The sequence below is a fragment of the Molossus molossus genome, unplaced genomic scaffold, assembly GCF_014108415.1.
Source record: "Molossus molossus isolate mMolMol1 unplaced genomic scaffold, mMolMol1.p scaffold_m16_p_16, whole genome shotgun sequence".
Classification (NCBI taxonomy): Eukaryota; Metazoa; Chordata; class Mammalia; order Chiroptera; family Molossidae; genus Molossus; species Molossus molossus.
In genome coordinates this window covers 69588065-69728650 of record NW_023425351.1, presented here as the reverse complement: position 1 = coordinate 69728650, position 140586 = coordinate 69588065, and the positions used below count along the sequence as shown (strand labels likewise).

The window sequence follows — 140586 nt, the reverse complement described above, 5'->3', positions numbered from 1 at the left end:
CCCCACAGAAATTAACATGTTGACATTTTAACTCCACTGTGACAATGTTAGGTGGTGAGACCTGTGTGAGATGATGAGGTCATGAATGGGGTTAGTACCTAAGAAAAGAGGCCTAGAGAGCTTGCCGGCCCCTTGCACCAGGCGGACACAGCAGGAGGCTGGCAGGCTGCAGCACTGAGGAGGGCCTTTCCCGGGCCCGGCCAACCACAGGGCACCTTGAGCTCGGGCTCCAGCCTCCAGACTGTGAGAAACACCTCTCTGTTGCTGATGAGCAGCCTGTGGTATTTGTCATAACAGCCTGAATGGACTGAGACATTCCCATTGCCTTGGCACATGCCTCTATTCTGGGCCTTACTCAGAGTTGCACGTTTAAAATTATAAATTTCTCACCTTGGCTGGGTAGTTCAGTTAATTAGAGCATCATCCCAATACACCAAGGCTGTGGGTTTGATCCCTGGTCAGGGAACATTACAAGAATCACCCAATGAATGCATAAATAGGTGGAACAACAAATCCATGTTTCATTTCTTTCCCTTCTCTCTCTCTAAAATCAATAAACAAAAAATTTTAAACACAGTTTCTCATGCTGGACTATTAGCTTCTGAAGGTCGGAGATGTCCCTGATTCACTTATTTCTCCTGTGTCTTGTACATACCAGGGACTTTGTTGACTAAGTGAATGACTGAATGATTGAGAAAACAGCTATTTGAAAATAAGAAGAAAATGTGGCTAAATGTTAAGTCACTCTCCAAGGGAAATTTAAATAGTACTTGGTAGACAAACACCAAGGTTAGTGGCTCAGGCAGAGACAGGGCCAAGACCTCCAGTGTGCAGGTAGCATTATTCATTAAGAGACGAGCAACTGAGCAACCGCTGGAGACCTCAGCCGCGTGTTAACGATGAGTTCACGTCGCCTCCGACGCTAACCTGAGAGTGAAGCTCATTTATTTTTTAATGCGTGCTGGAAGCGACGACCGCTGTTGAGACACAGCTCACATGTGAGCGGTTCGTGCAGCTCCGTAGGTACACGATGCTTCTAGAAACTGCTGTACCAAGGGGCTGGCAGCCAGTGGACTTCTTAGAAAAACAAAACCCGCCCTGGCCAGTTTGGCTCAGTGATTAGAGCATCAGCCTGCAGACTGAAGGGTCACAGGTTCCATTGCGGTCAAGGGCACATACCTGGGTTGCAGGTTCGGTCCCTGGCCCCCGTCAGGGACCTACCGGAGGCAACCGATTGATGTCTCTCTCTCACATCGATATCTGTCTCTCCCCCTCTCTGACTCTCTTCCCCCTCCCACCCTCCCTTCCTCGCTCTAAAAAGCAATGGAAAAATATCCTTGGATGACAATGAAAATAAAAAATTTAAAAACAAAAACCATAACTGTATTGATGGTAAAGTAAACATAATTTTATGGTCTAAATGGAATGTCTCACTTCTAATTTTCATCAAAGTACAGGTCTGAGACAGACCTGGGTCTGAATTCAACTTTTTCTACTTTAAAGTTATATGATTTGGGGCAAATTACATAACCTGAGTCTAGTAGAGTGTGGTGACTGACCTCCAGGGCCTAGAGAATAGATAGTAAAGCGCAGTGAAATAATTAGGAAGTGGTGAGTTTAGAAGTGCGTATTTTTTTTTAATGTACATACTTATACACGATATCTATGATGTACTAACATACAATTCGATTTTCAGTGATGGCTAGATGCAGAGACCAGCTCAGCAGATTCCTGGAAGGGTGCAGTCGCCCCTCCGGAGCTGTGCAGGCCAGCTTAGCACAGCTGCTCGGCCCAGCTCCTGGGTTACATGACAACACAGATGAAGACTGGCCTGTGACCGCTGTACGGCCAGATTGTTGTCCAGCATGGCCGGACCAAGCCGCCTTCCCACCAGCATGCCCGGGGGCCGCACGTCCCTCGGAAAGGGGCGTCGCCCAGGGGAGGGAAATGCGCGGACACTGCACTGCTGGGCAGGGCTCGGAGCAGTAGCCGCACCTGCCCTGAACGTGAGCTGATCTTGTGGGCACAGCACTTAGTGATTGCAAGCAGGAGCAGGTGGGGTCTGGAGCACGCTGTGCTCATTGAAATGCATACGAGACAATAGTCTTGTTTCCCCCACAAACACAAGAATCAGAAGATGCACATCAGATGTATCTGAGTGGCTGCCCACGGAGGGTAGAGGTTTGCTACGTCAGCACTGTTTACGGAGCATTCCATGGGATGGTATGTCCATAAGCCGCTAACGCCATACTGGCCACTTGGCCTTTTCCCTCGCCTGCGGCCAGCAGAAGCTACACTGACTTAATGAGCCACGTTCAAGGTTGTATTCCTACTGTCTCTCGTGAATCTGTGCGATACTGCATGTTTAAATAATTTCCAGAAAATAAAAACACCTGGGCCCTGCGTGTACTGTAGCCTGTAGTTACGCATCACCTTCCGTGCCGGAGCGACTACAGTGACCCTCAGACCGCCACGGCAGTCTGTCGGTGTTGGCCGTGCTTGCCACAGTCACGACTCCCTTACGTGTTGTCCCACTTCATCTTCACAAAGGAGATTTGAAGCTTAGAGAAGCCAAATGTTTTGCCCAAGATGAGAGAACTGGCGAGGATGAGGGCAGCAGCTGCCCGTAAATACATGAGTTCCCCGGCACTCCACCAGGGAACGGGAAGGTCCGTGCGGACTTCGAGGCCGTGAGACCAGGGCGCTGTGCGTGCACACCTCGAGGACGCTCTGGTTCTCTGTGCTGAGCCAGAGGCGAGCACCAGCGCAGGGACTAACTCCCAGGTGGGAGTTAAAGCTGGCAGGGACCTTGGAGAGGCCGGGACAGCGAGCAGCCCTTGTGTTCATGTACACGGCGAGAGGAACACGGCTCAGAAGACGCAAGTTTCCTCGTTCGCCCCAGGTCACATGGAGATTTCCACACAGCCAAAACAGGAAGCCCAGTTTCTAACCCTCAGGCCAGGAGTGGCTCATAGCATCAGGTAGATGAGAAACCCTGGAAGCCAGCAGGGCCTTTCGGTAGCTTTAAAGCTCGGGCAAGCTGCTGGACGTCCTCGGGCTGCTGTTTCCTCGGGCAGGAGGGGTATGCTTCATCGTGGCTCGTACGACCCATATGGCTGATGCAAAGATTGGTTCACGCTTTTATTCACTTATTCAATAAATGTCTCTAGAGGCAACTTCTGTATCTCAGGCACGTTGTGGGCACAGGGACGCAGTGAGCGTTCCACAACCCCCGCACTTGGGGGGCCTACATTCTAGTAGACTTCCATTCAAGTAGCTAGAAACGGGGCTTGGCAGAAGGAGGTGTGCAGCTGCAATACAGATAAATCATACAAGTGTTAATGAGTAGTAATACAAGAATGAACTGTTTCGTGTACTGTAAGCCTTTTGCCCACCCCTGCCCATATGACAATAATGTCATCAGTGAGCTCTGTAAAAATAAGGTAGAGGTAGAATATTGCGACTGATGGAAAGAATGCGTTTTCATGAGTGAGGTCAAATACAAGGTTTCAGCAGAGACCGCTCACCCTGCCCTCTCGAGCCTAGTAGCTTCCAGGGTCCTGTGGGAGCTATGGAGCTGTGGAGGCCTTCACCGTCCACTAACCTGTCCACACTAAGCGAGGAGGCCTTCACCATCCACTCACCTGTCCACTCACCTGTCCACACTAAGCGAGGAGGCCTTCACCATCCACTCACCTGTCCACACTAAGCGAGGAGGCCTTCACCATCCACTCACCTGTCCACACTAAGCGAGGAGGCCTTCACCATCCACTCACCTGTCCACACTAAGCGAGGAGGCCTTCACCATCCACTCACCTGTCCACTCACCTGTCCACACTAAGCGAGGAGGCCTTCACCTGTCCACTCACCTGTCCAAGCTAAGCGAGGAGGCCTTCACCATCCACTCACCTGTCCACACTAAGCGAGGAGGCCTTCACCATCCACTCACCTGTCCACTCACCTGTCCACACTAGGCGAGGAGGCCTTCACCATCCACTCACCTGTCCACACTAAGCGAGGAGGCCTTCACCATCCACTCACCTGTCCACACTAAGCGAGGAGGCCTTCACCATCCACTCACCTGTCCACACTAAGCGAGGAGGCCTTCACCGTCCACTCACCTGTCCACACTAAGCGAGGAGGCCTTCACCATCACTCACCTGTCCACTCACCTGTCCACACTAAGCGAGGAGGCCTTCACCTGTCCACTCACCTGTCCAAGCTAAGCGAGGAGGCCTTCACCATCCACTCACCTGTCCACACTAAGCGAGGAGGCCTTCACCATCCACTCTCCTGTCCACTCACCTGTCCACACTAGGCGAGGAGGCCTTCACCATCCACTCACCTGTCCACACTAAGCGAGGAGGCCTTCACCATCCACTCACCTGTCCACACTAAGCGAGGAGGCCTTCACCATCCACTCACCTGTCCACACTAAGCGAGGAGGCCTTCACCGTCCACTCACCTGTCCACACTAAGCGAGGAGGCCTTCACCATCACTCACCTGTCCACTCACCTGTCCACACTAAGCGAGGAGGCCTTCACCTGTCCACTCACCTGTCCACACTAAGCGAGGAGGCCTTCACCATCCACTCACCTGTCCACACTAAGCGAGGAGGCCTTCACCGTCCACTCACCTGTCCACACTAAGCGAGGAAGCCTTCACCGTCCACTCTCCTGTCCACACTAAGCGAGGAGGCCTTCACCATCCACTCACCTGTCCACACTAAGCGAGGACGCCTTCACCATCCACTCACCTGTCCACTCACCTGTCCACACTAAGCGAGGAGGCCTTCACCGTCCACTCACCTGTCCACACTAAGCGAGGAGGCCTTCACCATCCACTCTCCTGTCCACACTAAGCGAGGAGGCCTTCACCATCCACTCACCTGTCCACACTAAGCGAGGAGGCCTTCACCGTCCACTCACCTGTCCACACTAAGCGAGGAGGCCTTCACCATCCACTCACCTGTCCACACTAAGCGAGGAGGCCTTCACCATCCACTCACCTGTCCACACTAAGCGAGGAGGCCTTCAGCGTCCACTCACCTGTCCACACTAAGCGAGGAGGCCTTCACCTTCCACTCACCTGTCCACACTAAGCGAGGAGGCCTTCACCATCCACTCACCTGTCCACACTAAGCGAGGAGGCCTTCACCATCCACTCACCTGTCCACACTAAGCGAGGAGGCCTTCACCGTCCACTCACCTGTCCACACTAAGCGAGGAGGCCTTCACCTGTCCACTCACCTGTCCACACTAAGCGAGGAGGCCTTCACCGTCCACTCACCTGTCCACACTAAGCGAGGAGGCCTTCACCTGTCCACTCACCTGTCCACACTAAGCGAGGAGGCCTTCACCTGTCCACTCACCTGTCCACACTAAGCGAGGAGGCCTTCACCTGTCCACTCACCTGTCCACACTAAGCGAGGAGGCCTTCACCATCCACTCACCTGTCCACACTAAGCGAGGAGGCCTTCACCATCCACTCACCTGTCCACACTAAGCGAGGAGGCCTTCACCTTCCACTCACCTGTCCACACTAAGCGAGGAGGCCTTCACCATCCACTCACCTGTCCACACTAAGCGAGGAGGCCTTCACCATCCACTCACCTGTCCACACTAAGCGAGGAGGCCTTCACCGTCCACTCACCTGTCCACACTAAGCGAGGAGGCCTTCACCATCCACTCTCCTGTCCACTCACCTGTCCACACTAGGCGAGGAGGCCTTCACCATCCACTCACCTGTCCACACTAAGCGAGGAGGCCTTCACCATCCACTCACCTGTCCACACTAAGCGAGGAGGCCTTCACCATCCACTCACCTGTCCACACTAAGCGAGGAGGCCTTCACCGTCCACTCACCTGTCCACACTAAGCGAGGAGGCCTTCACCATCACTCACCTGTCCACTCACCTGTCCACACTAAGCGAGGAGGCCTTCACCTGTCCACTCACCTGTCCAAGCTAAGCGAGGAGGCCTTCACCATCCACTCACCTGTCCACACTAAGCGAGGAGGCCTTCACCATCCACTCTCCTGTCCACTCACCTGTCCACACTAGGCGAGGAGGCCTTCACCATCCACTCACCTGTCCACACTAAGCGAGGAGGCCTTCACCATCCACTCACCTGTCCACACTAAGCGAGGAGGCCTTCACCATCCACTCACCTGTCCACACTAAGCGAGGAGGCCTTCACCGTCCACTCACCTGTCCACACTAAGCGAGGAGGCCTTCACCCTCACTCACCTGTCCACTCACCTGTCCACACTAAGCGAGGAGGCCTTCACCTGTCCACTCACCTGTCCACACTAAGCGAGGAGGCCTTCACCATCCACTCACCTGTCCACACTAAGCGAGGAGGCCTTCACCGTCCACTCACCTGTCCACACTAAGCGAGGAAGCCTTTACCGTCCACTCTCCTGTCCACACTAAGCGAGGAGGCCTTCACCATCCACTCACCTGTCCACACTAAGCGAGGAGGCCTTCACCATCCACTCACCTGTCCACTCACCTGTCCACACTAAGCGAGGAGGCCTTCACCGTCCACTCACCTGTCCACACTAAGCGAGGAGGCCTTCACCATCCACTCTCCTGTCCACACTAAGCGAGGAGGCCTTCACCATCCACTCACCTGTCCACACTAAGCGAGGAGGCCTTCACCGTCCACTCACCTGTCCACACTAAGCGAGGAGGCCTTCACCTGTCCACTCACCTGTCCACACTAAGCGAGGAGGCCTTCACCGTCCACTCACCTGTCCACACTAAGCGAGGAGGCCTTCACCTGTCCACTCACCTGTCCACACTAAGCGAGGAGGCCTTCACCTGTCCACTCACCTGTCCACACTAAGCGAGGAGGCCTTCACCTGTCCACTCACCTGTCCACACTAAGCGAGGTGGCCTCACCTGTCCACTCACCTGTCCACACTAAGCGAGGAGGCCTTCACCGTCCACTCACCTGTCCACTCACCTGTCCACGCTAAGCGAGGAGGCCTTCACCGTCCACTCACCTGTCCACACTAAGCGAGGAAGCCTTCACCGTCCACTCTCCTGTCCACACTAAGCGAGGAGGCCTTCACCATCCACTCACCTGTCCACACTAAGCGAGGACGCCTTCACCATCCACTCACCTGTCCACTCACCTGTCCACACTAAGCGAGGAGGCCTTCACCGTCCACTCACCTGTCCACACTAAGCGAGGAGGCCTTCACCATCCACTCTCCTGTCCACACTAAGCGAGGAGGCCTTCACCATCCACTCACCTGTCCACACTAAGCGAGGAGGCCTTCACCGTCCACTCACCTGTCCACACTAAGCGAGGAGGCCTTCACCATCCACTCACCTGTCCACACTAAGCGAGGAGGCCTTCACCATCCACTCACCTGTCCACACTAAGCGAGGAGGCCTTCAGCGTCCACTCACCTGTCCACACTAAGCGAGGAGGCCTTCACCTTCCACTCACCTGTCCACACTAAGCGAGGAGGCCTTCACCATCCACTCACCTGTCCACACTAAGCGAGGAGGCCTTCACCATCCACTCACCTGTCCACACTAAGCGAGGAGGCCTTCACCGTCCACTCACCTGTCCACACTAAGCGAGGAGGCCTTCACCTGTCCACTCACCTGTCCACACTAAGCGAGGAGGCCTTCACCGTCCACTCACCTGTCCACACTAAGCGAGGAGGCCTTCACCTGTCCACTCACCTGTCCACACTAAGCGAGGAGGCCTTCACCTGTCCACTCACCTGTCCACACTAAGCGAGGAGGCCTTCACCTGTCCACTCACCTGTCCACACTAAGCGAGGTGGCCTTCACCTGTCCACTCACCTGTCCACACTAAGCGAGGAGGCCTTCACCGTCCACTCACCTGTCCACTCACCTGTCCACGCTAAGCGAGGAGGCCTTCACCGTCCACTCACCTGTCCACACTAAGCGAGGAGGCCTTCACCGTCCACTCACCTGTCCACACTAAGCGAGGAGGCCTTCACCTGTCCACTCACCTGTCCACACTAAGCGAGGAGGCCTTCACCTGTCCACTCACCTGTCCACACTAAGCGAGGAGGCCTTCACCGTCCACTCACCTGTCCACACTAAGCGAGGAGGCCTTCACCGTCCACTCACCTGTCCACACTAAGCGAGGAGGCCTTCACCTGTCCACTCACCTGTCCACACTAAGCGAGGAGGCCTTCACCGTCCACTCACCTGTCCACACTAAGCGAGGAGGCCTTCACCGTCCACTCACCTGTCCACGCTAAGCGAGGAGGCCTTCACCGTCCACTCTCCTGTCCACGCTAAGCGAGGAGGCCTTCACCGTCCACTCACCTGTCCACACTAAGCGAGGAGGCCTTCACCGTCCACTCTTCTGTCCACACTAAGCGAGGAGGCCTTCACCTGTCCACTCACCTGTCCACACTAAGCGAGGAGGCCTTCACCTGTCCACTCACCTGTCCACACTAAGCGAGGAGGCCTTCACCGTCCACTCACCTGTCCACACTAAGCGAGGAGGCCTTCACCTGTCCACTCACCTGTCCACACTAAGCGAGGAGGCCTTCACCTGTCCACTCACCTGTCCCCCATAAGCGAGGAGGCCTTCACCTGTCCACTCACCTGTCCACACTAAGCGAGGAGGCCTTCACCTGTCCACTCACCTGTGCACACTAAGCGAGGAGGCCTTCACCATCCACTCACCTGTCCACTCACCTGTCCACGCTAAGCGAGGAGGCCTTCACCGTCCACTCACCTGTCCACACTAAGCGAGGAGGCATTCACCGTCCACTCACCTGTCCACACTAAGCGAGGAGGCCTTCACCGTCCACTCACCTGTCCACGCTAAGCGAGGAGGCCTTCACCGTCCACTCACCTGTCCACGCTAAGCGAGGAGGCCTCCACCATCCACTCACCTGTCCACGCTAAGCGAGGAGGCCTTCACCGTCCACTCACCTGTCCACACTAAGCGAGGAGGCCTCCACCGTCCACTCACCTGTCCACGCTAAGCGAGGAGGCCTTCACCGTCCACTCACCTGTCCACACTAAGCGAGGAGGCCTCCACCGTCCACTCACCTGTCCACTCACCTGTCCACACTAAGCGAGGAGGCCTCCACCGTCCACTCACCTGTCCACGCTAAGCGAGGAGGCCTTCACCGTCCACTCACCTGTCCACACTAAGCGAGGAGGCCTTCACCATCCACTCACCTGTCCACACTAAGCGAGGAGGCCTTCACCATCCACTCACCTGTCCACACTAAGCGAGGAGGCCTTCACCATCCACTCACCTGTCCACACTAAGCGAGGAGGCCTTCACCATCCACTCACCTGTCCACACTAAGCGAGGAGGCCTTCACCATCCACTCTCCTGTCCACACTAAGCGAGGAGGCCTCCACCGTCCACTCACCTGTCCACACTAAGCGAGGAGGCCTTCACCGTCCACTCACCTGTCCACACTAAGCGAGGAGGCCTTCACCATCCACTCTCCTGTCCACACTAAGCGAGGAGGCCTTCACCATCCACTCACCTGTCCACTCACCTGTCCACACTAAGCGAGGAGGCCTTCACCATCCACTCTCCTGTCCACTCACCTGTCCACACTAAGCGAGGAGGCCTTCACCGTCCACTCACCTGTCCACACTAAGCGAGGAGGCCTTCACCGTCCACTCACCTGTCCACACTAAGCGAGGAGGCCTTCACCGTCCACTCACCTGTCCACACTAAGCGAGGAGGCCTTCACCGTCCACTCACCTGTCCACACTAAGCGAGGAGGCCTTCACCATCCACTCACCTGTCCACACTAAGCGAGGAGGCCTTCACCGTCCACTCACCTGTCCACACTAAGCGAGGAGGCCTTCACCATCCACTCACCTGTCCACACTAAGCGAGGAGGCCTTCACCATCCACTCTCCTGTCCACGCTAAGCGAGGAGGCCTTCACCGTCCACTCACCTGTCCACACTAAGCGAGGAGGCCTCCACCGTCCACTCACCTGTCCACGCTAAGCGAGGAGGCCTTCACCGTCCACTCACCTGTCCACACTAAGCGAGGAGGCCTCCACCGTCCACTCACCTGTCCACTCACCTGTCCACACTAAGCGAGGAGGCCTTCACCATCCACTCACCTGTCCACACTAAGCGAGGAGGCCTTCACCATCCACTCACCTGTCCACACTAAGCGAGGAGGCCTTCACCATCCACTCACCTGTCCACACTAAGCGAGGAGGCCTTCACCATCCACTCACCTGTCCACACTAAGCGAGGAGGCCTTCACCATCCACTCACCTGTCCACACTAAGCGAGGAGGCCTTCACCATCCACTCACCTGTCCACTCACCTGTCCACACTAAGCGAGGAGGCCTTCACCATCCACTCACCTGTCCACTCACCTGTCCACACTAAGCGAGGAGGCCTTCACCATCCACTCACCTGTCCACACTAAGCGAGGAGGCCTTCACCATCCACTCTCCTGTCCACACTAAGCGAGGAGGCCTTCACCATCCACTCTCCTGTCCACACTAAGCGAGGAGGCCTTCACCATCCACTCACCTGTCCACACTAAGCGAGGAGGCCTTCACCATCCACTCTCCTGTCCACTCACCTGTCCACACTAAGCGAGGAGGCCTTCACCGTCCACTCACCTGTCCACACTAAGCGAGGAGGCCTTCACCATCCACTCACCTGTCCACACTAAGCGAGGAGGCCTTCACCATCCACTCACCTGTCCACACTAAGCGAGGAGGCCTTCACCGTCCACTCACCTGTTCACACTAAGCGAGGAGGCCTTCACCATCCACTCACCTGTCCACACTAAGCGAGGAGGCCTTCACCATCCACTCTCCTGTCCACGCTAAGCGAGGAGGCCTTCACCGTCCACTCACCTGTCCACACTAAGCGAGGAGGCCTCCACCGTCCACTCACCTGTCCACGCTAAGCGAGGAGGCCTTCACCGTCCACTCACCTGTCCACACTAAGCGAGGAGGCCTCCACCGTCCACTCACCTGTCCACTCACCTGTCCACACTAAGCGAGGAGGCCTTCACCATCCACTCACCTGTCCACACTAAGCGAGGAGGCCTTCACCATCCACTCACCTGTCCACACTAAGCGAGGAGGCCTTCACCATCCACTCACCTGTCCACACTAAGCGAGGAGGCCTTCACCATCCACTCACCTGTCCACACTAAGCGAGGAGGCCTTCACCATCCACTCACCTGTCCACTCACCTGTCCACACTAAGCGAGGAGGCCTTCACCATCCACTCACCTGTCCACTCACCTGTCCACACTAAGCGAGGAGGCCTTCACCTGTCCACTCACCTGTCCACACTAAGCGAGGAGGCCTTCACCATCCACTCACCTGTCCACACTAAGCGAGGAGGCCTTCACCATCCACTCACCTGTCCACTCACCTGTCCACACTAAGCGAGGAGGCCTTCACCATCCACTCACCTGTCCACACTAAGCGAGGAGGCCTTCACCATCCACTCTCCTGTCCACACTAAGCGAGGAGGCCTTCACCATCCACTCACCTGTCCACACTAAGCGAGGAGGCCTTCACCGTCCACTCACCTGTCCACACTAAGCGAGGAGGCCTTCACCGTCCACTCACCTGTCCACACTAAGCGAGGAGGCCTTCACCCTCCACTCACCTGTCCACACTAAGCGAGGAGGCCTTCACCGTCCACTCACCTGTCCACACTAAGCGAGGATGCCTTCACCATCCACTCTCCTGTCCACACTAAGCGAGGAGGCCTTCACCGTCCACTCACCTGTCCACACTAAGCGAGGAGGCCTTCACCATCCACTCACCTGTCCACGCTAAGCGAGGAGGCCTTCATTGTCCACTCACCTGTCCACGCTAAGCGAGGAGGCCTTCACCGTCCACTCACCTGTCCACACTAAGCGAGGAGGCCTTCACCATCCACTCACCTGTCCACACTAAGCGAGGAGGCCTTCACCGTCCACTCACCTGTCCACACTAAGCGAGGAGGCCTTCACCATCCACTCACCTGTCCACGCTAAGCGAGGAGGCCTTCATTGTCCACTCACCTGTCCACGCTAAGCGAGGAGGCCTTCACCTGTCCACTCTCCTGTCCACGCTAAGCGAGGAGGCCTTCATTGTCCACTCACCTGTCCACACTAAGCGAAGAGGCCTGTCATTGGCCTGAGTGGTAGTCCCTGCTGCTGATGGCGATGTTTAGCGAGGACGCAGCTGTGCAGATCTGCAGCCAATAAGCCAGTGCCCAGAGGGCGGCGTCGGCCTGAAGGGCAGTGGGCGGAGCGCCATAGGGTCCTCACAGGAAGGGGAGACACTGTGCCAGGGGGAGGACAGAGGTCTGGCCCTGGGGTCTGCGACTGCCTGGTCCCTGTACTTCCTCACCATGGACTGTTGAGGTCATCTCCATCTGGGCTGATTCCTCACGGCAGGGAGGGGTGTGGTCAGGAGAGCCCCTGCCCAGCAGCTGCATCGGCTCATGGTGAATGGGACTCTGACCCGAGAGCCCCTGATGAAACTTGCGCACGTATGAGGGTTATTTTGAATGTGGTCTGACTTCCAAGAGGTGCACAGCGGGCCGATGAGCTCCGGGGCGGGGCTGACCGAGTCTTACAAAGATCTCAGGGACTGGGCCCAAGGAAGGAGGAAACCTGGCGAAGAAGGGCGAGGAGCAGGAGAGAGGAGTGTCAATGAAGGGAAGAGATGGCTTGGCCTTGCCGCTGTCTTCTGTCAGGTGACTGTCGGGAGACCCGGTTGCCCGGGAAAGACAATTCAAGTCCAACTCTTACATAGAACAGGACTCAGACTAGCTTAGCTAAGCAAAACAAACCCACACACAAAGAAAGTGTGGGCTTGCCAGCCTGCAGGAAGGGCCGGCTTCAGGGACAGCTTGATTCTGGACCTCCAGTGGCGTCCCAGGTTCCACCTCCCAGCTCTGCCCCTGCCCGGGCTTGGCCCTGGCTGCCTTTGTGTCCCCGCCCGGCGCCCGACCCACGGGGGAAGGGGCCCGAACTGCACCCTCAGCTCTCCCCTGGGCTCACGCGCCATCCCCCACCCAAGATAACCGCTCTTAATCTCCCCTTATAGACAAGGAGACAGAAACCCCCTGCCCATGTCCAGGAGAACATGATGGACCTGGGTCCACACAGGGCACGTGGGCCGGGTCGGGAGCAGCGGGTTCTCCAGCCGTCTTGGGGCGCAGTTCTGCGGAGTGGCGGCATGAGCAGATGCCGAGCCGCAGGAGGGGGACCACCCAGAGGCCTTCACTCATTGTGCGGGTCAGAAGCCGGGTTCCGGGATGCACACCCTCTCCAGAGTGCCTGAGGGCACACGTGACGGACACCGAGCTCCGAGCTAGTGCTTGTGGAGTTTGGCATTCGGTCTGTAGACTCTGAAGCTCGTGTTTCTATTCCAGTTCTCCAGACCCACTGTGTGACCTTGGCCGACCCACCTAATTCCTTTCACCCTTTGTGCCTCTAGCTCTGACCGTGGACAACTTTGCCCTGAGGAAACATTACAAAGCGATCGGCACGCGAGATCCGGCAGTGTCAAGTATTGCCAGCAACCTGGTCCTCTTTCTTTCCCATATTCACTCGGGTGAGGAAGGCACAGCTCTGCTCAGCCGTCGTGACAGTGTCTGGGTCCCTTCAGCTTATTCATACACGAGGGCCCATTTCTCATCCTGCTGGTGGGGGGCATCGGGCGCTCTGGCCAGAGCACGAGGCTCATCGACTAGCTGGTCCTCTTCCGCCTTAGCCCTGCTTCCCCCAGTCCCCGTCGTTCTGCGCTTCCTTCTGGGACACAACTGCTCTCCACTGGCCGACCTCAAACATTCCCGAGCTGCCGGTGTCGCTGGAAGCCAAGCGTTCCTTCCGGCTGCTGCGAGCCAGGGCGGTGCCGTGGGCTCCCCGGGCACACAGGCGGGCCGACCGTGCGCTGCCCTGGCTGGGGTCTGGTTGTTAAGTGGCAGTGTCTTTTTTGGACCTGTGGCGGTGGTGACGATGCACCACGGTGGCGAGTGGTCTGTGGTCCTCCTTCTCTGCAGCACCCCTCGCTTTGTCCACCTCTTGTCACTGTGCACTGTCCTCGTGGTCTAGCTATCGTTTTACGTTTGCGCATTTTACTTCAAAGAGTTTTCCAGCTGCTAACCTGGACTAGACTGTTTTAATTGCACTGTGTATTCAGCAGACAAACATTTGATGACTACTTACGTATTCCTCTGCGGATTTCTCCCAGTTTTCATTCTTGTAATTGGTGTAATAAATATCTTTGTGCACATACCTCTCTTGATCCTTTGGATTATTTTCTTAGGTTCAATTCCCCAAAGTGAGATCGTTAGGATGAACATTTTTATAGCTCTGAAAGCTAATAGCCAACCAACCACGTGTGACTGTATCACGGAGTCTGTTTTCTCATGATTCTGGTCCTTCAGAAGCCAGAGTGAGGTGATTTGAGGGCTAAATGTGATACACACTAAGGAGAGATGATCATTCTCTGAAGTGTGTGAGGGGTGAGGGAGAGACGGGAGGAGAACAAATGGGGGCCTGTGTTTTTTGAGGGGTGAGAACTTGGGTTTGAGATCTGAGGGGAAGGAGTCAATGTAGATGGAGAGACTCTGGATTCATACAGATCGTTATATATGTTTTACGCAGGCACATAAAACTTTCTTGGGCACCTACTATGTGCAAGGCCCCTGGCTGTGTTGGTAATTGGGAAGGGGACGGGAAGCAAGACTGCATTTCAAGTTCAATGACTTTCCAGCCTCAGAAATATATTGAAAGTTGTGCTAACAGCCCCGGCCGGTTTGGCTCAGCAGTTAGAGCGTCAGCCTGCAGTCCAGAGAGACCCGGGTTCAGTTCCCGCTAAGGGCACATACCTCGGATGCAGTTTGTCCCCGGCCCTGGTTGGGTCGTGCGGGTGGCAGCCACTTGATGTGTCCCTTTCACATCAATGTCTCTCTCTCTCTCTCTCGCTTTCCCACTCCATCTGAACAAAAAGTAGAAAAATGTCCTCAGATGAGGATAAAAAAAAGAAAATTTGTGCTACCAAGTTGGATCTGGCACAAGTTGGATCTGGTAGGCAAATACCATACCCCTTTCATCTGATGTTTTGATACTCAGTCTTCTAGACGTTGTTCTACTGATTGGCTTCCTGGGGCCTGGTTGTTAGCTGTGCCGAGGGTGACGCCCGGGCCGTGAGGCCACACGTGAGCCCCAGTCCTTGGAAAGCAGGTGTGGAGCTAACCCGAGGCCGGCCTGGATCTCCCGATTCCAGATCCCGGTTCTGTCATCTGATGACAGGTGCCTGCCATTTCCTTCCCACTCCTCACCCCATGCTGCCCTGACTCAAGAGTATGAATAAAGTGTTTGCACACACAAACACCTAGCACACCATTGACTCCCAATCTGTAGATTCTTAGTACTTTTTTTTTTTTTTTTTTTTTTTTTTTTTTATGATGGCAAGGTGAGAGTATTCCTCTAATAGAGATTTTTCAAGTTGCAGACTGGTCAGGGTCTCTGGAGTCGTCCATTCTGAGGTGGTCCAGAATGGCCCCAGGTAGACTGGCCAGTATAAACGGTGGAGAAGGAGCGCGTGTGTGTGCCCGGGGCAGGTTCCGTGGGAGGCCTTCTGAATCGAGGCTGTGCACGCTCTCCCTCCACACCGGGCTTCTGGGGACTCCTCAGCTCTGTCTTGCTCTCCTCGGCACAGGGCCTTTGCACGGGCTGTTGCAGCTGCCTGGAATGCACCCCTCCCCCAACTTCTACCTAGTTAGTCACCTCCTCCTCCTCAGGCATCAGCTCTGTCTTGAAAGCGCATGCTCCGGACTGGAGTCATTTGGTCAGGAAGCTCCAGTTATAGAATCCAAATCCCCTGAGAAGCAGCAGCGTCTGGTTTTGCTCAGCACTTCACCTCCAGCACAGTCGGTGCTCAAATGTTTGGAATGTGTGAATGAATTCATGGTCAAATCAAACGCTAATCCTCCCAAGTTCCTCCCAAGATAACCGCTGTTAATCTCCCCTTACAGATAAGGGGACAGAAACTCCCTGCCCAAGGCCAACAGCGGAGGGGAGGTGAGCACCAGCAGTCCCGTTTCCAGGGGCGTCTTCAGGGACCTTAGGAAGGAGACTGGGGGGGGAGCCGTCCATCTGAGGGCCGTTCTCTGGTGGGCGAGAGACTGGAGCCTCGAGGGCTGGAGGTAATGGCCAGAGGGTGCTGCGTGGGTGCCGAGGAAGGGAAGGAGACTGGAGCCTCGAGGGCTGGAGGTAATGGCCAGAGGGTGCTGCGTGGGTGCCGAGGAAGGGAAGGAGCTGGGCCCACGTGTTGACAGTGACCACGAAGGGACCTGAACGGGACACACACGAGCCTTGTGGCCCCAGAAGTGACCGGAACCGCCCTGGTCTTGCAGCCGGTTCCTCGGTAGGAGGTGAGAGACGGGTTCGAGGTGTGGCAGTGGCAGACCCCGCCTTATGTCCCTCACCCGTCACTCTGGGCACATCCCCTCCATCCTGGACCCAGTCGGACTTAAATGTAAGTGGATGAATCAGCCTCAGCCTCTCACTGTCCCGCTCGGGTTCCCCCGCCTCCACCCCGACCCAGCTGGGCAGTCCCAGCGCGCAGGTGTAATGGGATCGCAAAGGTGGATCCTACAGTGGAATGTTCGAAAGGGGGCTCTTCCCTAATTTGTAGACACTCTGCCCCCACACCTCCTCCCCCGCAGCATTCATATCTGTTGAGCTCTGTTTCCCTCCACAACTGAACACACAGAGCCCCGCCTTGAAGTCTGAGCGTCCCGTGGGCTGTGACGGACCTGCAGGGCTGGCTTCCAGCGCATGCCAAGCGCCCTGGCTGCTGCTGCCCCCTCGCTTTCGTAAGAAAATTATTCTGGGAAGTACAATAGAACTGTATTTTTAAATTAAAAAAAAAAGCTGTTCCAACAGCAGTACCATTTCTTCAAACGAACCCTTGCCAGAGCCTTGTCTAGAGGCCCCGAGGGCAGAACCGGTCCTGTTGGAGGATGTCCAGGGGCCTGGAACCCACCACGCTCAAAGGCCACCGATTCCACACGCAGCGCTGTGTGTGCAGCAAAGATGTCGACTCTGCTGAGACGGAGCTGTCGGATGACCGGTCACACCCTGAACTGTTACGGCCCCCCAACTTAGGACATGTGGTCGTGCCTCCACTTGCTACAGCCCCCCAACTTAGGACATGTGGTCGTGCCTCCACTTGCATGGAAAGTGATCACAGGGTCATCAAGGAAGAACCCATCAGTGGTGAAAAGAATAAACAAGCCACTGCCGCAGGTTGCTGGAGTGGGGTCGTTTTCATTTCTCCTCACCCTCCGTGCATTCTCGGCTCCCTCCCTAAGATGTTCCCCCTTTAATAACGGGTCCTTGGCCAACTCTTCACCCATCCCCCAGTTAACGGACATCCGCTCTAACGTCTGGGATCCGTGGAGCCTTGGCCCCTGCTTCTTGGATCACCTGAGTCCCGGGTTTCCTGCTAGGACAGATGGCTGGGCCCTAACCTTGCCTGCTGGCCTCCCTGGAGCCCATGTCCTGCTTCCGGAGATGGTCATCAGTGCAGCTGCAGTTGGCATTCAGTAATGTCTGGTATTTTTGTTGTTCCTATGACTTAAAAAAAAAAATCCTGACTCGTGTTTTATTTTGCATAATCTTGGACGCAGTGAAACGCATGTTTTAACTTCTTGGAATTGAGGTGTCAAGCTTTACTTTGAAGGTAAAGACTTAATAACGTCATCATGGTGGGCAAGGTCCTCGTAGGCATTTAATCTCCATCAGATCAGAGGATGAGTGAGCGATTTATTTCCGGACAAGGAAACCAACAAGAACCCTCTCCCTCAGGTGGCGAGACTTCCTCCGTATTTCATTTACAGGTTAGGGGATCGGGAAACCCACTGGTAAGTAAGCAAGCATAAAATATAAAAACACACCCAAATACTTAAGAAAAAGCCATTTAAAACTGAATATAGTAGGTAAACGAAATAGTCGGGTATCGCCAAAGATCACGTTTGTTTTATTTTGCATTGTAGTTAATAAGTTCGTGTTTTGAAGTAAATATTCATTTGCTTGGGCATAGGCTCCGCTGCCCCGCTGTCTGACTTCTGGGCTGGCCTCCGTGCTGCTCCTCAGTGAGTCTGTGCTCTTCGGATAGAGTCTGTGTCTCGTGCGGTCTGGTTTGCTGTCACGCCGACGAAAGGGCCTGAGAACCTCTAAGGCTCTGAGGAGAACGTGGGAACCTCTCCCTGGCAACACTGCTTATAATTTCAGGATGTTCATGTCTCTCCCAGGGCACTGGACCCAGATAAAAACCGTGCTTCCAGATCTCCGCAGCGCCCGCACCGGCACCGGCACCGGGCGGGTGGTGACGAAGTGGGCATGTGCAGGGGCCCAGCGTGGACCACCCACGCTAATACACCATGGGGCAGGAACGTACAGCAGACATACGTACCCACATGACCTCACTTCCGCCAGCCCACCCCAGCACGGAACACACGGAAGATGTGGTTTGCACGTCCCGGGTGGTGACCTGCCGACCAACTCGAGAAGGACAGAGCAGCCCGGAGTGAAGGCAGCACTGGGCGATGCCCAGCTGATAAGCGGATTAGGTTTCAGCTCCCCTCCCCAGCCCGAATGCCAGGACTTGGCAGCTGCGTGGGCTCGCTCCTCAGCTGGAAAACGGCGCTCTGTCTGGGCCGCGGCTGTGTGCCAGCAGCCCCGAACCCCAGCCCTTCCTGAACACACCGCGCACTTTCACACGAGCCCATGCTGTGCCCTCTGCCGGGGGTGCCCCACCTCCGGTCAGGGACCCACCTGCTCTGCAGGACTTGGCTTGGGTTTCAGCTCCTGAGCCGTTGCCCGAATTCTGGGGTGGGTCTCACAGCTCACTCCCGTGCTCCCTGGCCACACGCCCGCCCTCTCTCGATGTGCTCACCACACAGTCCTGCAGCTCTTTCTCCACCGATCATCCTCTCCCCAGAAAACCAGCTTTCTGGGGACAGAGCCCAGCTCCCTGCACAGTGTCTGCTCCTAGTGACTGCTCTGTGAATGTTTATGAGATGCTGTGGCTACTGAAAGTGACTGATGTGACATAGGACACATACCTTGTATTTTACCTCTCATCTTAAAAAAAAAGACTCCAAAACCAGCCACTGGCGCAAATGGCATTAACTTTTAAATCACAAATTCAATAAAAAGATTGTGAATTAATGTATGGTTTTCTTGAACATGTTTCAGCACAGACATTGGGATGTGCGTGTGCAGGCGGATTTCCAGAGAGTCTAAAATGTTAACACTGAAACCCTGGCGCGGGAGTGCAAACTTCCGGAGGGCTGCTGTCCGCTATGGAAACACTGAGCTTGGTCGTCAGCTCATCTTCACAGGTAGGAGGACCTTGGCTGGCACAGGCGTCTTGGGCAGGCACACCTGCCTGGCACGCTGGGGTATGGGAGCCAGTGCGCCCGGCACCCCGCCTCTGCGGAGTGCTACCCTGGACTGCAGCCCGTTCCACCCGGAGCAGGGATTTCGCTTCCAGCCCACAGAGAATGAATGCAGGTTAAACCCATTGCGTCTGCTTCTCGAGGCCCTTTCATGATTGGTCAGAGTCAGAGGGGACCCCACGGCTTTTTAGGAAGAGTCTGCGTGTCTGCTTGCTTGTACATGTCTGGCACGACTCCATCTGCGGTTTGCTTTCAGGGTACAGGTTACCTGGCAGCGACTGCCAGGGCCGCCCGACAGACTCACCTTCCTACCTCGGATCTCGGGGAGCTGCCCATATACGCCGAAGAGAGCCAGGTAAATTCCAAAAAAGCTGCTTTGGGCTTGGGAAATTTAAAAAATTACTACTAGAATCTAAAAAATCTCAAAAAATGAAATGTAATCGACTCCCACGGCCGGCGGCGTGTAGAGAGGTACAGTGGTGCCTGCCCCTGGCATTACTCATCATTGCACCTGGTAGCACATCTGCTCGGCACCAGACGGGCGCCCTGTCCGGGCGACGTCCTCACTGGGCTCCCTCCAGAGCACCAAGGCAGACGGCAGCCGGGGCCTCTGTGTGGAAACCAGCATCAGATTCTGCACTGAGCCATGCTCACCCCGCGCTGCCCCGACTCCTAAGAACGGACGTGAACTGTCAGGGTATAAGTGAACGTGTGAGTAGCCCTGTCATCCAGCCACCTGGACGGCTTGAGGCCGCGTGACGGAAAAGCAGATCCACCGCGTCTGGTTTCTGACAGACTGGTTTCTGACAGCTGGCTCGGAGTTGTAAAGGGCTTGACGTCTTCAGGAAAGGGTCAGCTGTTAGGTGAGTTGTAGCTCATCGTTTTGACACAAAGCAGTTGTGTGCACTATAAACAACGAGGGGCCCAGGACATTCATCTCCTCCACCCCGTGTTCTCTTCCACCAGCCTGGGAGCTTTCTGGTTTGGGCTGAAAAGGTCCGAATGAGAATTTTATTCAAATGGGAAGTCTCCTGCTCCCTCTCTCCAGGTCGGTGACGGAGGCGAGGCAGAAAGCAGGCCCAGCAGCTGGCCCTGAGCTTGAGTTTCCTGTTAGAACAGCAGCCGACCAGTTCCCTGGGGACCTGACGCCAGCAGCATACTCACCGGACACTGTCGGAAACCGTGGGGACACGTGGAATGCCCGGGGGTCAAACAGAGGCCGGCAGAGTGAGTGGAATGTGGCATCTCCCAGCAGAGATGTGGCCAGCAGCCCGGGGCGTACCCTTTACTGATGGGCTTTCTCGGCTACTGCTGCGCCCCGTCGCCCGCCTTTCCGCGCACCCGGGGGCCGCAGATGAAAACCGCTATCGCCGAGTCCCCCGACAGGTGCTAGAGCCTGAGTGGATGACGGAGGGTCACGCAGAAGGGCCTGGGCGTACTGTCGCTGGGCCCTGCTCCCAGTCCCCAGGAGACTGCTGCCGGTGTGATGTTGGGAAAGTCCGTTAACCGCTTCTGTCTGCTGTTCTCTTGGAATGAGGCGTCTTCCTCTCGCCCTCCCTTCCCTCCGGGGCCGGGGGAAGGCCATGTCAGAGGCTGGACAGGAAAGGGCTTGGTGACCGCGTGGAGGCCGGCCACTACGGAGGGCTTTATTGGGCTTCCTCTCCACCCCCTTTGGCAGCAGCAGGGTGACCACTTCCACAGCAGCTAATCCTGGTGATCAGACGCTCTGGCCCCGAAGGCTGAATGTGGTCTGACAGCTGCACAGAATCACTGACCTGGGGTTCTTCCGGGGGAGGCCTGCTCACTGCCCCCGGCAGCGGTTCCTGCGGGCCCGTGGGCATTCTAGAAACTGTTCCCGAACGGCCCTGCGCCCCTGCACTCTGCCTCCTCGCCCAGGGATCTCTCTCAGGGCACAGCCTTAGCCCACATTCACCCTGGCCACGGGGTATTTCCACGTCGGGATGAACCATCCACTTAACCAGCCCTCTGGCCATGCTTCTTGGAAATGGTTTTCTCTGTTCTGAATGTCTAAAACAGTGCTGTTAACACAACAGCCACAAAACAAATGTCCAGTTACACACAGTTCCTTCTCCTCACCCACGGGTTCACCACCAGTGTCCATCCCGCCCTCCATCTGCTCACCTTCTTCAACAGCTGTCCACTGGGTCCCCACAATGGGCCCGCACTCCGCTGGGCTCTGGTGGCTCTCCGGTTTTTTCGTTCTTGTTGGGATCCCCACTTTTTCCGCTCCCCAGTACTATTACTTGTAGTTGGTTTAAAGTCAATCTATTACACTTATATCCGTTAACTTTTTCTCTAAACTATTTAAACATTGACAACTGATCAAAACTTAAAACCTTACCAATAAATTGCCTCAAACCTTTACACACTTGGTCAAATTATCCTGTTTCTGTGTGAGCCTAATATCACTTCTCCTGAATGCTTCAAACACCTTAAAAACACTGTACCCACACCTAAGCCCATTTGTAAAACTCATAGCTATTGTTCTGATCAATGTTTTATCCCTGCAAAATTTTATACTTTTCCAGGATTGCAATTTCAGACCCGAAAGAGAAAGATGGTCTCCTTCCCAGGTGCACCAAAGTCACAGCCTCTGGGTCGGTGACCGGTGGATTCTTGGCTGGAACACAGAATCCTTCGAGGTGACTCAAATGGCAGTGGGCATTTTTTGCTGGTCAGGCTCCGTCTAATACCAGGTCCACCTGCTTTGTCAACAGGACTCATGAGCACATTCTTGCGATCTTTACCTATATACCTTACATCCTGGGCACGTATGTTCTGCCTCAGTTTATAATTACTTAATTATACATCTATAGCATTTTTTTTCTTTTTTCTTTTTTGTTGGATGCCTTTTATTTTTTCTTCTTGTCTGGTCCCTGTGGCTATTAGCATTTCGTTTTGATTAGCAGGGCCTATGGCAGTTTAACCCACCAGCCATTCTCCTACGATGTTTGGCTCATCCATTACCTGGATAAAGCAATGACTAAACTCTCTTTTTACCTTGTTACTTATGACATTGCTGGTCTTGAGCTGCCCTTCCTGGTTTTGGTGCAGTTCCTACTCTGGTTGGACATCTTTGACTTACTCATAGGAAGCTTATCTGCTCTCAACTTATACAGATACATCATTTCATAAATGACACACAGAGCTCCAAGTAAGAAACAGAACCCCGTCTATGCCAAACTTACCTACTTACTAAATTATCCTATTTTTACCCTCTGCATTACAACCAGTGTTATAATCCCACATGTATGAGTGTGCGGGTTGTACTTGCAGACCGACAGCTGTAGATCCAGTTATTCTCTGTGACACTGTCACAACCTGACCAGAGGGACCCCCTTTCCCTCTCAGCTGACTCCTCCGTCTCTCCAGCAACAGCCCAGTATTCCCACCCCACCCCCCGGCACCCTGGTTTTCTGGCAACAGCAACGTGTTTCAGGCCATTCCGATTTTCCCCGGCTCCCAAGCGGGGACTCGGCCTCTCGGATGGAGCCCTGGCTGCTGCTAATGAAATATGCTGCTGAGATCAATATCTGGGTGCTGAGGGAACAGTGGTCTGGCCACTGAGAGGACAGAACTAGGAAAGATGGTGCGTCCTACGGCCATAATCACGTTCGCAGTGAGGCTGCTCGGATCGCTCTCATATTACGATACTCTTCCTTTCGTACCATTTTAAATGACTCTACAACGTGCCTATTTAGATTTTTAACACTCCACTCAGACTGTGATTATCTCCAGCTCTTACGTGATCACTGCTGTGTGCCTCAGGGATCCTTATTTTGAGGTCGCCTGCACGTATTCTTTATCAAGAACGTGTCTTACAAAGATATGCATGCCTTGGCGGGGTGCCTCCGTTGGTTGGAGCATCGTCCCGTGCACCAAAAGGTTGTGGGTTCGATTTCCGTTTGGGCCACATACCTAGGTTGCAGGTTCGATGCCCAGTGGGGGCATGCATGTGAGTCAACTGATTAATGTTTCTCTCTCACATCAATGTTTTTCTCTCTCTCAGAAAAAAAAGAAGCATATAATTATTCTGTTTTCATGTAATGAAAATTATTCTGTTGTCATATAGCTGTTAGGCATAATTATAAAATTATTGACACAAATACATCCAATTATGTAAATTAATTATTGATTTGTAACTAAATGCCATTCCATGTTGACACATTTATTGACACAAGTTCATTCATGCACAGGCTGTGAGAAGCCGGCTGCCACCGGGGGGCCATCTGGGAGGCTCGTCTCTGGGGACCCTCATGGAAACAGGATGCCATTAATTATATAATTTTGAGCAATTTACATTTAATTCTGCTCATGCCTCTTCATTAACTGAAGGCATTTTGAGAATTCCTGGCAAATGAAAAGAATAAAGATGTTTGCTGATTGAAAATGTGCAAATCACCCAGCAAAGTGATGGATGAGCTAGGGGCAGACCCATCTCCCCGTTTGCAAATCTGGTCCCTTGGGAAGGGACTTAGTCATTTCTGTATGCCTGTGGCCAGGGCAGTTTTCAGTAATAACAGTGGCTCTTCTTGGGATGGAGAAGGAGGATAATGCCATGGGAACAACGGAGAAAGTCATAGCTGTCCGAATAACCAAGGCCATCACCCTGAGGAGTCCACAATTGCTTTTTTGATATATTGTAAGGTAATAGGGTTTTGAGACAAATTCTAAATAGTTTCATTTCCAAAATTCATTTTGGTTCCATCCAGGAGCAATTCACCTGCTAATCAATAAATAACATTTACATGCTATTGCAAGGAAGGCAATCAGCACAAAGCCGATACTGTTAGCAACCCAGAATACCTCCAGCTTCCTGAAAGAAATCGACTCACAGCGAAATAGCGATTATTGTAAATAATTATGGTTCTGAAAGGAGAAGCTCATCAGTGCAGCTGTCTGAGGGGCTCATTTCCAAACTAGAGGCTGTGGTAGGCTCCACCTAGCCACCTCTCTAGTGATAGGGGTGTGGTGGGGGTATCACAATAACCCTCCCATTGCCTTCGGTTTGGCACTTTGGGGGTGTGGTGGGTAATCTGGGTACATCCCCGGTGGCGATGTGGTAACGTGGTAATGTGGGAAGAACTCGGGGCATGGAGGGACCAGACCCACACCTGGGTCTTCATCGACTTGCTGTGTGAGCTCAGAAAGCACATGACCTCTCTGAACACCCCTCATCTGCAAAGAAATGACAGTCGTACCTGCCCAGTCGAACCCTCCGCCGTGAGCATGAATGCGCATATATTTAATGGGCAAACGCAGGGTCTGAGAATGACTCCTTAGATGCCAAGAACAGGATGAAGGGACAAGGCGGAAAGGCTCCTGAGAGGTCAGATGGATCCACCTGAAGGTCACCCTCCCGTGTTACCACTGGAAACAAGCGGCCGTGGGGATGAGTGCACTCACTCAGCAGTACTCCTGTGCAGTGGGCCCTGGGAAACAGGATGACAAAGACCGTGTGTCATGCTCTTCCTGTGCTCAAGAAGCTCATGGACAGGGCTGTGCAAACAGATAAGTGTGATGGGTGTGGGGAATGCAAGGCCTCTGTAAGCAGAGCTGTGGGAACACAGGCATGAGCGCCAGGGCTGTCTGCAGAGGAATGTCTTTACACTGAGCAGCGACAGAGGGGAGGTTATTCCAGGAAAAGACAGGACAGGCGAAGATTAGCACTTCAAAGGAACCAGAAAACCAAATCAGTGTTTCCCAACTTTCTCACTTGAGGTTCAGTTTTTATTTATTTCCTTTTTGCCTTGTCTCTGCATCACATGTACCAGTTTCTTTAAGTTGACTAATTTAAAAGAAATGTACATAGTTGTATTTAAAAAGAAAACCATTATTACCACCATATGTGAAAAAAACAAGCACCACTATCATTTGTGATGAACTGAAGATAGCCTTAAAGATAAAGCAACACAGCCCTGGCTGGTTTGGCTCCGCGGTTAGAGCCCGCGGACCAGGGAGTCTTGGGTTTGGTTCCCGCTAAGGGCACGTATCTCAGTTGCTGTTTGTCCTGACCCCGACCGGGGTCGTGTGGGTGGCAGCCACTCTATGTGTCTCTCTCACATGCTGTTTCTCTCTCTCCCGCTCTATCTGAAGATAAATGTCCTCAGGTAAGGATTAAAAAAAAATAATAAAGCAACACAGACTCATCAATTACTTCAATACATAGCTGTCAGGCTCAGTTCTAATTTCTGGGGCTAAGTGGTGACCAAGAAGGACAAAGGCGAGCACTGGAGAACAACGGACCCAGGAGGGTTATTTCAGAGGGGTGGTCTGGGAGGACTCCCTTGGACGCGTCATTTGAGCAGAGGTCCGAAGTGGCGGGGCTCACCACCCAGATTGGTTAGTAAAGGCCGACCTGGGAGGCCAGCTCTGCAGTCTCCTTCCACGTCCGGCCCGCACACTCCACACCAGACGGGGCCAAGCCCCCGCGGGCAGGTAGCAGAACCGGGAAGACTCCGAATCCTGCGATCCGCGCTCCAGGCCCCCCGATAGGCCCTTCCCAGGAGTGGTTCAAAACGCGGAGCGGCGGAGCCGCGGAGCGGGGTGCAGAGCGCGGCCTCCGACTGAGCGTGCGCAGTAGCCAGACAGCCTGGCCGCGCTCGGCGCTGGGGGAGGGCCCTCGAGGCTGACGTGCGCTACGCCGGCGTCAGCTCCCCGTGAAGAGGAGGGCGAAGGCTCCGTCCGCCATGTTGGGTGCCGCAGATTCGCCATAACCTCGCCGGCTCTTTCCCTAAAAAAATAAAAATAAAAACCGAAGCACCAGCGGGGCGCCCCGCCTTCTCGGTGGGCACGGGAGGGAGCCCGGAAGAGCCCGAGGCTTTTTTTTTCCTCCACGGTGGGGGCGTTGCCATGGAGACGCGGGCGGCAGGTGAGCCGGGCTGGGGGTTGGGGTGGAGAGAGGTGGGGGTGGGGCGCGGCGCGGCGCGCGAAGTCGCTCGGAACTGCGAGTCGGGGAGACGCGCGGAGGCCGCTGGGCGGCGGAGGGATCCGCGGCCCGGGGCGGAGAGCGCACGCCGCGGCGTCCTTCGACCACGCTCAGTCCCTGCAGTATCCCGCCGCCGCGGGTTTTTATCAAAAATAAATAAAAAACATCCAGGGTGCTCGCGGAAGAGGGGAAGCGGTGGGCGCGCGTGCGCGAGCCGTCTCCAGGACAACGGGCGGGGCTGGGCGCGCGCCAGCGACGGGTCGCCTGCGGCCGCCGGCGGGAGGTTCGAATCCCGGCGCTGCCAACTCTTTGGCCGGGTGGTCGTGCGTCCTTGCCTGGCCTCAGTGTCCTCCTCTGTGACATGGGTAGCTCCTTTGGACCCACGTGCTCGGCCAGGGTGCTTTGAAGGGACAGGGTGCAAGTGAACTGCTGAAAGGAAGCGTCTCTTGTGTCCCATAGAGGATGCAATAAACGCGAGGGATTAGCCTTGCAACTGGTAACCCTGTGACAAGCTGTGATACGTTGTAGTTTACCCTTCTCCTGCTGCCCAGCGCTGGGGGGGCGCCTTGTTCCCCACCCTTTAAAGTTAAGCACAAATGCCACCTCCTCCAGGCAGCCTTTTCTGGTTGCCTCCCAGATGGCTGGATTCAGTGGTGTGAAGGGCCTTTCACTTGACACCAGGTCTGAGTCCCTTAACCTTGAGCTTGGCGTCCTTCCTTAACAACAGCCTCCACACCCCGGCACGGACCTCATGGTTTGCTGCTCAGTTCTCCCAAGAACCCGAATTCTTGTGTCATTTACTGATAAGGAACAAAAGTTCAGAGGGGTCAGCTTCAGCCTGGTTTAAAATGGCACAGCCGAGGCGTTCAAAACCCACCTCCTCCAATATGGGGTGAAATCCAAACTCCTGCCCATAGCAAGTGTGTGTGTGTGTGTGTGCGTGTGTGTGTGTGTACACACATATCCGCCCAGATTCGCCAACTGATCACCTGCCCCCCCCAGTCTGGTGTTCTGGCAGACCCCAGTGCCTTTTCAGAAAGCAAACGCAGCGTCACCGTCACCGGGGCTGACCCTCCACGTCCGCCCCTCTCCAGCTGCTGCTGCTGACCTCACTGATTCACACTGAAGCAGCTATACTGAGTGTCCCCAGAAGACACCGGACCTCATGTTTGCTGGCTGTTCAGTGCCACTCCTCCAGCCCTCAGGGGCATCTTTCTTGTCCTGATGGTGCCCTGCATACCAGGCAGGGGTAAGGAGCCCTTTAAGCCGGGCAGTGCCCTCATCCTGCTGTTAATGTCTGATTCGGGCTTGTGTCGTGGAGTGACACCCCTCGCGGAGGGTGGGGAGTCTGGGCCCTGAACCAGCCCGGCATGCTTTCTTAGGTAGCATAAGGACATCTAAACCTGTAGAGAATTTTTATAATAATGTATTTGAGCCACACGGAGGATATGTCTGGAAGCCAGATCTCAACAGACTGCGAAAAGGCTTTCAAGAAGGACAGGTTTCAGCTTCTTTTATGCACTTGAAATGAAGGAGGGAATGTCAGGAAGTTACATGAAAATGGGTGGAAAAGCAAGGCTTTGCCCCGTTGGGAATTTATGATCGGATCACCTTGGGAGGTTACTTTCCCTAGCACGCCTTTCTGGTTCCCATTCACAAGGACTTCTCCTTGGTGTGGTTCCCCCTCTTCCAAGTCTCGCAGCTACTGAGTGAATTGCTCACCCCGTGGTTTCCGGAGTTGACTGCGTTTTTAAAAGCAACCTGGACACTTGGAGCGGTTTCCTTCACGTTCTGGCTATGACAAATGAGAAGAGATCATATTTTTAAATGTATTACTGTCATCCTGTGGCCAGCTGGTTTCTGAGTTTCCTGTTTTGCTTGGTTATGATTTAGGAGAGGCAGGACAGTGTGGACTCGTGTGGCCTGTGAGGCCAGCTTCCAGGCGGGAGGCTAGCTGAGAGGGTCATCCCTGGAAACTGGAGATTTTTTACTACATTGTTCCCTTCTCAGCCGGTTTCTCTTTTACCTTGTAAAATGGTTCGTTTCTTTTCTTCCCTTATTTTGTACTTCACATAACTTTTCGAAGATAGCCATCCTTAAGTAGAATTGAGTTTCCGCCTAGGGCAAGGGCAGGCAGGAATTGGATACGTTGGAAAGAGGCTCCTAAATTGCATCTCCTTTTATAAGCGAGTTCCCGTGCATGCCACCTCGGAAAACCTCCCCATCAAGATGGGCTGATTTAATTATGTGGAAGGAATTTTGCCAAGAGTTAAGTTTTCTCTTTGTTCTCAGCTGTGTGTTCTGTTAAACTTTCACTGTCTTTGAAGTTTCTCAAGGGCAAGTGTCCACTGTAAGGGCTGGAACAGTGGGGAGGGTGGAAGGAACATGTGCGCCGGGTCCAGAGATCTGCTACTCCCCAGATGCCTTACCTGGGGCAAGTCACAGAACTGTAGGAAGCCTGCCCCTCCTTCTGCAAGGGGAGGCGGAGTCCTGCCCTGCTGTAGCCTGCCTGGGACACTCATCACCCCTTCCCTCCCTGGCCCAGCCTCTCCATTGCATAGCTCACTGTGTCGTCACCCTCTCGCTTCTTGAAAACATTTGTGATTGGAAAGGGGGATAGACTTTGATTAATTTTTTTTTTAATCCTCACCCAAGGATATGTTTTTTTTTAATTTTAATTTTTATTTTTTATCCTCACCCGAGGACATTTTTTGTTCAGGTAGAGTGGGAGGGAGAGAGAGGGAGAGAGAGAGAGAGAAACATCGATGTGAAAGGGACACATCGAGTGGCTGCCACCCGCACGACCGACCAGGGCCGGGGACAAACTGCAACCAAGGTACATGCCCTTAGCGGGAACCAAACCCAGGTCTCTCGGGACCGCAGGCTGATGCTCTAACCGCTGAGCCAAACCGGCCAGGGCAAAGGATATGTTTTTATTAAATTTAGAGAGATGGTGGGCGGGGGGAGGGGGAGAGAGGGAGAGAAACATTGACCAGTTGCCTCCTATGTGTGCCCCAACCAGGGATCAAACCCACAACCTAGGTATGTGCCCTGACCAGGAATCGAACCTGCAACCCTTTGGTGCAAGGGACAATGCTCCAACCCACTGAGCAACCCAGCCAGAACTGGTTAATTTTTAAATTTTTTTGTTAAAAGTATTACAGATGTTCCCCCTTTTTCCTCCATTGACCCCCCCTCCCCCCCATTCCCAGCCTCCTCCTGCTGTCCCCAAACTATTGTCTATGTCCATTGGTTATGCATATATACATCTAAGTTCTTTGGTTTATTTCTTCCCAACCCCCCCACCCCGATTAATTTTTTTAAAAGAAAAAGTATTCTGAGAGTGAAGCAAACAGACACATTAAACATTTATTACAGGTTTGAACTTGGCTTCCTTTTTTTTCCCCCCAAGGAACATAAAATATAAGGATAATTGAATTTGCTGATAAAAAGGTTATGCTTGGCATGTTAATATAAAGCCAAGGATTGAACACTGGGTAACAGACTTTTCTTTGTTCTCTTAAATCATGTCACAAGTAGAACTGCAAACTGTTGGGCTCTGGAACCTGGTGCCTTTGTGCCCCAGACGGGGTCTGGGCCGAAGCAGGATGGGCAGAAGAAACCAAGGTCATCAGGAGGAAAAAACTGTCATTTTCCTGTTATTTTGGGTCTTCTCGATTCGAGCCTTTGTTCACTAGGGGGAGGCATGTGAGAAATGCCCGTGTGTGGGGTACGGCCAGGAGTCGAGCTCAGTGGCGGGAATTGTCCGGAAGGGATGGGAAGACACCAGGTAGGGACGCGGTTGGGATGAGGTGACTGCCTCCTGCTCGTGCCCAGCGTTGGGGTCAAAGTGTTGCCTGTGGAAATAGGGCTCTTTCGTGGAGCCGAGAGAGAAGCAACGGCCCAAGCAGGGGCGGATGAGCTGCAGCGGTAAGAGTTACTGGGGTACAAATAGAAGATGCCCCCAGGTGCCGGGAGGCTGTGTGTCGTCCACGCCAGGTGGTTTGGCTCCACCCCGTTGTGGAGGAAGGTCTAGCCTTGTCTTCAAACCCAGTGGGGCCGGGGTCCACAACTCCTGTGCCATCAGTTCCGTTCATGCCAAGGCTCAGTGTGGCTCAGCCTCTGTCCCCAGCCGGCTGGCTCAGTCTGTGTCTGGCCGCGTTCGGGCCGTGCTGTGCGGCCCAGACCCAGGCTTGTGCTTGGGCCGTCACGGCTGCCGGGTCCCCACTTGGAGCTTGGGTGTGTGTGGCTGCCAGGCCTGCGTGGGTGGCCGGTGGGGTTTGGAGAATTCTTTTCCCAGTGGCTCTTCTTGCCTGAATTGAAAGATTTCTTCTGGAATTTGAAAGGACCTTAGACATGTCCTTTCTCCTAGACTTAATCTTCAGGTTCAGAACACTTGAAAACTGAGACCAGTCTCAGCCTTTCACTACAGAGCGGACGTTTGGAGTTTGAAGATGAGTTTGCATGTCTCCGACATCTGCCTTCAGTGCCCCCCATGCTGTTATTTTATTTTACCTCCTTTGGTGATGACCTCCAGAGTCAGGACACCGCCAGCTCCCAAGCCTGCGACAGCAGTGAATGAAACGAGTCTCTGTCTGCCCTAAGAGCGTGGACAGGGGCTCTGGGTCGCAAAGTCTAAGTCTCCCAAGTCTTCACCTTCAGAAGTGAGGAGACAGATGCGTCAGCCGCACAAAGAAACCGGAACAATAGCACAGGAAAAGCGGGGCCTGGTGGCGGTGGTGGCCATGGGCCTTGCTGTTCCCCCACATCCACTGTGAAATGCAAGAGGACTCAGCATATTTGGTTTTTACAGGGACGTGATCCGAGAGACGTGGTCACTTCAGAGGCACAGGGCAGCTGTGATATCGCGGGGCTCCACGGGCGGGGGGGGGCTCCCCGCATCTCAGAGCTTCCCACACCCTTGCCTGGGTCCTCCTTAGGTAAAATGGTTTGGGGTGCTTTTCAACGGTGACAGTGATGAGTGGGACCTGCTCGTTGCCCAGGGCTCTCACTCTGAGAGCCCTTAAAAATAACTTAGAAAAGAAATCATGCCAAGTTTCAACATGGAAGAAATGTGGAGGCATAACATTAAAATGCCACTGTTGGCCCAGCCCTAATTATAGCTGATGCCCAGCATTTCTGATGTTATTTTGTTAATCCAGTTTCAGCAAAGGAACACTCCTGGGACTTCTTTCTTGCTTTTAATAAAAACGTTAGCTGTGTGAGCTATAGAAGTTGGCATGTTCATCAGCATTTTACAAGATGCATTAGGGCGAGCATTTATTGGAGTTGCCCCTCACCCTCAGGGCTGGGAGGGCACCATGGAGATTTTTTTGGGGTGGGGGAGTGGAAGGCAGCAGGGCAGGTGCATAAGGAGCTCCTCCAGGCTGTAGGTGAGACAGGTGCTGGGTGCGGCTGTCCCCACGTCCTTGTGTTGGTCCAGGTTGGTCCATCTGTCTATACATTAGCCTCCGGATGAGGCTCGAAGACTTTAAAGTATTCGAAGGCCACTTCTAATTAGGGCGTGTTATCTTTCAGAGGGGAAAACAGGCCGAAAGAGGTTCAGACTCGCACAGTATGCGCCACACTGGAGGTGGGCCAGTCTGGGGCCGAGGGACACGGGCCCTGACTCAGGTGGGTGCCCATCCTGCTGCTTCTGGGAGGGCAGTACCTTGGACGTGTGGGCCACTGAGCTGGGCACGTGGCATTCACGGTGTCCTGCAACCTCCCACGGCCCTGTGCAGACAAGGAAACGGAAACTCCCACGGCCAAGTACCTGTGCCGGGGACACACGGCTACTGGGGCCAAGGTGGGTTCATGTCTGGGCTTTGGGGCTGCCCTTCCCTCTCACCCCACTGTGTCGCTTTAATAAGAGATTCACTTGTGAATCAGAGTCTGTTCCCCAAATATCTTCTTTAAAATTGGCTGTTTAAATTTTTAAAAATTGACATATAATTTGCATGTAGCAAAGTGTGTTTGGAAGAGACAAAGCTCCATACGTCTTTGCGAACTGAATCCACCGTGTACCCAACCAGAACTCCACCGCCCCGAAGCCCCTGGCCCCGGCCCCACCCACCCAAGGGTCACCCTGTCCAGACTCAGACAGGCAGAGAACTCCTGCCTCCCTTCACTTCGTGTGAACGCAAGCATGTCCCGGCCTCTGGGTCGGCTTCTCCACTCAGCATCATTCCTGTCGCACAGACAGGTGAGGTGATGGGAACGCACCTTAAAAACCACTTGTGTGTGGCTGAGGATTGGCCGAGCAGTGTCTGACTGAGGTGAGATCAGAGCATCCATGGTTGGAGGTGGGACTGACTCACCGGCCGGCGTGGCCGTGGCTGGCTGCCGGGATGGCGTGGCCGTGGCTGGCTGCCGGGATGGCCCAGCTCAGGAAGCGGCATTTCAGATGGCGACACCTGTTTTAGGGCCAGCTCTGGGCCTGCGTTGTGCTCTTGCTGTGTGACTGCAGCCCCCTCCCTGGGCCCAGTTTACTCATCTTAATTTGGGGAGCCCCTCCCTCACTGGATTAATGTGAAGGTTAAATGGGTGGCAGCAAATTACAGCTTCTGACCAAGGGTTAGGGACCAGCGAATGTTAGCCATCCTTCCAACGGGCCCTGCTGGGTCTGGTCTTGGTAATGGCTCCTCCAGTGACTGCTCGGTGTAGTGCCCCTGTCGGCCACCAGAGGGCACTGCTAGCACGGGGATGGTGCTACTGGTGCATGAATGAAGACCCTGTGCTTTCTGTGTTGGTAACAACCAATGTCTGTTTTTGGTTTGTTTTGGTTTTGTTAACCTAAAAATGCAGGCTGCTCAGTACGTGGTGGTCCTCTGCTCCATTAAGTGTGTGGTCTGGGTGGGTTGATAGCACCCGCATCGGGCACCCTGGTTTGCCAGCTTACAGCTGCCCTGAAGTGAATTGAACTGAATCGCTGCAGTAAATTATCACAGAGAGCAAAGGTCCCCTTTTGGTGCAGCTACTCTTCTTAGTTGTAATTAATTGTTTGAAGTGTCTCTGTAACCATGACGCCAACCGTAGGCTGGGGACGAAAGCTTGCGTTCCTCATGGTGACCCCCTGTCCTGCCGCAGCACAGTATCTCTGGGCACAGCGCTGGCTGCCAGGTGGGAGGGCAGAAATGGTGGTCAACTTGGTCAAGTTTTGACTTTTTAATTTATCATGCTGGGGCTCCTTGACAACTCACTAACTTCTCTGTGCCCCGGCTTTCTGCCCATGAACCAGAGATTGTGGGGGGGGGGGATGGTGATGCACCATCATCTACCGGCTACTTCGCAGGACAGCAGGGAGGGTCCAGTGCAGTCACAGAGATGACGGTCTGGGTGGACAAAGGGCGCAATTGAATGTTATTTTGCAGCTGGGGTGGGCTGGGGAGGTTGGGGTGCGACTTTGAGCTGTGACAACTCGAAGCTTTTCCTTCCCATGGCTGATGTGTGGGAATTCTCCTAGAGCACCCCGCCCGGGAGCTCCTGGCCTTGCCTTGCCTGGCCTCCCCTCCTCCCAGGCCCTCGGGTACCTGGGCACTGTGCTCACCTGGCCCATGCGTACACATTTGGGGGTCTGGAATCCGGTCTTCCAGGCTTGACTGTCCACACCTGCCGGGTAGCTCACTGCATCGTGTCTGTTGTGTCAAGAATGCCTTTTCCCGACTGGGTCTGACTCTGTCTTGCTCCTGTTCTAACCGACTTCCTTCTGTCCTTCCTTCCTCCTCGCCTTTGCCTTTCCCTCCCTCCCTCCCTCTCCTTTCTTTCTTTTTTTCTCATCTGAATATTATGCATTTTTATTTAACAATCTAACATATCATTAGGAGAGAATGACAGGTAGAGCATGTCATAACGTCCCCACCCCACCCTCGCCCACCCAGTCAAATGTCTATTCAGCCTCAGAGAGAAATACTAAGAACTCGTCAGCTGTGAGAAAAATCTCTTTAGTTGCCGGTGTTTAAAACTCAGGAGATTCCAAATACAGAATGAGCTTCTTGGCCCCGTTGACTGGACTGGGAGGTAGCTGCCCTTCCACGTGGGGCAGGCTTTCTGGAAACCTGGCCCTGACTCTAAAGGTGGACCTCCTGCTGGGGAGGCCGGCTGCCCTTGCCATCTTGGGTTGGTTCTCCCAGCACCAGGAGCTGCTGCCTGCTCCAGAGGCGCCCTGGTTGGCCTCCCTTACCTTGAACGTGACCTCCCTGTCTTTATACGCTGAACTCTTCAAGGGCCAAGGCCCGCCTCTGTTCCCCCAGCAGGCCAGCCTGTGCCCCTGCCTGCAGGAGTTCCCTCTCCTGACTCTCCTGCCTCCCGCTGCCTTGCCTTCTCCTGGACCATTTCGATGCCCTCCCCTCGAGAAGCCTTCCCCGGTGCCTCAGCCACAGGATTTCTGCATCCTCTGTGTGTGGTTGGGACGTTCTTGTACAGGCGTGCACACCCGTGCACACCCGTGCACGCACGCACGCTCGCACAGCCTTCCTTCCTGCCTAGTGTTTAAGCTGCTTCGGAGCTGACCAAGTGGCTTTGGGAGCACACAGGCCCGAGTCTGACCCGTGGGTGAGTTACAGCTTCCCCCCTGTGACGGGGGACACCCGGCCGGCTCAGCAGGGCCTCGGGACAGCGGTGCAGATCGCCCACTCCGCGAGGGCGCCCCGCCCGGGGGCTCACTTCACTTTCAGATGCGTACGTTTACCATGGCAGCAAATGCCAGTAGTGGCTTGTCCCACAAGATCAGCATATTATGGCCGCTTTCTGACAGGGGAGCTAGTGTCTTCAGGAAGGGGTGCCTTCTCCATGTTTCTCGGCGGGGCCACTGTGAGCCCAAAAGGCTCCCTGTTAGGATTAGCGGAGAAAAGGGGTGTGAAGTCCTGGCGCTCGGAGAGTGAGTGGTAGCCTGTTCCCTGTCTGGAAGTCGGGGTGTGGAGTATTGTCGTGGTGGTAAGCCCAGAGGTGGGGCTCCCAGCCGGAGCCTCGGTGTTGAGGGGGCCGAGTGGGGACGGAGCAGGGGTTGGGAGTCCGACTTCCCCAAGTTCACCTCCACCCTCCCCAGCACTCAGACCTTGTAGCATCTTTCTTGGAATCTGGAACTGTGGCTGAATTCCATGGATCAGAGACTCCCATCTTCACACGTGTGAAACCAGGCGCGTCTTTGGAGGGTGTGATGAGAAGGCGGGGTGCGCTGCTTCATGGGGTTGGGGTGAAGATTCCGTGTGCCCGGCGTGAGCCTTGCCCGGTGAGCCAGCTCCCGAGGGGGTAGTTGATGGTAGCTGCCTTCTCGTGGGCGTCTCCCTCTTTGAAGCCCGTTATGTGGTTGCAGCAAGTTCTCAGTAAGTGTGACGATGACGCTATGGATGATGTCATGCAGGGCGTAGCCACAGCTGGTTAAAAGCCCCGTAAAATAAACTAGATGGAAGGAAACTGCTCCGCCCTAACCCAAGCCTCCCAGAAGATGCAGGGGAAACGTGTTTTGAATTGTACTAAAGCCACGCAGGGTGAGACTTCGTTCACCATGATGGGCGGACGGCGGTCTGGCTCTCTGTGGCCCACGGAGTTCCCTTCCCACTGGGAAGCTGCCGGCTCCCGTGGCTTTAATAACTTTGGGGCGAGTGGAACGCAGGAGAACAGAATCACGGCTCGGAAGGGGTCCCCCACTCCACTCCCACAGGCAGATGACGCAGCGGGATCTGCGCTCGCCCTGCAGTCAGTCCGTCCCCGTGGAAACAGAACAGAGCACGGGGTGATTTATAGTGATCGGGGGAGGGAGAGATTGAGCTTTTAAATACAGTAACTAATCATCTAGTAATGTAGCCCTTTATCTTCCCGTGGTTGTTGATAGATGTTGAGCATGGCTGTAACCTCAGTGATCTGACCCTCAATGCAGTGCCATGGGTACCGGAAGACGGGGGGCCGGGTGGGGCCCCGGCTAACGGCACCGCACATAGGTGGTGTGGGGTGCACAGCCAGTCTCTCAGGGATGGCCCCCATCGCCCCTCCATCCTGAGATTTGGGGTGGGACCTGTCAGGGCCCAGGGGCCCAGCCAGCCTCCTGGGACCTCTGCGCCCATTCCAGTTCCTGATCTTCTCCAGGACGAGAGAGGTCATCTGTGCTTGGGTCTCCAGGCAGGGTGATGTCAGAGGTCACAGACTGAACCTGGCTGATTGAGGACGTTGTTTCAAGATTTTCCTTTTTTTTTTAAATCCTCACCTGAGGATATTTTTCCATTTATCTTCGGTTAGAGTGGGGGGGGAGGGGAGAGAGACATCAGTGTGAGGGAGGCATATCGATTGGACCAGGGCCAGCAACCAAGCCACAACTAAGGTATGTGACCTTGACCCGTATCGAACCCGAGACTCTCTGGTCCTCCGGCCGACACTCTAACTGCTGAGCCAAGCTGGCCAGGGCAAGATTTTCCTAATAGCACAGAGTAGCTGATTAAAAACTGGCAGATAATCCACAGAGTTTGAGTACTCAAACCCCGCACTCCTGTGATTTTCCCTGTGCTGAACATGTCCATTTTCCTTTTAATTCTTTTGTGAAGGATGAAGGCGTAGTCACTGGGCCTAAAACTGCATCCAAATTATAGCATCTTCCTCACGATCAGCTGACAACGTAATTGCGATGTTTCGGGGAAGGAAATATGCTTTTTCATATTAGTCTGCTCTAATGATGGAAGCAGCTCCTTTGTGGGTATTTTGGCGGACTCGCACTCCGTGGTACCTGGGGAATGCAGCGTGACCCGCCCTGTCCTCGGGGGCTGGCACCCTGTCTGACGCTGCCCCGCCAACGTCTCTGGGCGGCTCCTTCCTCATCCCGGGCGTAGTCCCAGGCTGTGTGCCCTCTGCCCAGGCTCCCGAACAGGCTGCTCTTGCATCAGGACCGCATCCTCGGGAGCATGGCAGAGCCCGTGCCTCCCGGTGCCGGCCCCGGGAGGGCCCCGTGCACCGTGGAGACCCTGGGCTGGTCAGGTAAAGCGGGGCCCCCCTTCACCCAGCCCTTGGCTGCTGTGTGGCTGAGGGGAAGGCAGCCCCTCTGAAGGTCAGCCCTGCCCCTGTGGGGTGGGGACAGCAAGCCCGGCTGGCCAGGAGGCGGGGGACTGCACGAGCTGATGCGTGGCGGGTGGCCTTGAGCCCATGTCTGGTGCCCAGTGGAGTGCGAGTGTCCTTCCTGGGGCCGCGTGTCCAGCTCCTGGCCGCCTTTCTCCTGAATGGTCAAGCGCCTCCTCCTGGAAGCCCTCCAAGCGTGTCAGCCAAGGATGTCTGCCGTCCGTCACTCACACTGTTTGTGATTTGCAGTGTGCCTTTTGGCCCACCCAGTTGTTGAAGTCATGTGCCAGCCTGGGGATGTGGCCTGGACACGATGCCGCCCTTGCCCGTCTCTCAGAACTGCGTCCTGACTGCTGCAGTTCTGCCGCCTTGCTTTTCAGAGGGCCTCGCCGTCTTTCCTGTCCCTGGTACGACTCACAGAGGCTCATTGTAGAAAATACGTACGTGATAAAAAGAAAGTTTAACAGTCAGGATTTGGGTGTATTTCCCTTCAGCCGGCGGGCCGTCCTCCCACCCATCCGTCCATTAGTAACAAAGTTATGTTCGTTCAGCAACAGTTGTGTATCCACTCTTTTGCACGTAACACTCATTCTGAGCATTTCCCCGTGTCGTCCAGGATTCTCTGAAACCCTGCTTGTCCATGGCTGTGCCGGGTGTCCTTGTGGCGTGTGTCATGATTTGCTCCCTGCAGAGCACGGAGGTGGTTCTGGAGCTTGTTGTCCTAAATACCTCTGTGCTGAGTGTCTCTTGCACGACTCCTGTTGGGATTTTGGGTGATGATGAGGACGAGACCTTGAGAAGCAGAGCCCCTGTCAGAGGTCGAGAGCAGTGTCTTCGGGGCTTTGTCCCCTCGGCTGGCGGCTGCAGGCCCTGTGCGCATTGCTGCTGCCCCGTGGCCGGAGGCGTGGGCTGCGCACAGGGCTCGGCCGGCAGCCCGGTTCTCCGAACCTTCAAGCAGTCCTCTGAGGACAGATTAGCTGAAGGGGGCTGCCCTGCAGGCCGAGAGTGGCCGGGGCCCAGGAAACACGTGTCCGTCTCCTCGGTGACCTTTTACACACTCCTGCAGCCAGTGCCGCCCTGCAGACCAGGCCCCTGGTCCTCCTGTGATGTCAATACAGGTCTGGCCCCTCTCACAGTCTGCATTGCGCAGCCGAGCCCTCAGTCATGCGACAGTTGTTCTAGGTCACGTGTGCATGACCCCACTTGCACCTGGGGAGCTCCAGGTCCAGTCCCTGCCCCTTACAGAGCTGGACACGCAGTGGACACGGGAACACGTGCTAAGTGATAGCAGGTGGCCGAACCTGGCGCCCCCCGGCTCCTGCAGCTCGTGTGGCATCCCGGGTGTGGTTCACTCAGTGGTCTCAAGCACTTTGTCTGCACAGGTGCAGCAGTGTCGTTTGTTAGCCTCCAGATACACCTGGTGTGCCTGGGCGCAGAGAGACTTGTCGCAGAAGCTCTGGGTCCCCGGAAGCTCTGCTCCGTGAGACGGCACAGAGGCCCCTCTCCTGAGAGCAGAGCAGGGATGGGGGAGACCGCAGGTCCTCAGGGGTCATTGACGTAAAGACATGAGGTGCAGCTGTTCTGTGACGAGCCCGTCTCTCCGGTGAGGTGGTGGCCTTCTCAGGGGCAGGGCCTCATGCCTGCGTCATCTTTCTGTCCCCGGTGCCTGCCGTGGGGCCCACCCTGTGGCCGCTGCTCAGTAGATGCTGCCACAAATGAGGAGGAAGTTGTAAGTGACTCTGGGACTGTGCTCTTGTCTGATGGCTTTCATTTCAGGCATCGTCGCCAGAGGGCTTCCTGAGCTGGGGGGCTTGGCGCCTGGTCTGGAGCCAGGCGCTCGCGGAGGGAGCAGGCAGCCCAGAGTCTGCTCCTGCCTCCTCCAGCTGCGGCCCGGCGGGTTGCTCCTCCTCTCCACCCCAGTTCCCTCACCTGTGCGACGGGATGAGGCCCCTTTCTCCTAAATGATAGGGTCGTGTAGGACCGGCAGGAAGCTCACTGGAAACAACGTGGCTCACGTGAAGGGATTGCTGCAGCTGCTGCTCCTTGGGCAGCATGTTGGTTCCTTAGGAGTGAAGCATTCCTTGGGAAAAGAAATATCGATTGACAGCATTCATGAGAGAGTTTCATGAGTAAAGCAATGTTCTGCTTTGTTAAATTTCTATTTCACTTGTTGTTTGGTGGGAAAGGATGCTCTCAGGTCATTACTCTGCCGGCTGGTTCCTGGCAAAGGCCTTTCTCTGCACCCGGAGGTGGGTTCCGCCCGCTCGGCTGCCTTGTCCCGTTGGCCCCGGGCCCTTCTTCCCGTGTCCTTTCTCATGGGGTCTGTGCACAGAGGGGAGAGGGAGGTGCGGGAGCCCGTGGAGAGCAGGAGCTGTTGTTTGTTCTGCTTTACGCTGGAGAACTAATAGTGTGTAGGGAGCAGAGAGAGGGAAGAACTGGTATCTGGAGAAAGAAGCAGACGTTTCGTGGACAGTGTGGTTGATAGGTGGGCGGGTTGGGGTCCAGTGCACCCAGGCCACTGCGGTGCCCTTTGCCCAGTGGCCTTCCAGGGCGAGGGCTGCAGGGGCGGGCTTCCCAGGTGCAGGCATAGGGTGCAGGGTCTTCAGAGAATTAAAGCACGAGTGATGGTGCCGTGTCGGTCTGCTTTTATCTCCATGAGCACCAGTTCTAGCAGTGTCAGAGACACAAACATTGCTGCACCTGGGTGGCTCTCTCCCTGGTCCTCCACCCTGCACACACCCTGTACACACACATACACACACATACCTCTCCCCCAGTCCCCCACCCTGCACACACACCCTGTACACACACACACACACACCTCTCCCCCTGGTCCCCCACCCTGCACACACACCCTGTACACACACACACACACACACACACACCTCTCCCCCTGGTCCCTCACCCTGCACATACACCCTGTACACACACACACACCCCTCTCCCCCTGGTCCCCCACCCTGCACACACACCCTGTACACACACACACACACACACACACCTCTCCCCCTGGTCCCCCACCCTGCACATACACCCTGTACACACACACACACACCTCTCCCCCAGTCCCCCACTCTGCATGCACACCCTGTACACACACATACACACACACCTCTCCCCCAGTCCCCCACCCTGCACACACACCCTGTACACACACACACACACACCCCTCTCCCCCTGGTCCCCCACCCTGCACACACACCCTGTACACATACACACACACACACACACCTCTCCCCCAGTCCCCCACCCTGCACACACACCCTGTACACACACACACACACACACACACCCCTCTCTCCCTGGTCCCCCACCCTGCACACACACCCTGTACACACACACTGTGTACACACACACACACACACACACCCCTCTCTCCCTGGTCCCCCACCCTGCACACACACCCTGCACACACACACCCCTCTCCCCCTGGTCTCCCACCCTGCACACACACACCCTGTATACACACACACACACACACCCCTCATGCCAGCAGGAGTGAGGCCAGGTGGATGGGCGGCAGGTGTGGTGGGAGGGCTGGTGGAGGCCCCTTCCAGCTGCCTCAGGGAAACAGGAAGTAGGGTCAGCATCGGACGCGAGGCTGTGGGTGTGGAGAGAGGAGGAGGGATGATCAATTTGCTCACCGTGGACAGAGTCGATGGCCTAGAGACTGTGTGTGACTGCTAGGTGGCCTTCAGAGTCTGAGGCCGGTGATGGTGGGTGTCTCAGGAACCAGGTGTAGACTTTCAGCTGTTCACCTGTGTGGGTGAGGACAGTGGAGCTGGGTTGAATTAGGTTGTGGTTCACCGAGCGGCTGTTGTGCTGCTGTGTCCCCCTGCAGGGCAGACACCCTGCCTGTATTCCTGTTCCATTTGCAGCGGAGCTGTCACTGCTTCTCCGCGGTCACCAGCATCGAGCCTTTAGGGAGCGGGGCTGACTGGCTTCAAGGCGCTCGTCCTGTCCAGCACACCAACCTCGCTTTCCGTGTGGATGTTACAAACCTGGCTTTTAATCATTACTGGATGTTAAATTTAATATTCTTACCTGCGCCTGTAATTTTTTTCTTTGTAATTCTCACCAGAGGATATTTTTTCATTTATCTGTAGATAGAGTGGGAGGGAAGGGGGAGAGAGAGAGAGAGAAAGAGGAAGAGAAACAGAGAGAAACATCGATTGGTTGCCTCCTGCACGACCCTGACCAGGGTCAGAGACTGAATCTCAACCAAGGTACATGCTCTTGACCGGAATCAAACCCAAAACTCTTCGGTCCACTGGCCCACGCTCTAACCACTGAGCTAAACCAGCCAGGACAACATGTGCCTGCAACTATTCAGACTCAAAAATCAGGTTTTCTCCCCAGATTATGTCTTCTTTGCCTAGTACAATGGATGAGCATAATGGACTATCAGTAAATGTTTGTGAACAGTGACGAGGCTTAAAGTAGGAATTAAGTGGCTTAGAAAAGGGACAGATTCCATCCTTTTTGTTCTTAGTTTCTGTGCCAGCCTGTGAAAAGGTGTCTTGGTTCTTGAGAAATGCTAATTTGATCAGGTGTGTATTTATTTATTTTTTTGTTAATCCTCACCCGAGGATATTTTTCCATTGATTTTTAGAAAGAGTGGAAGAGAGGGAGGGAGGGAGAGAGACAGAGAGAGAAACATCAGTGTGAGAGAGACACATCGATTGCTTGCCTCTCACACGTGTCCTGCCCGGGGCTGAGAATCAAACCTGCAACCCAGGTGTGTGCCTGGAACTGGGAATCGAACCCTCGACCTTTCAGTGCGTGGCCAACGCTCTAACCACAGAACATCGCTGGCCAGGGCACGATCAGGTTTTTTCTTGCACCTAAGTTAAGAGTGTAGCCAGAAGACTCGATTGCTGTCAGTGCAGTTCATTGATTTGGAGGTTGGATATAACTTTTCAAGTTCCACATTTGTTCTGCACTTGGCTGTGTCGGTACTGGAATCCAGGCTGTGGAGTAGATGTGGTAGCAGGGAGGTCCATATTGGACGTGATCCAGAAGGACTGAGGTTTTGAAAAACTGAAGAAAGAATTTTCTGGCAACAGGAGCCCCCGGATGTTGGAAGTGGGTTGCCCGGCTGTGCAGGTGGCCACCAGAGAGACGTCCTCGGCTGGAGGCTGGCGCTAGCTCAGAAGGGCAGCCTGCACGTTTTTCCTTGGGCAGTTGGAGGGACTCATTGTTTCTGTGAAGATGAAAAACTTTTTTCTCTCTTACAGAGAGCCCGGCCATCTTCATGTGTAAGTGCTGTAACCTCTTCTCACCGAGCCGGCTGGAGCTCCTGTCCCACGTGTCTGAGAAGCACGCAGAAGAAGGGGTCAGTGTTGACGAGATCATCATTCCCCTGAGGCCTCTGAGTACTCCCGAACCCACCAACCCCAGCAAAGCGGGAGATGGTAAGGGGCTGGGTGCTGGGTGGGGGCGTGCACCCACGGATGTGCCTGTCTGTGACAGGGATGCGGATTTGCTCTCAAATATTTGATTCCGCATTTGTGTCTGGTTTTTGTCTGGTGAGCACAGAAATGTGGAAAATCCAAAGAGCCACTCCAGAAGTCACAATAACGGTCTAATTGTACATCTGCTCAACTAAGAATTCCTGTGCCTGTAGGTGCTTGTCTAGTGCCTAGTTGCTAGATGGATGAAGGAGTGAATGAGTAAATGAATGGGTGAATGTATGAATGTATGAATGAGTAAATGAATGGATGAATGTATGAATGAGTGAATGAATGTATGAATGAGTGAGTGAATGAATGGGTGAATGTATGAAGGAGTGAATGCATGAATGGGTGAATGGATGAATGAATAAATGCAGCTGGCATCATCTGACAGATTAAAAGCATGAGCTTGTTGTCAGGTAAGCTCTAGTACCCCCTAGCGACGCTACCTGAAGCAAACGATGTTGGTTCTTCCCTAAGCCTCAGTTTGCTTATCTGAAAAGTGAAGACAGCCCCCTGTTGCAAGGCAGCTGTGAGGATTAAGGCAGAGAACATAGCTACAGGTCCTGGAATGACACCTGGCACCGAGAAGGCAAGAAAGGGAAACTGTTCTTAGACACGATACATAACATACCTGGTAACTCTTAAAACAGTATTTCTGAACTGATCATGTACACTGGAACAAGGACTCAAGTTTCAAAAAGCTTTGATTCGCACAGAATCCTTGTGGTCAGTCACGTGGGCACTGAGGCACACCTGTGTGCCACGTCCAGACGCCTCCACTGATGCATCGGACGCAGCAGGCGGGTGGCTTAGAGGACGTGCCCAGGCAGGGTAATGAGGTCCCCGCAGACAAAGCACTTACACGGTACAGGCACGAAACTGTTCTGTGTGGTGAGACAATGGCCAGTCTCCTGTGGCAGTGAATGTCCCCTCGTAGCGTTCATTAGTCACGCTAATAAGCCAATTGCTTTTTCCTGGGAATTATTCAGATGAATTTCTAAACAGGCTGGCTTATCGATCATCTGTCGGATGCAGGGAGAGACTCCGGACGAAAGCTCTGGTTAGCAGGTTCCTCTGGCATCCCCGGGTGCGCAGGGAGTTACCTGACAGAGCATTAAGTGTTGAGGGTTAGAGAAGTTGTCCTGGTGCCTGTTAGCCATGTCGGCAAGAGCTGAGGGGCTCCAGCCCCTGATGGTCAGATGAGGAGGAAGGTGGTGTTTCTGTCAGGGCCTGGGCACACATCTGCCCTCTCCCCACTGAGAAAGCGAGGGCGAGGTGGGCAGTCACGTGTGGTCATGTCTTATCTGATAGTTCACATTTTATTCTCTTTGCTTTGGGGGGTGGGGGAGGGTGACGAAGGTCTGTGTTGGGCACCAAGAACCTACCAAATAACCTGATTTAAAAAAACAGGGAAAAGACCCGAATAGACATTCTTCCAAAGATGCTGTCCAAGTGGCCGACAGGTACAGGTGCTCATTACTGATCATGAGGGACATGAAAATTAATGCCACCAGATCATCACCGCGCACCTGTCAGGACGGCAGCCGGCACAAGGCAAGAAGCGATGTGTCGGTGGGTGAGGCGGGAACCGTGTGCACTGTTGAGGGAACGTACGTTTGGTGCAGCCCTGCGGAGAAAACCAGTGGGAGGTTCCTTCAGAAGTCAGGAACGACTGTCGTGGGAGCCAGCAGTCCCCTCCTGGGCCTGCCTCCCGAGGGAAGGAAATCCGTCTCAGCAGGAGAGCGGCCCTTCCGGGTTCACTGCGGTGTTATTCACAGTAGACGAGATACGGAAACAGCCTGCGTATCAACGGAGAGGCGAATGGATCTGGAGAAGCCCCCCACACACACCGCCACCACGCTCAGGAAAATTACTCAGCCATGAAAAATAAGGAAGTCCTGCCATTTGCAACCTGGGTGAGCCCGGAGGACATTGTGCTGCGTGAAATATGACGGGCACAGAAAGACTAACCCTGTGCGGCCTCACTTCCATCAGGAGTCCACAGCAGCAACGTTCATGGAGCCAGAGGCAGCACACTGGCTGCGGGGGTGCGGGGGTGAGATGTTGTTCAAAGTGTACGGACTTTCCGATGAGATCTGGGAATCGAAGATGCAGCATGGTGATTGTAGGTAATAATACTGTATCTGTCATAGACTTGAGATTTGCTAGGAGAGTCCATCTAAGTGTTCTCACCACACACCCAACAAAAGGATCACTGTGTGAGGTGATAGACGTGTCAATGACCTTGATTGGGGGAAGCATTTCACAGTTCCGTGTATGTTAAATCATCTCGTACATCTTGGAAGTCACGTACAGCCTAAGTATATGTAATTTTTATTTGTCAGTGATTTCTTAACAAAGCTGGGGGGAAAATGAATCTCCTAGTCCCAGGGACCTCGAAGTTCAGACACCCCACTTTCTGCCACCCAGTCTGGGAGTAACTTAGGTTCATTCTTCATGACCTTATAGGGGAGCCTGGGTGACCCCATAGCTCTCTCCCCGCTGAGCAGGTAAGATGCCTCAGCTTTCAAAGACTATAGCTTAACAGATAGATAGGAGCAAAGCTTTAGTCAAGAGCTTGAAATGTGTGTGTACTTGCCTCTGGGGTCGAACATCTGTAAACTCAGAAAAATGCATAATCTCTTTGGTAAAATTCTTAGAGTGGGTAGAAGTCTGAAAGCTAATAGGTCAAGGGCTTTGAGGAGACCTGTTGCAGAGTTTTTCTTTATTTAGCTTGGCTTACTAAGATTTTCTTCCTACTAAAATGAAATGTGAATCAGGTAAAATAATTGGAATCTTTATTTTGTTTATAAATTGTAATTGATAACAAGGCAGGTAGCAGTGCACACGGAATGATGCGCATTGGCGTTTTGTAAGGTACACGTGTGCTGACTTCCGCCCTGCCCTCCTCACTGGTGTCGCTGAAAGGTAGCACATCCCCCGGCTGTCATCCTGAACTCCTCCCTCCTCCTGGAGACCCGCCCTCCTCTGTGTCCCTCCCACAGCCTCCCCCCTGCCCATCTCCCTCAGCGTCCTCCGCCATCGCGGGCGCTCTGCCGGGGAGCCCTGGGGTGTCTTTGCCTGGCCCACCCCACATGTCCCTAAGACGCCTTCAGCTCGAGGTCGCCTCTGCCTGGGGTAGGAGGCCCTTCCTTGGCCTCCTACAGCCTGACTGAACAACCCAGGCTCTTCATATGAGAATATTTCTTCAGAAATTGTTATTAAGAACTCCCGAGTTCTCTTTGCTCTGCGCATGTCCATAAACACGGAGGCCTGTGGACCCCGAGTTCCTCTGATGGTTCCCATTCAGGGTTCGCCTGCACGGTTCACTTTGGGCTGAGAGATACTTGGAATGGCTTAATTAAACCTTGAACTGAGTAGTAATTGATTTATCATTTTGGTTTCTCGTTATAATCTGAAGGTTCCTAAGTCCACTGGTCTATTTTATAGCTTTTCATCTTTTGGGCCATGAAGGAAGTGTCTGCGGAAGAGTCCCCTCCACTTCTGTCCCTCCTCCTAGTCACACCCCTGGCTGGGGCCACGAGAGATGGTCTGATGGACAGGCTCGTTCTCCCCTTGTGTCTATGTGTTGTGTGTGTGTGTATAAGAGAATGTGTGTGTGTGTGGTTGTATCTGTGAGCATGTTTGTGTGTGTGTCTATGTGTGTGTGTATAAGAGAATGTGTGTGGGTGTGTGGTTGTATCTGTGAGCGTGTGTGTCTGTGTGTGTGTATAAGAGAATGTGTGTGTGGATGTGTGGTTGTATCTGTGAGCATGTTTATGTGTGTGTCTGTGTGTGTGTGTATAAGAGAATGTGTGTGTGGATGTGTGGTTGTATCTGTGAGCGTGTGTGTCTGTGTGTGTGTATAAGAGAATGTGTGTGTGGATGTGTGGTTGTATCTGTGAGCATGTTTATGTGTGTGTCTGTGTGTGTGTGTATAAGAGAATGTGTGTGGGTGTGTGGTTGTATCTGTGAGCGTGTGTGTCTGTGTGTGTGTATAAGAGAATGTGTGTGTGGATGTGTGGTTGTATCTGTGAGCGTGTGTGTGTGTATAAGAGAATGTGTGTGGGTGTGTGGTTGTATCTGTGAGCATTTTTATGTGTGTGTCTGTGTGTGTGTATAAGAGAATGTGTGTGTGGATGTGTGGTTGTATCTGTGAGCGTGTGTGTGTGTGTGTGTGAGTTGGGCTTGCTGGAGGAGGGATTTCTGTGGGTCCCCTGACTTCTCCCTCTCCTTCCTCCTTTCAGACTTTCAACAGAAGCTCCTCTCTTCTCCCTTGCATCTTTTCCTTCCCTCCCCTCCCTTCTTCCATGTCTTTACTCAGTAACTGCGCTTGCTGTGTGCCCTGCCCGTGCCGGGCGCTGAGTACGCTGGGCCCGGCACTGTCCCATGGGGTCTGCTCCTGGCCGGTGGAGAGCAGCGAGGCAAAGAGGGTCTCAGTGCCAAGGGGAAAGTGTTCTCTGCAGTTAAGTCCGGGCTGTAAGAGGGGTGCTTAGTCTAGTGCTGGGGTTGCAGGAGGCTTCCCGGGGAGGCTGGCATCTCAGTTTAAATCTGCGCTGCCTGTTCTGGGCACTTAGCACAGGTAGGCGTCCTGCGTGCATGCAGTCGCACGGTTCTTCCGTTCTGGCCGCCTCGGACCTGAGCCCCTGATCGGCCCTGGCGGGCACGGGGGTCAGGGAAGGAGCACCCCTGGGACTCAGGTCGGTCCGGCCTCAGTCCTGCAGCTCTCACGTGATCGCCGGGGCTGCGGCTGGCACACAGGGGCCTTTGTGTGGATCCCTAAGAGGTGTCCCTGTTCTGGGCCTGTGAGTTAGTAGCAGACTTTCCGAGTGAACAAGCATAACGTGCTCAGGGCTGCTGCAGCCCGGGAGCTCAGCCTGGCTCCGCCGCCCACCTCGTGGCGCCTCCTGCAGAGCACGGCCTGCTCCACAGCTGGAGACCCTGCCGGTGGTGCAGGCGTGAGGCGTCTGCCATCTGTCCCAGGGAGATGAGATACTGGCCTTCCTCAAACAGGTGCCGAGACAAAGGCACAGAAGGCCCAGTGCCTGGTCGGCGCCTGAGGCGCGCAGGGGCGCCACCTCCCTTCGTAGCCAGGCTGCGATCCCTTTGTGGGATGTTGCTGGGCGGCACCGCCATCGCTTTTCTGCAGGACTTAGAGGTCAGAATTTCTGCACTGACAGACGGGAAGGAAGTTCACCGGCTCCGAGGCACACAGATCTGGGCTCCAATCCTAACGCTGCCACGCATCAGTTCCGTGTCTTGGGGCAAAGTGACTCATCTTCTTAAGCCTCAGTGTCCCCCCCTGCGGAATGGGAATGACACGACGCTCCCCTCCGGGATTTGATGGGAGATCCGCGTGGGTGCTGCGTGTGGAGCCGAGATGCGCACGCTCAGTCACCCCTCTTGTGGCAGTGACACCCCGGCACGTCCACCTGACTGTGATGACACGGGGGCAGGCCAGGCTGCCTCCGCCTCCCCGAGCCTTGCGTTCAGGCTGCCGTCCGCCCCACAAAGGGTTCTGTGTGGCCCAGAAGCCTCAAGGCTCACGCTCTCTCATTTCTGATAAATAATTCATCCTCTCTCTATTGCTTCCTGGGCTGGCTGGAAATAAATGTCAGGGACATTGACTGTCAGGGCGGACGGTGTTGGTGCTCAGGGCTTTTCTCGGGTCTCCAGTTGGTTTGACTTGAGATTGCGCTGCAGGCGAGAGACTGAAGGCCGGCCCTGCCGTGGTCTGGGCATAATGAAGCCCTCATTCCAGGCTGGCTGGCTCGGCGTGTGAGATCTTCAAAGTGAGGGAGGAGGGGAAGGGCCCGAATGGACAGGCGCGGTGTACGTCGAGGTGTCACAGGGGACTGGCTGGGGGGGCGGCTTCTTCAGAGAGTCCGGGTCAGCGTACTGATGACTGTGTCTGTCCTAACGAACGGCTGTTGTTTATCGATCACCTCCTGAGTGCTGTGCCCAGATTTTGCTGGATTTCTCTCATTAATAGTGACTCTACAAAACAGTCAGTTTGTGTTGATTTTTCATGTTAGAAACTGAGCTCTGCAGGGATTTGAACCCAGGGCGGCCTCGCTGCAGCCAGGATTGTCAGCACCCACATTTACCTGTCTAGAACCCACCTGAGGGCTCCATGACTCAGCAGGAACGTTGGGCTGGACGTGAGGAAACCCAGACCCCCGCTCTGCGAAGGTGGACAGTGGCGGCTACTTCTGGAAAGCGGCCGAGTCGCTCGGCCTTTGGGACCCTCGTTTCTTTCCCTGGTGTGAAAACTACATTTGCTACATCATCTCTTAAGGATTTTATGGGGATCCAATGAGATAATAGCTGGAAAGTGCCTTGCAAACCTGAGTGATGTACAGATAAAGGGCCTACGTTATCGGATTCTTTTACGATGCTGGGCTACTTCTTCCATCAGGCTCACGTTGCCTTTCGATTAAATCAGAAGCCTTGGCTGATCAATCTGTCCCTTGCTGGCATCTGGCCCTGAATCTGCAAGGGCTGTGCTCTGACCACGTGGATGTTGTCTCCACCTGGGGGTGTGGGACGGGGTTGACCACGTGGATGTTGTCTCCACCTGGGGGTGTGGGACGGGGTTGGCCACGTGGATGTTGTCTCCACCTGTGGGTGTGGGACGGGGTTGGCCACGTGGATGTTGTCTCCACCTGTGGGTGTGGGACGGGGTTGGCCACGTGGATGTTGTCTCCACCTGTGGGTGTGGGACGGGGTTGGCCACGTGGATGTTGTCTCCACCTGGGGGTGTGGGACGGGGTTGGCCACGTGGATGTTGTCTCCACCTGTGGGTGTGGGACGGGGTTGGCCACGTGGATGTTGTCTCCACCTGGGGATGTGGGACGGGGTTGGCCACGTGGATGTTGTCTCCACCTGGGGGTGTGGGACGGGGTTGGCATGCACTTTGCTCGCCCCCTTTTTCCTGTTGGAAATGGGACCGTAGGAAATGACTTACTTTACTAATGCTTTTCCTAGTGTTAAAAAAAAAGGTGAAAGAAGATAATTTAGGTGATTACAAACAAACTTTAATATGTTTTCTTTTTAAATTGTATTGATTTTAGAGAGAGAGGAAGGGAGAGGGAGAGAGAGAGAGAGAAAAATCCATGTGAGAGAGAAACATCGATTGGCTGCCTCCCACACGCACCCCCACTGGGGATAAACCTGCAACCTGGGCTTGTGCCCTGACCAGGAAACGAACCAACGACCTTTCAGTGTCCAGGACGATGCTCAACCAACTGAGCCAACCGGCCAGGGCAGACATACTAAAACTTCACAGCGGGCCGGCTCCATTCAGAGCTACCGAGTGGGCGGAAGGCAGGAAGCTTTTGTAGGGTAAGAATAGGAACAGGAAGGAAATACAGAGGCCAGAGCGCCTTGGTGTTTGGGGTGGCTGAGGGCACACGCCGCTTTCTGGTCAGTGGAGCATTGACAGGGACATGAAAGTTGCCTGAGTTTGGGTTTGCTGACATGGCACCCGGGGCAGGAGCAGCTCCGTGTTGGGCCTAGACGTTTACATCAGCACCATCATTAAGCAACTGATCAGTGTGTTTATTGACAACTTATTAATTTATTTATAAACTTCCATATTAAGTGTCCAGCTCTGTTGGAGACCCTGGGAGGGTGGACTCCAAGGCCAGCTCAGACCTCAGGAAGTGTGATATAAGGTGGAGAAAGAGGGGAACACTGTACATGGGGCACAAGCCGGGAGGGGACGAGCTGCTTCATAACGGGACGGACTCATGGAGGAGGCACTGAGATTTGAACTGGGTGTGAAACGGTAGGATTTGAGTTGGGTTTGGGGTCTGACTGGGGGTGCAGGAGGCAGTCACAGGCAGGGGGAATAGTACAGAGATGTAAAACAAGACAGGGATCATCTGTGCATATTTAGGGAAACCTAGAACACTGCACTGAGCAGGAGGGCGCAGTGTGTGTGTGTGTGTGTGTGTGTGTGTGCGCGCGCGCACATGTAGGGTTAAACCACGTGGTAAAGGGCCCAGACAGCCGGGTTTGAGAGTTATGGGCTAAGTCTTTGAGAGGAGAGGAAGGTTCTGGAGTGAGGGAACGGAGACTAGGGATGGAGGCGAGGAAGACAGCAGAGGCTGGACCCGGACTGTGTGCAGGGAGCGGCGGCGGAGGTACCTTGAGAACGGAAGGGGCTTACTGGGCACCATCTTTAGGACACGGTCCAGAGTTCAGCGACAGACTGAGGAACGGAATTCAGGGACCAAGAAGAATGGGAAGTAACACCATTAAAATGTTTTGATTGAGAGGTTCACATTCTCCCGCCCATTTCCAAGATTCTCAGCTCTTCTATAAAATGTGGGGGAGTCAACACCATCACCTCGTTTTCAGTGCTTAAAGTATTCCACGTTCGTGTATATATGTTTCGTTTCTAGCTAACTAATGGGTCTTGAGGGTATGAATTATGGATGTAGCCAGATGTGAGATTAGTTTTGTCAGCATTGTGTTAGAGGCTTTCCAGAGCTTTCCGGGCTGATTTTATGTTTCTCCCTTGACAGCCACGTTCCACACTGCCTGTCGGCTTCATTCACCAGCATTCGCCAGGTGCCTGTTGTGCAGGACCAGGCCCGGTGGTTTCTGAGACCTGGGTTTACGTGGAGAGTGGACTGGGGGCTGCTGGCCCCCACCGTACAGCAGCAGCCTGGGCAGAGGATCTGCTGGCATGCTTTCTGAAGTCACAGCATTCCAGAGCGGGTGATCCCGGGCGGGCCAAAGTAGGTTTACAGTTGTGAGTACGTGACACAGTTTGTTCTTGCGTTATTACTTATTAACTATCATATTATTTTCCATGCGAATAACTGTAAACCTGCTTTTGCCCCACCCTGTATATTAGCATAGAGATGCTGCAATACTGACACTCCAGGTATTGTTTGCAGCCGTTCACCTCTGGAACGGCCTCAGGCTTTTCTTTCTTTTTAAAATCATTTATCTTCAGATAGAGTGGGAGGGAAGGAGGGAAAGAGGGGGAGAGAGAGAGAAGGAGAGAGAGAGGGGGGGAGAGAGAGAAACATCGACATGAGAGAGACACATCAGTTGGTTGCCTCCGGCATGACCCGACCAAGGCTGGGACTGAACCGCAACCCTTGACTGGAATCAAACCCACAACTCTTTGGTCTTTGGGTCAACTGAGCGAAACCAGCCAGGGCCAGGCTTTTCATTTTTAATAAAAGGTGACACCAAACCTGTTCCCAGGCTGGGAAGGTGCGTGTACGCCAGCGAGGAGGCCCCGTGTGATGGCATCGTGCCCTCTGGTTTCCTTGTAGAGACGGTGGTCATGAAGAGGAAGAGAGGCAGGCCTAAGGGGTCCACCAAGAAGCCCAGCGCCGAGGAGGAGCTGGCGGAACCCGTGGCCATCCAGAGCGAGGCCTGCCCGCTGGCCCTGGAGGAGGCCCGAGGCCCGGCCCCCAGCCGCCTGCAATGCCCCAAGTGCTCGCGGAAGTTCTCCAGCTTGAGGCAGCTGAGCAAGCACATCTGCATCGCCCTGCTGGACCTGGGCCAGGACGAGCGCCACGCAGGTAGCCCCGCCCCACCGGTAGCCCCGCCCCACCGGTAGCCCCGCCCCCGCGGCCCTCCATTCCTGGCACAGCTCCTTGGCTCCTGCCAGCTCTCACTGTTCGCTCACTGCTTGGAAACCGCCTGTATTCATTCCCCTCTCCCCTCTCTGGGAAAGGGCTCATATTTGTCCTGACCGTGGACTGTGGCCCTGCATAATCTTCGACTTCAATGTGTCACCTGGTGGGTGGTGTCCAGAGAGTCCGAGTCACGGGGGTAACTTAGGTGATTTGGTGTTGCAGAGAGGGTAAAACGGTCTCTACCCTTAAAGAGGTAGGACAGATACATATTTGATCAATGAATATGGGCAAAGGAGTCATCTTCATACATGCGGTCTGGTAGATACAATGTTTCAAATCATAGGGTCCACAGAGAAAATAATAAGAGTCTAGTTCAGAGTCTAAGAAACCCTTTTAAAAAGAACACTTTGTGCTTTAAAAATAATTGTGATTCACAGGTTGCAAAGGGCATAGCGAGAGGTCTCATGTACACTTTGCCCCATTTCCCCCCAGTGCATGACTACAGCGTGATATCAAGTCAGGACTGCCACCCGGAGAGGTGACACATGTCTGGTCCTGTCACCCCACACGTGGAGATTTGTGCAGCCACCGCCACAGTCGGGAGGCAGAGGGTCCCATCGCCACAAAGCTCCCCCTGGGGCTCTCCTTTTAGTCACCCCACCCTCTCCCGGGCAACCACTGACCTGTAATTTTGCCATTTCGAGAATATTAACTGAATCCCAGTGTGTGACCTTTTAAGACTGGCTTAGAAAACCCCTTTTCAGACCCGATTTCATAATTTTATAACTGAGGAAGCTGAGGTCCCCGCGATGGTCGTCCAGAGCCACACGTAGGGTCGGGACACCATCCCACGTCTCCCCACTTCTGCCCTGTGGCCACCGGCTCTACCCCATCGGTGTCTTCAAACCAGGCTCCTTTCTACTCCGGGGTGTAGATCAGATTCCTTGTAGCACACTCTCAGCTTTGGCTCTCACCCTAGAAGAAATGAAAGTGCCACTTTGCGTGGTTCTGAGGGTCGTTTTCCGCTCTGCGGTCCACGAGGTGGTGTCTTTGGCGATGGCAGGCGGGCACAGCCCTTTCTAACAAGATGACCCGCTTCCTCTAGTAATGAGCTGTATAGACAGTGGTCTCTTGTCCCACTGCTCTGCGTGACCAAATAGACTTGAACGATTACCGCATGGAAACAGAAGCTCTGACCACTGCGGAGGCTTCTCACATATGCAGAGGTGACCTCGTGCCCAGCTGCCCCGTGGCTGACGTCTGTGCGATGGCTTTGCGTGTCTCAGTTCGTCAAGCACAATATGACACTTTGGAAAACTCTCGCATAATTGTACTAAACGTGCTCCATAAAGAGCAGCTTTGTGACATTTCAAACAATTGACCTTGACTCTTCAGCTTGTGAAAACAATTAGAGGGAAACAAAATAAACTCTGCCCTGCAGTGAACCGAGGCAAGTTACAACAACACTTTTGATATGTATTCAATATTTATTTTATTCTGCATTTGAATAGTAAAAGAAACCAGGGAAACAGATTTTTTTTATGCCATTATGTGCAACAACTGGTGGGTTTTTTTGGTTGTTGTTTTTTTAAATCCTTACCCGAGAATATTTTTCCATTTATTTTCAGACAGAGTGGGGGTGGGGAAGGGGAGAGAGAGAAACATCAATGTGAGAGAGACACATTGATTGGTTGCCTCCGCATGACCCTGACCAGGGCTGGAGACCAAGCATCAACCAAGGTACATGGAATTGAACCTGAGACTCTTTGGTCCAGGGACCGACGCTCTAACCACTGAGCAAAACTGGCGGGGGCAACAGCTGGTGTTTTGAAAAACATTTTACAGCCTACACAAATCAGTATGTCAGGTTTATAAAAGTGACTTCTGAACCATTCCAAGCTTGTCATTTCCGGGGTCATTTTATGCAGAGTTGCAAAGGTGCTCTAGCTGCCGTTAAATCCTTAAAGAAGACACGGCACTCTGCGAAGAGTTGACCTAAGATGCACTTACCGTCTTCGTGACAGATCTTTACAGCATTTCCTGCGAGTTCCACTGTGTTTGTTAGCATTCCGCCGACTTGACAGTCACTGCTCTGATTGGAACCTGCTCCGAGCGAGTCATGTTTGAGAGCACACGGTGGGAAGGCAGTGCACTGTCTCGGAATGTGACATGTGCTCTGTGGAAGGTGTGTGACGCTCAGATTGCGCCTGTCGTTTCTCAGCGCTTCCTGTCAGCCCTCTGTCATCTCTGCACCAGGCAGGTGGCTGGGACGCCGGGGTGATGTAGGCGATGGTCTCCAACCACGCCCCGTCTTCGGCAAGCCACAGTGTGGGTTGTGCCCTTCCGTGACCCCCTCACTCTGTCTACCTGGTGAGAGGGAAGGGGAACCCTGGATGGTCGCACCTTGGCCCATGCAGTCATTGGCCAGAACGGATCGCTGGGCCCCGCCCGACTTCATGGGGCCAGGAAGTGCCCCCTGCCACGTGCCCAGCGGTGTTCTGGTGGCTCACAAACATCCTCCTTGCCGACGCTCTCTGCAGCCTGAGCCTGTATCTCAGCTCGATGTTCCAAGGCGGTCTGAGCTGTGTGGCAGGCTCAGTGCTGAACTCATCATGGAGCTCCTGATAAAGTGGCCCTCCCCTGTCCTGGCTGGTGACCAGCCCCCCGTCCAGATCCGATGTCTCAGCTGGAAACCTCTCCTCAAAAGCAGAACATATTTTTGTTGTTAATCCTCACCCGAGGATATTCTTCCATTGATTTTTAGATAGAGTGGAAAGGAGGGAGAGAAAGAGAGAAACGTTGATGTGAGACACATCGATTGATTGCCTCCTGCCTGACCCTGACCTGGGCCAGGGATTGATGCTCTAACCACTGAGCAACCAGCCAGGACTGCCAGGACCTTTGAGGGAAGACTTTCTTGTTCAGCATCCGGGAGCCAGCGGGGGGCTGCGCTGCTCAGTGACTAGGTGGCGGAAGCCTGTGGGTGCATCCTGGAGGGCTTCCTGAGGTGGCATGCGGGGGTGGGGGAGGAGGTGGGACAGGTGTTTTTCCCACATGACAGTTCACGAAAAGCCCTCAGTTCTGGAATTCAGGGGCCTTTGAGGAATGCCGGGTCGAACTCTGCACTTCGTGCGGGTGAGGACGGTCCTCGGGGAGACAAAGGCCTCGGGCCCGCCCTGTGCTGATCTCTCTGCGGGACCGCAGCAGACAGGTGCTCAGCTGGCCTGTCCCCAGAGCAAGGGAGAGGGGGCGTGGGAGGGAGGGAGGAGAGCGGTGCGTGTTCAGCAGGTCAGACAGAATTGCTGCGGCCAGTTTGCTTCTCCAGCTGCTGCGTGAGCAGCGAGGGGTGGACTGGTGAGGGGCCCGGGATACAAGCCCTTCTCCGTCTGCTGTTCTGCTAACTGTCCTGGGCCTTAGAGTGGTGGGGTTGATAGCCTGGACTCTCCGGGGCGTTCTGAGATTTAATTAGTTCTGGGGCAGTTCAGAACAGGTACTTGAGAATATTAGCGCAGTGTTAATTAGAAGTGGATGCAGGGGACATGTCTGCCCACGTGTTGTCACCTGCACAGTTAACGCTTCGCCTGCCCATAACCACGTTAGCGCCTTGTGTGAGCGTTACGACACGTAAGGACTCCGAAGGGCGGAAACCCAGAAAGAGCCCCCCGCTGAGAGTGTGGGGTTGGGAAACGGAGCAGCATCCCTCCCAAAGGACTCGCCCAGGACAGGAGGGGATGGTGAGCAGAGAGCAGGGAGATGTTGAAGTAAAAGGAACTTGCTGGAGATTTTGTATCGATGGGCTTCATTTTTCTTTGGGAGGGTTCAGAAGCTCATCAGGTTACGGGAGTGTGTCCGTGTGATCGGGCTGAGAAGACGGGAGTGTTTGAACCTTTTAGTTGATCACAAGTAGGTACTGAGCACCTGCTGTTTGTGTGCCGGGTGGCTGCCGGGACCTGAGGTCCAGCGGACAGGGGTGCGTGCGGTGATGCTGCTCGGAGTCAGTGGGCCGGGCAGAGCGTGGCCTTGACACTGGGTTGACGGCGATGAGCATCTGTAGAGGCGACGCAGGGTCTTCAGGGACTCAGAGAAAGTCCTTCCAGAGCCGCCAGGGGAGCAGGCTGGAGGTCAGAGAGGACTGGGGCAGAGGTCTGAGGGCCCCGGCTCCGTATTCTGAAGAGCGGCTGCAGTGGTGGTGAGGCAGGGAGGAGGGGCGGGAGGCTGCGTGCCGGCGGGGCTGAGGAGCAGGTGTGGCCAGCCCCTGGACTGAGGGCCGGCCAGGTGCTGGCTTGGGTGCCCGCATGGAGGGAGGCTCCGTCAGTCTTGAGGGCCCGAGGCAGAAGCAGGTTTGTGGGGAAGAGGATGAGTTGGCTCTGGTCCCACGTTGAATTTGGGGGATGATGGGTGTCCATGGGGATGTCATCCACCTGGGTGTGTAGCCCTGGCCTTGCCGCCCTCAGCAGATGGTCATCAAGGGACTGGATGGAAGCAGAAGGACAGAACAGCAGGGCGGCCACCTGAGGACCCTGCTGCTGGACACCCACGGGGTGGGGGAGGGCGGGGTCAGTGATGGAAATGGGGCAGGGAGCTTCAGCGAGGTGAGCCTGGGATAGAGGCCATTGGTCCTGGGGCTGTGCTTGGGCTGACCGGAGCAGGAGCCTCGCCGGTTGCTTTAAAAGGGAAGGAATGAAGATGAGCTTGGGGATGGACAGGAGCCAGCTAGAGATGACTGAAGGCTGGCCGTGGAGCCGCAGGGTGTGGCAGGAAGCAGACTGATGGGCAGCCTGAGAGTGTAGTAAAGAGATTGTTGGTCCTGGGGGAAATGTGGGAAGTGGGGTGGTGTTAACGTCCTAGGTTTAGAGGACCAGGGGACAGTGGTCTCCAGCACTCTGAGGGAGGGTGTTGAGGCCTCGGGGAGGATGAAGTCAGCCTGAGGTTCCAGCAGGGAGGGAACCCGGAGCATGAGCACCACCCCGCTCTGTTCCCTCCCATCTGCTGGGGCCAGAGGACAGCGGGGCCCTGTGTGACCCTTCCAGGTCAGCCTCTGGGAGCTGGGTGGAGGATGATGGAGGGTGGGCCTGGAGGGACAAGTGGGAACCTTCTAGAATAACAGGGACATTGGACTTTTGCTCATTACCCTTAAAACGGGATGTGTGCTTGGCCTCCTCCTTAGGCAGTGCTGCCTCGTTTTGTCTGTGTGTGCGGTGCTGGGACCCGCAGGAGCAGGGGTCTCAGCTCCTGGGGGCGAGTGCTCCCCCCGTGAATGTCTGCTTCCACTTTGCAGTGTCACTGCTTTTTAAAAACTCTCTCTTTCAAAAGGAAATGAAATATAAAGAATATGTTAATGTGCTGAGGTTGAAGAGCAATAATGTACAAATGTCAAGAAATTACAAGTTACAGCTCCCAGAATGTCAGTAGCTGGGCAGACAGGCCCGGCGGGGCGGGGGAGGCAGCCCCCACCGCAGCTCTCCTTTATTTGCACAAACCAAAGGGAAGCGGTCATTCCAGCCCCAGACCTCAGACTGAGGGGACTCTGCCTCTGTCCCCCACTGGGGCCTCACAGCGATGCTAGGTTTAGAGAGTTCCAGAAGGAGTCAGAGCCTGGGTTTGAACTCACTCAGCCTCGGCTCTACCGCGGCCACTCTGAGCGGTGACTGGTTGAAGCGGATGTGACAGCCCCTCGGACATCCAGCAGTGGTGACGCGGCCTCCAGCGCTCTTCCGAGCTGCCCTCGCTCGAGGGCCCTGTGGGGTGCTAGCAGGAGGCTGGCAGGCCCCGCCCCTCCACCAGGGAAGTCACATCCTTTTAGTGGTTGTTTACGTTAAAATTGCTTGAAAACTTTGCTAGGAAAAGGTCCTGCTGCTGAAAGCAGTGTTTGAAAACCATTGTCCCACTGCAGTGACCTCGCAGGTGGTTCTGACAGTGAGGCAGTGTGGTGCGGATTGAGGGTCGGGAAACTTCCGCCCTGGGCCTCATGTTCCGGAGGAGCACCTTACAAGCCTTGGAGGAGAAGGTGACACACAGAAAGATTGGTTAAAAAGGCTCACTATGCGCAGGGTACGAGCTGCAGGCACCGTGATGCTCACGGACGTTCTTAGCAAACGGTGATGCCCACTCAGGTGTAGTATGGTCATCCTGGTGGTACACCCAGAGGCATAGTGCTGTCTCCTGGTGGTACACCCAGAGGCGTAGAGCTGTCATCCTGGTGGTACACTGAGATGTAGTGCTGTCTCCTGCTGGTACACCCAGAGGCGTAGAGCTGTCATCCTGGTGGTACACTGAGATGTAGTGCTGTCTCCTGGTGGTACACTGAGATGTAGTGCTGTCTCCTGGTGGTACACTGAGATGTAGTGCTGTCCCCTGGTGGTACACTGAGATGTAGTGCTGTCCCCTGGTGGTACACTGAGATGTAGTGCTGTCTCCTGGTGGTACACTGAGATGTAGTGCTGTCTCCTGGTGGTACACCCAGAGGCGTAGTGCTGTCTCCTGGTGGTACACCCAGAGGCGTAGAGCTGTCAACCTGGTGGTACACTGAGGCATAGTGCTGTCATCCTGGTGGTACACTGAGGCATAGTGCTGTCATCCTGGTGGTACACTGAGGCATAGTGCTGTCATCCTGGTGGTACACTGAGATGTAGTGCTGTCTCCTGCTGGTACACTGAGATGTAGTGCTGTCATCCTGCTGGTACACTGAGATGTAGTGCTGTCTCCTGGTGGTACACTGAGATGTAGTGCTGTCTCCTGGTGGTACACTGAGATGTAGTGCTGTCTCCTGGTGGTACACTGAGATGTATGCTGTCTCCTGGTGGTACACTGAGATGTATGCTGTCTCCTGGTGGTACACTGAGATGTAATGCTGTCTCCTGGTGGTACACTGAGATGTAGTGCTGTCTCCTGGTGGTACACTGAGATGTAGTGCTGTCTCCTGGTGGTACACCCAGAGGCGTAGTGCTGTCTCCTGGTGGTACACCCAGAGGCGTAGTGCTGTCATCCTGGTGGTACACCCAGAGGCGTAGAGCTGTCATCCTGGTGGTACACTGAGGCATAGTGCTGTCATCCTGGTGGTACACTGAGATGTATGCTGTACCTGGTGGTACACTGAGATGTATGCTGTCTCCTGGTGGTACACTGAGATGTAGTGCTGTCTCCTGGTGGTACACTGAGATGTAGTGCTGTCTCCTGGTGGTACACTGAGATGTAGTGCTGTCTCCTGGTGGTACACTGAGATGTAGTGCTGTCTCCTGGTGGTACACTGAGATGTAGTGCTGTCTCCTGGTGGTACACTGAGATGTAGTGCTGTCATCCTGGTTCAGTGGTTTACAGTCTATTCTCTCACTTTTTAAGCATCAGGAATATTTCAGCTATTTATCTCACTAACAATCTGAAGACAAAATACCACCTTAAAATTAATTGTGTAATTAACATATGTACAGGAAGCAGGGTATTTGGGAGGTGGTTTGTCTTGAAGACAGCATCTGGAAGATGTGAGGTATGACCCGCATACTCCTTCCTCAGCTCCCATGAGCATCTTTATTTTCCACACGGGGTCTATGTGCTAAAGACGTCACGTGCCGGCCATTCCGTGCCAAGCAGCCTGCATAGGCGCAGGGTGTCACCGAGGCACCCTCTGAAATGCAGGGGACACTGTTCCGCGTCAGCCCCCGGCGTTGGTCTGGGAGCAGGGTTTCTCCAGGCCCTCTGACTCTGCACCCTGCTGTCCCCAGGGAGCCACCCCCAGCTAGCTGTGCCTGCACCAGCAGGCTCAGTCCGTCTCGGTGCAGGGGCGTGGGCGTTCACCTGTTTCAAGAGAACTGAAATGGTTTTTCTCACTTTCCAAGAATTGCCTCTTCACAGCGAAGTGCGTGGCTGCCAAGCAGAACTGGCACGCCGTCCGCCACCAGGATGGGGTTTTAGGTGCCTGGCTCTAGGTGCAGGGGCTGGAGTGGCAGTCACGTGCCAGTCGACGGCTCGCTGTGCCTTGGTGCAGGCAGGGGGCGCTGGAGCGGGGCTCTTCATCCGCACACAGCAGTCAGGAGCAAATGGCCTTTTGCAGCTTGTGGGGACTTGGCTGAGGGCACAGGGAGCAAACGCCAGTCTATTTCCCCTACTCAGCCTGCTGCAAAGCCGACCAGGGCCTCCGCAGGGAGTGCACGAGGTGGAAAGGGGTGCTGAGAGGCAATGTCGAGGTGCTGGGGCGCCTTTCCCATGGGCAGGGCAGAATGATGGCTGTGGAGGTCACTTCTTGGCCCACCAGCCAGGCCCCTCTGTGTGTGTGTGCACGTGTGTGCACTTGTGTGCATGTGTGTGCATGTGTGTGTGCATAAATCTGAGGCACCTTTCAATTTGTCATTGGCACAAGCAGGGGCATGTGAATGGGCGTTACAGGTCACAGGGAGCTGTGTGTGGTCCAGGGCGGCACAAAGCCATGGGCGGTCAGTCAACTTGTAGTTCAGATCTCTGGAGCCCAGGCGGGTGAACAGGTGTGTGCTTGGAGTCCTGGCCTTGCAGGTGAAGGGACCATGGGAGCGAGGCTCAGGCAGCCCCTGGAGGACTCCAGCCAGCCCCCTCTCCTAATGAAGGGCTTGAAGCAGGGGTCAGATTTTAAAACACTTCAGTCTAGGGCTAGGGTCAAGGTGGAGAATGGTTTGGAGTGGATAGCCGAGATTTCTGAGTAGAGGCACCAGTCAAAAACAAGTTTGAAAATGGGAATGTCCATTCTCTCATGGAACGAGAGGGTGGGGGCCGCAGTTCCAGGGTTGGTTCTGTGACACCGCTGTGCCCTCGCAGCCCGGGGACCCACCTTCCTCTCCACGACCCTCCAGGCGGTGACCCGGACTTTTGCCCGACCTCGCAGTTGCTGGTGATCGCCTGAGTTCCCGGCAGTGGACAGGCAGAGCCCAGCAGAAGAAGACGGGCATCTCCTTCTTCTGGGAAGAAAACCATCCCCAGAGCCCCCTGGCAGATTACCGAGACCCCACTGGCCACGCCGAGGTCCCCCGCGGCCTTGGCTGTGGGGAGGGCCGGGCAGCGTCGTCGCCGGGAATGGTGGGGTGGCAGCCGTCGGGATGGTGAGCGGCGGGGTTCTCTTCCCGTCTTCTCACCTAGGCCGACTCACACCGCTCTTGGGTTTTAGTCTCCCGAAACTTCATCCACTCCGGGCCATCATCCTCACGCACTCAGTTCTGCAGGGTCTTCTTAACATGTGCTCCCGAAGGCTGCTGCCGAGGTCATCTGCCCAGGACAGGGTGTGGGGGAAGCGTACTGCCACCTCTCCCATACGTCTTACAAACGCCGGCTGCCGTGTTGCTGACCCCGCTGGAACAGGGTCTAATGCGGCTCTTCCGCTGGCGCAGCTCTTCCTGCCGCGTCCCCGCACGCGGAACGGCGTCCCTGGAAAATTCCTTGATAAGATGACACATCGTTTAACACGCAGAAACAAAAGTATGTATGTATCTATCCCACGATACATTGTTTCTGCCTCTTGACCATTCTTTACATGCTGCTGTAGTTACGTATGCATGTCAGTTAACTACTATGTAGTCACCAAAGAGCTTCTGCGACTCAGGCAATCTGTAGACCTTTCAAAGTGTTTCTATTATAGTCACCAAACAATGAAAGAATGAAACAGAACCTGCCACCAGGCCCACTGCAACTCAGACATCACAGAAAGCAGGCACGGGCATCGACTCGGGTGTCCCTGGTTTGGCCCCGTTCTTAGGTTTGTTGTTTTGTTGTTGTTGTTTTTAATCCTCACCTGAGGATATTTTTCCATTTATCTTTAGATAAGGGGTGGGGAGTGGGGAGACATCAATATGAAAGAGACACAACAACTAGTTGCCTCCCACACGACCCCGACCAGGGCCGGGGACCTAACTGCAACCGAAGTACGTGCCCTTGACCGGAATCGAACCCGAATCAGCTGGAATGACTCTTTGCAGGCTGGCGCGCTAACCACTGAGCAAACTGGCCAGGGCTGTTCTCAGGTTTTCAGGGGTTATCACATTCTTCGAGGGATGGATGTACATGATGGTCCTTGACTTTTTCCCTTTGGCTGTAGGGCATGATGGACAGTTAGCTCCGCGTGACTCATGATCTCATCTGCTACTATTTCTTTCCAGTTCTATGTTAACATATTTAGTGTCGATACTATTATATGACTAAGGACCTTTTCCAGTCAGTTCATAAAAATCCATAAGACTATTTCTGCCAGGTCTAAAAATGCCCCAAGCACCTGTTGATGGGGACAAGCACCCAAAGTCTTCCACTTGCAGAAAATAGGACGTTAGTGTGTGTTTGGATCAATCTGCATTAGCCAGGTGGTTCCCTTGCCTCATCTTGAGAGCCCAGCCTCCTGAGAATCGGTTTCTCTCCGTCGTCTCTTCCCTCGGGCCGTTGCTGGGACAGTGGTGCGCAGTCTGGCTGTAGGCAGACTGGCCTCCTAGTTCCCCAGTCGCCTCCGGCTGTCCTTTGGTTTCTGCCTTTCATCGCGCGGTCCCACCTTCACTGCCCGGTAACCCAGCGCCTCCAGGCTCCCGCAGTCCGCCGGCCTGCAGCTGTCCGCCCACTCCGGCTCATCTCTGATAAAGGGCCCTGTGAATTGTCCCTGTCTACTCGACATAGCTGAGGACTGGATTCTTGGGCAGCTAGTTCAGGCAGCAGTGGTTCTAAGGCCTGTCCCTTCTTCCCTTGTTTGCTTCTTGCTCAGGAATCCGGACTAGCGTGCCTTCAGGAGCTCACTGCTGTGGCCCTGGCCGGTTTGGCTCAGCGGTTAGAGCGTCAGCCTGGGGACCAAAGAGTCTCAGGTTCGATTCCGGTCAAGGGTACCTACCTTGGTTGTGGTTTGATCCCAGGCCCCGGTTGGGGTTGTGCAGGAGGCAACCAATCTCTGTGTCTCTCTCACATCCATGTTTCTCTCTCTCCCTCCTTCCCACTCTATCTGAAAATCAATGGAAAAATGTCTTCGGGTGAGGATTTAAAAAAAAAGAAAGCTTGCTGCTCCCTTAGTCTTCACTCTGGTGTCTGAGCGTCTCTTACCCCTCAGGCTGATGCCAAGTGTAGCCAAAAGAATTCAGCCATTGTTCTGTTCTGTTTGTGGCTGACATAGCCATTCTCTGGCACGTTCAAATGTCTCTGGAACCCACTCAGTTCATTTCCTCGGTGGTGGCGCAGACCTAAGGCACGAACTTAATCTGACGTCCCCTCCCCCAAAGGCCCCAATGCTTCCCCGCTTACCACTGCCTCCCACGCGGCAGGCAGGGAGGGGCAGGTCACATGTGTGTGCTTGGCTCCCCCATTGCTTTAAAAATCTTTAGATTAGAGTCAACCCTGAAAAATCAGATTTCATGTGGAAATTTGGATTTGCAGTCTCCCTTAGAACAGTCAGAAGACTTGGCGACTGTCCCAGGACCCAGCAGCGCAGCCCTGGCTGGAGCTGGGGCCTGGGCCCTGGGCCCTCCACGGGAGCCTCCTCGGTCAGCGTCGCCCACTTGTGCTGCTTGACTGGTCTCCATGCTCGTGGCATTTCCCCCCGGCACTCACCGACGGTCCAGACTTCTCACCGCATCCCCGTTCTCTGCTGTCCTTCCTTTGAAGGGAACACTGCCCTTTTACGAGCCCGCCCTTGCCCCGTACACCTGTGGCATTGCCTGCTGCCACAAGTGCTTGTTTTATATTTGACGGAAGGGGCGCCTCCTTGGAAAGTCTTCTCTGACCTGTCCTCTGGAATCTACCATCCCTTCCCGTCACTGTGCCGAACCCCTTCTCGTCTGAGTTGGTGTGGAGAGGACTGTCTTCAGCTGAGCTGTACCTGTTGGCACGTCTGTCTCTCCCGCGGGAGCACAGGGCTTAGGGGCGGGGTCTGAGCCGGTGCCCCAGCCGTCTTCCTGTCCACCATGCCTGGCCCGTAGCGGTACCTGCTCACTGTGTGATGAGTCAGTGAGCGATTTCTTCTTAGGCTGTCCATCTCTGCCATCTTACCCTCTCCCCAGTGATGTTTATTAATGACTCAAGTCGGGTGGGGTTCATGGAAACAAGCCGAGGGGCTGTGCCTGCTTTATCAACAAGGTGTGCCCATTGCCTGGGTGCAATGATATTTACTGACTGGAATGAAAGACTGAGGAGCCAGGACGATGCCATGGTGGCCTGCCCGCGGCATGGACCAGTGCGTGTGCCACACAGATACGTGTCCCTCCCACCCCATGGAGGTCGTGTGTGCCTCCAAAACTGTTCCTGCCATGGACACTTTATCCAGCTCCGTGTTTGCTCCTTAGGTAATGAATCTGACCTCGAACTGGAAAAGAAGTGTAAGGAAGAAGATCGAGAAAAGGCTCCGAGGAGACCGCGGACGCAGAGGACAGAGAAAGTCCAGAGGATCCCCTCGGGCAAGGAGGCTGTGCAGGTGTCCGGAGCGAAGAAACCCATCGTCAGCGTGCTTTTAACTGCACACGAAGCTATTCCAGGTGACCCCACGCGCGGGAGTGACACCATGAGAGTCTCTGGGGGAGGTTGTGCCGAGGGCAGCTCGACAACTCGGACCTTGGGACCCCGGGCAGCTCGCTCACTTGGGGCTCTCCATTTAGTGCCCCCTGGGCTGGGACAACAACAGGTTGTCTGCCAGGGCTTTTGCGGAGAACGTGGGGAGAGGTGCTGGGAGCTGCTGCTGCCCTGACCGGCCTCCCTGCCCTCCGCCCCAGCAGCGCCGGAGCGGCCAAGACGGGCTTGTCCCTGCCCCGACCCAGCCCTGACCCTGGATGCCCTCCTCCCCCACTGCGCTCCGCGGGGCTGTTGCTTCTCCAAAACCCCCCTGAGTGTTCCCTCCGCCTAACCCTGCTGTGCCTGTTCAGCGGGCCCGTCAGATGCTCGTGTGCTGGGGTCCCCGCCTCCCTCTCCTTCCACGTAAGGTAGCAAGGGGGTATCTTTTACTGCTTTAAAACATAGCCTCTTCCAGCAGGGTTACTTCAGACTAGAATCAGTTCATCATAAATTCCAAAGTAAAATAATGCCCCCCCATTCATTTGGGGTGATTGATGTCAAATGAAATGAAGAAATTAAGTTTCGGATTTTAAACCAGCATCAGCCTCGTAAGCGTCTATTTTCATGCTGAGAGCGACTCATCGTTCAAAAGGAAAACGCCTAGTGCGCACCTCTGCCGCCTCACGCCGAGTGTGCTGGCAAGGACAGTGACCCCACGGTCCGTGACCCGGGGACTTTCGGGAAAGCACTCCCCCCGCACCCCACCTTCAGAGCAGTGTCGGGGACGCGCAAGTCCCTGCACCCAGCTCCTGTTCTCAGCACCCGGAGGAAGTTTCTACAGTAATTTCTTCCTTCTTTTTTTTTTGTGAATCCTCACCCGAGGATATTTTTCCATTGGTTTTTTATTTTTCATCATTGATTTTATGCAGAGGAAGGGAGAGGGAGAGAGAGAGAAACATCGATGGTTGCCTCCTGCACGTCCCTCGCTGCGGATCGGACCCACAGCCTGGGCATGTGCCCTGATCAGGAATCGAACCAGCAACCTCTTGGTGCAGGGTAGATGCTCAACCACTGAGTCACACCAGCCGGGCTCCATTGATTTTTAGAGTGGAGGGTGGGGGGAGACATCGGGTTGATGCTCTAACTGCTGAGCCAAAGTCACTAAGGCTCTGTAATAATTTCTTAAAAATTGTTGGTAGTATTTTGAGATTTCCCTAAGTGGGAGCAAAAAGTGTAGTTAATTTCCTTTGCTATCACAGAAACAAGAGGTAGCTTGAAGCCTTTTTTTTTTCTTTTTAAGATCCTCACCTGAGGACATTTTTTTGCATTTATCTTGAGATAGAGTGGGAGGGAGAGAGGAAGTAAGAGAGAGAGAAACATCGATGTGAGAGTCACATCGACTGGCTGCCACCCACATGACCTTAGCCGGGTCGGGGGACAAATTGCAACCGAGGTCCATGCCCTTAGCGGGAACTGAACCCAGGTCTCTTTGGTCCACAGGCCGATGCTCTAACTGCTGAGCCAAACCAGCCAGGGCTTGAAGCCTCTTCTTCAGTGCACTTGATACATACGTGTGTGTATGTGCACACACATGTGCGTCCTTATGAAGTGTCCGCTGTATAAAAGGTCTTTGACCATTTCACATGTAGAATTGTGTGAGTGAGGTGGCCTTTGAGTGTTTCCACTCCAAACCCTTCACTCTGTGGGTGGAAGCGGAGGCCCGGGGGTGGTGGGTAATGTCACTGGGACTGGGCCCCAGGCCTCCTCACTGCCTGTCCACTGTTGGCCAGCCGATTCCACTGTGCCACGCTGTGTAGCTTACATTCACGTAAAGTCCAACATGTGTGATTTCATATAACACGTTGCAGGTAAGCATATGTAAGTATTTACCTGTATGTTTGTGTTTTTTTAATTTATAGATCAAGTGAAAATGGACCTCAGGATGCTCTGATAGGTTATTAGAGAACGTGCCCCCTCCCCCCAAGGGCACACACAGGTTAAATGTGTGAGCTGAAGGGAAATGATAGCATGCACGGTATCATGCAGGAAGGGTCCATACTGCCCGGCTCTGTCTCTGCGCTGGGCTGGGGCAGGGCCACTCGCGGTGCCTCTCTGATAGCGGTGCGTTGTGCCTCCATCCCAGGTGCTACCAAGATTGTTCCCGTGGAAGCTGGGCCCCCAGAAACAGGAACCACACACCCCGAGGCCACCCCGGCCGACCTGGCGCCTCGGAGAGGGTACCAGGAGTACGCCATTCAGCAGACGCCGTACGAGCAGCCCATGAAGTCAAGCAGGTAGGTGTCGATTCCGTGTGACTCCAGCCAGCGGCTGGACGCCCGTGCCCGCCACAGCAGCAAGAGGACAGCATGTGAGACGCTCAGGGCTTCACAGAGGACGTGGGCCTCTTGATTCGCCTCGGAATCAAGCCCTGTTTCGGCCGGTCTGCAGCCCACAGGGAAGGCGCGTGTTCTCCGCACGCTCCCGGGGCCGCATGCGGACCTGCAGAGGTGGTGCAGGCTGGTCAGTAGGCCTGCAAACGTTTCTCCAGCCGAGGACGAGCAAACAGACCTGCCTGCCAGCAGGTCCCCCTGTTTCTGGAGAGGGGACGAGTGTCCTTGAAGAGAGAATGAGCTTAGTGCCCAGTCCACCCGGGTGGCTCTGGACTGTTCTACTAGAGTTCAGCTCCCAGATTGAACACCTGCTGTGTGTCAGGTACTGGGTGTGGGAGGGAGTAGGACAGACACAGCGGCTGCCGATGAAGCTTTCGCTCTCTTGTGACGTGACGCAGGGGGTGTTGCCTCCGAGCCCCTGTGACACCGGCCGTAAGCGTGTCCATGGAGCCTGACTCAGGCGGTGGTGGGAATAAGTGATGAAATACGAGGCAGTGTCTGGCCTGCGGTGCACTCAGGAGCATAAGGCCACGGGGGCTGCAGCCCCAGGCACTCCCCCTGCGCCGTGAACAGCTTCATGTGTCGGTGAAGTTGTACAGATCACTCATTCCTTTGGCAAAACTGTAATGGAATTAACACTGAAGATCATTCTGGTCTCCACTCAGGTTGATTGGTGGACCTTAGCTAATTATCTTCCTTGTATTTCAAGGTCTGTTGGGAGGGGTTCAACTAAACGCTAATTCTATTACAGGTAGGTAGACTCATATGTGATCAACAGATCTAGGCTGCATTTCTATTGCCACGTGCTCTGTTAATATTTTGTAGTATTGATTATAAAATAGTTATGAAAGAGACTTTTTAGTATGATGATTTTGCTTTGTAAAATACGGATAGAAACTTCTAGGTGATAGCAGTATGCCGACTAGGTCATATCAGTTGGGTTCTCTTGCAATTATGGCACAGATTTATTATATAGAAAATGTTGGAAGTCCAGAAAAGCATTAAAACATCATCTGTAACCTCACTACCCTAAGATAACCACTGTTAATATTTTTCATGTATTCCCTTCCAGCCTTTTTTCAGCCCCTGTATTTTATAAAATTGAGTATATTTTATGAGCAATTGTGTGGTTTGCTTGTAACATTGTCCTTTCTTTCCTTCGTGGCTCAGCTTGTTCACCGTCTGTTCTGGGGTGAGGGCTGTGGACAGTGAGGGTGCGCTACCTCTGCTCAGCTCTGGACGCTGCAGCCGATGGGGTCTTGGAGAACACCCACTTCCCTGGGCCCCCTAGTCCTCCCATCAGTCCTGCCACTAGGAGAACTTGGCCCAGGACTCCCAGGACCGCCTCCTCTCCACCGGGCCCCTCCTCTGCTCCCTCTGCTTCTCTGGGCTCCAGCTTCCCCGGAAGCCATCTGGGCCCTTTTTACTTCCTTGATCTCTCTTCTTCGTCCTGACGTCTCCCCTCCCCCGGGCATCCTTCAGCTGTCTGCTCACCTGTGCAGTCCTCGGGTGGCTGCCCCGCCCCTCAGGGAGATCACTCTGCCCTGACCTGGGCCCTTCCTGGGCAGATGCCTTTTCCCATCGCAGTAGGGAGCTGATGGTCTTCATCTGCTCATTTGTATGGCTGGTCAGCTGGCCCAGAGCCCTCTAGAGGGTTAGCTCCAAGAGAGCAGGGGTGGGGTTTGTTTTCATCCCTGTTGTATTCCTAGTGCCTGGAATACTTTTTTGAATGAATGAATGAATGAATGAATGAAGACAAACTGTGCAGAGTACTTTCCTATGTTGGGACTCTCAGTTTCCCGCTCTTAACTATTGTGAGAAAGAGCTCACTGAGCTGTTTTGTATTGTTTCTTTTGCATCAAGGGGTCTGGCCTTTCAAACCGATCGATTGCCTGATTGCTTTCTAGTGCAGCGGGTGCGAGTGCCCGCTCACTGAGCAGGGCACACTGAGGGGAGGCTCCGACGTGCGCCCGCCCACTGAGCAGGGCCGGGGGTCTGCCCTTCAGAGCAGGTGCAGGGTCGCAACATCTTCATCAGACTCGTTCCCTTCACGGGAGCCGGGACCAGGGGCTTTGTCAGGTGTGTGTCTAGTAACCAAAACGTTGCAGCCCAAGATTCTCCTAAGGTTAGAGCTCACATTAGAAGGAAATGCCGTGATGTGTTTGCTTAGTTAACGTCGTGAATCCCGGGTTTCTCCCTTCTGTGTTCTTTGCACCAACAAAATGTATCACCTCCTGGATGTCTTTATCATTGCAGAAATATCCACATGAGTTTGCTTAGAGTAGCATAGGGTTTAGCATGCAGGCAGATCAGTAGCTTTCACCTTTGAATATTTTAACTGCACCCCATGAATTGAACCCCCTGGTGTTTATGGACTGCAGTTTTTTGTTTTTTTAATCCTGGTTGTTGTTTTTTTTAATTCTCACCCGAGGATATTTTTCTATTTATCTTCAGGTAGAGAGAGAGAGAGAGAGAGAGAGAAGCATCGACGTGAGAGGGACACATCGACTGGTTGCCTCCCATGTGACCCCGTCCAGGGCCAGGGACGAACTGCAACCTAGGTACATGGCCTTGGCTAAAATCGAACCCGGGACTCATTGGTCCGTGGGCTGATGCTCTACTGATTAGACAAACCGGCGAGGGCCATTTATATATTTTTAACTTCAGGACAAGGCCACCTTTGATCAAACACAGGTATGTGGCTAGTTCCCTCAGTACGGACTTTGCAGTTCCAGTGGATGTGGCCTGGAGATGTCTGGTCAGCAGCACCGCGTGGTCACTGGGCAACCGGGACACACCATGCAGAGGGCTCAGTCCCGGGAGAGGGAGCCTCACCTGCCCCTTTGGCTCGTCCGCCGGTCCCTGTCCCCGTGCACGGTGTAGTGCTTCGGTGACTGTCACTTGCTGGTTTCAGAGACAAGGCATGACTGTCCCCACAGCAACAGAAGCCCACACAGGGGCCTCTCCATGAGTGCGGTCCCGCTCGGGGTGCGCAGTGTCTCTCAGTTCAGAGGAGGGGAGCAATGTGCAGGCTCTGGAGGCAGGCAGTGCTCGGGTTCCAGTCCTGGCTTCACACCCGCCGCGTGTGCGAGCTTGGGCAGCTACTCGGTTTCCCTGTCTGTGAAGTGGGCATGGACACGGGGCTGGGACTGCACACTTGGCACAGGGCTCGGGGCTGCGTGCTCAGCGCTCGTCCCATGTCCTTCAGCTCACACGTGGTCTTATTGAAGAGGAGCGGCCCACGCGCTGCGCTCTCCTCCAGCGCACCGGACAGCGCCCGCAGCGCACACAGTGTCTCCGGTGGCAGTCATTGTTAGTGAGCCAGGCACGAGGTCCACAGCTGACAGCTGGCCTGCAGATTCCTTACCCTCAGGCTAAGCCGGTCCTGGCAGAGCAGGGGGAGGAGGGGCTCTCCATTGCCTTCCTGAGCTGCCTGTGCCTGTGCTGCAGACCTGGACAGCCGGCCTCCCACCTGCCGTCCTGCCCGCTGCCGGGCAGGCCCACGCGTGCCGTCTCACGCTGTCCACGGCCAGACGCGTCCTCACCAGACAGGGAGAGGGAGCTCGGGCCCTGAGGCTTGGTCCTGTTCCAGACTCCCGGCCAGACATGTCAGGTCACTTCCTAGGAAGAAGGGGACACAGGGAGAAAGGCCGGGGTCTCTCACTGATGGAAGCTCGCGACACAGGGAAGGGCTGTCACCCCGACGGCGGGCTGAATGAATAGGCCAGTCTGGACTGTTGACATGATGACTGAGCAAGCCCGCTGAGTTCCTGCCGCTGAGACTGTCCGTGCAGTACTCCAGGTACGCACAGGTCGGCTTTGACACGGCTGGTCACAGTGTGTCTCCAACGACGCACCCTCTCCCCTCCTGCCTCCCTCTTCCTTGTTCTGTGCCTCAACCCAGGCCTCCCTGCATCAGCGAGCTTCCCGACCACCTAACTCCAGCTCAGACGTGTCTCTGTCTTTTCTCCTGCTCACATGGCTGTCGGCACTCGCCACACTGTGACGCAGCCATGTGCCCACCTGTCCTCTCTCCCCAGCCCGAGCCCCTGAGGAACAGGGGCCCCTCTCCCTCCGTGGGTGCGCCTGGCCCCCTGGCCCCTCCGGCCCTGTTGGTGGATGGACGAGTGCTCCGTCCGCGTAGTTCACTTCTGAGCCCTCCCTTTCGGTCCATCAGGAGCTGGAGGCCCTGAGGACGTGCGGTCTCCGCGGTAACGGTGCTTCCTCTGTTTCCAGGCTCGGGCCCACCCAGCTGAAGATCTTCACCTGCGAGTACTGCAACAAGGTGTTCAAGTTCAAGCACTCGCTGCAGGCGCACCTGAGGACGCACACGAAGGAGAAGCCGTACAGCTGCTCCCACTGCAGCTACGCCAGCGCCATCAAGGCCAACCTCAACGTGCACCTGCGCAAGCACACGGGCGAGAAGTTCTCCTGCGGCGACTGCTCCTTCACCTGCCTGAGCAAGGGCCACCTCAAGGTGCACATCGAGCGGGTGCACAAGAAGATCAAGCAGCACTGCGGCTTCTGCAAGAAGAAGTACTCCGACGTGAAGAACCTCATCAAGCACGTGCGCGACGTGCACGACCCCCAGGACCAGCGGGTCAAGGAGGCCCTGGACGGGCTCTGCCTGCTGACCAGGGAGGGCAAGCGGCAGCTGCTTTACGACTGCCACGTCTGTGAGCGGAAGTTCAAGAACGAGCTGGACCGCGACCGCCACATGCTGGTGCACGGCGACAAGTGGCCCTTCGCCTGCGAGCTCTGTGGCCACGGGGCCACCAAGTACCAGGCGCTGGAGCTGCACGTCAGGAAGCACCCCTTCGTGTACGTCTGCGCCATCTGCCGCAAGAAGCTCGTCAGCTCCATCCGGCTGCGCGCCCACATCCGGGAGGCGCACGGGGCGGCCCAGGAGCCCGCGGTCTTCACCAGCTCCATCAACCAGAGCTTCTGCCTCCTGGAGCCCGGCGGGGACGGCCCGCAGGAAGCCTTGGGCGGCTCGCTGCAGCTGGCGGGGGAGGAGTTTGCGTTCCAGGGGGTCAGGGCCCCCAAGGAGGCAGCCTGCCCCGGGGACCCGGGGCCCGAGGGGGGACAGAAGGAGCCGGAGGCCCCGCTGGAGGTGCCGGTCCCGGCCGTGCACTTAGCCCCCCCCTCCCAGGCCAGGAGCCCGGCCCTGCCCCTCTGTGAGCTGGAGGCCGTGGTGGTCTCCTCGGACCTTCACTCCCACGTGGTGGTTTCAGAGGAGCTGCTGTTGAAAAGCGGTGCCTCCTCCACCGAGGCTCCCGCTGCCCCTGAGCAGACCCTGGATGCCCAGCCCGCAGGCCCCACCCCGACGCAGGGCCAGGAAGTCGCCCTTCTGCTGCCCGAGGCCACAGGCCCTGCCAAAAACCAGGAGACCCATGGAGCCGAGAGCCCCCCAGGGGAAGGGCGGAAGGCCGCCGCCCCCCTGTCCAACGGGCCAGAGCCCAGCAGGTGTCTCAGGTCAGCGGAAGCCCCGGACCTCCCTCCGGGCGCCGGTGAGGGGGACCCAGCCCCGCACCCACCTGACCTCCACATGCCTGTCCCTGAACACCGGGCCAACATGAACGCGTTCATGAGGATCCTGGACAGTCTGCACAAGAGGCGGATGGACACCGGCCTTTGCGAGAGGATCCGGAAGGTGTATGGAGACCTGGAGTGTGAATACTGTGGTAAGAGCAGCGGGGCATGCTGGCAGGCCTCTCCCTCCAGGCAGCCCGCCTGGCTTCAGGGCACCTCACGTTTGGTGTGAGCTCACGTCTCTGCCGAGCGCGGCTTCTAGGGGAGCCGTCCCTCCTGCGCAGAGAGCAGTGGGTGGCCACCCTGCGGAGGTCTGTGAAGGCGGCAGGGGGACAGGACAGCGAGGCGCGTGGGCTCAGCTGGGCACGCATGCGGCGGCTCAGCCACCTCTGCCAGAACTTTAACCGGGGAGAACCTTTCTTCTGGCATGGGGCACGTGTACCGCAGAGCTGAGCGTGGCTGAGTTCTAGCCGAGCAGAGAGAGGCTTTGGAAGTGGCTGCAGCGCCCGTGGGGAGGCCCTGAATAGCAGCTTCCAGTCCAGAGCCCGCACGGCCTCGGAGTCCCTGGAGGGCTGGCAGCCAGGGGCGGGGCAGCTCTGGGCCGGGGAGGGTCACTAGAGTGCAGAGACTCTGACTTATGCGTGTGCATAATCGTTTTTGACACCTAATTGGTCCTCAGCAAACATTTGGGTCCTCTCCTAGCTCTGACATCTGGCAAAAAAAAAAAAAAGAAAGTAGCATCCTTAACATTGGCAACCTCCCACTTCTGAGAATGATTTGCAGACAGAAATGTGGTGGAAAGTGTGAAGGGTGACCCGGACAAGCAGGAGACGTAGACAAATATAGCAGTTACAAAGTCGTAATAATTTAAAAAAAAAAAATCAAATTCAGTATAAAAGAAACTTCCTTGTTCTCACGTGAAAATATTTTTTTAGGCAAACTTTTTTGGTACCAAGTGCATTTTGACATGCATGTCCGCACCCACACCCGGGAACATCTGTATTATTGCTCCCAGTGTCATTATTCTTCCATCACCAAAAACTGCCTTAAACGCCATGTAATTCAGAAACACAGCAACGTCTTGCTGAAGTGCCCCACTGACGGCTGTGACTACTCGACTCCAGATAAATATAAGCTGCAGGCCCACCTTAAAGGCCACACTGAGCTGGTAAGTAGAAGCCCGAGCGGCAGCCCCGTCTCCCCTGGGTGCTCCTGCTTGCTCACTTGTATGCATTCGGAGGTGTCCCCGCTTCGTGGCAGTCCGGGGTGTCGGCGCCCACCCTGAGACCAGAGAGGTCCTTCTCACGACACAGGCTCCACCTTCACCCCAGGGTTCCTCCCGCGGGGAGTCTCAGTGTGATGAGCGAAAGACCAGAGTGAGTAGATTTGCTTCTATAAGGAACGTTCAGCCTCGGAGAACGTCAGCAGGAGGAAGGCCTGCAGGAGAGGCAGGCAGCCAGGGCCTCCTCAGTGACGTTAAAGCATTGCTGAGATCAGGGACCACGCAGTATACCAGCGGCCACTCAAGTTGGCGCCATCTAATGCGATCCCTCAACTGTCAGGCGTCGAGCACGGTGTTTGGTTCATAGAGGAGCACAGTGAACGGAGACCACGCTTGTCCGATGATGGTGGTGTTTGTAGGAAATCGAGAATATCTGTGAAGCAGTTTTACTTTTTTAGAAAAGGGGATGTTTATCCCAGGTGCTGTTAATATTCACGTCGGTACATGTGTTTAATTCTTTGGTGGGAGCTCATGTAACCCAGGAACGAATGTTCACTGGATTGAAGAGGCTGACACCTGAGAGTGACCTGAGACAGGGGTCAGGGGGCACAGCTGGCCCCAGGTGGGTCTGTTTTCATTGCCACAGGCGAGACTTCAGAAACTTCATGTTCATGCCACCGTTTTTTGGCACCAAAATCATGACCACTGTAGCATTTTGTCACTAAGGGTGAAATCGGGGTTTCTCAGGTTTTGTGGGTAGGTGAGAACATGCCCTTTGGGGTTAGAAACCTGGATGCAAATCCTGTCTCCAGCATTTGCACAGGCTGTGTGATGTGGGGCAGGTCACTTGTCCTTCCTGAGGCGTAGGAAATATATATTAAAAAGTAGATACTTGTCTTCGGTACACACATACACATGAATGCATACACAAATATGCTCAGACACACCAGTACACAGATAGGTATTTTTTAAATGACTTTTTTCCAGTTACAGTTGACCTTCGATACTATATTAGTTTTAAACATATAGCATAGTGGTTAAACAGTTATGTCATTTATGAAGTGATCCCTCTGATAAGTCTAGTAAGCACGTGTACACACCTACATGTACATTAAACACAGTACGCATATGTACACATGTGCAAAGGCGTATGTTTGTGTGTGTATGTATGTAGAGCTGCTAGAATTGTGGGGAGGTTAACATGGAATGCTCTAGAGAAAGAACTTGGCTCAGCACTGGTGTGGGTGACTGTGCAGCTATCGTATGTTGCCTGGTTCTACCCGGAACGTGTCCGATTTTCCTACAGAATTGCTGTCAGGTTGGTACTGCTTCAGTATTCTCTTAGGTCAAGGACAACGGGGTGCCAGGAATCACTATGGTGACCTTGCAGAAGCCCCTGTGAAGTCAAGACGGGGTGTGGCCAAAGGAAAACAGAACGCTCAGGGCAGCCCCGGGGCACAGCCGTCAGTCCCAGCAGCCAGGCTGCTGCCCACTCAGCTTCACGCTGAGCTACTGCCGCACTCGGTTACCGGTCCTCAGGCAGGACGGAGCGAGGAGCTGCCTGCCGCTGTCCCAGAACAGTGCCCGCCCGCGGAGTGAGCACTACAGCCGGTGGTGGTTACGCCTGCTCTTTATTCCACTTGCCCTCTGGGCACTTGTTGCTCTGGATTCAGAGATTTTGAAACCTGGGCTTTGGACTGATGAGAAAAATCAGTCCGGAAGCTGGAAAAGAATGTTACAGCCTGGGCCTGCCTGTTGTCTCCACACCCACTGCGCGGCTCGGGGCCTCGGGCCCGCGGCCGTGCTCTCGCCCCGGTGTGTGCGCAGCCTCCTGGCCGCGTCGGGGTCCTGCTCCCAGCTCTCCAGCCCGTTTCCTGGGCTGGTGGTTTTCTTGACGACCTGGCATTTAAAGGAGCTTCTGGCTTAGCGTTCAGTGGTCATGGATCTTCCTTCAGAGACGCCCCTGTGCGCTGACCCTCGGGAAGGTGTCCGGGGTGTGCTGGGGAGGGGGACGTAGCAGGTGCTGTTTCACGCTGAGGGCCAGGCCCTCCCATGCCTCGCTTTTCCTGCCACTTCCAGGAGGTGGCGTTGCTTCCGGCACTGGGCCGTCATCGGGTAAGTTGCCCACGGTCACGCTGTTGGTAAGGGACATGTTTCTCCGCCACCCGCCGTCTGGTGACTGCCCCACACTGCGTGGTGGTCAGTCGTGAGCTTCAGCCACGCCGCTCTCGGCAGGTGTCTGGGTCACTGGCGGAATAGACGGTCCCACCGGAGTGGGGACTGTGCTGTGACGATGCCGGTGACCAGACGTCAGGAACGGGGGAATGAGGCGTGGGACTCCATTGACCTCACAGAAGGGGGGGCTGCCTGATGCCCATCAACACCCTGTTCCCTGAGAGGTTGTGAAAGGGTGATGCAGTCTTTGGCCTCGCGGACACGCGCACTCCGGCCGTCTGAGACACGGTTCAGGGTGAGTGTGCAGCTGCTCCTGAGGCTGGAGGCGTCGTTCACTGGTGCCAGGCGCGGGGGTTCCAAAGGAGAGCGAGCCGGGCCTGCCTGCAGGGCTCTGCTCTGTGGGGTACGCCGGCGGGCGGCAGTGATGGCAGCATGGCCACGAGGGAGGGTCCGCGAGGCCCACACACACTGACCCGGAGAGGACCAGGCCAAGGTAAGGAGGGCTGCCAGGAGGAGGTGTTCTGAGCTTGCTGAGTAGGGTTTGGCCGTGGGAAGAGGCAGGGAGGAATTCCAGCAGAGTGGGCAGCACAAACCCAGGAGCCTCCGTGTTCCCATCAGGAGGTGGAGTGACTCAGCACTTCCCTGAAGGAGGCAGAGTGACTCAGCACTTCCCTGAAGGATGCAGAGTGACTCAGCGCTTTCCTGAAGGAGGCGGAGTGACTCAGCGCTTTCCTGAAGGAGGTGGCCTGTGTGTGCAGTGCAGTAAGAGCATCGTTTATGAAACAGCTCTGGGATTCTGAGTGGAGGCAACATTTGTCTTTCGAGCCTGTGTATTATTTTTGTAATGAAAGCAACGGTAGTAAGTCACGTTGACGTGGTTGGAAGATCTTGTGTTGTCATCGCTGACTTCCCCTTCCCAGGCCCTAGGCAACCACTCATCTGCTTTCCATCCCTGTGGCCTTGCCTGTTCTGGACACTTTATGTGGAGCAGCGGAGGGAGTTCTAGGCCCTCTTCTCTCAGGGAGGTGCTGGGCTCCACAGACATGGCGGGAATGAGCTTCGAGGTGTCAACAAGTCAAGGTGCCTGCCGGACAGATGTCCTTGTCCAGCTGAGGAATTTGGTCAGGGGAGGGTCTAGCTGGGTCTGGAGAGCAGTGCTGTCCTAGCCTGGGGCCCGTCCTTGCGTCAGCATGAGGCATGGTTCCCTTACCTGTGACCCAGGGAGGTGAGACCAGGTGTGTTGAAAGTCTGGTTGGGCCCTCCCATTTGGTGCAGGACTTACCTGTTTTCAACAGAGTCCTATGCAGTGCAAAAGTAAGGGAAATTGCCCGGCCGGTGTGGTTCAGTGGTTGAGCATGAACCCAGGCACCAAGAGGTTACCAGTTTGATTTCCAGTCAGGGTGCATGCCCAGGTTGTGGGCCAGATCCCCCGTGGGGGGTGTACAGGAGGCGGCCAATCGATGTTCTCTCTCATCGATGTTTTATTTCTCTCTCTTCTCCTCCCTTCCTCTCTCTCTAAAGTCGATAAAGAAAAAAGTTTTTTTTTAAAAAGTAAGGAAATTTAAAATGAAACCCCACCCTCGCCCCCACCCCAAATGCAGCTCTCCAAGTTCATCCCCGTAGTGATAGGGCTCCAGGAGACCTCGGCTGATTTCCCATGCGACTTTGGAAAACCGTTGCTCAGCTAAGGATCCCCCTAACGATTGGAAGGTGTGCACACACTTAATCCAGTTTCTTCCCAGCGTCTCCTCCCTCCATTAGTCACTACGAGTGTGACTTACAGTCAAGGGTGCAAGGAACCGCGGGGACCCAGGCCGGGTGTTGCCCCGCGACAGTTCTGGAGCACTGTGCAGACCTGTGGACGGGGTCTGTGCACAGACATGCGCTGCTTGCACGGTGGGGGCCTTGGCTTCCGGCAGGCTGCGGTTCAGACCCCACAGCACGTCTGATCCAGGGCGGATCGTCCAGCCTCCTCCTCTCATCTGTGCGGTGGAGATTAGCTGCTTTGTCCTTTCCTCAGAGCAGTGAGGGTTAGATCAGAAAAAGTGTCGAGTGCCCCAGTCAGTGTGTTTTCCGTCCCGGCCGCGATCCATCACAGGATCATTAACTCGGTGCATGGACCACAGCTACTATATCTTAAAAAGGGAGCGGGATAGGATTAAATAGAAGCCGTCAGCATGACCCACCCACACCAGGGCTATTCCCCAGACCTTTGTTTCTGTTTCAGTATGTTGGTGTCAGTGTGTGTCCATGTATGTACCGGTGGCCACGTGAAATCGCTGCCCTCCTGTGTGTCCCACCAAATAAGTTTGTCAGTCACTGGCCCAGGTGACACGATTCGTCATGTCCCGAATCAGAATCCCAGTGGAGTCATTGTTACGAAGGACAGTCCTGGGCTCATCCCTCCATCACCATGTGAGGGGGACCTGGGAGTTGGCTCACTGAGAAAGTGTCTCCCGGCACAGGCCTTGAACGGGCAGGCGGCGGAGTGCATGATGGCCGGTGTACCCGTGCAGTGCCTTTGTCTCGGCTCCTGTTCTGCTCAGCAGCCCTCCGGGGAAGGGACGCCCGGGCCTTGCAGCAGTGCTCAGCCCGGCGGGGTGTTGGGTGCTGCATCCCACTGTACCACTCCTAGGCGGTGTGACTTCTCACCTAACCTCTCTGGCCCCTCTGTAAAGTGGGGCTAGCACAGCCCGCCCCCAGGGGGCGCTGTGGGAGTTCAGCGAGAGGCCTTTATAAGGGACACCGCACAGGTCCTTTTCTTAGTAGGGGGGACGGCTGAGGCAGAGGGATACAGTGGCGGCGGTGACGCACCCAGCAGTGCTGTCTCTCAGGGGGTCGAGTTAGAATTGATGCTGTTCCCCGTCTTTGAGAAGTGCAGCTCTGTTTTGGGCAACACAGTTTAAAAAGTGCACTTGGTTTAAAAAATCGTACTGATCATATTTTGTCAACAGAGCACAGAGAGAGGGAGCCACCACCTCCAGTATCTTTCTGGAAATAGTGGGTCAGTCTGTAGGGTTTCTATTATTGTTGTTGTTATTAGTATCTCATTATTAGGTAGAGGAAAATGTTACGAGATGATTGGGCGTAGGTTTCTCCTTTCCCGGAGCTACAAGACCACGGCTTTTCCTACTCCATCACAGGCCAGTTTGTTTCTGGGCTGCCCTGCTGGGCGTTTATCCAGAGCCTGAGACCTGGGCCCCAGAGCCCCGCAGGGACGTGGCCTGGCAAAGCAGGGCTGCTCTCAGTGAACGGAAACCCTGGAGCTGAAGTCCAGACCGGAGCACCTTCTGGCTCTTCCAACTCTTCCAAGTGGTCGCCATCTGAGTGGCGCCTTTCCTGTCTTCTCCACACTTGCGTGTCCGGAGATGGTTGCTGGGCTCTGTGTGGGCCCTCTGTGTCTGCCCCAGCCTGTGAGCCCCTCGGGGTGGGGTCTGTGCCTCGCACCTTGTCCTCAGCGCAAAGCCTGGCTCAGAACAAGGGCCCTGGGAGGGGTGAGTCCACAGAGGAGCAGGCGCCATACCCGTGGCCTTTTATTGCTGAGAAATTATCCAGAGTGGACTCGCTCACTTAACTTTTTAAGTTGGTATCAACTATATCGTAGGTGTGCTGACTTAAGCAACAGTTCATACACCCGGTGGCACGGAGTGTAGACTGAGGTGAGGTTTGCCAGAGCGGAGAGCGGGGCTCTGCCCAGCAGCCCTGGGCTGCCCCTGCCCCTGCGCCTGCCCCTGCCCCTGCGGGCTCCTCCCTTCTTTCAGAGTCTCGTGTTGTTTTGAAGGTCATTTCCCTCCGAACAAACACTCCCGGGCTGGGCGCTCACCGTCACCACGGCCTGGATCTTTATTCTTTGCCCCTGCGAGGAACGCTTTTTACCACCGCTCTTTTTAAGTTTGCTTTGTCAGTTTGGGTTTTCATCTCCGGTACGGAACTGAGGTTTTGAAAAAGAAATAAATGAGTCCTAAGAGTGCACCCTTCTCCCTGCACCCTCTCCCCCTGCCTGCGTCCTTCTGACAGTCTTCAAAGGCATCAGGAAATGAGGGGCCCCGATAAGCTCTAAGATAAATTGCTTTCAGACTATCAGAGATTAAAAGAAAAAAAAAATCAAATAGCAAGGACTCAGGGGAGATCGCTGTCAACTCCTTCAAAGCCCTTCTGAAAGCATCAACTCGGTGACGAGGGCACTGGGGACAGTGGGGTGGATGTGTGCCCGGCCCGTGGCGTCCTTCAGAATGTCCCCGAGAGCCTAGGGTCCTCTGTGCGTGCTGGCAGTGCGCAGGTGACCTGGACGGGAGGGCAGAGGAGGACGGGGCAGGGGCATGCCCACCGAGAAGCCTCGAGCCGTGGCGAGTCGAGTGGAAGTCCCGGGACTGGCTGGGCACGAAGCCCAGGGAGCTTGAGGAGAGCCGCCTGGACCCTGGGTGTCGGCTTGGCAGGCGCTGTCGGGGACCCGGATGTTTGGTTGTTCCGAGGGGTTTTGTCTTGTTTTTAATATAAAGTGCCCTTTTCTTAAGTGTACTCTGGGGAGCACCGGCCTCGGGAGACATTCTGCAACGAGTCCACAGAGGATCTGGAAGTGCGCCCATTCCGGGCCCCTCTGGGAGGTTCCCGGGGTGCAGGAGCCCCCCCCGGAGCTCACTCTGTCCTGGGCTCTCCATATGCTTCCTCGGACGAAGTTTATTTTTTTTATTTAAAAATTTGTTTTTTCCTTTATTGATTTTTAGAGAGGAAGTAGGAAGCAGAGAGAGAGAGAAACATCGATGAGAGAGAACATCGATTGGCCGCCTTCTGTGTGCCCCCCACTGGGGATCGGGCCCACCACCGGGGCACGGGTCCTGACCGGGAATTGAACTGGCGACCTCCTGGTGCGGGGTCCATGCTCAACCACTGAGCCACACCCGCTGGACCGACGTTTCTTCTTTAGAGCAGTTTTAGATTCACCGCAACGTGAGCGGGAGGTAGAGGTTCTCCTTGCACCCTCCCCGCACACGCCTGGCACACCTGCACCAGCCCCGTGGACATGGTGTCGAGTCCCTTGTGTGCACTGTTGGGTTCCGTGTGCTGGTGTTTGTTGAGGGCTTTGCCTCTGTCACGAGAGACATTGGCCTGTCATTTCCTGTTGTCATATCTGTCTGGTTTTGATGTTAGGGTGACGCTGGCCTGCTGGGGCGAGTGAGGAAGTGCCCCCCTGCTTCTCTCTTCCCCAAGAGATTGCAGAGAACTGGTTTAATGTCTGTCTTTCCCGTTTGGCAGAACCACTGGCGAATTCATCTGGGCCTGGTGCTTTGAGTTTTGGAAGGTTATTAATTATTAGTTTAATTTCTTTAATAGATAAACACTTATTCACATTGTTTCTTCTTATATGAGTTTTGGCAGATTTTACTTATTTTTTTTAATCCTCACTTGAGGATATTTTTCCATTTCTTTTTAGACAGAAGGGAAGGGAGGGAGGGAGGGAGAGAAAACATCGATGTGAGAAAGACATATCGACTGGCTGCCTCCCGCACGACCCCGACCGGGGCTGGGGATCTAACCTGCAGCCTAAGTACGTGCCCTTGACAGGCATCGAACCCTCGACCCTTTTCTCTGATAGTCACTGTGAGAACAGGGTGAGCTCCTGCAGGTGAACTCGCAGAAGTTCAGGAGGCCCTCCCGGGACTGGGTCCCCTGGAATTTTTAGCACTCACAGTGGCACTGGCTCTCGGGGCTGATTCTGCTTCTGGGTTTTGGCTCCAGTAAGTCGTGGTTCCTGCTTTTACCTCTGTCTGTCCAGCTGGGGGCAGTGATTTGCCCTGTGACCGCATGTCTTTTCGTTGGTTGGGACGGAGCGGAGACTCCCAGTGTCTCACCTCGACCAGGAACGGGAGCCCCTTTCTGTGCTCCCGTCTCCTCTCCTCCCAGCAGCCCTGCGAAGGAGGGGTTCAGGAAGCTAAGACATTGACATGTGAAGTCACTTGGCTGAAGTTGCCCCAGCTGGTGAACACAGGATTTGAACTCAGGGCCTGTGAGTCCCGAGCCCCTGCCCTTAGCTCCTGTCTCACGGGGCAGGGGCTCTGGGGTCCAGAGGTCTGGTTGGACGTCCAGCTCTGCTCTCCAGGGGGTGTGAGCTGGGGCAGGATCCTACATGCCCTCTAGTTTGGGTATGTAAGGTGCTGTGCCCAGCGCCATGCCTGCAGTACGTTATCTGGCGTGGTCGCCGTTGCTGTCATTACTCGGTGGGATGAGCAGACGGCATTGGCATTGGGGCGTCTGTGAGAGGCTGTCCATTTACACACTGGAGGCACCCGAAGCCGCTGAGCCTCTGGCGGGTGCTCATCACAGGGGGCCTTAGTCCTCCTGCAAACCCAGCTGAGCACGGACTGCATCCCGCCCCCAGAGCGCACGGCCCAGGACTCTCCGGGCTCACAGCTCCTGCGTGTGCTGCTCCTGTAGTCCCGCCCCCAGAGCGCACGGCCCAGGGCTCTCCCGGCTCACAGCTCCTGCGTGTGTCGCTTCTGTGTTCCCTTCATCTGGACGCGCCGAGTCCTCACCGCCGGTTTCGGCGCGGTCATACGTGGGCACGGGGAGCTTGTTCCTGGTCACGCTCTAGAGCCTTGTGCTGGGTGGGCCGTGCTTCTCTCTACCCGAGTGCACTTGGTTGTCCTCCTTGGTGGGGGCACTGAGGTGGGAGCAGGGATGAGAGCCGACGCTGGTGGCTGGAGGGACGCGCCTGTGGCACAAGGTGGCATCCACCGCTGTCCTGTGCCCTTGCTCAGCCCACCACTGCCCGCGTCCTCGGGCCACCACAGCACAGCTCCGCACCGAGGGGCTGAGACGACAGCTGTTTGCCGTCCACGGTGGGTTCCGGAGGCGAGGCGTCCGAGACCAAGGTGTGGGCATGATGCCCTCCGAGGCTGTGGGGAGGGCGTGCACCGGGACTCCCTTAGCTGCTGTTCCTTGGCTTGTAGACTTGTCGCCCACACCTCTGCCTGTCTTCACAGGGCGTCCTCCTGGGGTACCTGTCTGTGTCCAGATCTCCCTTGTAAGGACACCGGTCATACTGGACTGGGCCTGCCCTGATGACCTCATCTCATGTAATTACATCCACAGCGGCCCTCTTTCCAAATAGGGTCTGAGGCCTTAGGGGTTAGGACTTCACATGTGGATTTGGGGGACACCGGAAATGTGTCCTGTGAAAGAGCCCCTGAGTGAGCTCTGAGCGGACAGGCAGACAAGCAAGGCCGTGGCCACCCACAGACACGTCTCCCTGACTGCGATGCGGCACCTCGGTGCCAGGGAGGCAGCGGCTGTGCCGTCTCAGCTCCTGACCTGCGGCCTCGAGGGGACACGGCTCGGTGTAGGAGGGGCCCGGGTGGGTGCCAACACTGGTTCTTCCTCATGGCCTTGGCCTCAGTTTCTTACTCTGCAACACGAACATAATGATGCCCGTCCATGGAGAGGCTCAGTCAGCTGTCTCGTCTGCACCCCCACACGTGGTGCGGAGCAGCGCTGGTCTGTGCGTAGGCTTGGGGTCGAGCCCTGCCCTCTCTTGGCCCGGCCACCAGGACTGGCACCTCCCAGCCCCAACCTGCCCTCTGACACGGAGGTGACGTCGCCCCTTCCACTGTCGAGTCTCCGGCTGCATGGCAGGTTCTTGGGCCGGTGCGCTGCTCATCTGGCTGTGGTGGTGGTGATGGTGGCGGTGGCGGCGGTGGTGGGGAGCTTTCCACGGAGCCCCGCTGAAACAGGACAGTGGATTGATGACGCTCTCTTTCTGTTAAGGACAAAAGGAGCTATTCTTGCCCTGTGTGTGAAAAGTCTTTTTCAGAAGATCGGTTGATCAAGTCGCATATCAAGACGAACCATCCAGGTAAGCCTTGGAGCGGGAGATGGATTTTGGGGTGCTCACGCTCACTCTGAAACAGCGTGACCTGGCATGCACCCCGTGAGCGTGGAGAGGGCTGGAGACGGGGGTCACTCGGGGGAACGTCATCTTTATTGGGGGCGGGAGTCTGTGTCATTATTCACGTCATTTACCCTTCATCTCCCTCAGCCGCACGAGTCCCTCACCCTCTGATGTGACTTCAGTGCCTGGCATGGGCCCTCCAGGGCATCTGCAAAGGCCCCGCCCTGGGAGCCCCTGCCTGGCCCCTCCCCTAAGTGCGCGTTGCCCAGAGTGGTGGCTTTGAGGGGTGTGGGCTCCCTCAGGCCCAGGAGCCTCTGTGAGTGGGCATGACCATCCCTTCCGGTCAGTTCCACGCCACTCAGCCGTGTGGAGCTGGGGCTCGGGCTGCCGGGCATTCAGAGCTTGTCACTTCCTTTCTCGGGGCCTGGGGTGCTTCTCCTTCACCGTTCCAGCTAATTCCTGTTCATCTCTCACGTTCTCCCTCAGAGCCCGCCTCGGGAGGCCGCGGTGACCCCGCCTGGGAGAGGGCCCTCCCGCACCCCCATCGCAGTGCATGCACCCTTTGTGCTCCAGTCCTGGGCCGTCCGTGGGGCAGGGCTCCAGGCACCCCGTTTCCTCAGTTATCTACATTTTGCCAAACTTGTTTCCTGTATCAGCCCCTGAGAATTTTTTTCTGGAATATTAAAGTGTATCCCAGACATGATGTCATCTATCTGTAAAAAAATACTTTAGAATGCATCTGTGCTGAGGATTTTGTCAGTATAACCAGTGTCACCATGGAAACAAACCAAATTCACACTACTCCCTTCTCACCACCACTTCCCCATTTGACACGGGTGTCCCGACAGGTGGCTTGTCTGAGTCAGGATCCGGGCATCTTGTCTCAGCTGTCAGGCCACTTAAGTTTCGTGTCTTCTGATAGCCCCCCGGTCCTCCCCTCCCCCTCCATGGCATCGACTGGTTGGAGAGCTGTCCGCCCTTCCTGCGGACGGTCTCACACTCCGCTTTATCCGACCATCGCCTCCGGTGGTGTCTGCTTCCCTCCCACTCGTGTACACGGACCTGGAGACTCGGCCAGGTTCTCCGGGCGCCGCAGGCACACCCCGGCTGGCCTCCTCGGTGCTGGTGGGACCCACCGTGGCTTCAGGGGCTGCCTCCAGGTTCGCGCGCGTCTGGCTCGGACCAGGGGTCCCCGGCCGCTGCTGACGGCCCTGCGTGTCTTCCAGAGGTCTCCATGAGCACCATCTCCGAGGTGCTTGGGAGGAGGGTGCAGCTGAAAGGGCTGATCGGGAAGAGAGCCATGAAGTGCCCGCACTGCGACTTCTACTTCATGAAGAACGGCTCCGACCTCCAGCGGCACATCTGGGCTCACGAGGGTGAGTCCGCCAAGCGAGGAGCACCCCGCGCGTCCTGCTGGCATGCTGTTGGGGAGCGTTAGGAGGAAGCCCTGCCTCTGGGCTCCTGCACTTGGACTTTCTTTAGCGCCGAGAGGCATGCCCATCAGTCCAGTACACCAGTGCTGGACGTATTCTTACCCAGCTGCGGGGACGCGAGGTGTGCGCTTCGTCACGGCCCTCGCTGCCTTGTGGGTAATGAATCCCCATGCTCCTGCCCAGGCAGCGAGGGTCCGCCCTGCTCAGTTACGCAGTAACTCTGGTGCCCACTAGGGTGTGCTGTGCCCGGTAGGTGCGAGCAGCGTTGGTGCTCCGAATGATGAAGGCTGGGAGGACCTCCGCGCCCTCCGAGTCCCACGGTGGAGAAGGTTTGGGGGGGGGGAGGAGTTGTGTGGAGATGAAGTGGAAGGAGGGGTGTAGGCTGTGCATCTGGGGGGCTTGCCTGTGAAGGCACTTGGGGAAGTGGGAGGCCAGGATACTGCTGGAGACCGCAGGCCACCAGCTCTCTCCCCCCCCTGCATGAGGACGGCTCCCCTGGGGCCGAGCCTGGGGCCCTGTGAGTTAAGGACCTGGAATACTCTAGGGGGACAAGGCAGCTCCCAGAGGGAATGAAGGGCTCCGTCTCTTCCACAGATGGGATAGAAATGACCTGTTTGTTGGCCACAGAGAAGGGCCCTTTAGGAGGAGAGAGGCTAACAGTTTGGTGAAGAGGACGACGATGATGAAGTAGGGACCCGGACGAGGCAGGAGGGCCGAGGTCAGAGCCCGGCTGGGAGATGCCACTTCACTGAGCACACGTGTGCACCTCAGCTGTGTGCCCGTTTCGTCTGCCGCGAAGTCGCGGGTAGTGGGGAGAAGGGCAGGATGCTGGCTCCCTCAGCTGGCCTGTCACACCCTGTGCTGAGGCTGGGGCACCCCACCCCATGTCGCACTCGGCTCTGGTGGCCTGTTTGCTCGTCTGCATTTCCCCTGGACAGTGCAGCCAGGGGGCTCCCAGCTTCGGATCGCCCCCGTGCTCACGATGACGCGGGTTCTGTCGGCGTTTGTGAGTGGAGGAGGGTGGCCGAATGCCAAGGTGCCCGCTTTCCCAGCCGCCCCCCACCTGCACGAGTGTTGTGAGGCTCCGCTGCGCTTAGCGAGTGGCTGTGCCTTCACGTCTGCCCCGGGGCCTACCCCGCGGGTTTTGCAAAGGCCCTTGGTGGCTTTAATTTGTTCCTGTAGCTCATTTTGGTTGGATTTAACGAGCATCTAATGGACACACCGCTCAGGGTCTGTGCCCCAGGGGTCCCCAGACTGTGGGCAGAGGCAGGTGTGAACGACCCCTGCAGGACCATAAGCAGCACAGCTCCTGGAGAGCTGCAGGCCGTGGGCACGTGGATGGGGAGCAGGGAATCCCTGGGGGAGGCGGGAGAAGGCTGGCGCAGAGGGGCGCAGAGGCCTGGGCAGACCCGTCGGGAGGGCGTCCGGCCGGGAGGGCAGCCTGGGGGAGAGCGAGCGAGCTTACGGACAGGCACGCCTCGTTCACAGTGTTGATGACACGCGGGTGCCCGAGTGTGCCCTCTCTCCTGGCAGGTGTGAAGCCCTTCAAGTGCTCGCTGTGTGAGTACGCCACGCGCAGCAAGAGCAACCTCAAGGCCCACATGAACCGCCACAGCGCCGAGAAAACCCACCTGTGCGACCTGTGCGGCAAGAGGTTCAAGTCGAAAGGGACGTTGAAAAGTCACAAGCTCCTTCACACTGCAGACGGTGAGTGAGCGCCTCCAGAGGGGGCTCTTTCCCCTCCGAAAGCCTGGCAGCAGCAGCGGTGTCCTGGCCTCGCCTTGTGCTCAGTCAGTGCGTGAGCTGCGTCCCACATCACCAGGGCTTGATAAATGCTCACTGTGTGCGAGTGTGTGCGCATGTGTGTGCCCGCATGTGTACAGTGAGTGGTGTGGGGCGTTCCGGGAACGAGGCACCCTCAAACGGCCTCGGCCTTGGGTTCTGGAAGCTGCAGTCCTCTTCAGCCCTGCACCCCCCTGCGCCTGAGAATCTCGAGGGGCGTCCACGATCACCCCTGGCCTGGTGTTTCCAGCGGGTGTTCTCGTCATCCAAGCTCCGTTAGGGTTTTCACGTTCAGTCCAAATGGCGCTGAGCCTGAGATACAAACAGCAGGGGTAGACTGACCTTAGCACAGTGTGAAGTGGGTTTCTAGTGTCGTTCACTCATGAGGAACCATGGACTGAGTTCTTACTGAGTGCCAGCCCTGAAGGCAGGTTCCGGGGCACAGGGTCGATAAGGAACGGCCGCTGCCTTCAAGGAGGTTGCATGGTCCAGGGGGAGGAAGAGGAGCATGCTCCCTTGGTAAAGGTGGGTGCTTCGATGGAAGGGAGTGGGGAAGCTTTGGGGAGGTGGTGAGTCATGGTGGGCGGGAGGGCCAGTGGGCGGTGGGCACAGTGGCCAGGAAGGCCATGCTGAGAGGGGCTAGATGGAGGGAGGAAGGCAGAACTGTTGTAGGAAGACAGCAACTAAACCATAAGCGACTGCTAACATTTTAAATTTTTTCTTTCACTTGTGTGAGGGACTTATGAATACTCTGTGTAACGAGACGAATAAACTGCGTTTATAAGTATGTTGTTGTTTAGCACAGTTATTTATATGCAAGAACTGCAGTTCATTATACAAATCAAAGCGACTTCAGCACAGACCTGTGATTTCAGAACTTAGAGGGTGACGTCGCCCTTAGTCCGACCTGGGGACTCCTTCCCATCACGCGTGCTCAGTCAGACCCCGGGCTGCAGGTGCTCAGTGGGCAGACTGCGTGCTTCGCTGAGATTTGTCAGAGTCAGCACCCGGGCTTGCCTCGGGCGGAGTGAAGGCCGGAGCCAGAGCTGTGCAGGCGTACGCGGTGCTGTGAAGAAATCACAATCAAAACAGTAAAAAACACAGTGATCTCAAAGCAGCTATATCCCGAGTAATGAAAGCAATAAGTCATGTGATTATTGATGAAGTCTACATTCATGAATATACACACACACACACACACATATATACACACACATATATATGTGTGTGTGTCTATATATATATGTTTTGTTATGCCGCAGAAGAGGGACACACGCCTTAACACTTCTCGGGTCTCTTTCAGCCTCACTCTGAGTCTGGGAGGCAGGGGCGGGGGAACAGAGAGGCCCGTGTGGCTCTGCCTGGTCTGGCTGTGAGACCATCACTCTCTCCCCGGCTGCTCGGACTCATTCATGTTCCCTGTCGACGCCGACCGTAGGCTCATGTTTTCTCAAGATCAGCTGGGCAAGTGGAGTCCTGGGGCGAAGACCCGTCGTTCTGACTCTGCTGCTGATCTGAGGTGTAGCTTCAATCAAGCTGTAGGTTATTCTTTTCCTTTTTAATTTAAACAACTTTGAAAAACATTTAGTTATATTTCCTACCCATTTTATGCAGTGGACATATTTCATCTTGTTGATTTCTAAAAACTCTTTGGATCTCCATGTCTTATCACATTTTGCAGATACTTCCCTCCAACTTATCATTTGCTTTTAAACAATGATTGGTTTTGTGTATCTTTTTATATTCAGAAGTTAAATAACTTGGCATATTTAAATTTATCTTTTCCTTTGTGTTTTTTTTTTTTTTCCCTCCACAGTTTCTCTATGTTCAAAAACACCTTCCCCATCTTAGGGGGACAGTCTTTTGTATTTCCTTAAAGTTTTATAACCTTTATGAAATTCAGTATTCTTGAAAGTTATTCTGGTGTGTGGTAGGGATCTTAGTCTGTTTCTAAGCAGTTATCAAGGGACTTAGCATGTTTATAGAGACATCAGGCCTTCCCAGTTTATTTTGAAATGCCAGAATTTCTCAAGCTGTTGGGTCTACTCCAAGATTTCAGTCTGTTTCAGTTATCTCGATTCTAGTACATTGTTCTGTAAGATGCTGTTTTAATAACTAAGCTTTTATTATGCACACATATATTACTCCTTTTTCTTTTGCTTTTTATGGGCATCTCCTTAGTTTTTCCTCATTTAATTGTTACTCCTCTGGATAAACTGGAACCGTTTGGTCAAGTTAAGGCAAATAATTTCCCTTCCACTAAGGGAGGACAGTCCCTCCCCGGGGGGGAGGGTGGGGGCGTTGTGAGCCACATGATTGCACCCAGAATTGCTTCGACATCATCGGGGACATGAACTTGCACTAGGGGTCTGGTAACCTGTAACCACAGCATTGGCTCTTTCTTGGTGCATGGGTCAACGCTTAATCACTGAGCCACACTGTCCGGGCTGCATTAGCTCTTTCTTTAGGAGTGAACATTGCTTCAAAGCCTGCCGGCAATGATTGGTTTTGTGTATTTATGGGATCAGTAATAATTCAATAGATGTTTCCATAGTAGGTAGAGCTAGGGAGGCCCGAGTTGGAATTTTGCTTGCCTGCCACTGCCTAGTAGGGTGACTGTGGTCATATTACTGTTTCTCTGAGCCTCAGTTTTCTCATCAGTGAAATGGAGAGAACTATGCTCCCTGGCCTAATGGGTTTGAGGATCGAATGACAGAAGATGACTCCCCTCGCCTGACTTCCTCCTGCTCTCCGACTGCTCCTTTTCTGGATCCTTCTGGGCTCTGATGTCTGTAGCTCAGAAGGACAGGGTTCAGTCTGTGGACTCATCTTTGTACGCTCACACCCTGTGTGATCTCTCCAGTATATGGCATTAACCGCTTATGTGGAAGGGTTCCAGATCTCTGTTTTAGCTCGGTGCTCTCCCCCAGCTCCATCCCAGCCCCTGCAGCTGCCCCTCAGTGTCTCCCAGCTTCAGCCTGGCCCCTGCACCTGCCCCTCAATGTCTCCCAGCTCCAGCCCGGCCCCTGCCCCTGCCCCTGCCCCTCAGTGTCTGCACCTGCCCCTCAGTGTCTCCCAGCTCTATCCTGGCCCCTGCCCCTGCCCGGCCCCTGCCCCTCAGTGTCTCCCAGCTCCAGCCCGGCCCCTGCCCCTGCCCCTCAGTGTCTCCCAGCTCCAGCCCGGCCCCTGCCCCTGCCCTTCAGTGTTTCCCAGCTCCAGCCCGGCCCCTGCCCCTGCCCCTTAGTGTCTCCCAGCTCCAGCCTGGCCCCTGCCCCTCAGTGTCTCCCAGCTCCAGCCTGGCCCCTGCCCCTCAGTGTCTCCCAGCTCCAGCCTGGCCCCTGCCCCTGCCCCTCAGTGTCTCCCAGCTCCAGCCCGGCCCCTGTCCCTCAGTGTCTCCCAGCTTCAGCCTGGCCCCTGACCCTCAGTGTCTCCCAGCTCCAGCCCGGCCCCTGCCCCTCAGTGTCTCCCAGCTCCAGCCTGGCCCCTGCCCCTCAGTGTCTCCCAGCTCCAGCCCGGCCCCTGCCCCTGCCCCTCAGTGTCTGCACCTGCATGTCTAGAAGGCATCTCAGACTTGGTAGGTGCAGCACTGAGTTACTTGCCCCCCAAACCCCTGTCTCCTCTGGTCCAGGGGTCGCCAAGCTCTGTAAGGAGAGAGTAAATATTTTAAGTCTCAAGTGCCACATAGTGTTTCTGCTACATATACTTGTTTTTGGTTTTGTTTTGTTTTATAAAGCTTGTGCAAACATTGTTTCCTCCCAGCTGTACAAAGTCAGGCACTAGGCATGGCGGGCCAGCCCCTGTGTGCCTCAGCTCAGTCACTGGCTCCTCCTTTTCAGCTGCTCCGATCAAAAACCTGGGGTCCTTCTGGACTAGCTGGCTCACACCCCACAGGTGGGCCGGGAGCAAATCCTGTGTGCTCTCCCTCCAACCGGATCCAGGAGTCCAGTTCTCAGCACGCTCACAGCATGGTTTTGTACACGCCACCATCTCCCGCTGACTGCTCCCCCTGCGTCTGCCCTTGTCCCTACAGTTCATTCCCAATAGTGGCCAGTTTCTCTGTTGAAACAAAATGTCAGAGTAATAGCCCAAGTGCTTGTGGCCTGGCTGACCCTCTCAGCCCTTCTCCATCTCTGACCTCATCTGCTCCACTCCCCCCAACTCACCTGTCCCCCCAACCTATTGGTCTCCTTCCTGTTCCTTAGACCTGCCAAGTACAGGCCCATCGCAGGGCCCTGGGCCGTGCCTGGCACGCTCTCCCCTGCAACTTCTCCGTGGGCACTTTCTCCCCAGCCTCCAGGTCTTTGCTCCAGGGCCTCTTTCTCAGCAGGGCCCTCCCTAGCTGCTGTGTGTCACAGCATCTCACACTCCGGCCAAGTCAGCCCAGCTCCCTGTGTTTCTTATGTTTCCCTTCTTGGCTTATGTTTCCCTTGTGTGCTACATAGTTTCCTTCTGTATCACTTTTGTCTCCACCACTGGAACTCTCCACCAATCACTTCATAGTCTTTCCACATTTCCTACTGTTTCTCCTTAGACTTTTCTCTAACCTGCGGTATAATGTCCTTTTTTACAGTTTGTGTGTCTTCCCCTGGCCTGGGAGCTCTGCAGCTGGAATTGTCCACCTTTACTGTATTAACTTTGTATCCCCAGCACCTGAAACAGTGTTTGATTTGTAGAAGGGTTTTGTTGATTGAATTTTTGTTGATTGAATGAATGGAAAAAAACAAAAACAATGTAACATCCCCTGCATAGAGTGACTGGGATATAACAGCACTTAAAAACTGCCAGTTATTTACCCCATCTCGTCTCCCAGTTATATTAAATCGAAGGCTTGTGAGTTAGAGATTTTAAAATACGGTAGAGGAACTCGCTGTTAAATGGATCTTCCCGGGCGTCCTTTAATGAAGTAGAAAGGAATTCAGTAATTACCCTCTCCTTCACCTGCTTGTGAATCTAATTTTTCAAATTTATCGGCATCTTTAAAGACATCTATCCCTGTTTATTCATTCCTGTTTCCCCGAGGAGCTCATTACTGTGCCTTATAAGGGGTAGGTCAGTCTGGGTGAAGGTTTCAGTTAAAAAGGTTTGCCAGCCAATATGGTCAGAGAGACATCGATCTGTAAAGGGCCCTGTCAAAGCCGTTGTGTGTACGCCCGAGGTGTGCAAGGCTCAAAGCAGAAACCCTGCTGTCAACATCTCCCCTTTAAGGAGGGCCTAGCCGGTGTGCGCTCCAGAGCCCGCACATGGGGTGCTCACCTGTAGCAGATGGGGAAGGGGGAAGGGTACGGTGCCTGCATGTCATGTAACCACACGAGACACTAATCATGAAAGGAAAAGCTCTTTGAAGTTCAGTGCTAACCCTTTGGATTCCCCCTCCCCCCAGTCCAGCCTGCCCTCATGTGCTTGAATTAAGTATTCTGGTAAAATGTACACGGAGGAATTACACAAGCTTCCAGCACCCTTGTGCGTGTAGTGATGAGGCCGGAGGAGCGTTCAGTGTGGAAATGAGGTCTGAGTGCAGGAGCCATCTTTTTTCCCTCCGTCTTCAGTTCATAGTGGAGATCCCATGACCACATCTAGGAGAGGAAGTGGCAGTATCTCCTTCCCTCTCCTCTGCAGAGCAGAATTCCTCTAGGAAAAGGAGCCCCTCTGGCCCATGGTCTCTGCTCCTTAAAACATGCACTGGCAAAGCAGGGGTCAGCAGCAGATGGTACCTGAACCGGCTGGCTGGTCTTGCCACGGTCATTTACTAGCTTCAGCGAATGGTGTCTGCAGCGTCCTGGTCCCTCATCCTCCCTGCAGCTCACCCCGGGGAAAGGGGGAGGGGAAGGGAAGAGGCAGGGATGGGGGCAGCTGCATGAACACAGAGGGTTCTGTGGCTTAACTATGTGGACTGGTGTCTGGGTGGTGGGCAGGAGGGGGGCTGACTTTGGGGTTCAGGGGTGCTACTTTTGTGGATCCACCTGAAGCCCTTTTTTCTCAGGTTCTTTTTCGTTTGGTTTTGTTGTTGTTAATCCTTACCCAAAGATATTTTTCCATTGATTTTTAGAGGGTGGAAGGGAGGGAGGGAGAGAAAGAGAGACATCAATGTGAGAGACACAATGATTGGTTACCTCCTGTAGGACCCCAGCAGGGCCTGGGATTGAACCTGCAACCCAGGTACATTCCCTTGACTGGGAATCGAAACTGTGACCCTTTGATCCAAGGCCTGATGCTCTTACCACCGATCAGAACCGGCCAGGGCTTTCTCAGGTTTTTATGAACGAGAAGTTCCTTTGGGAATAACTGAGTCCACACCACAACACGAACTGCACGGCTCACTGAACAGTTAGCCTAGATGAATACTCAGATTTAATATGAAGAAAGCTGATTACCTGGAACATCTCCAGGTGGAAGGTGTCAGCTGCAGATGCCCAGCCCGGCGCCGGCCCCTTGACCTGCTTCTGCTCCCGGGCTCTGGGTGCTGCCCGGGCTTCTTGAGTGTCCTGCTGACCCAGTCCTTCTGGTGGCGGACCTGACGGACTAACTGCAGAGCCACCGCCGGCAGCTCTGTAGGCTCAGCCTTGAGCCCAGAGCTGCCCAGGTGGCACCGAGGTCGCTGTTGCTGTTTCTGTGCCCATGCAGAACCCACCGCAGGTGCTGGCATTTGTGGGCCCTGTGCTCTGTGGAGCGCCTGCCCCCCAGCAGAGTGCGCTTTGCTCCCTGCAGCATGCGGGCTGCCCATCAGGTGGCAGGACACTGCGTGCGGGACTGGCAGAACCCTGGGCTCCGGAGGGCTGGCCCGGCTGGACCCACGTCCTGCCTGCATGCCCTGCAGCAGCGCCCGCCTGCCGGCCCCACTGGTAACATGGTGTGTTCGCCTCCTGCGGCTGCTGTAACCAACTCTCCCAAGGGTCCTGGCTTAAAACGCGCGGTTCTGTCATATGGCTGCTCTGCAGCGGGAGGTCTTACAGCAAGGTGTCCCCAGGCTGTGCAGAGGCTCCGGGGGAGGATCTGTCTCTTTCCCTTCCAGCTTCTCGGGGTGCCGATGTCCGCGGGCTCCGGAGCCCCTTCCTTCCCTTCCAGCCGCAGCACAGCGCTTCCCTCTCTTCCTGCCCTTGGCTTCTGTCAGCGCGTCCCCGACCCTCCGGCCGCACTGGGTCCATCTGAACAATCCAGCACCATCTCCCGCCCCAAGGTCCTCACCTCGGTCACATCTGCGAAATCCCAGGGGCCTGTCAGGTTCCGTGGGCAGGTTCTGGCTGGGGGCCTGGAGCCGGGCTGTGGGAAGACTCACGGTGTTCGCGCTCAGTCGTCCTGGGTGTGGGACAGGTGACCTGTTCCTAGCGCTCGGTGTTCTCATGTCCCAGACTCAGCGACACGGCGAGCATCTGCGTCGTTAGTCTCCATCCTCTGTCGTTTAGGAAAGATCAGCTCTCGCTGGGAAGGCCAGTCAACGGTTAGCAGGGTGGCAGTGCCGGACGCAGTGCTCTGACAATTTATCTGTGCAAAATACCACCTTTTCCAGCGAGACTGGGTGGGCAGTCCCAGGAAGGCATTCTCGCGTGTGCGCCTCCGGCTGTTCCTGCTGGCAACGCTCGGGTTGTGGGGGTTCTGCTCCGAGTGTGTTGATGCCCCCCCGGTTCTGAGGGCCTGTGAAGTTCGGTCCTGCAGGAGTTTCGAACACGTTGGTTTACACCGGGAGGGATTCTCCACCGCTGTCCTCTGTGCTCGGAGGGAGTCCAAATGCCGGAAGACGGCGGGGCTGGTTTTATTTCCCGTGATGGCGTAAGATTCTTCTGCCGTTCCATTCCTCCTCAGTTTAGGTAGAGCTCTGTTTAAAGTGACCAGGCAGTTGGAACCAGCCTCAGGGAAGTCCATATGGCCTTTGAGGGTGCAGTAAGGAACAAAAGGGGACGGAGGTGCTGAGCGGTTCGCCGGGCGGGGCTTCGTATGTCGTGGAGTGAGCCCCGCAGCTGCCCAAGGGAGGCGATGGCCCTTCCCTCTGCTCGGTCACTTCCCACCTGTGCCCTGGCCCCGGCTAGCAGGCCCTCCCTGGCCCCCATCTCAGGCGCAGCAACCTTCCCTCCACAGCAGAAACACTTCAACAGGAAGGGCAGTTCTGACCCTCCTAGGTTTGGGGGTGCCTCTCTGTCTAACCCTCACCAGGAAAACAAGGATTTTTTCCTCCTTTCTCCCCTCCTACCTTCAAACCCTGTTCCCTCTATCCTAACGGAACAAGCAGAATGCCTTTCTACCTGAGTACGACCCAAGTAAAGGGCAGAGCTGACTCCGGACCCGTTCTGTCCTTTACTGTCTGCTGGTACTTGGGTTCAGCCAACACCCTGTAGCCGTGCGCCACAGGTCAGAGGTCAGCACTGTGCCATCAGCCACTTATCCTGAAATGTGGCTGAAGAGCCCATGTCAGACAGACAGATTCCTCCGAAAGGTGGAGAAAGTCTGCAGAGATGCGGGTCCACCCCAGGGGAGGCCTGGACAGCCGTGCAGCGGCTCTCTGCTCCCCAGCCCCAGTCTCGGAAGGGGGGCTGTAGCAGATCATGCGCCTTGGGGTTGGGAGCTGGTCCGAAATGCGGTGTTTGCAGAGCGAGCCGTAGTATCCGTCGTGGGAGTCGCCAGCCAGCCTGCCCTCTGAGATGCCCAGCTGACCATCACGGGGCGGGTGGCACCGGTTGTCTTTCCTCTTTCCACCAGCAACCTTGGCAGCAGCGTCCACACACAGCCACGCGGGCCTCAGACTGCCCGCCCCAGGCCCTCGGGGAAGGCAGTCTCACTGTGCTGTTCTTGTGGGGTTTTTTTTTCCTTTTGAAAATTAAAGTATCACACGCACACACAAGCTGCATAATTGTGACCGTACAGCTCTGTGGGCTATCACAAAGGAGGCATACGCCTGTCGCCACGTCCTAGGACAGGCCATGGGGCATTGCCGGCCACAGAAGCGCTTCGTCCGCCAGCCTCCCTCATTCCCCTCTGTCCTCAGGGCACCTCCTGCCCCGGCTCTGACACCACCACTTGGTCTTGCCTGTCTTCAAATTTCATATAAGTTGATTCATATAACACGTGCTCTTCTTCCTTTAGCATTGTACTTGTGAGGTTCATCTAGGTGCCTATGATTTTGACCTTGAACATCTGGGCCGGGATTCTAAATTCTGCAGATCGTGGCCAGGAAGCCTTGGTCCCTGCCCTCAGCTGCCTTCACCTTGGCGGTGTTTCTGCAGTAGCCTCAGGCTGCTCCCCGAAAGCGCTTCTGAGAAAGTGGAGCATGACTCAGCTTCCTTCGTCCTCCTGACTGCCAAGACTCGGCTCCGAATGACTTCTGACTGTCGACAAAGTAAATCGCGTCTCAGAAGAGAAGACGTGACCCTCCTCCCCCAGAAGTCATTTATACAGTGAGGCCGCTGTCTGTTGTGTAGAAGAAGGTCAAAGATGCCCGGTCAGAAAGAGGCCCTGTAACTTCGCGTATGTAGCCAGTCAGGCTGGGTGGTGGTTAAAACACACACTCTACAGTGGCTTTGTAGTATAACCTGATATCCAGTACTGTGATCCCTCCTACTTTGTTCTTCCTTTTTCAAGATTGTGTGGCTATTTGGGGTCTTTTTTGGTTCCATATAAACTTTTGGAGAGTTTGTTCTAGTTCTGTGAAATATGTCGTCAATACTTCAATGGGGATTGCTTTGAATCTATAGATTGCTTTGGGTAGTATGGACATTTTAATGATGTCAGTTCTTCCAATCCATGAACAAGATATACTCTTCCAGTTTTTTTATATCTTTCTCTATTTCTTTTTTTCAATGTCCTATAGTTTTCTGCAAATAGGTCCTTTATTTCTTTGGTTAAGTTTATTCCTAGGTATCTTAGTTTTTTTGTTGCAATGGTAAATGGGATTTTTTTTTTAGTTTCTCTTTCTGTATGTTCATTATTGGTGTATAAAAATGCCAATGATTTCTGGATGTTGATTGTGTATCCTGCTACTTTGCCGAATTCATTTATTAAATCTAGTAGTTTTCTGATGGTCTTTAGGGTTTTCTGGGTACAATATCATGTCATCTGCAAATAATGACAGTTTCACTCCTTCCTTTCCAATTTGGATCCCTTTTATTTTCTTCTTATCTGATTGCTGTGGCTAAGACTTCCAGTACTATGTTAAATAAGAGTGGTGAAAGTGGACATCCCGGTCTTGTCTCTGTTCTTAAGGGAAATGCTTTTAATTTTTGCCCATTGGGTATGATGTTGGCTGTAGGTTTGTCATATGTGGCCTTTATTATGTCTAGTCCCACTTTGCTGAGAGTTTTTATCAAAAATGGACGCTGGCCCTGGCCGGTTTGGCTCAGCGGTTGGAGCGTCGGCCTGCGGTACAGAGAGACCCGGGTTCGGTTCCCGCTAAGGGCATGTACCTCGGTTGCAGTTTGTCCCCGGCCCTGGTTGGTCGTGCGGGTGGCAGCCACTCTATGTGTCCCTTCACATCGATGTTTCTCTCTCTCTCTCTTCCTCTCCCTCCCTCCCGCTCTATCTGAACAACAACAACAAAAAAATGGACGCTGGATTTTGTCAAAAGCTTTTTCAGCATCTACTGATATGATCACATGATTTTTAGTGTTCGTTTTGTTTATGTGGTGTATCACATTTATTGATTTACAAATGTTGTACCAGCCTTGCATCCCTCAGGTAAATCCCACTTGGTCATGGTGTATAATTTTTTAAATATATTGCTGGATTCGATTTGCTAAGATTGTGTTGAGGATTTTCGCATCTGTGTTCATCAGGAATATTGGCCTGTAATTTTCTTTTCTGTAGTGTCTTTATCTGGTTTTGGGATTAGGATTATGCTGGCCTCATAAAAAGAACTTGGAGGTCTTCCTTCCTTTTGAATTTTTTGAATACTTTGAGGAGAATAGGTAGTAGTTCTTTGAATGTTTGGTAAAACTTCCCTGTGTAGCCGTCTGGACCAGGGCTTTTCTCTGCTGGGATTTTATTAATTAGTTCTCCTATTTCCTTGATTGTTATTGGCCTGTTTAGGTTTTCTGACTCTTCCCAGTAGAGTGTGGGAATAGTATATGATTCTAAGAATTTGTCCAAGTCACCTAGGTTGTCAAATTTCTTAGCATATAATTGTTCATAGTATTTTCTTACAATCCTTTGTATTTCTGTGGTATCCATTGTTACCACGACAGCCTGGTACTGGCACAGGAACAGGCATATAGATCAATGGAACAGAACAGAGAACCCAGAAATTGACCCAAGACAATATGCTCAGTTAATATTTGACAGAGGTGGCAAGAACATACAATGGAGTAAAGACAGCCTCTTTAATAAATGGTGTTGGGAAAATTGGACAGCTACATGCAAGAAAATGAAACTAGACCACCAACTTACACCATACACAATAATAAACTCAAAATGGATAAAAGACTAAAATATGCCCCGTGAATCCATAAAAATCCTAGAAGAAAATGTAGGCAACGAAAGTTCAGACATCACATGCAGCAGAATTTTCACTGATACAACGCCTAAGGCAAGAGAAACAAAGGAAAAAATGAATGCATGGGACCACATCAAACTAAAAATTTCTGCATAGCAAAAGAAATAAGCATCAAAATAGAAATGGAGCCTAGTATATGGGAGAGCATAATTGCCAACGATATATCAGATAAGGGGTTAATTTCCAAATATATAGAGTACTCATACAACTCAACAAAAGGAAGACAAAGAACCCAATTAAAAAATGGGCAGAGGACCTAAATAGACAACTCACCAAACAGGACATACAAATGGCCAAGAGACATGAAGAATGCTCAACGTCACTAATCAACAGATGAATGCAAATTAAAATGACTATGAGGTATCACCTTATACCTGCCAGAATGGCTGCCATCAACAAATTATCAAACAAGTGCTGGCGAGGGTATCGAGAAAAGGGGACTCTAGTACACTGCTGGTGGGAATGCAGACTGGTTCAGCCACTGTGGAAAACAATATGGTGTTTCCTCAAAAAATTAAGAATTGAACTGCCATTTGACCCAGTTATCCCACTTCTAGGAATATACCCAAAGAAGCCTGAAACACCAATCAGAAAGAATATATGTACCCCCATGTTCATAGCAGCACTATTTACTATCGGTAAGATCTGGAAACAGCCCAAACATCAATAGATTAGTGGATAAAAAGCTGTGGTACATCTACACAATGGAATATTATGCAGCTGTAAGAAAGGAATATCTCTTATCCTTTGAGACGACATGGAGGGACCTGGAGAGTTTTATGCTAAGCGAAATAAGATAATCAGAGAAAGACAAATACCACGGGATCTCACTTATTTGTGGGATATGATGAACAAAAGAAGGCGATGAACAAAATAGACCCAGAGACATAGAAGTAGGGTTCAGACTGACAAACTTCAGAGGAGGAGTGTGGGGGTATGTATACGATGAACCAAAGAACTACTCATATAAGCATAACCAATGGACATAGACAACAATGCTGGGGGTGGGGGGGCACAGGAGGAGGGTTTCCATGGGGGAAAAAAGAGAAACATCTGTAACAAAAATAAATTAAGAAATAATAATAAAAATAAAACACAGAAACTCCCTTGAACTTCAAGTGCAGGAAGCCTTGATGCCGTTTTATGGTTCTGTTCGCAAGGCCCGTCGTCTGGACTGTGGGCGATGGAGACGGGATGGAACATCCGGTCCAGCAGAGGCTGGTGCTGATTCCCCGGCAGCGCATCCCTGATGCCCAGGAAACATTCAGCAGCAGCACAAGAACCTGACCCCGCAGGCGTGCACGCGACTCTGTCACCTCACATTAGTTGTCCTTTTCAGAATCCCCTTTCAGCCTTTATTCTGCGGCCTGACTACATGGTTGAGATTAAAGGGCAAATGTTATCCTCATAGCCTCACAATTAATGTTGTAATTATACTTGGTTGCTCCAGAGGCCATGATCCATGACGCATTGTGTAATTTCCCATTAAAGTGGCAGTCAGTGAGCCAGTCACATAACCACGCCCTTATTTTTGGACAGTGTGTTATTTTTCTTCCCTCCTGTTGTTAAAACTTCTTGCAGGAACCCTTTCTTTCATATAAGCTTTTTCTCCTTTTGAATTAATTCCAGGGCCCGTTTCCAGGAGCAGGGTGGGACTCGGTTGGGTGGTTTTAAGTGTGCACTGCACTGCCAACTTCTCAAAAAAAAAAAAAAAAAAATTGTAGCAGACATGTGAAAGGTTCAGCTTCATTCTTTCATCTATAACACTTCATGCTATAAAAACGCCCAGTTTCTTAGTTAATGGGTAGCAACCTTCCCATGGTGTGGTAATTGTGAGTTATCTGATGACTCAGCACCGAGCCACATTCAGGATGGACCGGATCACATGAGTCCGTGTGCATGAAGCGTTGGTGGCGTTGGCTGGTTCGTGGTGCTGCTGTGTTTGCTCTCCTTGGACTGCTTTTGGTTAATGGACTCGGATTTAATCCTCTCCTGAGTGAATTGTTTGTGCACGTCCTTTTTCATCGTTTGCTTTCTGGGGTCTTGGCGTTTCATATTCATGCATTCACCTGGGTGGGACTTGTTGACGCAGCTGACAGAACTCATTCGAGGTTGCAAGGGACATTAATTATAAAGCACCAGAGGGTCCTGCAGGGAGTTGGGTCTTCATCAGTGACTTCTTCCCAGGTTCCCTTCTCTTCCTGTGGCTGGGTCCTTACTGTCCACCGTAGCTTCACCATCACTTCCTCACGGAGGTTTCCCCAACAGTCACCCCGGGCCACACCCATCCCAGCCAGCCGCCTCCTTACCTAGGCACCATGTCTGTCTCCTTCGTACCTCCTGGAACCCGGGATGCTCATTTCTGTGTGCTTCTTGTCCACGTAGGCCACGGCTCCACAAGGCAGGGGCTCCGCTAATGTTCACGGCTGTGCTCTGGGTCCGCAGGTCCTGGCCCAGGTGGCCCCTCGGCCAAGGCTGCTGCGGGAGCCCAGCCAGCCAGGCAGCGGTCTTGTCCCTTTGTTCTGATGTTCTGTCTGTCTGTCCACGCTCGGCTCTCCTCAAGCTCTCTTGCAGATTGACTTGTTCATGTAATTCATCCTCAGAGGGAAAATACTGTGCCCCGCAGCCCCTGAGTTAGGTGCTTCATATCCAGATGATTCAAATTCCTGGCTTGGCTCAGGCACTTGCCCACGAGGCCCAGTCACCTGGTCTGGGTGGGGCAGGGGAGCGGGGCCGCAGTGCAGGCTAGTGGCCTGTGTGAGTGTGTTGATTGTGGGGAGGGGGAGGACGTGGTCGGGGTCTCCTGCAACTCACTGTCACACTTATGGCCAGCATGCTCTCCCTTCCGAGCACCAGGACGGCCAGCGGGAGTGTCAGGTCTCTGTCCCCAAGGTGCTCAGCCCCAGGACGGTGCCAGGTGGGTTAACCAAAGGCGAATCGAGGAGCCAGTGGGCAGTTCGGCACTTTGGATAGAATAGTTTTGGGTATAACTAGCAACAGAAGCAAAACGCATTGCCAGTAAGCCAAATGCTGAACAAGATAAATCAGTCAAGTATGTAGTATGTTACAATTGAGATGTGAAAATGAAAATATGAGCATGAAATAATTCAATTTCATTATAAAAATTACATGTTGGGGAATGCCAAAAACGAACTTGTATAGGGTAATGGGGACTGTCATCATAAAAGGGAAAGTTCTGGAAAGATTCAGTGAGCCGGCGACATTCAAACAAGGACTTGGGGCCGATGAGCCAGCAAGTATGGGGGAACGGCAGCACAGCAGCCTGGAGGTGGGGTGGGCATCCCGTTCACACAGAGTGGGTGGGCGGGAGACAAGGTAGTGCCCGAGCGCAGAGACCTAGCGGGGCGCCTGGCCCTGGAGGGCCTGCCAGCCGCTGTGGGTGGTTCGGGTTGTTCTGCGTGGGGGTGAGGCTGGAGTGGTTGCTGAGGGCAGGATAAGGAAGGTCTTTTATAAACAAACCCTGTTACTGTAACTACTTACACTTCAACATAATTTTACAAACATTTTCCCCGGTCTGTTTTGATTCTTTCTGGTTAAGGTGTATTATCTTAGGCTGGACCTGGATTGTCTCAGACGGTCAGAGAAGTCAAGGTGATGGATTGCAGGTGCTCCCCAGCTCCCCGGCGGCCAGGTTGAGGGTCCCCTGCCAGGTCCCCTGCAGGCACCATCAGCCTCGTCTGCAGGGGGCGTGCCGCCCAGTGTCAGTCCATCCTTGTAGCAGGTGTGGTTACCTCCCCATTTTTCTGCTGGGCCCCCGAGCCGCAGAGAAGACAGCCAGGATCAGAATGCAGAGCCAGGAAGAGAATGCATTCCCCCTGCTGCTGGCCCTTCTTGGTGGCCCTTTCTAAGGGGCCACCACCCCTCGCAATGACCTTGAAGTGTGAATGGTGTGGATGTGCCCATTGCTGTTGTGAACTTTGTCCTCTTTGGAGAAATCATGCCGTACCCTTAACTGAAAGTCCTGACGTGGCTGTGAATGGGGGCGTCGGGGTCCAAATGGAGGCTCTGCCACCAGCCACTTCACAGCCTGGCACGTTGGTCAGATTCGGGGCCCTTGAGCCTCACCCATGTGCGGGGTGACTGCACCCAGGTTCCGGGGTGCATGGTGAGAGCAGGATGGCCAGTCGCTTCAGAGGTCCAGCCAGCCAGGGTGCTGAGTGAGGTTTTTAAAAACATCAGCGTCTTCTTGTCTTTGTCATCGTTCTCTTCGTGTCCTGGGTGCTGCGTCATCACATCCAGATGGGGCCCTTCGATGTTCGAGGGCCAGCCTCTGAGGCTACCCTCCCTCCAGGAGGTACGGGCTCTCCGTGCCCTCTGCCTGCAGTCCTCAGGGGCATCTTGATAGAAAGCAATCTGATCGACTCAAAGCCTCGCTCTGTTATGATCAGCCATGAGTCTGCAGTGCGTTATTTTAATTAGGCAGCAGAAGGTGACGTCAGGTGCTGCCCTCGCCTGCTCGCTGGGGCCGCCAGTGCTGCTGAAAACCTGTGACACCGCCACCTGGGGCCTCAGGAAGGACAGCTCGAGGAGCTGCCTCCCTTCTCGTGTCTGCAACCTGGGAGGGTGCCCATGACAGGCTGCCTCCTGATCTCAGACGAGGGGTCCATTCATGCGTTTCAGGGCATCTTTTAGCTCTCACGCCTTCACTCTGCGACCCGAGCATCCTGGTAATGAGTGGAGACATTTATCAACTCGGAGAAGCTTCCACCAGCTTTCTCCCCGCGGGACCGGGAACCCAGACCCCACGGGCTGAGGCGTCCTGACACGGTAATGATGTGTTTGTGAGCGCGGATCAGGGAGAAGCTCGGGTGGCCGAGGTTGCACTGAGGATGTGCAGAGAGGTGTGACAAAGGATGACGCTGTGTTTAAGAAGTGACTCGACGGCCTCACACGGGAAAAGGTTTTCCCCACGCTGTGGACTTGCAGAATCAGTACCATCTAGGATTGAGGTTCACTCGGCTGGAGCGATAGGTTAATATGTTTGTACTGTTGTGTGTTTCTGCTGTTTCGGTCGAAAGTGCTATTTATATAAGCTGCTCAAATTTCCTGTCTCCTTCATTTAATAAAATGAAGAATATGGTCTATAGGCGCTGCGCACTCAGGTGCGGGGGTGCCAAGATGAGGGAGGCGGTCCCCGCCAGCCCAGGCCTGTGAGCAGGTGGGCAGGGCAGAGGTGTGTGTGTGGGGGGGGGGGGGGGCGTGCGCCGCAGCAGCCGGGCTGGCCCTTCTCCAGGTGCTGGGGATGTTCACCCTGAGCTTTGAGTTAAAGTGAAGAACGCTCGGTGCCGAGAGGCCTTGCATCCCGGGGTGGAACATGTCCGCAAAGCGGGGGTCTGAGACTGCAAAGGCACAGCAGGAGGTCGGCGGGGAGAGCGGGCTCTGGTTCTGGGGGGCCTTCTGGGCCGTGCCCTGGCCCTTCACCTGTTCTGCAGTTGGAGTTGTCTGTGGTCATTCGGGACGGGCTGTGGGAGAATATGTATCAGGGGATCTGGATAGAGGACGGGGCACAGGGATGTGTGTGTGAATGTGTGTATGTATGTTAGATGGATGGTTGGTTGATGAATGGATTGATGGATGGATGGGGGCGTTACTTGAAGGCAAAGAAATTCAGAGGCTTTTGCCATTGTCCAGGACACACACACACACACACACACAATGGTAGAGGGATTATAAACAGAAAAGTAGAAATACTTAGGAGAGGAGATAGAAAAGGGGTGAGTGAAAATTAGGGCCATGGAAATGTTGAGGAAGGCCACAGGTCTCCGGCCACAGTGATCGGGTGAGGGGTCACGGGAAGGCTGGAGGTGGAACCCAGTTGGTGGGTGCATGTGGGACAGCTAGGCAGGAGGTGCAGCGGGCACCTGGGTATCCACGTCTCAGGAGGGCAGGGGTCAGAGTGGAAGGATGCGATGCGGCACCGGAGGCTCACGGTCGCCCCCGGGCAGCAACGTGCAGGCGAGAAGAGCAGACGTGTGGGACGTCAGCCTGGAAAGGGGGGGATGGACCGGCAGGGGCAGCGTGAGTGGTGGTGGGGGGGGGGGGGTCCAAGCAGGCCGCATGCCGGAGGGCCTGGTGAGAGCAGGGCGGAAACCTGCCCCTGCTGGGCATCGGGGTCCGTCTGCTTCTTGGTGAGAAGGGGCCTCACGGTGAGCTGGTGCCGTCAGCCTCCTCTGAGTCTAGCGTGCACAGAGGGAGGAGAGGCTGCAGAGGGGAGCAACTCGTCCCCACAGCTTGTCTGAGAGGGAAGCTGTGAGGCCCAGAGGCGCCAGGGTTTCTGTGGTCCACGTGCCGTGGCTGTGGCCGTGGTCCCCAGAGCAGGCTGGCACCACGAGAAAGGCTGCTTGGTGAACAGCTCACTGCTCGGGGAGCAGGTCATGTTGATGCAGGGCTGCATCTGCTTGTGTCATTGCAGGCCGGGCTTCACTTATGCCAGGCAGGCGGTCAACAGTGTCGTGCGCCGTCTGTGTCTCCTTCACGTGTGCCTGTTCACCCCATTGTGGTGCTTACCTATTGCTGGAACGTTAATGCTTTGCATTTCTCCATGGTGTTCTTTCTAGCCTTTACACCCCTCCCTGAGTGGGGACTTCTGAACACAGACCTCGCTCCTGGCCGGGGCTTCTGCAGGCTCTGCACGCTCTCAGGCTAGCACCCAGGCTCCTAGTGAGCTCGGGCGCATGGCCTCCCCAGGGCCAGCCCTTGGCGCCCTCCAGGCCTTATACTGTAGGTTCCAGAAGGGAGACCCAGCTGTTCCCCTTCGCTGACCGCCCTGGGCCACACCTGTGTTCTCCTGTACCTCGCGCATCTTCCCTCTAGTCATCTGGACACACTACTCCTTGTTTAGCAGCCGGCTCAGGTGTCCTTCATGGACCTCACCTGGCAGAGCCGGTGGTTCCTTCCCCCACCTACGGTGGACCCAGCGGGCTGTCTTGTGTCTGTGCCCCTCCTTGCGGGTACTGCTCTGAGATTCTGGACTCAGATGACGGGCATCTTTGTGTACCCGGCTCTGTGCCTGGCACTGCGTTCGCACGAAGGAGCTGGTGGCCTGGTGACGCTCACTCTGTCCTCCTTTCTTTCCAGGGAAGCAGTTTAAGTGCACGGTGTGTGACTACACGGCAGCCCAGAAGCCACAGCTGCTGCGGCACATGGAGCAGCATGCCTCGTTCAAGGTGAGGACGCTCGGAGGTGCTCGGAGGCGCAGGGACGTGCGCGCTCACATGCGTGGCTTTAGGAAGGCCAGTGGGGACAGCGTCCTCTCAGTATTTTTGGTATGCCCCTCACTTTCAAGCCCCTGTAGCTCATAGAATAAAGGAGCTGTGCCTTGGACTCCTTTCAGAAGGGTGGCATTTCTCTGTCCTTTGCAAACCAAGACCAGGAACAGTGAGTAAGAGTGTGCACGCCAGGGAAGAGGCACGCTCTTGCCGTCAAAAACTGGAGAGATTTAGAGGGAAGAATGGGAGCGTTAAGGTCAAGTATGTGCGCTTTCCTCAAGTAAATGCCCTGAGCCCACAGGTGTGAAGGGACCCCCCTGGTGGGCTGTTGTAAGAGCTGCAGACGGTGCTCAGGGAGCGCCCACCGCAGTGCCCAGTACACGGCAGGGGCTCGGGAGATGGTGGCTTCCCTGTACTTTAATGTCGATGGTAGTATTCATGTGACCAGTGCTTATGGCTCTCTTGACAACTCCCCTCCAGTGAGTTTGTCCCATGAAAAATATAGCCAGGCACGTGGCCACTTGACCCTTAAAAAGAATGCTGCTGCCGCTATTGGCATAGGCGTGTGGGCATGGAGAACGTAAGCTGCTGTGGGCATATATGCGTGTGGGCACGGAGAACGTGAGCTGCTGTGGGCATATATGCGTGTGGGCATGGAGAACGTGAGCTGCTGTGGGCATGCGTGTGGGCATGGAGAACGTGAGCTGCTGTGGGCATATATGCATGTGGGCATGGAGAACGTGAGCTGCTGTGGGCATGCGTGTGGGCATGGAGAACGTGAGCTGCTGTGGGCATGGAGAACGTGAGCTGCTGTGGGCATATATGCATGTGGGCATGGAGAACGTGAGCTGCTGTGGGCATGCGTGTGGGCATGGAGAACGTGAGCTGCTGTGGGCATATATGCGTGTGGGCATGGAGAACGTGAGCTGCTGTGGGCATGCGTGTGGGCATGGAGAACGTGAGCTGCTGTGGGCATATATGCGTGTGGGCATGGAGAACGTGAGCTGCTGTGGGCATATATGCGTGTGGGCATGGAGAACGTGAGCTGCTGTGGGCATATATGCGTGTGGGCATGGAGAACGTGAGCTGCTGTGGGCATATATGCGTGTGGGCATAGAGAACGTGAGCTGCTGTGGGCATGCGTGTGGGCATGGAGAACGTGAGCTGCTGTGGGCATGCGTGTGGGCATGGAGAACGTGAGCTGCTGTGGGCATATATGCGTGTGGGCACGGAGAACGTGAGCTGCTTGTGGGCATATATGCGTGTGGGCATGGAGAACGTGAGGCTGCTGTGGGCATGCGTGTGGGCATGGAGAACGTGAGCTGCTGTGGGCATGCGTGTGGGCATGGAGAACGTGAGCTGCTGTGGGCATATATGCGTGTGGGCATGGAGAACGTGAGCTGCTGTGGGCATGCGTGTGGGCATGGAGAACGTGAGCTGCTGTGGGCATATATGCATGTGGGCATGGAGAACGTGAGCTGCTGTGGGCATATATGTGTGTGGGCATGGAGAACGTGAGCTGCTGTGGGCATGCGTGTGGGCATGGAGAACGTGAGCTGCTGTGGGCATGCGTGTGGGCATGGAGAACGTGAGCTGCTGTGGGCAATATGTGTGTGGGCATGGAGAACGTGAGCTGCTGTGGGCTATGCTTGTGGGCATGGAAGAACGTGAGGCTGCTGTGGGCATGGAGAACGTGAGCTGCTGTTGGGCTATATGCATGTGGGCTGGTAAACGTGATCTGCTGTGGGCTGGTGTGGGGCATGGAGAACGTGAGCTGCTGTGTCATTGCTGTGTGCATGGAGAAACGTGAGCTGCTGGGGCATTGGCGTGTGGCATGGAGAACGTGAAGCTGCTGTGGGCAATGGAGGAACGTGAGCTGTTGGGCATATGTGTGGCATGGAGAACTGAGCCTTGGCATGCGTGTGGGCATGGGAGAACGTGAGCTCTGTGGGCATAGATTCATGTGGGCGATGGAGAACGTGAAGCTGCTGTGGGCATGCGTGTGGGCATGGGAGACGTGAGCTGCTGTGGGCATATAATGCATGTGGGCAATGGAGAACGTGAGCTGCTGGTGGCATATATGCGTGTGGGCATGGAGAACGTGAGCTGCTGTGGGCATATATGCATGTGGGCATGGAGAACGTGAGCTGCTGTGGGCATATATGCGTGTGGGCATGGAGAACGTGAGCTGCTGTGGGCATGCGTGTGGGCATGGAGAACGTGAGCTGCCACGGGCATGCGTGTGGGCATGGAGAACGTGAGCTGCTGTGGGCATGCGTGTGGGCATGGAGAACGTGAGCTGCTGTGGGCATGCGTGTGGGCATGGAGAACGTGAGCTGCTGTGGGCATGCGTGTGGGCATGGAGAACGCAGCATTCTGAAGTGTTGTTGGAGCTGTGTCCACCACTGGCCCCCAGAGAGTGGTAGAAGGTGGAAAGGACCACTGGTCACACTCAGGTTGCCTTTTTGAGCATCTGCTGTGTGCCGCACTGTGCTGGGAACTTCACACCCCTCAACTCAGGTGTCCCCAGAGTAGATCTGGTCTCCCCAGCTGTACAGCTGAAGAACCTGAACCTCAGAGAAGTCAGCTGACCACCTGTCAGTCTTTTCTGCCATGCTGACGTCCACAGAGTCCAGGCTCCGTTGTAATGTTGGCCAACCTGTGCTGTGCTTGCTTCTGAGGATGAGGACCCTCCCCATCCGCAAGCTCATCTGATGCCCAGATCAGCCTTGTGAGAGACGAGTCCTCCTGCTCTCTCCTCCTGTAGTTAAGAAACCGTGTGGCTCAGAGGGGCTACGGCTCATGTGTCCCAAACGTCCAGGAAGTGAAGGAGTGGGAACTGAGTCCTCAGCCTGAACGGTTCCTGCTACATCGTCTCCGTTGCTCGTGGTGGGCAGAAAGGGGGCGCCGGGGAACTGAACTGGGGGTGTGGCACATGCTGCTTCCATAGTTGCTTTAGGAAGACCCGCCTGGCACCTGGTGGGAGCCAGTGTGTGAACTGGGGAGCTTCTTCCGTCTGTGTGTTTTGTACGTAATCAGAAGAGCTGTGTTTTGCATTTCACAACTGACGTGATTTCCGGGCGAGGACTCTGGTAGAGAACCGCTTCAGAGATGAGAAACGGGGTCCGTTGGGGTGGTTACTGCCCTCGCTCCCCCGGGACTGCAGCGAGACTCTTACTCACCTGGTGTCCAGCATGGCCCATGTCCCTTCCTAACCGAGGCAGCTGAGCCGTCCGTCTGCCCTGAAATCCTCCTCATTCCCCTCCTCGGTTGGTGGAGTCTTCGGTGTACGTGCCAAAGAATTGGAGTTTGGGGGGTGTTTGATTTAAGGTCTCACTGTCACATGTAGTTCTCAGTGCCCTCTTGCCATCAACAGTTCGTCCACTGTGGGGCCTCGGGAGCTGACAAGCTCAACCGGACCTCGGGTCACGGCCGGTTTCCCACGGGCTCCCCGCTGGGAATGAGACTCTGGCCTGACTGAGGACCTCTGAGTCAAGCCTGGCTTCCCTCGGGCACCGGGTAGCTGCAGTAGTGTCTCAGATGGCGGGGACGGCCAAGCAAAAGGAACGGGTTCCTGCCACCCTCATCCACAGTGGTGACACCTTCCCTTTTCCCTGGCCCGCCCCATCACCGCTGTGACACAGCACCCCAGCCTAACGCAGAACACAGCGGAAACTTACTGTCTTCTGGTCTTCTGGTCAGGGTGGAGCTGGGCGGATCTTCCTGGGGCTCAAGGAGAAGACCCACTTCCTGCCTTTGCCGGCTCCCAGAAGCCACCTGCATCCCTTGGCTGGCGGCCTCTTCCTCCGGCTTCAGAGCCAGCGACCCAGCACCCTCTCCCACCTCCCCCACCCCACCCCTCCGTCGTCCCCCACCCCTCCCCCTCCCCCACCCCTCCATCCTCCCCCACCCCTCCCACCTTCCCCACCCCTCCCCCTCCCCCACCCCTCCATCCTCCCCCACCCTCCCACCTCCCCCACCCCTCCATCCTCCCCACCCCTCCCACCTTCTCCACCCCTCCATCCTCCCCACCCCTCCCACCTTCCCCACCCCTCCCCTCCCCCACTCATCCATCCTCCCCACCCCTCCCACCTTCCCCACCCCTCCCCCTCCCCCACCCCTCCCACCTCCCCCACCCCTCCATCCTCCCCCACCCTCCCACCTTCCCCACCCCTCCCCCACCCCTCCCACCTTCCCCACCCCTCCCCCTCCCCCACCCCTCCCACCACCCACCCCTCCACCACCCACCCCTCCCACCTCCCCCACCCCTCCATCCTCCCCCACCCCCCACCTTCCCCACCCCTCCATCCTCCCCCACCCCCCACCTTCCCCACCCCTCCCCCTCCCCCACCCTTCCCCCACCCATCTCCCCCACCCCTCCATCCTCCCCCACCCCTCCCCCACCCCTCCTGCCTCCTCCACCTCTCCCTCCTCCTCCTGCTGGTAAGGACCCTGGACTGAGTGGCTCACTGATCTTGGGCTCACATGACCAGCAACCCGAGTTCAACCTGTGGTCTCAATTCCTTTCGCCACGTAAGGCTCCAGGTGTCAGGGCGTAGACATTGTGCGGGTGCCGGGGGCATTATGCTGCCTACTGCATCCCCCTGCTCCTTTTTCACATCTACTCAGTGGTGGAAAATTATCATCGAAATCAGAAAAGACAGAGTCCATATGGTCCTCCTCTCCTTTTCCATACCGATGCCAACGTGATCAAGAAACCCGCCCTCCCACTGCACCGCACCCTGGAGGGGCCTCCTGGTCTGCGGGCCGAGCTGCCGGCTGGCAAGATGAAACCCGTTTGCGTGTCTAGGCCTAGACGTGTAATTACCAGTGTGCAGTTTGTCCAGAAACACTGTAATAAGGGCAGACTCTTACACTGCCTCTTACAGTGACATGTTTTATTTATACATTTTCAAAACGAAGTCAATATGCGTTCACGGAATAAGACTTGGAAAATGTCTCTGAGTCCCTTGTAGAAGTTGGGGATACATGATTTTTCAGCCGTGGTTGCGGTCACGCTGGGAGTGAGCCTTTTCTTGATGGTGAAGCTGTGCTGCAGAGTCGGCGTGGACGAGCGGGCCAGACGGCTTGCTGGGAATGTCCACGCCGCGGCGGCCGGCGGCCTCTGTCAGAGGCTGTGCTGAGAGCCCGTGCGCTGCGGCGTCACTCGGCGTGGACATCGTCATCACTTCACGGCCTGGACGAGCGGGCCAGACGGCTTGCTGGGAATGTCCACGCCGCGGCGGCCAGCGGCCTCTGTCAGAGGCTGTGCTGAGAGCCGTGCGCTGCGGCGTCACTCGGCGTGGACATCGTCATCACTTCACGGCCTGGACGAGCGGGCCAGACGGCTTGCTGGGAATGTCCACGCCGCGGCGGCCGGCGGCCTCTGTCAGAGGCTGTGCTGAGAGCCGTGCGCTGCGGCGTCACTCGGCGTGGACATCGTCATCACTTCACGGCCTGGACGAGCGGGCCAGACGGTTTGCTGGGAATGTCCACGCCGCGGCGGCCAGCGGCCTCTGTCAGAGGCTGTGCTGAGAGCCCGTGCGCTGCGGCGTCACTCGGCTGTGGACATCGTCATCACTTCACGGCCTGGACGAGCGGGCCAGACGGCTTGCTGGGAATGTCCACGCCGCGGCGGCCGGCGGCCGGCGGCCTCTGTCAGAGGCTGTGCTGAGAGCCCGTGCGCTGCGGCGTCACTCGGCGTGGACGAGCGGGCCAGACGGCTTGCTGGGAATGTCCACGCCGCGGCGGCCGGCGGCCTCTGTCAGAGGCTGTGCTGAGAGCCCGTGCGCTGCGGCGTCACTCGGCGTGGACATCGTCATCACTTCACGGCCTGGACGAGCGGGCCAGACGGCTTGCTGGGAATGTCCACGCCGCGGCGGCCGGCGGCCTCTGTCAGAGGCTGTGCTGAGAGCCCGTGCGCTGCGGCGTCACACGTGCCCCCTGACTTCGTCATCACTTCACGGCCTTTCCGCTCTGTGGGGAAATATGTTCACTGCCCACTGTCAGTAGCTCCTCGAGGGGGAGTAGTTTACGTAACCCTTCCCCTCACAATTGGACGGTTTGCTCGTTCCCAGTTTTTGTTCTAAGTAACCCTGCAGTGGGGGTCCCCATGCCAGAAGCGTCCCCACCACCCTAAACCCTGACGGACTTTGGCGCACTGGTGAAGCCCATCAGGCAGGGAGGGCTCGGGGGGAAGGTGTTCTGCGTGGTTCCCGCAGCTGTGATGGGAGGGCGTCCCCCGGGTGCGGAGGGCACACTCACTGTCGGCCGGAAGCGGACGTGCTGCTGAGCGGCTTTTCTTCCCTGCGGCGTGGGGACAAGGCAGCATCTCCGGGCCCTCAAGACTGTGAGCTCGTGACAGGGCTTGGCCCCCAAATCTCAAATGTGAGCTCTGTCCAATCCCATCCAGGTGTCTCCTCTCCCTGCCCAGCAAACCCGTCCCGTCTCTCCCGTGTTGTCCTCTTCATCAGACCTTCAGTAAGGTCTGGGTGCCGGGGGCATGTTCTGTCTGCTCGCCTCATTCCACTGACTCGGTGCACGCCTGTCTGCGTGCCTGGCCTCGCAGCGAGGTCGCTCAACACAGGAACAGAGCGCTCTCGCAGGGCGCACTTCCTGTGCGGAGTTCTCCGTGGATCCGCACTGCCGCCCTGCCCTGTCCTCCTGCAGTGAGCATCTGTCCTGGGCGGTGCCTCCCTGTCCTCCTGCAGTGAGCATCTGTCCTGGGCGGTGCCGCCCGCACTGCTGGCCTGCCCTGTCCTCCTGCAGTGAGCATCTGTCCTGGGCGGTGCCGCCCACACTGCCGCCCTGCCCTGTCCTCCTGCAGTGAGCATCTGTCCTGGGCACTGCCGCCCACACTGTCGCCCTGCCCTGTCCTCCTGCAGTGAGCATCTGTCCTGGGCACTGCCGCCCACACTGTCGCCCTGCCCTGTCCTCCTGCAGTGAGCATCTGTCCTGGGCGGGGTCCCCAGCACTGCTGGCTCTGCCCTGTCCTCCTGCAGTGAGCATCTGTCCTGGGCACTGCTGGCCCCGCCCTGCTCTCAGAGCCGGTGTCCTGGGCGGGGCCCTGGCCCCAGCCCCGCGTCCCTGCATTGCACTGAGACATGTCACAGGCCCCGGGGCTGGGGGTCTGCACTTCTCTGCTCTGTGACCGGGGGGCTCCTGAGTTCTGGAAAGCGAGTCAGAACGTGGTGTGTGAATGTGCAAGTCTGCCAAAAAAAAAAAAAAAAAGTCAGTCTGAAATGAGCAGTTTTCTAAATCTGTCCGTTTTGGAAACTGTTCAGCGTCACGTATTGCCTTCTTCGCCCTGCAGCGGGGCCTGGGCTTGTTGGCCACACAGCTCTGGTCATCCCTCTGCCCTGGCCTTCCCAGCAGGAGGCCTGGCCTTCTCCCTGGTGGCCACAACCTTGTAGTGGAGACCAGCACATTCTCCCAGAAGGGAAACCAGCCCGACGGTCCCGTGCAGTGTAATGTGTGTTTGACGTGTATCTAAAACCACTGACTCCTCCAACTGTGTGCCTCAAGCCTGAGGAATGTGCCGTCCGTCGTCAGGTTAAAATTTGCTCAACTCAAGCGTTTTCGTAGAACTAGTGAGAAGTAAAGGAGATGTAGTCGTGGATTTTGTCAACGCTAACGGACTTTTCCTCGGTGTTTCAGAGGGAGTGTGTGATGCCACAGTGTAAGGTTTAGAATTTCAAGAGAAAACAGAAGTGTAAATAGAGCACTAAATATTCATCTGAATTTTTTTTTATCCTCACCTGAGGACATTTTTGCATTTATCCTCAGATAGAGCGGGAGGGAGGGAGGGAGAGAGAGAGACATTGACTGGTTGCCACCCACATGATCCCAACCAGGGCCGGGGACGAACCGCAACCAAGGTACGTGCCCTCAGCGGAACTGAAGCTGGGACTCTCTGGTCTACAGGCCGATGCTCTAACCGGCCAGGGCTCATCTGAATTTTTGATGCAAAATATGAAATGTGTACTTTTGAACACACCCTTTCTGTGTCCTTCTCATGTGCCCGGTAGCACGCCAGGGGCAGGGGACGTGGGATGAAGGCCGGCCCCTGTCTGCAGGCTCCCGAGTCATGAAAGTAGAAGCAAGTATGTTAAGTACTAGAGGAAAGTCTTGTGCCGTGTGCCGTGGGAACCCAGTGACCGCCTAATTATTTCCACTCTCTCATTTTTTAAATGCCATGTTTTTAATTGGGTTAGTATATTACCCTGTCATGTCAAACCTATAGCTTTTACAACCTGCGGCAACCAGAAAGTTCTCGGTGGACAGATACCCCCAGATCAAGGGGAGCTGGTGTGATCCCTCGTTGCATTCCTGACAAGTAAGTCGGTGCCCAAGGCATTCATGTCCCAGTGTGTCCACGGGAAGCCGAAACGGGTTCCAGGCAGCGGAGCTCACAGAATGCGTAAGGGGCCTGGACGCTGAATTGAACGAAGATGCTCTCCAGATGCGGCCAGCCAGGATGCGGCCGTGCAAATAACGCACTCCTAGTGGCCAGTGTAAACTCAGCATGGAAACGAGCTCAGATAAGCAGAGTTCCTGGAAGCACACATCATAAACAGTTGAAGTTCGCCCTCAGACCGGGAATCCCAGCGCCCCTCGGAATGCTGAGTTGTCCGGTGTCGCTCACGGCGTCCTGCGTTCTTTCTGCTAGTTACCCGGGATGCGTTTCCATCAGAAGATCCGGCACAGGGGGGTGTTCATTGAGTGTGAGAATAAAGAAGACAGGTGGACTGTGCCTTTTGTAGCAGCCAGGGGTTAGGCATTCCCGCAGGTGTTCTGCGCCTGTTACCTGATTTCCCTCTAGAAGTCCCGGTCCTGCAAGTCCTGATATTCCCATTTCATAGACGGGGAATCCGAGGCGCGGGACCCAGTTCAGCCACGTGCTCAAGCGTGTGTAAGTGGTGTCTCTTTGTAGACAGAGCGACTGTCCAGAAGGGTGTCATTCTCAGGCCGAGCTCAGGGGCGTTTCTGCCCCCCTCTCTGTTTGCCTCTTGCTCTGACTATATGAGCCTGCAGTTATTTGTTTAGCTGTCAAACTCAGGATGCTGACTGAGGGCAGACTCAGCCGCCGAACATTTCCCGAGCTCAGCAGAAGACACCGAACCACAGGCGAGGAGGGTAGGAGGGAAAGTGTGGGTGTTCGTCTGCTTTTCAGTTCTGGACTTAGATGGAGGTGGAACATTCGAGACGACACGTTTTCCTTCTTCCTGAAGCGGTGGGTGTGTGGGAGCAAGAAGGGCCGTGGCAGGGCAGGGGTGGGCAAAGGGACCGTGTATTAAATTGTTAGGACTGAGATGCCTTTGCCAAAAACCCCTCATGCCTTCTTCTGCTTCCTTGTGGGTTGGATTTAAAAAAAAATTTTTTTTTCTTTATTGATTTTAGAGAGGAAGGGGGGGGAGAGAGAGAGAGAGAGAGAAAGAGAAAGAAAGAGACCATCGACTGGCCGCCTCCTGCACGCCCTCCACTGGGGATCAGGCCCACAACCTGGGCACGTGCCCTGACTGGGAGTCGAACTGGCGACCTCTTGGTGCAGGGTCGATGCTCAACCACTGAGCCACACAGGCCAGGCTTGTGCACTTCTGGAAGAAAAAGGAAATTGGATTGACTTTTGTTAAATTAAAATCCCGTTTGTCTAATAATCCGCGCTGTATTCTCCGGAAACATTGCAGTTTTGACGGTGCAAGCGATGGCAGAACGATCCGTCATCGGAGGACGTGGGGAGAGGCTTCGAAGCTCCGGCGCGAAAAGCAATTAGCGCGGATTGATCTGCTGTTATTTACTGTGATGGGATAACTGCCTCAGTGCAAGCCAGCTTCGAACCTGTGGTACCTCCTGGTTTTAAAACAAGTATCTTTCACGTCGTGTGGCTTGTCTCCCGCCTCGCTCGGCCGCAGATGGCCTTTCTGCTCTGACTCCTCAGCCCTGGGCTCGCTTCTGTCCCAGTCGGGGCCGACCCTGGAAGGAAATCCTGGCCTCGTAATCTCAGGCTCATACATTTTGAAGAATTGGGGTCCCCCCCCCAAAAAAAGTCAGAAGACTCTCCTCTGCTGCACAAATGGTGTGGGTGGCTTTGACTGAAGGCTCGGACTGTGGACCACAGCGTGGGTGTGTGTGGCTGGTGGGACCAGGAGGAGGGTGGTCTTCTCATCCACAGCGGTGATGTCGCTTTGATGGGAGGCTGACCTGGGGGATGGGTCCGTGGAAGCCCACCGCAGGTGTTCCTGTCTGGTGTGGCGTGTCTGTCTCTCTCTCTCTGTTTGTTTCCCTCACCTGTCCCTTGCTGTCCGCATCCTCGGCCTCTAGGCTGCAGGTCAGTGTGGTGGGTCACCAGACCACCTGTCCCCTGCTGTCCACATCCTCGGCCTCTAGGCTGCAGGTCAGTGCGGTGGGTCACCAGCCCACCTGTCCCTTGCTCTCCACATCCTCGGCCTCTAGGCTGCAGGTCAGTGCGGTGGGTCACCAGCCCACCTGTCCCTTGCTCTCCACATCCTCGGCCTCTAGGCTGCAGGTCAGTGCGGTGGGTCACCAGCCCCACCTGGTTCGGTAGGCACGCACTTCATCTTTACCGCTGTGGCAGGATGGAGGAGGGGAGGAGTCGGTCTCCCGGGAGCATCTTGCCTGTAGGAGCTTTGCCATGTACCTTAGCATTTATAGCCTTGGTCCCTTTCCTTACGACTGCGCATTTCTTTCTGATGGTTCCCTCCCCAGCCTGGAGGCGCAGGTGCGGTCTTTGGAGATCGGCCTGAGAGTGTTTCTCCGGCTGCAGGGTCGGCCTGCACGTGGCTCTGTGGGATGACACGGAGCAGGCCACGAGGAGGTGTGTGTGTGTGACGCGTTCCTGCCTGCCAGCCCATGTCATCCTCCATGACGTCCCGGGAGGCCCCTGGCTCAGCTGGCGACCCCGTGTGGGTAATGGGACTCTCGGTTCAGAAATTCGATGTGATGACGTTTCTGAGAGGAGAGGCAGTGTCTCAGGGGATAGCCACCACCAAGTAAGGTTCTCGTTTTCTCACGTTTAGGTCCTCGAGTCTCCAGCCCCCAGAGGTGGCAGGCATGCGGGGCCTGGCGCTAGACCCCTGGGTGCGCACGGTCTTGCTCCCCCTGGAGGACGGAGGACGGCGGGGGCAGAATTCTCCACAGAGTTCCGCGTGTGTTAGCAGGTGTTGGGTGGTGGTGCGATGTGCACGGACCCTCAGGCTGTGACCACAGCTGCCCCTCCTCCCTTTCTTTCTCCCCACGTGCCTCCCAGCACCGGGGTTTGGGCAAACACTGGTTTTCAGAGAATCCAAAAATAGGAAAAAAAATACCATGAATGAGTCCACATATGTCTGCCACAGCTGTGGCCACACGGAGGGGGCTCCGCACGCCTGCCCAGCCGGCCGGCTCCCTCCAGCGCACGCGCAGCTGCCGGCTCCTGCCCTTCCCCTCCCCCTCCCGTTCCCCCAGAAGGACATGCGGCCCGCCGCCTCCTGCATTTGGTTCCGACGCTTTATTTTCTCCTGTGATGTTTGATGGCACCTGGCAGATTATTTACTTGTTTATGATGCTAGAACATAAACTGCGTGAGGAACTTTGTTTTGGTTTTTGCTCTAGTCTAAGTATGAAGGCCTCACTTAATGAATATCTGTTCAGTGACCGAGTGAGTAAATGAATAGATTCTATAGGACTGTAGTGGAATAGTCATCACGGAGGACACCCAGGTGGAGGTGACACTCTGAGACCCTCCGAAGGCCCGTAGCCATGGGGATAAGCATTCAGCAGCCCCTCCGTTCCTGGGCCCTGCTCGTTCGCCCCTGTTCTCAGCTCACTGTGTGGCCTCGAATTCCTGGCAGTGCCCTCCCTCGGAGCAGCGAGGGGCAGTGGGTAGGACGAGACAAAACCATTGCTCTAGAGGTAAGGAGCTCGGGCCTAGGGTACCAAGCCTGGGCCCAGGGTCATGGGATTCAGGCCCTGCTGGGAGGCAGGCCTGCAGCCTCGGGGAGCCCAGTGCACCTGCCAGGAGCTGTTGTCCCGCACGAGCGGGTTCAACGTCTGTGAGTGTCGTGTTTTCTTAGTTCACTTTTCTCGTTGCGAAGTAGAACGCACGCCGAGAACGTTGCGTATGTACCCGAAGTGCGGTGGGACAGTAAGTACGAAGTGAGCGCTTAATTCAGGTTGTAGCAGTCTTACAGCCTTGGTCTGCTTTTGGGTCCAAACTCACCTGGATACCAGTTAGACTGGTACTCAGTCTCCTTCTGTGTCTCGGTCTCCGCTGGCTGTCAATGAGGGTCGTGAGGCGGTGGCTCGGGCCGCAGGTCTGGCCTCAGCGGTCATCCAGAGCCTCTCCCTTGTCCTTTTCCGTCTGCTGCAGAGAGCAGCCGGCAGGCTCCCAGTTTGGTCTCTGAGCCTCTGATGTCGGTGCGACCGGCAGGCCTTCTCCATCACTCACTGGACTCACAGTCCCGCCTGGTGAGCGCCCCCCACTGGCTGCGAACAGAGCAGAGCATGCCCGTCTTTTGCCAAATGCCAGCCCGTGCTTTACTGTTGGTTCCCAATGTCGCGACCTTGGACACTGCCTCATCACCAGCTGCTGCTTATGGGTTTTAAAACCTTCCTCTAGCCCTGGCCGGTTTGGCCCAGCAGTTGGAGCATCGACCTGTGGGCCAGAGAGTCCCGGGTTCGGTTCCCGCTAGGGGCACATACCAAAAAATAAATAAATAAAATAAAACGTCCCTCTCGGTCCCTCTCTTGATGCTGGTGGGAAAGCGGACGAGCCCTCTCCCCTGCAGTCAGATGTCTAGCCCACTTTCACGTGCAGGGCGGGACTTCCTCCGCTCTGTGTTTCCTTTCCCTTTGTGTGGAAGGCAGAGCAGCAAACCCTCAAGTTGTGAAGAAGTAGAATGGTACCTACCTTGTTGACATAAGTCTGAGAACTTCAAGTCTTAGCCTCAACAAGTTCAGTTGCACTGTTTTCAACTCAAGTGGATGCTCTCAATGGACCTTTGAGGGACCCTCTGCATCTGAGAGGTCACTGAAACGTGACTCCAAGCCCAGCTCTGCCCCGTGTCCTCTCTCCTTGACCCACCTTTGTCCTGGGGTGCTGGCACTGTCCTCCCTCAGACAGCCGCCCACGCCCACTTTCCCGCAGGCCGGTCCAGCAGGCACCCCACTTCCCAGGGCGTTCGACTCGGGCACTCCCTGCTCCGCGAGGGACACTGTTCCCCGATTCTGTGGCTGCGAACCCCCGTGCTCCCACCTGCTGTTACTCTCTCTGTCCTCGAGGGCTCCTCTTCCCTTCCGTCCCCCCGTCCAGGTGCCACGTCCCACTGTCCTAATGCCACGTCTCTCCTCACTCACAGGCTTGCGCTGTGCGAGCTCCGTCCGGGGCATCTGCTCCCTGGTCCCTCTGAGGTTTACATTCCTGCCTCCAGCCACTCTCCAGCCCTGCGCTCCCGGGTGTCCGGGCTCTGTCCGCTCGCCCAGTCTCTCCTCCTGTCGCCCAGGCTGGAAGCTGGGAGTCCTCAGCTCTGAGCCCCGGGCACCCCAGGCAGCAGCCTGGCTGGTCTCACCCCCTCCCTCTCCCCAGCCCACTTCCTCTCCTGTTTCCCTCCACTCTCTCATTTCCGGCCCTTCGCACCCCCTGTCTGGGCCGTGCGACGCCTGGTGAGGTGACTCCCTGCCTCGGGCCTTGTTCCTTTCGAGTCCACCCTCCCCGTTTCCTGCGTGGTGTTTCTGAGTGTGCGTGGGCGTGCCCCCCCTCGCTCGCTCGCCCCCGCGGGATTCAAGTCCGTCCCCACCGAAGCCCGCCTCGTTGCCGTGGAAGCTGCTACACTCCTCCCGGCCGCCACGGTGCCCCTCAGGTTTGGGAGTTGATCTGGGCTCCCGGATGTCTAGGACCTCACAAAATACCAAACCAGGCCCCTCCCAGGTGCATGTGTGTGTGTGGGAGGGGGGGGTCCCAGGCAAAGGAGATGCTTGGAAAATAGTGGTGAATGGGAAATCAAATCATTTCTTTCGTTCTGGCTGGGCCTGGGGCCCCAGAGCTGTTGCAGACCACGTGGTCAGTCGGGGAGACTGGAAGATTTTGGACACATGCCTTAACCATCCGCACCCCAGTTTCCTTATCTGTAAAACGGGGATGATGATTGCACCTGCCACGTGAGGTTGTTGTGAGACACAGCAATGAACCTATGAGACACTCGGAGCTCTCTGGTGTCATGGCAGCTCCCAGCAAGTGGCAGCTGAGAACTGATCATTGTGTCAGATCACGCCACTTGGGTGGAGAACTCCAGTGCCCCCTTGCACAGCAGGCATGGCAGTGGGCTTGCTGCCTTGTGTTTGGTTCACGTTCCGTTTGGACTGCAGTAAGAGCTGGGTGCTGCGTTTCATGCCCACTGAACCACCGAGCGACTTGTGTCCTCCAAGGCCAGACGCTGGCCCGAAAGCTCACTGAACAACGTCCCGTCTGAGCTCTGCCGCCTTTGGCTGTCTCTGCGTATCTGACTTAGAAACCAAGCTCTATGATTCATTTGCCTCGATGGCATTTAATCTTTGCGGTAGATATCCGTGTCTGAGCCTCCCGAGTGCGCATGGAAGCGCACGTCCCCCTCGTCCGTCAGGCTCCCCGGGCCCGGGTCTGCGGCGCGAGCGATGCAGGCAGGCTGTGTGCCTGGTGGTCAGGGCAGGCGCGGTGTCCTCACCCGCCACGGCCTCGGAGAACTCCCCACTGAGATGTGGTGACACCTCAGTCACCACACGGAGGGGGAGGAGCCCAGGGGGAAGTCAGGTGCTCATTGACTTCCTGTGAGACGTTATGACGAGCCAATGGAGGGCATGGGGAGGGTTCTCCTCCCAAAGCCCCAGAGCGGAGCCCTGGCCAGTTCCGCTCCGTGGTTAGAACATTGGCCCACGGAGCAGAGAGTCGCGGGTTCGATTCCGGTCAAGGCCATGTACCTCGGTTGTGGTTTGGGACCCGGCCCTGGTCGGAGTTGTGCAAGAGGCAACCAATCAATGTGTCTCTCTCACATCGATGTTTCTCTCTCTCTCTCTTCCTGCCTCCCACTCTGAAGATAAATGGAAAAAATATCCTCGGGGGAGGATTTAAAAACCAAACCAAACCCAGAGCTGTTGAGCAGTGCAAGGGGCCGGGGGCGGTTGACCTCCCTGCACCCAACAGAGGCCAAGCTCACACCTCTCAGAGTTTAGAAGGAGCATGGAGGGAAGGTTGGTCAAAGTCAGCCCTTGAAAGCGTCCTGTCCACCTGTAAGGACTGGAGATTTTCACAGAAATCAGGAGCTCAGAAAGCGGGCTCTTGTTTGGGCTCACCTGTACGTTGTTTGCCTGTCTGCTCAAGTTTGGGTCATTTTCCTCCTCCCCAGCAGTTCTGCCAAGGAGAGGGCGTGGGGAATGGAGCTGAGGCTCCGTGAGGCAGTGTGTCCTCTGTCCCGTCCGGAGGCTGCAGCTGGCTGTCCCTTCCTGCCTGAGCCCACCGCTCAGCTCGGGCAGTCTACATCAGTGCCTGTTCTTTCTGATGTTTGTAATGCTAACGTCCCAAACGTAATTGCAGATCGTTTACTAATTTAGGGATGGACGCACTTGAAAATGTTTTAGCTTTTATTTTAACTTTGCAAATAACCCTATGTTACAGCATTTTAGACCTCGTAAGTCTCTGCTCAGTACACAGACGAGGGAAGCTGTCTCAGTTGTGTCTCTGATCCAGGTCCTCTTGTTTAACAAAGCCCAGATCCAAACCACAGGGTTCTCCTCCGAGGAAGGCCCAGTGAGGCACAGGCAGGGTGCAGAAAGCATCCCCACCAAAGCCCGGCCCTGACCCACGGCGGAGTCCCTGGGCCGTTCGGGGCCAGGGCGGCTCTTCCGATTACCTTGCCCGTGTCTTTCTGAGCAGGACCCTCCTGGGAGCCCCAGCGTTTCTTCGGAGACGGGGCGGCACCTCTCTCCGTGCTGGGGCCGCAGGAGGAGAGGAGCAGGGGCGAATTCCGAGAGGTCTCCCAGGAGCCTGCTCAAGGCTCAGAAGTCAGTTGAGCAGCAAGAGAGAGGTCTCGGGCGGTGCCCAGGCTTCTGTCTTTGGGCGATTGGCAGGTTGCGCAGGAGGTGCCCGCGGAACATCCCTGCAGACACCTGCGAGAAAGTCGGACATCGTTCTCTGTGGTTCAAGACGCACTGTGACTGGATGTATAGCCCTGGCCGCCAGCAGTGCAGAATGACCATTGGAAGTGCAGACAGGACCCTGGGGGAAGCCAGCACTGGGCATTCGGCTGGGGAGGGATCGGCGAATACACTGGGCAGCTCAGAGCACAAGCAGAGCCAGGTGACTGCCATGTCACCATGTCGCGGATGTCACAGTGACAGCTAAAGATGGTGGGGTGTGAGGAGGTCTGAGAAGGGAGCCCCGCCTGCACTGCAGGGGTGGTTTGCCCAGATCACCCAGCCCTGGGCAAGGAGGGTGAACCCCCGAGGGCCTGGCGGGGGCAGGACCTGCTCTTGAAGACTGTGGGGTGGGCGGGGCCCAGGAGAAAGTGTAAGGACTTAACCAAGGGCAAGGGAGACAGCCGGGTTTTCTTTTCAATTTCTTCCCTCTCTCCGTGCCCCCCCCCTTTCAATGGAAGACTTCACCCGTCTGTAGACCTGAGAGGAAGAACCCACTGAAAGGGGCTGACTGAAGCGTCAGAGGAGAGGGGACGTTTTCCCTCGTTGTTGGTACACTTGACCTTCACAGATACACTGTTGTTGGCTTAGCCCTTCAGGGAAACAGCGGCAACAGATCAATGGATTGGACCCTTGCGGAGTCGGGTGGTTTTGATGCTTAATAGACAGAAGTGCACCAGCTCCCCCGGGCCCAGCACGAGCTGTGAACATGACTAATAAAAACAAGAAAGGCTGGTTTCGATGGCGTCTCAGACGCCAGGTTACGTCACCCCCATCTCACCAGTCAGAGGCCCAGTGCAGAGCCGTCTCCCTGCCTGTCTCAGGTCCCATGGTCAGTCCGTGCCAGGGGGCAGCTGACCTTGTCCCCATCTGGATCCCCTTGGCCATGGGCAGCTCCATGCTCTCCCCTTCCTGCTGCCCGGGAAGCTGCCCCTGGCACCACCCGGGCCCTGCGTGCAGACGGGTCGCACTCGGCTCTGCCTGAAGCCGCACAGCACATGGCCCGGAGCTGACCCCGACCGGGAGGAAGGGTGTGGGGGATGACAGTGATCAGCATGTCCAGCCATCGCCCAGCCCGTGACCAGGTCTCCTGGTTCCCCCGAGGTCTGAGCAGTGTGTGGAGTGGCAGGTGGACAAGGCTGCAGGACCTGTTTGTGTCCTGACCCTTGACCCTGCCTCGACTTGCCCAGGGGCGGGCGGGTGGAAACAGATGGACAGGTGGGCTCCCCTAGTGGGGGCTGTGACGGGTTGGCATGTGCATCGGAAGGTGTCACAGGTAAACATTGTGGAGGAGATTGTTCAATGTAGCAAGTACCTCAGGGAGTTAATTATAAGGGGAGCTACTTTGACAGGCAGTCACTGGAAAACAAAGAGATGTTAACTATTTCTTTTTTCTTATTTTCTTCTTGAGCAAGAACTGTAAATTCTGGGGTGAACGTGAAAGAAATGAAAGCGGCCACATTTGCAGAGGCCCCTCCTAGTCTGGGGACCTTGCCCTGTCCCTTGGCTGATCCCACAGAGGCAGGATTCAATACCCCAAGGTCACGTTTTCCCGAGAGCACACCCCAGCGGGGCAGGCCTGCTCACCTCGGGCTTTCGGGGTCTCCGACACACACAGACGGAGAGTGACGCAGACCCTCGGGGGCGATGCCTGCTCCTCCTCCGCGGAGCTCGGTCTCCTAACCTGTCTCCTTGTCCCGCAGCCTTTCCGCTGCGCCCACTGCCACTACTCCTGCAACATATCGGGCTCGCTGAAGAGGCACTACAACCGGAAGCACCCCAACGAGGAGTACGCCAACGTGGGCGCTGGGGAGCTGGCGGCCGACGCGCTCGTCCAGCAAGGTAGGCACCTGCTGGCCGGGGCCCCTGCGCGCTCCCTGCCGGGCCGCCTCCTGCCGAGGGCCGGGGCATCCGACCTTGCTGTTGAGTCTCCGTCACCGTCACGTCACCCTCTCCTCCTCGCCACTCTCCACCAGCATCCCTCCTGGGCAGGATCCCCCTAGAGCAACCTCGGTGGAAATCTAAAATGACACAGTGATAACGTACCCACAGGTTTGACCTCCCTGCCCCCACGGCGCTCGTTTGTCTGCCTTGCCTTCTGCTGTTTCCGTGCGTGTTGCGTGAATGCAGGTCCCTGCTTCCTCTCTTCACTACCATTGCTGAGCGTCATGGACACGTGGGTCCCTTCAGTCTCCCTAAGCAGTTTCTAAGGGCTGTCCGTAACACAGCATCAGGGGACAGCACCTCACCTTACTTACCCACGGTCCCGTGCTTGACGTGGAGGGTTTCCCGGTGTTTACTTTATTGCCATGCTAAGGAATACCACGGCGAACCTTTTACAGGTGAGCTTCTTTAGATTACACAGAAATATTTATTGAGTCCTCAGATGACTTATCCCGAAAAGGAAAAACCATTCAGAACATTTAATCTTAAAGAGAGTGGATGAGACCTCCAATATTACTGAGGAGTTTGGAGCTTTTTTTGCTTCTGTGTCCAATAAAAAGTCACAGGTGCCACGCGAGAGGGCCTGGCGCCGCTGTTGCCGTGCAGAGAAATGCATCGTGTCCGTATCTGCACGTCGTCAGTTCAGCTGAAGATGGTTGCAGCGTGTGCTGCTCCAGTTGTTGCTCTTCCCGGGTCCTGTGTCTGGGAAGCTGGAGTGTTAGAACCCGCCCCCCGTAAACAGGGCTGTGGGGTTGCTAACTCGGGGTGCTCAGAGCTTTCCGATGCGGGTGAAGCTCCGCTTGCTGGAATCACCGTAAATGCCTCCTAATGTAGAACAGATGAACGGACTGCGTCCTTCAGCACTTCCCGGGACTGGCTGACGTGCGGAAACGGATGAGCAGCAGAAACGACTCCGGGGTGATGGGGAGCGTGTGCCTTCCGTTCCCTGGATGGCTGGGAGGTGGGCGTGGGTCTGGCTGCTGTGCACGTGGGCAGGTCACTGAGCCTCGCCGCAGAGGGGCGTCCACAGCCGCCGCCTCACGTGAGGGTGGACACGATGGACGAGGGACACTGGTCTGGCACGCGGCAGTTTTATTCCCTCTTCTCCAGTGTTTTCTGAAATGATCTCAGACCTCTAGAGCTGTGGTGTCATTTTGATGCCGTCCAGGAACCACAGAGGACAGGATGGAGGCCTGAGTCACAGCAAATGACTTAGAGTAGAGGTTAGAGAGCCCTTCACCGCCCTCCACGCCCTTGGGCCGGCGGCAGGAAGTAGACGTCGCTGTGGCTGCAGCTCCATTCGTGGGCTGATGGCTCCGAAGTTTGTGTCACATTCCTACTGTTACGGAGGAGGGGGGAGGTGGGGGAGGAGCAGACATGCCCTGCTGTGAGCTGCCCATTGGTTCTCCTTTGGCAGAGGTCACATGATCATGTGCTGAAAGGTCGCACTCAGGGTGCTGGAAATCTAAATGATTTTCTCTGATTTGGTTGTTTTCAGCTCTAGTGGCTTATCTGACTCAGAGCTGACTCTGGGCGCCTCTGTTTCTCCTGCTTCCCGTGGTTGTCCAGCGGCTCTCTGACCCCAGGACGTGGGGAGTGGACGAGGGGACCAGGCGGGATGGGGGAGACCTTGCTCGAGCCCCGTGTACTGAAGAGCGCCCTCCCTGTGGCTCTGGGCATCAGCCTGGCCAACGACGACGCACACAGAGCTCTTCCTGGGCCGCGTGACCCTCACTTCTCCCCTGGGGCTGCGGAAAGTGGGGCTGGGGTCTAGGACGGGATTCAGGTTGCCTGGGCCCCAAGGCTCTGGTAGGGTGCCCTTCACCAGGAGCCCTCTGCTCGGGGCACACCTGTGATTGTCACTCGCTCACCGCCCTGCATGCATTTGCTGGGCCCTTGGGCAGGCGCTGAACTGAGCACAGGCGGTGAGCATGCCAGGCCAGTCTGGTGCCGGGTTCCGTTGTTCTTCTGAAACCAGATTGCTCTGCGCCCTCTGGCAACTGGGCTGCATGTGTTCCGCTCGCCTGGGAGGACCTGCACCTGTAGCCCGTCGCTATGGTAACGTGACCACAAACTCGGCGGTAGTCTAACGCAACTCGGTTTCTTATCTTTCATTCCGAAGGTCAGTGGTCCAGGACGGTTCTCACGGGTAAAGTCGAGTTTGCTGACCAATCTGTACTCCGGGAGGCTGGGGAGAATCCACTTCCTGGCATTTCCAGCCTTAGAGACTCCCACACTCCTTGGCTCCAGCTCCTCCCTCTGTCCTCAGAGCCCGTGACGGCCAGTGGTCTCCTGTCCCATCCCTAGGACCTTCCCTCCTGCCTCCTCCTTCTAGGGACCCTGTGGTTTCATTGCCCCCCTGCCCCCACCCGCTCCGGCAATCCAGAATCCTCTCCCTTCTCCACACCCATAACTGAACACATCTTCCAAGTCCCTTTGCCACAGAAGGTAACGTGTCTGCGTGTTGCAGGGATTAGAGTGTGAATGTCTTCAGGGGCGTGTGCCGCACGCACGCAGGCCCCTGGCCCCACCCGGCACCCCACACTGCTGCGGGAGGTTGCTTACCGAAGGTGGAACAGATTTTCAGTGATGTCAGCCCCCACAGAGCACACGTGTTTTAATGCCTGAAACTCCTCCAGAATATATTGCCTTCCAAGAAAAGCAAAGGATGCCATGATCATTTTTAAAAATTGCTCCTGAAATTCTGTTCTTCTGCCCAGACTATCATGCCTTAGGAGGACATTGGGGTTTGGGGGTGGCAGTTTTTACAGGGGGTGCTTCATATCAACACTGTGAGCAAATTCTCCAAGTTTTCCCGTGGCCTTTTCCTGGGCATTGCCTCAGAATTTAGTGAAATGAAGTAGAAATCAATTTCTCAGCTTGGAGTGCACTGACTGGTCTCACCTCTGCTCTGGAGGACAGGTTTTCATTTGTTCCTTAATCAGCACCCCTGTGGCAAAGGTGGGCGTTGTCATAATGTGGGGCATCATCGCATTCGTTTTAATTTGGACATAAAGGAAGGCTACGTTCCTCCCTCCAGCCTTAGAGACTGGTTTCCCCAAGTGCCCGCGAGGGACCTTCCATTTCACGCTGAGCCTGCGTGTAACCCTCGGTAGTTTGCTTCTGTTCAAGGCCTCGTGTCTGGTCTTCACTTTTCTGTTTGGGTTTATAATGTTAATTTCGCTAGTTTTTGAACAGGCCGTCACTCTCACACGGAATAAGATGTAAGATTCAGGGGGCTGGAGAGGGAAAACCGGCCTCCAGCCGTTGTCCACCTCGGGGAGCAGGGGTCCGAGGCCTCGTGAGCTCTTGGACGTGGAGACTCCTCCCGGACGGGGCTGTCCCTGGGCAGGATGAGGGCTTCCCCCTTGGGGAAGGCTGAGCTTATTTGCCGAGGGAAAGGTGAGTGTGGGGGCGGGGCAAAGAGGCAGAGGAGGGTCTGGAGACAGACCCAAAGGAAGAGGGTTTCCCGAGACCCGGCGGTGAGACCGGCGCGTTGCTGGAGGACGTCAGGTGCCAGGACTGCGGCGGGGGCCGTGGCAGAGCTGGGCCAGGCCGTGCCTTCACGGAGGGAGCAACGGCTCACGCGTCGGGAATGACAGTGCAATTCAGACACCGATCCCTGCACGGCAAAGACACAGCCAGGGAGTCCTGTGGGGGGGGGCTGTGTGTTGGGGGGCTGCCTTAGCTAGGAAGGTCAGAGAAGGCTTTCTGAAGAGGTGATGCTTGACTCGAGACCCTGCGGTGGAGGGCGGGCAAATGGAGATCATGGGGCGGGGCTTCCAAGCAGGTGTCCTGGGTGGGGTGAGCCTGGCCAATGCAGAGACAGAGAAAGGGGAGAATGGAGGCAGGGAAGAGAGGGTCAGGGAGGGAGGAGGGCTGAGGGGGCGTGTGGAGCCTCCCTGTGGGCTGGGGTGTCGTTCTGAGTGAGATGGGAAGCCGCTGGAGGGTCTCACAGCCCTGGGGAGGTGATGTCCGTGACTTACCCGACTGCTCTGTGTGCTGGTGGGGAGCAGACTGCAGTGGCTGCGGGGGAACCAGTTACGAGCTGGCTGCTCCCCGCTGTGCAGAAGATGATAGTGGCCTGGGCGGGAGGCCCTGGGAGGTGCGGGGTGCTTGGTTGAGCCGCTGTGGGCGGGCATCTCTGGCTGGAGTATGAGCTGGATACAGGGGGACAGTCATCAGCTTACAGATACTATGTGAATTGTGAGGAGTCCCCTAGGGATCGGGGGCAGGAGGAGGAGCCTGGAGCAGGATGTCCGAGCACCCAGCCAGGGTCATGGCCTGAGGGTGGGCAGGAGGCAGCAGAGGGACAGAGGGAAAGGCCCAGTGAGGAGAGAAGGACACCTGGGGGTGGGGATATTGGGGCCCGAGGACCAGGGTGCTCAGTGGAGTGGTGCCTCCCTGCACTCAGGCAGAGTTTAGAAATGCGGGGCCTTTCAAAGCACTTCTGTAGCTGTATCTGAGCTTTCAGTTTAAATCCATGTTGGTTCGCTGCAGAGCACGTTCCAGTTTCCCATCAGCCACGGGGGTTCCCATCTTATTTCTCTCTGGCACTAAAATAGTGCGTACACACAGTCACCTCTAGGTATCCATGGGAGCTGGTGCCAGGGGCCCTGAGGGTCCTGTGGGTACCCCAGTCTGCAGGTGCACCAGTCCCCTGTGTGACACGGCAGCGTATTTGCATGTAACCCATGTACGTAATCATCTCCGGATAACTCACTATCTAATGCAACAAAAATGCTGCGGAAACTGTTGCACTGTTTAGGGAATAAGGACAGGAAGGAGTCTCTGCAGACACAGCCACAACCCTGACGACCTAGTACACGCCAGCAACACCGTCACTGCTAAAAACTAGTTTCTACCCGTGGTTGGTTGAGTCCCGGATGTGGAGCCCCTGGAAATGGAGGGCGGGCAGAACCCAGTGCTCTGCAAATGCTCACTCAATAAATGGAAAAAAGACATCGAGCTTTAAAATCTCTGCCTAGAGAACAGACCGTTGCTGTTCTGTTCCAGTGCTGAGGTGAGCTGGGACTGAATGCAGACATGCAGTCCTTGGACTCCGGCGTGGACGGGGAGGAACTGCGGCGCTGGGTGTAATCGCTTCCTTCTGCCCCTGTGCCCTCAGGTGGTCTGAAGTGCCCGGTTTGCAGCTTTGTCTACGGCACCAAGTGGGAGTTCAACAGGCACTTGAAGAACAAGCACGGCCTGAAGCTGGTGGACAGTGACGGAGAGCCCAAGTGGGAGGTAAGGCTTGCGAGTGGGGATTGACCTTGCACTTCTAACCACAGCAAGGGACCAGGCCCTGGCTGTTCCCGTGGGGGACTCGGACACCTTTGCAAGTCATGGCTCCTGTCCGAGGGGCACGACTGGGTGAGGGCCGGGCCACGCGTGCCACCTCGTCCTCCGGGCCGCACTTGATCTGTCCTGAAGGTCTGTTGTGCTGGCCTCTGACGTTCACTCCCATTGGTCACACATGCAGAGCTTCAGCTCCCGTGTCTGAGACAAGATGCAGGTGTGGGCCCTGCCTGCCTCCCCAGGACAGCGGGAAGGACCTCCTGCCTGACTCTCGGCCCCGCGCCCTCTGGCATCGTGTTTCCCTGAGGGGTCGGGGCCTATCTGAGAACACATCTGGATTAGAAACACCGGTAGCCTGCCCGGTCTTCCAGCAAAGAACTCAGAGACGCAAATGACAAAAAATAGAAGTATTTTCAGTGAGATCGTAGAAAGAGAGTGACTGTCTCTACCCTTTACAAGCTTCTGCAATAATGGTGGAAAAGTCCAGAGCCCAGTTGACGGAGCAGGAGATGGGAAAGGTTCACAGAAAAATGCAGATGACCTTGGGCATCTGAAACCAGGAGCAACGCCACACAGTAAATGTTCATTAAAACCAGACAGATGGAATTTCTCAGCTGTTGGCTTGGCGAGAATCCCAGAGTCTGACTCGGCCTCTGCGGAGCGGCCTGGAGCGGGGTGCGGGGACACGGCTGGTGTAACCTTGCGGCCCCACACGGCCCGAGCTGCCAGCCCTACTGCTGGGTGACGAGAAGCTGTGCCCTCAGCTGCGGAAGTGAGAGAGAAGGCAGCCTGCCTCTTCCGGCTTGTGGGCTGTCACTGGCCCCCAGGAATGCCCTGCGAAGACACTGCCTCTCCCACAAGTGGGGGTCAGTGCACAGAGCTCCCCAAGGGGGAGGAGGCGCCGTCCGTGTGCATTCGATTCTCATGGGCCCGGGCCATCCTCCATCCCGCCGGTGCTCGCCGTGCCTAGCTCAGTGCTAGTCGGAAGGCAACGCGCCCCTCGCGCTTGTTCGTGCAGCCATCAGATACCGACTGGGTGTCTGCCAGGCGTCAGGCGGGGGACCCCTGAATGGACATGGCCCGGGTGGGGTAATCCTGTGCCCTCCTGTCACTCACTGCTCAGGGCTGACGCAGCGACCTGGTCCCTGTACATTCTGTGCGAAGTCCTCCTCTCTGTTCTGTGTTATTGCTCCGTCTGTAAGGCAGGCTACGCTCCCCGCCTTCCAGCAAGAGGGGTCCTTACTACGATCTAGTTCCTGTGCATGTTTTCTTCTCTCTCCCCTTAGGTCCCAGGTCCTGTGAATGTCCCCGTAGCCCCTTCTGTGCACAGATGTATTTTCAAAAAATGTTTTTAAAATTTTTTCTTTATTGATATTTAGAGAGGGAGGAAGGGAGAGGGAGAGATAGAAACATCGATGAGAGCTCAGCTGCCTCCTGCATCCCCCCCACTGGGGATTGGGCCCAGAACCTGGGCATGTGCCCTGCCCGGGAATCGAACGAGCGACCTCTTGGTGCAGGGCCGACGCTCAGCCACGGAGCCACCCCGGCCGGCTGTGTCTGCTTTGTCCCATGTCCTTGTGTGAAATAGGAAAGGCACAGGCAGCTGTGACTCACTGAGCCCTAGGTCTGCGCGGGGCCCTGCGCCTCCGGCTTTGTGTGTGTTGCCACGTGACGGTCACATCCGCGCCTTCCCTCCTCCGTCACCACGCCGGCCACGTGGCCCTGGGCGGGGCCCACGCGAGGTGGTGCTGGCGGCAGTGGGAGGAGCAGGAGCCGTCAGAAGAGCAGACCCAGCGCGGCCGGGGTGCCTGACCTCTGACCCCGGACCGTGCGGTCTGTTCCCGAGGCAGGGACGTGCAACCGCGGCTTCGGGCCAAAGCCGGGCTCACAGGCCCCGCTGTTCGCTGGTTTTCTCCCTGGGAAATCGGGTTTCTAGCGAGCAGCTGATTTCTCCGGGATACATGAGATGCGGCAGGTGCTCTAGTTTTGTCGTGCTCATTACCCTGGGATTCTGGGTAACGGCTGGGCGTCCAGAAAGTCACTCAGGTGTCATGTGTTCACTCAGCCAGCAACAGAGACTCCCGAGGAGCCCTGCACCCAGTACCTGCACATCACAGAAGCCGAGGAGGACGTGCAGGGGACGCAGGCCGCCGTGGCCGCCCTCCAGGACCTGAGATACACCTCGGAGAGCGGTGAGAGGGCCCGCCCGCTCCCCCGGCACCTCGGCGGGTCCGTGGCGGACGTGCTGGCGGGGGGCTCGCGAGCGAACGAGGCCTGTCAGTCGCCCGGCAGAGGGTCGGCTCCCACAGCCCGGTCCAGCGTCCGGACTGCGGAAGTGGTCGTGTTGTCCGCCTTGGAGGCCTCGCCTCCGGAAATCGTGGGCAGGCGCCCCGCAGAGGTGTAGGCTTCCCCGCAGTGTCACCCCGGTGCTCAGGACCCCGTGGGCGCAGCGGGTGCGTTCTTCCCACGCACAGACCAGAGGGCTCACCACCAGTGGCTGAGAGACACCAACTTTTTTTTAGGACACAAAGTTTTCTTTAATTAGGGGAAGGGACACCACACTTCTGCTCAATGAAGAGAAGCAGTTCTGTTGGTCCAGAGGTCTTTGTTTCACCCTTGTGCCATGAACCCCAGGAGTGGGCTCCAGCAGCCCGGCTCCTCTCCGTGGGCCCTCACGAAGGGTCCCTGTGGGGGGGGGGGCAGGCCAGCACCTCAGTTGAAGCCAGCGGCCTGATGGATCCTGTTTGTTCCCCCCGCTAGGTGACCGGCTGGACCCCACAGCTGTGAACATCCTGCAGCAGATCATTGAGCTCGGCGCCGAGACCCACGACGCCACGGCGGTGGCCTCCGTGGTCGCCATGGCTCCGGGGACGGTGACTGTCGTGAAGCAGGTAAGGGCCCTCCGCGCGCCTCTCCCGTGTCGTCTCCTCTCCCGCCTCCCTCCTTCTCTCCTGCCCCCTTGGGTTTTCGAGGCGCTAGCTTATGTCCCTCAGGAGAATTCAGCATGAAACCGGTCAGGTCGCATGTGTTTCTTTCTCTGCCTCGGACTGTCACGGAATTGTATCTCAGTAGCTTCGTATACGGAGGTGCGTTTTGGGGAAAGGTGTCATATGTTTTTGAAAATTCTGGAAGCTTCTCATTCATTTCCTTTCAAAGAATGCCAGAGCGGCAGTGAGCATGATGTGGACACATGTGGACACATCTGTCGTGAGAAGCACCCTTGGTGCCGAGGCACCAGTGAGTGGACGAGTGGGGACTGTGGGGACAGCCAGAGGGGCTGGGCGGGGTCCCAGTGGGCTGGCCTTTTACATCCCAGACACACCCCTGACCAGATGCACACAGGACGACTGAACCGACAGGAAGGAGTGATCCATTTTTGAGTCAAGGTTACTCGACTCAGTTGCACTATTTGGCTCATTTCCTGTTCTTCGGTCCTGAGACTTGACTCTTTGTTAAAAGCAGAGTGTTAGACGATGAGACCGACCGTCCTTGTGTTGTGTCTGTGCTCATGTCCGCATCCCCTGGTTCCCTGTAAGATCCAGCCCAGTCTGCACAGACACGTGGAACACGGCAGGCACGGCAGAACCAGGGTGGGCGGAGTCCAGGTTCACGGAGAAGGTGGCGCACAGATTGTAGTTTGCAGCCATCTGCTCCCTCAGCCGTTCGGTCAGTGCGTACTCGGTAGGTGCGGCTGTTGTCAGGCAGGGCCCCTGGGTGGGTGCTGGCCGGTGGGGGAAGACGGCACTCGGCCAGGACGGGGCCACCTGGCACACAGGTGCCTGAGGAGCGGGCTGGGTTCCAGGGTCGCTGGGGCAGGTCTGTGAGGACGGAGCACACACCCGGAGACGCGTGTGCTGTCAGAGCTGGACTGGGACTCGAACGCTGAATTTTCTAACAGAAACAGCTGACTTGGGGAAGGGGTAGGTTTCTTGGGGACCCACAGAGAAATGTCTTAAAGTGCCTCTCCTGAAGGGGCCCCCGAGTGATGTGTCCCCGGCGACCTGCCTTTGACGAGTCAGAGGTGGACATGGCAGTGCTGTCCTCAAAACTGTCCCCCAGGTGTGCCCAGTGCACTGTGCAGAGTGTGGAGTCCAGGCCACATCATTCTCTGGGAACCGGTGTGTTGTGGTTCCCCTGGATCTCAGTCCGTGGAGAAGACTCAGCACACCCCGATGGGTGCGTGTCCTGAACCCTCCGCCAGGACACGGTCTCTCCAGAAGGCCCTGCCTGAGCTGCGCAGGAGGGCCCGACGCTCCTCCGGCCAGTGGTCGGAGCAGGTTCACATTCTGCGGACTGAACACTCTTGTAGCTTTTCTTCGGGTTTACTAGATGGCAGCCTCGTCTCATCTCTCTCCCGAGCCCCTCCCTTCGCGGGGTGACGTGTGGCATCCTGAGCTCCCCTGGCACTGCAGGAGGGGTCTGCTTGGGAGGGCGTCAGGGGAACGCGGGACGTTGCAAACCCGCCAGATCCTGTGAGAAGTGCCGGGAGGTGCTGCCCCCTGTGATTTGCATCTTCTTCCGGGAACTGGGTTGATTCTGCTGCTCAGGGACGTGCCCTGTGGTGCACCGCGGGCTCACAGGGCTGCGTGAGGTCGCAGGTCTAGGACGCAGCTCAGCTGTGCTGCAGGGCACGAGGCTGACAGCGCGACAGGGGAGGCAGGTAAGCACCCAGTACCACCAGCGTCAACAGGTACGACGGGCTCGCGGTCGCGGAGAACAGCGATTGACAGAGATTCGCTGGCTCATTGAAAACACGGGGCTCAAAGAGGGTCTCAGGTCAGTGCAGACTCGACCAACTGCATTTGGAGAAGCTCCCCGAGAACCTGCGTCCCGGTCATTGTCCTGTCTGCCTGGCCCAGCCCGGCACCCAACTCCCCGAGGCTGTGGGCCCATGATGGGAGGGAGGGCAGGTGGGCTGATACTAACAGCCAGGCCTGTGGCCCAGCGACCACAGCGTGCGGGCTGTCCGCAAAGACTCTCCTCTGATTTCAGTTGTCTTAGTATTTAAATTTAAATAGAGTAGTTTTTATTAAAGAAATAAATTAGTTTTCAGTTTTTGGCTTTTCTCTAATTGTCGAAAGTATTACAGAGGTCCCCCTGTTTTTCCCCATTGACCCCCTAATTTTTTTTTTTTAAATGAAACTCTGGTTTAGGAGTTTGCAGTAGAGAGATTTTGTGTTTGGTGAGTGTGCTGGAGCCAGTAAAGGGAACCCTGGCCAGTGGGGAGGCTCTCCCTGCGCCTGAGGGAGCCCTGGTGTTGGGGGCTCCATCTCCCCAGCTCGACACATCACGCATAGTCGTTGCTCAGTGAATGATTAAGGAGGTTGAGTGCAGGGGGTGTCATGCTTGACTCTGCAGTCATATCCTGTCGATTATGTCCTGTAGAGATAAAAAAGCAGGGACACCTTGTCAGAGTCCACGCGTACACTGCAGAAGGGAATTTTAAATTGCTGTTGGATAGCATATTTTGAGATCTTTTATTTATCTATTTATTTATCTATTTATTTTTTTTACCCTCACCCGAGGACACTTTTGCATTTTTTGTTCAGATAGAGTGGGAGGGAGAGAGAAACATTGATGTGAAAGGGACACATCGAGTGGCTGCCACCCGCACGACCAACCAGGGCTGGGGACAAACTGCAACTGAGGTACATGCCCTTAGCGGGAACCGAACCCGGGTCTCTCTGCACCGCAGGCCGACGCTCCAACCGCTGAGCCAAACTGGCCAGGGCTTGAAATCTTTTTAAAGTTTCCTGATGCACAATATCTTCCACAGGGCCCAAAACAAATTTTCTTTCCCATATTAAAAAAAAAAAAATAGTTGTATGCTGTTTATTATTTTAATCTTTCATGATATATTAACATAGATTGAAAAGAATCCTCCATATCAGGGTTTATCAGTGACATTGGAAAATCTCCTGTCGTGTGGGGTTTTGGTTTCGGGCGGACGGTGATGGTAGGCCTGGTTGGTACAGGCAGAGCAGAGCTGGGGAGCAAAGAGCTGAGAAAAACTGTTTTCTTTGGATTGTTCATGGGACATGGAAAAGATTCGGCCCGTAATCCAGCCCGTTCGGATGTTCAGCTGGACACAGACACGTGTCCTTGGTGATTGCCGGTCACTTCTGTCTTTCCTCACGGGTCAGCATGAAAGGTGCCTCGTGGGGTGGAGCATGGGGTCCTTGCATGGGCCTTAGCAGTGGGGCCCGGCCGCAGGAGGTGCCCGAGAACGCGGAATGCGAGGACCCCGGCTTTGTCACGGCTCCACGATTTTCATGGAAAGTTCTTTTTTTGTTAAGTCTTGCTTGAGGGTTTTATCAGGAGGCAGCTTATAATCTGGTCAGTAAAACTGCCTCAGGGTTAAATGTAAGACCTGCCAGCCTAGGAGATACTATCTTGAGTATCTCCGAGGCCAAGTGTGTAACGTAAAGGAAGAGAAAGACTTGGAGAAAATAACGCCGTAACTGGTGGCTCAAGACTTTCCCTTTTTTATGGATTAAAACTTATTTGAGGGGCCAGAAGCCACCTTTTCTGTGGTCATTTGCAGCGTGCGTTCAGTGGACATTCACTGCACCACTGTGTCCCGTCCCGTGGCAGCCGAACTCCTCACCACACGCTCAGGGGCTGAAAACCGCACCCTTGCTGTCTGCAGCTGAGGAGGTCGGAAGCCCGAACGCACTTCCCTGGGCTAAGAGCGAGGTGTCCACGGCTGCATTCCTGGGAATTCCGTGCCCGCCTCCGCCAGCTTCCCCAGGCCTCCGGCGTCCTCAGTCCAGCCGCAGTGGCCGGCCCGGACCCCTCACGTCCCGTCTGGTGCCCGGTGGCCCCCCTCCTAGAAGGAGCCCTGAGCCTACACGGGGTCACCTGGATAACCCAGGGCCACCTTCTCATTTCAGGGTCCTCAGTCATTCTCATTGGCCAGGTCCCCTTTGTCACGCAGGGGGACCTCAGGTTCCTGGGATTAGGACACCCACATCTTTAGGGTTAGGGGCATTACTCTGCCTACCACACCGGGCCGCAGGGCTCAGATAGGTCCAGGTCTCAGAAGGCAAATAGTCTGCCGAGGGAGATGATTTATTCCTTCACTCAGCCAAACCCCCTGCGCTGGTTCTGCCGCCAGCCACTGTCTAGGCACAGGGATGTGAGCGAACAGAACAGATGATTGGTGTGTCAGGACCTTCCACCTTTGAGAGCTGACACGCGTGCCCATCACAAGCAGGTAGATGGCAGAGTGTGTCAGGGGGGATGTGAGACAGAGAACAGGTAGACAGCAGAGTGTGTCGGGGGAGGGAGACAGAGGACAGGCAGACGGCAGAGTGTGTCGGGGGGGATGGGAGACAGAGGACAGGTAGACGGCAGAGTGTGTCGGGGGATGGGAGACAGAGGACAGGCAGACGGCAGAGTGTGTCGGGGGATGGGAGACAGAGGACAGGTAGGTGGCAGAGTGTGTCGGGGGATGGGAGACAGAGGACAGGAGGACCAGGCCAGAGGGCTGGAAGACGCAGAGTTCAGCATGCAGTTCCGACCAAGAGCAGCAATTGCTCCGGGGAGGCCAGTGCCCTGGGCACAGTGGGGGCCTGGGGGTGCCCACCTCGGACCTGGGTCTGGGCTGGGCGCAGGTGATGGGCAGGGGGGGCTTCGTGGACGCCCTGGTGCCTGAGTGGTCGTGGAGGGTCGCTGGGGGCTGGGGAGGGCTGGGCTCAGGCAGAGGTGGGGTCAGTCCCAGTGCTGCCTCCTGCAGGGGGACGATGTCAGGGGTGACTGACCAGCAGTGCCTTTGTTGAGCCGTGTCCCTGCTTCCCTGCTGTCCCCCAGGATGGCCACTGTCTATTCTTGTTTCCCTCCCTGTGCTGGACGTTTCCAAGCTGCAGCCAGTGCCCCAGTGGCTGGAGAACCGGGTAAGCAGTTGCCCACTTCCCCACGCAGACCCTCAGCCTGGCCCCGTGCACAGTGATGTTGCCGTAATCTTGTTTGGAATCCAGGGTGCTCTTCCCACATGCTTAGCTGTTGGTTTTTGTTTTTTTAAACAGAAATTCCAGCTTTGCCACTAACAACCCATCTCTCCAGCTGCTTCCCCATGCCTTTGTCACCTCCGGGCAGGTCCCCTGAGGCGCTGGCACCCGCGGGCGAAGGTGAGGACGTGTCAGGAGAGGAGCAGGCAGAGCCTCCTCCGTGGGCCCAGCACGCAGCACGTAGTCAGGCCGCAGTTTCGGTAGCGGCCCTCTCTGGAAGTCCTGTTGGTTACCAGCTATCCCGGGGATTGCTGTGTGTTATTTGCAGTTTGTTATTTTTACAAGGAAACGCAACCCACGTCTATGGCTGACCTCGGAGACCTATTGCCTCCTTGCAAGGATCCGGCCCCCCTGTTTTTAATTCCAGGACCTGAGCCATCTATCTGGTCCCTGAAATCCTGTGACCCTGTCTGTCCGCACAAGGGCCTCTGCAGAAGGGACTTCTCAGAGAGGCTGCACCCTCTGTGGTCACTGGAAGGGGACTCCAGAATCGGCCTCTTCCCTCTGGGGTGGATGGTGACTATTCTGTAAGACTCATGGCAAAAGAACAGGGTGAGGGGCCTGGATTTGTGTGAGGCTTCAAAATCCATTTTCCTTATATTTAAAAAACAATTACTCCATTCTATTAATGGATCATTTAACTGCACGACAAGGGGCCCGACAGAAGCTTCATGTGGGTGTCAGACGGCAGCCCTCTCCCGGACATGGCCCAGAGGACGCGGCCGCCTGCACCGTCTCAAGCCGGCTGCGTGAGACCCGCGTCCCACCCCAGAGGGCGCAGTGCCGCTCGGCCGGGCTGCCGTCCCTTCCGATGGCTGCGAGTCGCCGGAGTCTCCCTGTCTTCCCACCAAGGCACTTTGGAACTTGCACCATAAACAGAGCCCTGGCTGACGTCCCCGCTACCACGTGGTGGAAGTAACAGGGTCAGTCTTCTTGCCTCTGTCCCCTCGCCCCTCAGAACCTCCTCTGCCTCCCAAGTGCTTGCCCGGGACTGAGACGTTGTGCGGTAGCAGACGGTGCTCCTCCGGGTACGAAAGCCAGTGTCTGCGGGGTGGGATCGGTCCGGTTGCCCTGCCGCCGCCGTGGTTCACCTGTGGAATCTCTCCTACCAGATTAGGAGTGTCTGTGTTTTGCCCTGGCCAGTTTGCCTCAGTGGTTAGAGCGTCGGCCCTCGGAATGAAGGTTCTCGGTTTCAACTCCCCGTCAAGGGCACGTGCCTGGGTTGCAGGTTCGATTTCTGGCCCCAGGTGGGGTGCATGCGGGAGGCAACCAATCGATGTGTCTCTCTCACCTAGATCTCTCTCTCCCCCTCCTTCCCTCCCTCCCATTCTCTCTAAAAATCAATGGATAAACATCCTCAGATGAAGATTAACAAAAACAAACCTGCAAACAAAAATGACAGTGTTTTAAGAGAAACGATGCGGTTGCACCCTCTGTGACTGCCTGTGTCTGCTGCTCCTCATCGTGTGCTGGGAATGTCACCTCTGTCCCACGCCGGCCGGAGAGATCCTCCTACCCTGGGTTCAGATGCCTTTGGAAGGAAGGATCCGCACTGGGGGCCTGAGAGCAGGTGTCTGCTTCCGAACCCCCCGCAGCCGTCTGCAGTCTGCAGAGACGCCTCCCCCCTTTCATCCCCGGTCTTTCTGACCTTCGTTTAGATGCCGACACCTCAGTAACTGCCCTTCTCCCCCCATCGTAGCTCTCGCTGCCATGACCACCTGTTCTCGGGGCACGTTCTGGGGCTCAGGCCTGGCTCCTGCCTGCAGAGCACGGTGCTGCCACCCTGGCCCGGGGCTCTGCCGACGGCCACTGCCTCAGGCCGCACTGATGTGCACGGGCTGCCTCTGGAGGTCGTTTCACACCTCTCACCCCTTAGCGAACGTTTGTTCTGCTGTTACCGAACCGCGGCCTTCACGTAGCGATCCAGACAGACATTCAGCCTCTTGGCAGGGGTCCCTGTCCTTTGCCTCCAGTGCTGCTCTGCTCCTTCGTGAGCCTGCCACTTGGGTCTCGTGTCTTTGTCTCAGCTAAAACTTGGCCCAGAGGTCTCTGTTTCCCATATGACAGCTGATATTCAAAACTGACCACACGGCAGCTGATACTCAAAACTGACCCTCCCTCCAGCTTTTGTTACTTGCTGAGCCCTCTTGTTCCGTAGTAGTGACTGTGAATTCCATTTCTCTGTGGAATTTCAGAAGTAAAAATAAGGCCCGTGACGTATCTGCGGCCCTATGGGACATTGTCTGAAACAACAGAGGACAGAGGTTTCCCCTCTTCCATTCCAGTTGTGTTTCCACATAAAACATCGTTAGCAACCCGAAGATGTCAGCGAGTGGAACCCGGCCTCTGTCTCCTCCCTCTGTTCCGAGGCCCCGTCCCTGGTGTGCCCCAAGCAGCTGCCGTGTGGTCGCTGTGCTGTGCAGAGTCCCACTTTGAGTTTTAATACTGTTGACTTATGACTCTTGGCTTGGGTGCCCATTTCTTGGGGCACGTCCATGGCCAGGGAAACTGGGCTGTCACCAACCCGCCCCTCTCTGCCGGGTCACCTTGCTGGCCGACACCGCCTGGTGTTTGTCAGGTTTGGGGCATGTGTTTTGCTGGTTCCAGACAGGAAGCACATTATGTCGTTACATTGTGCCGAAGTCGAAGTCGCACTGTGCCGAAGTCGCACTGTGCCGATGTCGCACTGTGTCGAAGTTGCACTGTGTCAGTGGCCAGGAGTCACTGAACCCCGGCACCTCCGCTGCTGCGGCCTCCTGAGCCGGCCCCAGGGAGGCTGGTACTGAACAGCGGCAGCCATCCATCCCGCGGGGTGAGGGACTCTGAGTGAGAAGGGGTGCACAGACGCGACCGCAGGCCAAAAGGAGGGTGCCCCAGGAGGTCACGGTGGACAGAGCTGCCTACCCTGGAGAGAAGTCCACTCACCTAGAAGCATGGCAGGTGGCACTGACGGCCAGGGAGGGACGTCCTGGCAGAGGCTTCTCTCGGCCCTGGACGAGCGTCCAGCTCAGGGTGGCGGATGTGCAAGCCACGCTGGTCTCAGAGTGGGGCCCAGGGGGGCATCCACGGGAGAGTGGGGCCGAGGGGTCACCCACAGAGTGGG

General features: G+C 55.6%; 1 protein-coding gene and 1 long non-coding RNA gene across 4 annotated transcripts in view; both read left to right on the top strand.

The window, feature by feature from the left end:
* Positions 1 to 3133, top strand: part of LOC118631390 — an 8382-nt gene extending 5249 nt beyond the window's left edge. The window contains exon 5 of the long non-coding RNA XR_004959830.1: positions 1697 to 3133. This is a non-coding gene — a long non-coding RNA (uncharacterized LOC118631390). The remainder of the gene's footprint in view (positions 1 to 1696) is intronic.
* Positions 3134 to 26210: 23077 nt separating this feature from the next.
* Positions 26211 to 137537, top strand: ZFAT (zinc finger and AT-hook domain containing). 3 transcript variants are annotated; one of them, XM_036263703.1, is made up of 15 exons: positions 42662 to 42838; positions 52177 to 52428; positions 64749 to 64937; positions 67094 to 67244; positions 71577 to 73024; positions 73808 to 74040; positions 84031 to 84118; positions 85381 to 85530; positions 87121 to 87294; positions 105941 to 106029; positions 123936 to 124074; positions 129305 to 129423; positions 131540 to 131666; positions 132235 to 132365; positions 137502 to 137537. In XM_036263703.1, the coding sequence occupies exons 1-15, from the start codon at positions 42679 to 42681 to the stop codon at positions 137520 to 137522; spliced, it is 3471 nt and encodes a 1156-aa protein (XP_036119596.1). In that variant the 5' UTR covers positions 42662 to 42678; the 3' UTR covers positions 137523 to 137537. The 3 variants fall into 3 exon arrangements, 2 of the variants coding, with proteins under 2 accessions (XP_036119596.1, XP_036119597.1); XR_004959829.1 differs by lacking the exons at positions 105941 to 106029; positions 123936 to 124074; positions 129305 to 129423; ... (1 more) ...; positions 132235 to 132365; positions 137502 to 137537 and adding exons at positions 26211 to 26327; positions 86182 to 86305 and having other exon boundaries at positions 87121 to 87230; XM_036263704.1 differs by lacking the exons at positions 123936 to 124074; positions 131540 to 131666; positions 132235 to 132365; positions 137502 to 137537 and having other exon boundaries at positions 129305 to 129420.
* The last annotated feature ends 3049 nt before the right edge of the window (positions 137538 to 140586 follow it).

Excerpts from the sequence above, each read along its gene's own strand:
- ZFAT (XM_036263703.1), top strand. The coding sequence starts at position 42,679 with ATGTGTAAGTGCTGTAACCTCTTCTCACCGAGCCGGCTGGAGCTCCTG. Across the intron at positions 67,245-71,576 it reads CAGCCCATGAAGTCAAGCAG|GCTCGGGCCCACCCAGCTGA; the intron begins GTAGGTGTCGAT and ends CTCTGTTTCCAG. Across the intron at positions 85,531-87,120 it reads GCACATCTGGGCTCACGAGG|GTGTGAAGCCCTTCAAGTGC; the intron begins GTGAGTCCGCCA and ends CTCTCCTGGCAG.